This window comes from Rhamphochromis sp. 'chilingali', assembly GCF_963969265.1.
Source record: "Rhamphochromis sp. 'chilingali' genome assembly, chromosome: 12".
Lineage (NCBI taxonomy): Eukaryota > Metazoa > Chordata > Actinopteri > Cichliformes > Cichlidae > Rhamphochromis > Rhamphochromis sp. 'chilingali'.
In genome coordinates this window covers 5,860,111-5,980,566 of record NC_137939.1, presented here as the reverse complement: position 1 = coordinate 5,980,566, position 120,456 = coordinate 5,860,111, and the positions used below count along the sequence as shown (strand labels likewise).

Below are 120,456 nucleotides of genomic sequence, written 5' to 3'. Positions count from 1 at the left end.
CAGATTTTAACCACTTAAAATTCCGCTATACAGAATACTCTCTGCTGTTCCAACCCCAACAAATACTGTTAATTTTCACGGTCAACTGCATGAGATTGTGAGTTTGAAAAGCTGCTCAGGGATTGCTTTCCTGTACTCGGTGCAGTCTCTGCTGACATTTCAAGAGCTCATGCTGCTCAGATTTGCCTTGTTTTTGCATTATCTGAATGACTGCAATATTTTTAAAAAGTCTTCCATTCAATTATCCATACTTCCACTGTAGAAATGTAGTTCTTGTTCACATTAGCAAAACTAAACTCTCATCCAAATCACTTCAATTCAATTCAATTTTTTATAACGCCAAATCACAACAACAGTAGCCTCAAGGCTGCCTGTATCATAAGGTAAAGACCATACAATAACACAAAGAAAACACAAAACCCCCCAACATAATATGACCTCCTATGAGCAAGTGCTTTGGTCTCAGGGAGGGGTGGCCGGTTGGGGGTGAACCAGACGTTTCTAACTTCAGAAACGTCTGGTATAAACTGTACACCTATAGTTCAGAGTTTTCGGAAAAGAGCAACTCCAAAAAGAACCATCAGCTCATGAATGTGAGGTTCATGTGGTTGACTCGGTCAAACCAAATAAAATATTCATGACAGTAGGGTCAAGCTCTGCCCCCTTTAGGAAAGCTGAAAGCTCATCTGCAGTGTATTCTCCATCGTTTCTTCTAACATGCAGCATGACACAGCCCCTCACTTGCTCTTCTAGACAGGTTGGAGTGAACTGTGGGTGGATGTCACCCACATCCACCTTTTCTCTTACCACACTCTGCATTATTAACTAATTCAGTAACAGTAAATGATGAGTAACCTTTCAGAGCTTCAAAGATATCACAGCAGCAAGAACCAAAACAAAATTGGACTTTACTTTGGTTCTTGCTCAGGTAATTTATGCAGCTGCACAGCAGCCTTGCTTAGAAGTATGAGCAGTAGTGCAGGAACAGTCATTTTAGAGATGGGTAGACTTTACAGCACACAGAGGCTCTGGAAGTGATCGTGCACTATGAGTGTGAAGATGGCACCTCATCCTCTTCTGAGGACTCTGAGGCTGACATCGAGGAGGCTTCAGAGGTAGAAACTTTGGATGGTATTTACAGGCTAAAAAAGGAATCAGTTCAAATCTGCAGGGTGCTGCAATGTTAAGGCAGTGTGACTTTTGCATGGTTAGAAAGAGAAGTGCTGACAGCACCATGTGGGAAACCTATATGCAAAGACCACAGTCTGTCCATTTGCACCTTCTCCTGTATCTCAGCTGGAGACCCTCTTCTTTAAAAGGGGTATAATCTAAAAACTATAATTAATAGTTGCTATTTATATTTCCGGCTGAAGTAGTCTTAAACAACTGTGTGATTTAACCTCCTACGACCTGGCATCCACATATGTGGACATCACATTGTGGGTTGTCTAGACCACAATACTAAATTTTGCTCTGCAAAGGCCTGATATCTTCTTCTCAGAAACTACATCAGGTAAAAAGATAATTCTTTGTTCTTACATTCAGGTCCCAATCAGCCCAAATAGCAAAGAGAAATTAAAAATGCATGCCATGAAAAAATTCAAGTCTCAGCAGGTTAAAGTGGGAAAAAATATTACTATATAATACTTTTAAAGTATTGTGAGAAGGTGGCATTTTTGGGAGGTAGGACCTCAAATATCAATTTTTGAAAAAAAAAAAAAATCTGACACTGTACAAAAAATAAAAATGCATGAAAATTAATGTTGCTGACAATCACTGACCCATCTGAGGGCCTAATAAAAATAACAATTAAAGTTAAAAAATAATTACTATATAATATTTTGTATATTTTGGCAGTAAGGTTGAGGGTGAATTGTGGAAATTCACTTTGCATGTTTGAAAGTTCTCACATGTGATATTTGTTCAAATAAGCTGTTATATTCACAAACAAGAATTGTGTACATGTGTTTGTTACAACAAAATGTTACATGCTGAATTAGGTTACATAACTGCTGGCAGCGTGATGGTGCAGCAGATACACTGTTTCCTCACAAAGAGAAGATCCTGGGTTCGAGGCTGGTTAAAGACTTTTCTGTATGTAAGCAAAAAAAAAATCTTGCTTGTGTTCTCTCTGTGCCTGCATTGGTTCACTCCGAGTACTCCGGTTTCTTTGCCTTCCTGCCAAAGACAAACATGTTATGTTAACTGATGATGGTAAAATAGATAGATATGCACAAGTGGCCTGTTTAGGATGGACTCGACCTATGACATCTGGAATAATCTCCAGCCTCCCCCCAAACTGAAATTGGATAAGTGGAAGGAAATGGATGAATAATATTTAATTGTGCTCTTTGCTTCCCAGTTCAGCCGTATAGATTCCTTGGTGATTGTTAGAGCAATTTCAGTGCGATATAATGTGGGGGGACCACAGAATGCAGTAAGAGAAAGTTGGCGAGTGATGTTTTCACTGAAGTGCTCTATAAGGGTGCATAACCAGAGAACTGGAAATGATTATCTGTATTCGTGATGGAGCTGAAAAAATGTCTGAATCCTGTCTTTAGCAGTTTTTGTTCATACCTTGTGGGGGAGAAAAGAGAAGTCTGTGTCACACATGTGTGACTTTGTAGTAACCCGCAGTGTTTTACCACTTGCTTGAACTTGAAAGACTTTCAAATACTTTCAATCTATATTATTTTGTTGCACTCACTCCACCCTCCTTCCAGGATCTTAAGGTGCAAAAATTACTTTTTATAATATTTGGCACTTTTCAAACAGTTTTATAATCTTGGCTGTGCGGCACGAAAACACTTCCACTGGAATAGTTGGAAAAATGAGCATCCAAATGGGAAAATTCATGCGAATGCCCACTCAAGTAAGAAAAACAAGATTAGAAAACTCTGAGAAGTGAGTCATACAGAAAAACATGGCAGATGGAAGGGAGTAGTTAGTTGATAGTAGGAAAATATTGATTAATGGTGCACATACTGCACAAATCATTTTTTTGCTAACATGATATTAAGTTGTAACTTTTAGCTAATGCCCACACAAAGTGTTTAGTTATTACTGTAGATTTGCTAGTGGTTATAACGTGGAAACAGCCGACAACCCAAGCAGTAAAATACAACACTAATCAAAACCTGAGAATCTATGATGCCTTGCATCGGCTGTTAGTACTATTAGCCACACAGCAACCACGCTATTTATCAGAAAATTTGGACTGATTGGATACACTGACTGGCGTTAGCTGAGGTGAAACCTAGTTATTTAGTCACTTGTGTTAGCCTCTACCCATCAGTCGCCCATCAATTGCATAATGCACAATATATAGTTAAGAGCTGGTGTCTGTTTGTAAAGCTCTACAAAGGAAATTTAGCACAGAGCATGTAGCCCCATGGCAATGACACCATGCTTAAGCAGAATGCTGACTGGGTAAAAAGTTGTGTGGAAAATAAAAGGGAATGACAGTGAAGTGTACCATCAAGAGAAGGAAGCATGGAAAATACATAAAAGTTTTTTTTATTTTATTTTATTTTATGTTTCCCTGTGAAACCGTGACTGGAGTAGACACGTTCCTTACTTTCAACACTCAGTTTCACTTCAGCTCACAGAAGTTTCACCTGATTAGAAGACTATTCCACATATGGGGAACGCATGGTCCACATATTTTCACCACTGCCCACTAATGATAGCACACAGCTACAACAAAAGCTCTCTGCAGCACCTATGGACTACCAGCGCACTGCCATGCTGCTCGCTTAACATTAAGTATACACTTTAAATGACTGTGTTATAAAAACTTTGTTTTACATGACAAATAAAAAAGCTATAGTAACATGTTTTTCCTGTGAGGCTGTTACATTAACTTCTCTTTTACTGTTCTGCCAGTTGATTTCATGACCTTTGTTGGCACAAATTTTGCACTACAATACTGAAAATCACATTAATAGAGCATCTATTTGCCATTTCTTAGAACCACACATAATTTTAAATGTCATTTTATGCTAATAAATGGTAGTGGTGTTTTACTGGAAAAGTCTATTCTTCTTAAGACAGAAAACAAACAGAGCGTTGTAAAAATCAGTAGCGATAGCTGAAGCTATACCAACTCTGGCCACATCTTTACCATTTCCCTTCAGCTTTTTGATTCCACAGTTCAATGGATTTTCTTTCTCCTTGCCAGCCATTAACCCATTCACCCAAACATGTTGCTCTTCGTGCTGTTTGCATGGGTGAAGCAATCAGCAAAGGGGATCTCTAGGATTAAGCTAAATGGCTGCTAACACAGAAAGGCCACAGAACTAGCTACAGAGATGTGATTGGATCCAATTGGAACGACAACAAAATCTCATCAAGAGCATCTGAATTGATCGCCATGCTTGGGGGGACCACCTGAGGTGTCGCAATTTCATTTTGTTGGGAAATCAAATATATGCACTAGCCGCCGCCCCTCTATCCCCCCCCCCCCAAAAAATAAATAAATAAATCTCACTGACAGCACCCTCTGCCTGTTAATCAGTGTAACGGTCTTTTGCATTTGATGTTTTGTTAAGGAAGAAATCCATACGAAGGAAATTCAAAGCCAAGAAACAGAAATAGCACAAAGACAAAAGGCTCTTGAAGCTAAGCGCAGAGAAGTAGAGCGACTTGAGACTGTAAAAAAGCTGAATGCAGCAAAGGCTCGACAGCGGGTGTATGAACAAAGTGAATGTTCAGATGAAGAAATATACAACCTACTTCACCACAGATCTGACAAGAAAAGTGAAGTCAAGTCTGAAAACAATGACCAGCATATGAAACGGTGTTCCTCGCCACAAAATGTGACACCGCAACGAGAAGTGAGCACAGAATATCTGGTCAAAGCATTTGCAGTGTTTCTTAATGCAAGTCGTCTTCCGGTACCAGAGCCAACAATATTCAGCGGCGACCCTATCAGATATAATGATTGGAAAATTTCCTTTCAGACTCTGATCGACAGGAAAAATATACCAGTTGAAGAGAAGACTTATTACCTGAGGAAATGTATAAGTGGACCTGCAAGGAAGGCAATAGAAGGCTACTTCCCGCTTGGCACAGAGTCTGCATACTATACAGTTCTCGAAGAGAGGTATGGCAATCCCTTCCTCATAGCAAAGGCCTTCAGAGACAAACTTGACGCATGGCCTAAGACAAGCTCTAAAGGCAGTATGGAACTTCAAGCATTTGCTGACTTCCTTTGCTGCTGTAAGACAGCCATGTCACAAATGACGGGGCTTGAAGTGCTCAATGACTGTAATGAAAACCAAAAAATGCTTGCAAAACTTCCAGATTGGCTGACTTCAAGGTGGAACAGAAAGGTTACAGAAGTGCAAGAAGAGACTCACACCTTTCCAAGCTTCAGCCAATTTGTAGATTTCATCTCACGGGAAGCCATAATTGCCTGTAATCCCATAAATTCTCTCTTTGCTCTGAAGCCAAGTGAAACTGAAGGGGCAAAAACAACAAGGAACAGAGGCAATGGAGCAAAGGTGCTAGCAACTAACTCAAATGAAAGGACTGTTAGTGCTAGTTGCATGTACTGTGAAAGGTCGGGTCACAGCCTACTTAAGTGTAGAAGGTTCATAAATGTGAGCATTGTTGAGAGACTAAAGTTTGCTCAAGACAAGAAGTTGTGTTTTGGCTGTCTGAACTCTGGTCATCGCTCCAAGGATTGTGAAAGCAGAGAAACCTGTGACACATGTAATAAAAGACATCCAACATGTCTTCATGACAATCGCACTAAGGAAGAGAAAACAAGGAGAAATCAAACCAAGAACAGTGACAGGACAAGACAAACGAACTCGGATGTCTCACAAGACAACAGTGTCACACCAACAACAAGTGAAGCAACTTCTAACAGAGTCACGCAGAATGTCGACGACACTCACACATCTTCCATTATTCCAGTACGGGTGTCAATCAAAGGTGAGCCAGAGCATGAAATTCTTGTGTACGCGCTCCTTGATACACAGAGCGATACAACCTTTATTCTTGAAGAAACGGCACAAGCTCTGCATATCAAAGGTGAATCGACTCAGCTAAAGCTCACTACCATGTCTTCAAGAAACACAGTTGTGGCCTGTCGCAAGCTCGCAGGTCTACAAGTCAGAGGGTTCTACTCAAATAAGACCATTTCCCTACCAGTAACATATTCCAGAGACTTTATTCCCGCAAACCGAGATCACATTCCATCGCCTACAACAGCTAAGGTATGGCCTCATCTTGAATGCATTGCAAGTGAGATCGCTCCACTACAAAGCTGTGATGTTGGTCTGCTGATTGGGTACAACTGCCCCCAAGCACTTGTTCCTCGTGAGGTTGTGTCTGGAAGGGAAAACCAGCCGTCCGCCCAAAGAACTGATCTGGGATGGTGTATTGTGGGTTATGGCAACCCATGTTTCGATTATGGAGATGCCTTCGGAATAAGTCACCAAGTCATTGTGAAGCAAGTGGTGCCTGACATTCAGCCTTCTTCAAACCTCACTAACAAGGTTCACTATGTCTACAGAACTTAAATAAAGGAAATGATCTCTCCCACAGAGGTCCTAAAGATGTTGGAGTCTGATTTTGTTGAGAAAGCACCAGAAGACACAAAGGTCTCTCAAGAAGATCTCAAATTTCTAACAAAGATGAAGACCGGCATTAGGCTCAAGGAGGATGGTCATTTTGAAATGCCACTCCCATTCAAGAGTTAAAGGCTGAACCTGCCGAACAACAAGGCATGTGCTATTCATCGCCTCAAATGTTTAGAAAAAAGGCTCAAGAGTAACAAGCAGTACTACATGGACTATAAGAAATTCATGGATGAGATCCTAGCCCATGGAGATCCTGAAAAAGTCCCAGAGCAAGATATTGACAAGACACCAGTTTGGTACATCCCACACCATGGTGTGTATCATCCACAAAAACCCGGAATGATTCGTGTTGTCTTTGATGCCTCTGCCAGGTTCCAAGGCACTTCACTAAATGACCATCTCCTGACTGGTCCAGAGCTAACAAACACCTTGCTCGGAGTCTTGTGTCGCTTCCGAAGCGGCCCAGTGGCTTTCATGTGTGACATCGAACGCATGTTCCACCAATTTCATGTGCATGCTTGCGACCAAGATTACCTACGGTTCTTGTGGTGGGAGAACGGTGACCTTGAAACTCCATTCACTGTCTACAGGATGAAGGTACACCTATTTGGAGCAGCATCTTCTCCAGGTTGCGCCAACTATGGCCTCAAGCATCTTGCAGCTGAAGGGGAAGGAAGTTTTGATGAAGAAACCATCAAGCTCATCAAAACCAACTTCTATGTTGATGACGGACTAGCAAGTGTTGACACTGAAGATCAGGCAATACAGCTGGTTAATGAAGCACGCAAACTCTGCAGCATGGGCAAACTTTGGTTGCACAAGTTCATCTCAAACAGCACCCAAGTTCTAGCTTCGCTTCCGAAGGAAGAATGCGCTGCAGCTCCCAAAGATCTAGATGTGGCACTCTGTGAAGTACATATGGAAAGAGCACTTGGTGTACAATGGTGTGTGGCATCAGATCAATTTCAGTTCAGAGTAGTTGTTAAGGAAAAACCACTCACCAGAAGAGGAGTATTGGCCACAGTCGCCTCTGTGTTCGATCCACTTGGGTTTGTGTCACCTTTCATTCTGCTGGGAAAGCAGATCTTGCAACAAATGTGTCGAGATAAACTCAGCTTAGATGATAACTTACCTGACAGACTTCGACCTCAGTGGGAGTCTTGGTTGCGTGACCTGGGAAACCTTGCAGACATAAAGGTTCACAGATGCTACATTCCTTCGAACTTCAAGGCACAGCACTACAAACTTCATCATTTTTCTGATGCAAATGCATCTGGATATGGAATGTGCACTTACCTCAGAGCAGTAAGCACAACTGGTGAAGTCCACTGCTCATTGGTGATGGGAAGCTCAAGAGTTCCACCAACCAAAGTCACAACTATACCTCGGCTTGAGTTGTCGGCGGCCGTTGTTGCTGTGCGCACTGGTGACATGCTGAAAAAGGAATTGGAAATGGAAATTTCAGAAGAAAGGTATTGGACTGACTCGAAGGTGGTACTCGGATACCTCAGCAATGAAGCCAGAAGATTTCATGTGTTTGTTGCAAACCGTGAAATTAAGGTGGGAGAGTTATCAACCAGTGACCTGGAGGTTAAGAAGGTTCAAGTCCACAAGATACAAGTGGAGGAACAAAGGTCCTTGTTAGATCGCCTACACAAGTTTTCCAACTGGTTGAGAATGATTAAGGCAATTGCTAGACTCAAGCGGTATGTGAAAGGAGCAAAGGATCACAAGAATAGATCACACGACATCAGTAGCCTACAAGAGAGAAAGGAAGCAGAGTTAACAATCATAGAGATGGTTCAAGAAACAGCCTTTGCTCAGCAAATAAAAACCTTGCAACACCATGATGTGATGCAGATGAAAGACAAGGTTAACAAGTTAAACAAGTTATGTCAATTTCTTGATGACCAAGGCATTCTTCGGGTAGGCGGACGCTTAACACATGCAGCTTTGCACCCCAATGTCAAGCATCCTGCGATCCTGCCAAGAGGCAGTCACGTGTCGGCATTACTGGTCAAACATTATCACAAGAAGACATACCATCAAGGACGAGGGATCACCATGAATGAACTTTGAGCTAAAAGATTCTGGATTCTTGGATGCAGCAAGATTGTGTCATCTTACATCTATAAATGTGTAAAATGCAGAAGGTTCAGAAGGCGCACAGAGCAGCAGAAGATGGCAGACCTCCCAGAGGATCGGATGGAGACCACACCACCATTCACCTACTGTGGGATGGACTGCTTTGGTCCTTTTTATGTCAAAGAAGGCCGCAAGGAGATAAAGCGTTATGGTTTGCTAATCACTTGCATGTGCTCCAGAGCAGTGCATCTTGAAATGCTTGACGATCTCTCTACAGATTCCCTCATCAACTCCTTACGTGCATTCATAGCCATCAGAGGTACAGTTCACCAGATAAGATGCGATCCAGGCACGAATTTTGTCGGCACTAGAAATGAGTTTATTGGAGCATTTAAGGAAATAGATCAAGCCAAGCTAGGGAAACTGGACTGCGAGTTTCTCATGAACACCCCAGCATCTAGTCACATGGGTGGTGTCTGGGAAAGACAAATTCGCCCCATAAGAAGTGTTCTCATGTCCATTCTGGAACAATCAGCCAAACAACTCGACAGCTCCTCTTTGAGGACATTCCTGTATGAAGTCATGGCAGTGATTAATAGCAGACCATTGACTACTGACCAACTATGTGATCCATCAAACCCAGAACCTTTAACGCCGAATCACATACTAACCATAAAGTCCACAATCATCTCTCCACCTCCAGGAAGGTTTGTGAAAGAAGATCTTTATCTCCATAAGAGATGGTGTCGTGTTCAATTACTTGCCAACACTTTCTGGACAAGGTGGAAAAAGGAGTATTTGTTAAATCTTCAAGGCAGACAGAAGTGGACCAAAGAGCACAGAAATGCTAAGATCAATGATGGTGTCCTCCTGAAGGATGAGATAACTCCACGCAACCAGTAGAAGTTGGCAAGGATCAATGAAGTGTATCCTGGAAAGGATGGAAAAGTGAGGAAGGTGAAATTGCTGCTGAGTGATCCAACCCTGGATAGAGCAGGAAAACGTACCTCCAAACCTGTGCACCTGGAAAGACCCATTCAGAAAACAGTCATTCTGATGGAAGCGGAAGAAGATTCTCCACCGCACTCTGCTTAAAGGATAATTCATGATAGTTCATTCAAAAGCCGTTCGTTAGTTCATAGGCAATACTTTATTCTTTAAAATCACAAGTGATTGGTGGGAGTGTGACGGTCTTTTGCATTTGATGTTTGTTAAGCTGTATGTCTGGATTTTGTTCTTTTGCACCCTCTGGTGGTGAACTGTGTAGGGTACAGTTTTGCTGTTTGGGTCTCCTCCTAGACACTTTTTCTTTTGCTAGCGCACATGGTGTCTGCATGCTGCAGTTCACAGTTAGCTCCACACATGGAGAAAATATCGTTCAAAGAGTAGAAATAATTGAGAAAGAAAATGGAGGATAAGGCAATAAGGCCATAAAGGACTATTTAGCACCTCCTAGGTTTGTGTGTTTTAAATGTTTTATTTTCTGTAATTAAGGACTTTTGATTGATTGGCACTAAGTAAAAGAGCACATTTTAATGTGATGTTTTGTTTATTGTTTGTCCGTGAGCAGTTCTTACGGGTTGCCAAGACCAGAATAAACTACATCGTGTGTACGTCAATCCTTGGTGCTACAATCAGCATTATTCTTTCTGCTTCAGCCATGGCAGCCTCAGTGCAGCAAGATCTAAATTATTATTTATTTGACTGGCAGAGAGGCAGATTAGCTTCCAATGGTTAATTCATTCCCCTTCTTAATTTTTTTAAAAGTTGGCCTGATGGCACTGCCAGTTTTTTTCACAAGAGCCGAGCTAAGGTTCGTGGTGGCCTTGTAGTAACCAGAGATAGAGAACGTGTGAGGGCACCCGCGCTATTACTTCTGTTTCCATGGTAACAGCTGCTTGGTTGCTTTAGGAGCCAGGTTTCCCTAGGAGATGAAGCTGGTGTGTGTTTGTGCATTCGTTAGTGTGTGTATGTGTGCACATGTCCGTGCATGTGTGTGAAAAAGGCGTTTTTGCCAAGGCCGTCTGTGCAACCCGCAGAGGCCCTGATTTCAGCCCCGAAGGGCTGGATAGAAAATAGGTGTGGTCTGGTGTAACGCCACTGATGTGAAACGCTCTTCCTTCCCTTATAAAGGCATAAAGACTATACAGGAGCTCCTCCCACTCAGCAGAGGGGAGGACAGGCAGGGAGCGTCTCTCAGACCACAGTTGGGGTGGATTTTATGTCACTGATAATTCAGACTCCTTATCATTATCATCATCATCGTTTATTTATATAGCACTTTAAAAACACACAAGGCTGACCAAAGTGACTCCTTAGTGTAATGAAACAAGGACAAAGATGTTGCATTAAATGATATCTACTTTTAACAGATTCTCAAGTGCTTATCTTTTTTAGAATCACAAATGTCTCATTACAGTTTTACAGATTGTACATTTTGCTTACACTTTCTGAATCGTAGTTTAGATATTGATTGGAGAACAAGTTGGGCTGTGCAGTAAAGGATTCCTGATGCAATCATATCAGTAACATGTGCAAATGATATGGGATCCAAAGTAACATTTATGTGTTTTACTCTGGCCTGTAGTGCCATTTATCTGTCTATATTGTTTGCGTGTGGGTGCACCAGTTTTGGAGCTTTTGGCTGCAGAGTAACCAGGTCATGATTTCTGGAAAGAAATACTGATACTTAGTTTTTGTGACTTTTTTGGCTCCTTAAGCACCACAAGTTCTGTTATATTCAAGAGATGGCTGACATGTCTGCTCCCCAAATTGCTCACATTGGGCAACTCACAACACACTCGCAAAACATATATCTAATTTTGTCCTCCAGTTCAGCTGTCTCTTCAAACTCTAACCAGCAGATGCCACCTTAGTCTTCCACATCTTTAAAAAAAACAGTGTTTTTACACTTTTGTGTGTTTGTTTGTTTGTTTTTACACACACACACGTGTAAATGTGTGTGTGAATGGGTGCATGACTGGTTGTGTAAAGCGCTTTGGGGTCTTTAGGGGCTAGTAAGGCGCTATACAAATACAGGCCATTTACCATTTATCCTCTTCCTTTTGTCTTTTGCAGTATTTGCTGCTCATACAACTTGGGCCTGCACCTTTATGCTGTCCCACTTACTATGTGTTCTCGTGTGTGTGTGTGTGTGTGTGTGTGTGTGTGTGTGTGTGTGTGTGTGTGTGTGTGTGTGCGCGCGCAACAGAAATTTGCCAAGGGCCAGACTCTGTTGGACATGGTGTGTGGCCATCTGAACCTGCTGGAGAGGGACTACTTTGGCTTGACTTTCCAGGACACAGACAACACCAAGGTCAGACACACAAACACACACCCACCCACACAGATATGCATAGATGGGCACAGCAGGACATCTTACTTGTGCGTTTATTTATTCACTTTTACAGTTTTACATGTGTAACTGAAACTCTGTAATGATTGCCAGATGCAGCTGCAGTTAAATGAAATGCAGACTTCATACACACACACATGCACGTGTACACTGGGTGTTTATTACACACTTTATTTCCTAAAGTTTGAGCTGGTGATTTTTGATAGAAAGACTAACTTTAAATAGAAACCCCCCCATTTCTGGTTTCTCCACAGTCTTCTGCTATTGTCAAGCTATTATACTGAGCTTTAATGTCATTTAATTACATTTTCATTACCACAGTGACCGTTAATTTGGGGGTTTAATTTGGGCTTTTTTGTGGATAGTTTTCAAGTGTTTTTTTTGTGGTTGCTTTTTATGGAGTATTTACTGTTTTATTTGGGTTTTTGTCACTGACTTCAGAAGAAATGTCAGCCAGTCCTTTAGTCCATTTAACTCCTGCTTCAATGGTTTTTCCAGGTGTTATAAAGCAGTGAACCTCTGGCTGCCCTTTTAACTTTGCTTAGCCACTTACAGCCTGAAAGTGGCACACATGGCCTTTAATATTTTAGAATGTGATTAGATAGTATGGCCTTTGAAAAATAGTGCAGAGGGTCTGCAGTCCACCATGAAAGCTCTAGTGGCATTAAGCAGACAGAACTGAATTCAACTGGCATTTATCAGCCTTAATATTAATGCTTTCTGTGTTTATAGAAGCCTTCATCGAGTTTCATGAATACAGTTGAATCCAACAAGGGAACAGAGTTATAAAAGGGAGAGCAATCAGCGAGGTCCAGTTCTTTAAAGGGCTCTTAAACATGAATATGGAGATGGAATTTCTCAAAGGGGATTGTCTCTTTCTTTCTTTATCAGAATTGGCTGGATCCCTCTAAAGAGATTAAGAAGCAAATCCGGAGTAAGTGCAGCAGATGCACGCATACTGTACACACATGCACACATATGCACACACATGCACACGCACACACAGTCGAACAAGTCCGCGCAAAAAACAGCAGAGGCACAGAAATCCTTCACTAAACAACCTTTGCTGGGGCTTCGTCCACAGTTGGTCCCTGGAATTTCGGGTTTGCTGTCAAGTTCTACCCTCCAGACCCATCTGTGCTCATTGAAGACATTACCAGGTAGGTCTGACTGCTTCTGTTAAGCTTGCTTGTCAAATCAACCATCAACTATATCAACCACTGCACTCAAAAAATAGTGTTCTGGTCATTGTTAACTTCTCTTGAACCTTTGACCTAAATTGTTTAATAGGACTATAGTAGCCTGCTATCAAAGAATTGAGGCTGAGACTCATTACAGTACTCGATTCCTTCAGATGTTCCAGTTAGGCTGACACTTAGATCTTGAAGAGAAGTATTACCAGCATCTCTGCCTCTGTTTTTTTTAGGTACTATTTGTGCCTGCAGCTGAGGGATGACATCCTGTCTGGTCGTCTCCCATGCTCATTTGTCACGCACGCCCTTCTGGGCTCCTACACAGTCCAGGCGGAACTGGGAGACTATGAGCCCGAGGAACATGGTCCAGACTACGTCAGCGATTTCCACTTTGCCCCCAACCAGACGCGCGAGCTTGAGGAGAGAGTGATGGAACTACACCATAACTACAGGTCATAGAAAATATGACTTCATTAGTAAACTCAATGCTCTTGTTTGCGATCTGAGGAATTAATATGAATAATAAGAAGTGAAGGATCGGTTGTGGCATTTGCACTGTAGGGGAATGAGTCCAGCAGAAGCAGAGATGAACTTTCTAGAAAATGCCAAGAAGCTCTCGATGTATGGAGTTGACCTGCACCACGCTAAGGTACAGGGATGCTCTCTTTATTGTTTCTCAGTCTTTTTTTATCTGTCAGTACCTCTTCTTCTGGCTCTTTGATACTCTGTGAATTTGTTTAATAGGATTCAGAGGGAATCGACATAATGCTCGGTGTCAGTGCCAACGGTCTGCTCATCTACCGTGACCGCCTCAGGATCAATCGGTTCGCCTGGCCAAAAATCCTGAAAATCTCCTATAAGAGAAGCAACTTTTACATCAAGATCCGCCCTGGAGAGGTTAATAAAAAACGTTTTGTTATCTGTTCTTTAGTATTTTGCTTGGAAGAGCTGGAGTTCACAAGTACTGCATGCACAACCCCACCAGAGCAGCTCCTTGTCACTTTGCCAGAACTGAGGCGAGTGAAATAAAGAGTCGTTTGGTAAAGAGCTAGCTTCACATTTCTATTTCATGGTTTCACAGTTGTTAAAATTATATCACCGCCTCTCTTGACTCGTCCAAAGCAGCGCAAATAGTCATTTCATGGTTTGATAAAAGTGTTACTTCTGAGATGTATCTTGCTGCACACCATGTGACAACTGCAGAGAGTATTTTATCAGGCATTATTTATAGACTTTAGAGATGCCGTTCTTAAAGATTTGGCTGATAGGTCATGTTTTTATTCTTGTCCTTCTCTCTTTCTCGACTTTCGAGTGTGATTAGCCAGTCGGGAGGATTTGCATTTTCATAAAGGATTTTACTTACAAGTGTAGCAGTCACGTTATGCTCGCTCTGGTTTTTCAACTCCCTAAAGTTATTATGATTTCCCTTCATTCTTTGGCCTTGAGGGTATCTGCAGTGCTTTATATCCACAGTTAAACTGACTTTGACATCTTCATAGTGAATACCAAGTCCATTCTGTGCATACACTTTGTTCTGCAGATGTATCCTCTTAAGTCAGCTGTCACTTTAAATTTGCCTGGAGGGTCATCATTGTGGTTTAAAACCACTTTTATTCTTATCTGTCCCCATAGTGTTTTTGTGTGGAACTAAAGTGCTTCCTTTTGTGAATGGACTCCTCCCAATGTTTAAGGACCTGTTATATTGCTAATAACCTATTGATCTGAAAGCATTTTCCTCCCTGTTCACACAACTGAATGTCTGATGGACTGAGTGCATGAACAACTAATTTATAGGTTGGTTAGAGATGGAAAATCTACCCGTCATGGTAGCAGGAGACACAAGGCGAGTAAACAGAAAACACTGATTTTTCCATTGCTGCAGAGTAAACACATTTCACCCTGCCGCCCTCCCTCCATCTTCCACTTCACTTGCTTCCCTCACTCTCTTTTTCTTCTTCACCTCCCCGCCGCCTCCTCCTTTCACCACCTCCACTCATGTCCCTCATCACTCAGTATGAACAGTTTGAGAGCACCATAGGCTTCAAGCTGCCCAACCATCGGGCCTCGAAGCGATTGTGGAAGGTCTGCATTGAGCACCACACCTTCTTCAGGTAGGCCTTAATGCTCACAGATACAAACAGCACGTTTTCTGCACTGTGCTCACTCTGACCTGCATGAACCTTGGCACAGTAGACCTAGAGTATCCCTAAAGTGTTGATTTTCTAACTATTGATTGTAACAGTTTTCTTAAAGAGTCTGTAGATGAGTGATAAAAAAAATGCTCTCAAAAGAGTTTGGAAAATTTCTTTGATGGTTTGGAGGTAGGAAGAAGAAAACAAGTCTTGCAGCAAATACATCAAAATGAATCATAGGAAAGTAATTTGATATAGGTCATACAGTGTGAACACGGACCTTATTTGTAGGATTTGTACTGAAAAATTGGATATTTTTAAGGGTTTACACTGATTTTTTTAAAACTTTGTTAGTTCCTAGAGTCAGCAAATATATGATAGAAGAGAGAGCTTTCTTGTCTGCATGGTACAGTTGTGGTCATAATTTTAAATGCACTCATGATGGGCATTAATTTCATGGTAATTTTGACCTTTTAATGAACTGTTCTTTTTTCAAGAACAGCATATATCTTAAATGAATAAAATGAAATAAAAAAAAACAACCAAGTATTTGGTTCCCAGGTTTACATTTATTTTAGATTTTCTCTAATCCAGATAGGATTAAAAGTATACATGCAGGCTCAAATATATAGATAATTGGTTAAATGTCTCTTAGCAAGCAGCACCTAAACCAGATGCTTTTGGTAGCCATCAACATCTTCTTGTACAACTCTGGCGGAATACTGAGCACTGTTCATGGCAGAACTGGTAGAGTTCATTTACACTGGTTGGTGTCCAGGCACACACACACACACACACACACACACACACACACACACACACACACACACACACACACACACACACACACACACACACACACACACACACACACACACACACACAGAGCGAGAGTAGTAAACAACTTTATAATATGGTTGTGGTCAGTGCATTGGAAAGGGGATTCCAGAGGTTTAATGTTAGCCTACTTTATCAGTTCCAAAACTAGTTTGGGATCATTTTCTTGTTTTTTTCCAAGTTTTGATCATCTAGCTGTTGAGATTAAGTTGAAAACTTTGGAGGTAATCCTCCTTCTTCATTTTTGACATTCACTTTGTACCACATACCATTACCACTGGTGGCAAAACAGCCCCAGAGCATGATGCTACTGCCACCATGCTTAACAGCTGGTGCAGTGTTCTCAGATTTGCAAGCCTCACCTTTACTCCTCCAAAGATATGTCTTGTCATTTTGGCCAGATAGTTCAATCCTTGTCTGACCATAAAAAGAAGGCATTTGTCCATGTGGGCAGCTGCAAATTTCTGTTGAGTTTTTGTTGTCAATTTAGGAGCTGGAGCGTCTCTCTTTGTCACCACCCTCTCAGTCCATAGAGATGAAAAACTGTGGACAGTGATGGTGGCGTTACAGTGGTATCCAGTTCATGGCAAGCTTGAGCTTTGGTAGTTTCTGAACATCCTAACCAATTTCCTCTCATCTGAGGGTGGCAGTTTGGGTCTTCTTCCAGATCTTGCATGCAAAGTGGGGGACACATCTCAATAACTTGTACGCACGTGCAAGTGTCTAAATGGAAGATCCTGAAATCTGCAATTGTTTAGAAATGGTCCATCATGCTTCTGGAATGGCCTTCATAAAGACCTTACCTCAATCCTATTGATGATTTGTGCACTATGCTTAAAGGCCATGTCTGTGTCAGGAAACCAACCAATTTACGTGAATTCTATCAACTGTGCCAAGGTCAGATATCCAGCCTGGATTATGTCAGAAACTTGTTGATGGCTACCAAAATCATCTGGTTGAGGTACAACTTGCTGAGAAACATTTAATCAAATATTTGTGTGGATTTATGTATACTTTTGAGCCTGTTTGGATTAGATAAAATCCAAAGCAATTTCAGACTTGTGCACCTAATTCTAGGTTTTTAAAATCTGAACTATAAAATAATTGCTGGAAAATTCTATTTTTTTTTTTTACTTTCTGATTTAAAAAAATATGTATCAATTTGCATTGAGTTTCTGCATTAATTTGCATTGATTTTTTCTACAACCAGTATTTTCTTTTACAATCTATTGCTTAAATTTAGTCTGCAATTTCAGGTTTTTCAGGAAAAAAAAAAAGACTGATGACGTAGAGGTCTCAGAAATTCATTAAGATTCATGTAACATTGTAACTCATAATACACTTAGTGTTAAAGGGTTAAAGATGTATCCAGTGCAATCATTCCATCCTAGAAACAGAACACTTTAAAGAAATCACTAGAAAGTCCAAAATTACCACAACAAAAATGCCCATGATAAGTATAGGTAAACTCATCAGACAGGATATGATTAGCTTAGATGAAGAGAAACTGTTATGAGAGTCAAAAGTTATGATTTAAAGACTTTAGACATGCTGTTAATGAAACACAGGTGGGCTTTGATGAAATCATGAAAACTCATGAAAACATACGAATGTTGGGAAAACGGGAAACACAACGAGGTCAGACTGGATGTCAGTCAGACAAACTGATAAAAGACTGAGAGAAGGGCAGGACTAAATAAAGCACAGAGTGCTAATTGGGTAGCAAGACACAGGTGGAGGCAGGAGATTCTTTAGTTAATTCCAGTAAATTTCCAGAGAAATCAATAAATAATGGTTCTGCAAAGCCCTATCGAATATGTGCCACATATATTCATTTTTAAGTGAACTGAACCTTCCTGCAGGTTGGTTTCCCCAGAGCCACCTCCCAAGGGCTTCCTGGTGATTGGCTCCAAGTTCCGCTACAGCGGGCGGACCCAAGCCCAGACCAGACAGGCTAGCGCTCTGATTGACAGGCCCGCTCCACAGTTCGATCGTTCTGTTAGCAAGAGGTACCTGCTGCCTCGAAGCATTGACGGAGGTAAGAACCCAGACTCTTTCACTGTCGGTATGGACATTTGCCGTGAGGCAGTTTGTTCTCTCCACAGAGTAAAAATATTTCAGCAAGAATGTTTGTTGATTTTGTGTTGCAGCCCTCAAAGTGAAAGGGGCCAGACGTTCCTTGTCAAAAACAAGAATTAACATTAGATTTAGATATCATTTTATGCGCAGCGCATTCAAAAGCTTAACCTAAAAACTCCTGGTGTTTTATGGTTACCCTCCACTTGCTTTCAACCAGCCTCGGCTCTTGGTGACAGTATGGACCAGCTGTCCCAACGAAGCTCCAGTGAGCGCACACAGTTCATGTCTAGAGAAGATCTGGACCAAGAGGGCAGCCTAGACCTGGACCACGATCAATATCATTATCAAGACCAAGATCAGGACCACTACACAGATCAGGAAGACGATCAGAAGCCGACACTGGGTGCCAATATCTCACCACCGACCAAGACTTTGGAGCTGAAGGTACCAGATGAGAGGACAGACTTGAAATGCACAGAAATCCGACTTCATTCATGCTCTGATTTTCATAGTTCAAAGCTGTACAAACAAATTACATGTCATTGTTAAGAAGAAGAGAGTTTCTATTTAGCCACAACCGATCAATCAGCAGTGCAAATGAAATCAACACATCTGTTAAATAGGATGCTGTAAATGTAAAAGCTACATCGCAGTTTTGAGGACACTGCAGAGAAATAAACAAAAAGCAATTAATCTGATTCATTGGGAAAGGTAAACAGCACACTGTGCATCACAACTGAAAAATATCTCACATTAACTCATCTTCTCTTTCCTCGTTCCTTTTTTATTTAAGAATGTAATCACCTTTCCTATTTTTCTCTCCTTGGCTTAATTAACCTGATTCCCGCTCTTCCGGTTATGAGACTTCTCAGTATGCACCTTCTTTTCTCATCATTTTTCTTAAATCATCTCCTCAAATCTAACTCGACCTCTTTGTAGTACATAAAACGTCTCTAACCGAGCACCCTGCCTTTAACCAGTAACATTCTCTTTGTATCACCGTAAACTTAACAATCTTAGCTAACCTCTTCTTACATTTCTGTCCTGTGCCTTGTGCTTTCCTTCAGGGTGAGGAAGCAGGCTCGCCTGTAGACTCAAAGCCAGAGGTATTTTGGTATTGGACTTTGGTGTCTGTATACGTGCTTTTTTTTGGTCGTTCAAGGTCATGTGCTCGTGCACTGTGTTTGTTAAGCACGACCTGTCTTATGCCTGTGTTGTTTGTCTGTAAAAGAAATGTTATTTCTTTTGATTTCATGGTTTCCAGGATTTCGCTAGGTATAATCCGTGGAAAATGCATGAATTGATTTTCAAGAAAAGACGAGAAATATTATATATAGATTTAATCAAGCTTTTTGTTTTATTTCGTATTTTCCTGCTGGAAATAGTTGTTTCACTGGAAAGAATGATTCAACTGTAATAAGCATTTTGATGCTAAAAAGAGTAAGACGTCTATTGAAGAACTGACTTATTTTTCTCGACTTGCAGCACAGTTTCACCAGCATGCCTCTGCAACAGTGTCCCCGTATGACATTAGAGGGATTGTTTGTCACCAGCAGGATAAACAGATGGCCTTTAGGCACTGTAGACGATTCAGTGAATCGGTGTTTCCCCACTTTGCAAATCTACCGATCCACCAATTAAACTGCCCCAAAATCTACATCTTTGTTTAATTTAGAAATATATTTATTTAAAAACCATCTTTCTCTATGCTCTTATTTGTTTTGTAAAAGTCCTGTGCAGGTAGTTGTGGTGCTGTTTTCTTGACTACTGCAGGAAATATTGGCATCACATTAGTGGCTTAATGGACTCTTTGTTTGTGGTTTTGTAATGCCTTCCCATCAAATCTTTGGATCAAGAAGTATGGGAATAATCCTCCTCCAAACCCTTAAGTTCAGTCAATAAATGTCTTCATTAATTACCAGTTGGCTGAGACTGAAATGGATTGTCCCTCTCTTCTTGGCAGAACATTAAGTGGCTTAACAATCACAGTCCAAAGCCTCAGTGGTGTCAACTGTTTCTGTTTGTCAGTCTGGCTGCCTGCCTTTTTTGACTCACCTGCAGCATTTTACCTCTTTGTCTCTGCACGCATCTGCTCTCTTTCCCCACCTCCACCACCCCAAACTCCTAACCCTTCTGCTTTGCTCGAAAAAAAACCTTTCACTTCATGTCGCTTGCCCCACCTCATCTGTCGGACAAGGAACTGGTCACCCTTCGGCCTAAACAGGAGGTACAGCTTGTCATCTCTTTTTGGCATGAGACGTGTGTGACTCTCATCAGGTGTTCAGTGTTTGTTTGTTTTGTTTTTTGTATTCATAACTGTACCACTCGCAGTTTGAAAACAGGAGTCAGCAGTGGAGCTCCTGAAAACAGATATATTTTCCTACAGAGCACATAATCTTTTATGCGCTTTGTACATTTTCTGGTCATATCTAAAGCCTTTATTGGCCATCCACGTGGTACAGTTTTTACTTCATAAAGAAAACAATCCGTCATGCTACCTACCTGATCAGACAGAGCTTGGTTACGATTGTTCATTTTCCAGTTAAATCCAAATCGACTTCATTGTGCTGTGAACCAGAAATAGACTTAGAAGCTTTCTATTTATGCTGTCTTTTTTTTTTCTTCTGTTTTTCCTTTCACTGTGTGAGTAGCAGTTCTTGGACAAACCAGAAGACGTTATACAAAAGCACCAGGCCAGCATCAACGAGCTGAAGAGGGCTTTGAGGCAGCCTAACAGCAAAATGGCCCAGAGAGAGAAACGCATCTCTTCAGCTACTCCTCCTGGAGGGACTCCGGAGCGGAAACCAGTAAGAATGACATTCTGTTTCCAAGTTATGGCACATACTATCATTGTTGAAATATATATATTACCATTTTCTAAACAGGTTGTATTGGTCCTAGGCCAACATATATATATCTTCACAGAGTATGCCAAAATTTGGATTCCATTAAACCAATTCACAGAAAAAAAAACCTAAAAATGCTTTAAAATTTACACAGTGATACCCCCCAGTTGTTTTTCTTTGGGATTTTTTTTTTTTTGTGTGTGTGTGTGTGTGTGTGTGTTTTTTTTTTTTTACAATTCTTCTTTACAATAGCAATGTGGGGTAACAGTAATGAATGGAAGAGCCGTTTATCTAGTTAGGCTAATGAAACTGTCTACTCTATGTTAACATAGGCGACCACTGACGCCAAATTGATTGACAAGCAGGATGCTTATGAAGGAACACTGGACTCTTACTCTTACGTGGAAAAGAGTAAGACCTCTTCAGAGGGTAGAGACACATTTGCAGTGACATCTTGGACTGAAGCGAATATGAACAATTGCCAGACACGCCCAGACTCTGGAAGAAGTCGACATGGAACATCTCCAAAGCGGGAAACTGAGTTTATTGCAGCAGGACTAAGAGATATGAACCCCATGGCTGGTACAGTAGCAGCTAATGGGCATCATGAATCTGTTCAAATTCGGAGAGCCATTCAGGAAAATGGATATGAGTCTCCACCTGAGAAACAGGCAAGAGAACTGAAGAAGGATTTAAGACATGGCCACTTTGAGCATCGAGAGAGGCCCAAGAACTTTGAAACTCCAGTGGCTTGGGATTCTGTCCCAAAGGGCAGTGCTTCAAGACACAGTGAGGCTTGGAAAATAAAAGACCCAAGCCCTGTGGGAGAAAAGGATTGCAACAAAACGGGGAACTCACACACAGAAGTAACAAAAATAGTTCCTCTCAAGCCGCAGAGATCAAAGAAGTCTATAAATAAAGAGAACAAAGATTTAAACCCTCAAACGCACAGCCAGCCTGACAGAGGCGTCTTTGGTGCTGCCGGGGATGTACAGATGACAAAATCTTCCTGTGAGTCAGGAAGGAGACTGGATGATAATGCTGTACCACTGTCTGCCACAGATGTTGTCAAGGAAAACACAATGGACACCAAATACCAGGGTGAATCTACAGCGTTGTATCAGCAGCAAAGTCAAACACATCAGCAGATTAGGAATGAGTTTTTCGGACAACAGGAGCTCAGGGACTGCAGGGACTCTGCAGGCCAGTGGACGAGAGGAGGCGTTGCATTTGAAGAAAATTCTCAAATCACCTCAGAGTTTAGCGCCAAATTTCCAGCAGCTCCCCCACGCACTCTCCCCCTGAAAACACAGTGGTCCCGAGACAGACTGAGCAACATGGACAACAGCCACATCCACCACAGGACGCCCAACCAAGAAACAGCCAAGAGGAAGCAAGCGGTAAACCATCTGCCCCCCTTCCCCCCCCAACCTGTTTGTCAGTCATCGGAAAGTAAAGCATTGCATGAGCTTCAGGCGATGTGGTGCAAATTGTTTTTGCCATCTAAAAACAAACCTTCCAAAAAAAATAAAAAATCACACACACGCATAAACTTCAGAATTCATGTGGCTGTGTATGAGAAAGCAAAAGTTCACGTTCCTTCGCATCGCCTCATTGACCGACTCAGTTCACGTCCATGGCCTAGGGGGCATTTTGCTTTCCCTTCTTCCCCTCCGCAAATCTTGACATCTGCTTGGCCATTTCAGAACGCTGTGGGCCTTTAAGCAAACTTCCCATTGCTTAAGCTTCAGGCGTCCCTTCTATCCCACCTTAACTTGTCACGTTAATACCTGGTCTCTCCTTCCAACACTCAGAGCGAGGGTGACTGCTGTTGCAAGGAGCGCAAGACCTTTTTCCACCATTTTTTTCTTTGAAACCTCTTTTTCTACATAATTTGAATCCTTTGTGTAAATGGCTGAGGAGGCCATTTGAACCAAATGTTCTACCTTGGCACCTCTGCAGCAAAGCAGAAAAATGAAAAAGACGATTAGATGTAATCACTGGCTGCAGAGCTGCCAAACCTCTTCAGGGTTCAGGCTTTCATATGCCGCATTTAAAAATATGAATACCTTTTCCCTGAAAGGGAATTTTGAAAAATCAAACCTTTCAGTGCATGGCATTACCATTGCACTTGCAGTCATTTTTAATGATGTCAGCCTGTGAAATATACCCAGTTTGCATGCTTTTGACTGCAGCTTAAAGGCTTTGGAGTTTGGGGGATCTCTCACATTGTGTGTTTATCGTGCAGGTTTAGGAAAAGCCCCAAAGTTTATGAATGACTTAGACATGTTTGCTTACAGATAAGAACTCAACAGTGCTAAAGCGACATGCTTAATAGCGGTGAAGGAAGAACACTGCAAACTCGGGCTCTCCAGATATCAATTCTTTCATCATGTGCAAAAAGCAGAACTCGACGTCAAAGCAGTTTCAAAGAAAACTTTTTCTAACTTTTATTTTTGGATATGCTTACACACATTAGCTATAGGGAGACGGTATAACTTCTGGCTGCATTTCGGTGAATTCACGCATGCTTTCATATCGTTGTTTGCTCTTTGTTTGTTTGCCTTTTCCATAGGAGACACCTCCCACCCCTGCTATCCATGAGGAGCCTCTCAGTGAAGCTTCAGTGAGTCATCCCTCGGCTCCTCTCATATTTATTATGTAGTCACACCTTGGGAAAAGAGTAAATAAACTACAATTAGATATTTGACAGATTTTATTCAAGCTGCTCTTTGAGGCGTGTTTGTTTTTGTATCCAAAGCGTGGAGATAAACGCACAAAAGCACAGCCCATAAATTCATATTTAATCAAACGGGGAAACTGAATATTTTAAAGTGCCAGCTCGACATCATGCCTAAATCTGATATCTAATATTTTGTGCCGCTGTTAAATGTTCAATAAGCATGTTTCCATGTTTAATTGTGATCAGAGATCAGAGTAGAGAAGCTAATGTATGTACTTTACATGCTGTACATTGTCTAAAAGTGCAGGAGATAAACCACATCGAATTATCATCTGTCTCCTCTATAGAGGGAACCATGGGAGAGGCGCCTGGGCTCCGTATCAGAGGATGATCAGGACCACGAGATCCTGTACTTGAAGGAAACCCACCTGGGCATTGAACGAAAATGTTCCAGCATCACAGTCAGCTCTACATCCAGCCTGGAAGCTGAAGTAGATTTCACCGTCCTCACGGACCTGTACACAGGCATGGAAGAGTTCTCCAGGGGTATGTCGGAGCTGGGAGAGAGGGATCTGTCACCTGATGGGGGTCTGCGCTTTGGCATCGACATGCTCCAGCAGCAACAGCAGCAACCCTCTGAGCCACCTCCTCCCTTAGTATCGGCTCCTCTGTCCAGAAGAACCAGCAGCAGTCCTCCAGCCAAACAAATCCAGGCTGAAGAAGTCCGACCAGAAGTCAAACGGTCCGATGTCCAGGTAGATCAAAGTTTTCAGATCAGCTGTGTAGAACCACTGAGAAGTGTCTACTTCTTTGGTTTGTTTTGTTTTCACACTGCGCTATTTTTAGGCACCTGAAAATATGCATCTTGGCTCCTTTTTAAATTCAGATGCCAGTGCAGGAAAGAATGGGTGTTAATTTGATCTGAAAGCAAGTAGCATGAAATCATTACTCTACAGTTTTATCTCTCTGCATGTTTGTAACCGGGCACTTGAGAAATAAATAAAGCCAAGCGTGAATGCAATGGAAATAACAGGAAGAAAAGAGCTGAATTCCTCTCCTCCCCAGCACTTTTCCCATAACACCAACCACATCCACGCTCTGCGTCTTTCCCAAGTTTCCCAACAAAGTGTGATGACAAGGTAGTTGTGGGTGAATTCATGCAAGTTTATTCACAAGGCTGTGGTTTGCCTGTGCCAGTGGGTGGTCAGAGGGAATGTAACAAAACAGAAAATTATGGGTTCATGATTTGAGTTGTAAAAAAGCTGGGCGGCTAAAAGTATTCAAGCTTCTGACACCTCTAATGCACTAAAATCCACAAATGAGCAGATGAAGTGACTGTCATGAAATATGCAGGAAAGGGATGTGCTTTTAGTTTGAAGTTTTAAAGAAGGTAAACGAAAGAAAACCCACTTTGTTCTTTTCCTCGTTTTTTATGTTTAACTTTTTACTAAAGTAAGATATCTCTTAAGCTTCCAAACTTCAGACTCTCAGGTTGTCTTTTGCTTTCTGTTCTGATTAAATTATGTTCCTTTTCGCAAACAGGGGGCTTTCAAGCCTTTTAAAAACCTCCGTTTCTGCACAGAGTCTCAGAACAACACTACGAACTATACACACTCTTAATAATATAAACATTCCTTCTCTTAAGCCTGTAGTTCCCAAAAAACCAAAGAGATCAGTCCCCGTGTCTTCATCAGTGGACCGAGATCAGTCACACAGAGAAGGCAGTCGTGTCTCTGCCGCCGCACCACTGAGCAGGGAGGGCAGCGATATCAGGCCCACGCCAACAGTCAGAAAGACGGACATCAGGACGGAGACTCAACCCAATGGGTCAGAGGTCACAACGACCATCGTGGAGTTCACGGATCAGGTTAACTTCATATTTCACTGCTAAAAATGTACAGAAAGGTAGACCTGTAAAATATCTGGACATAATCCAATCAATCTGTCTGTTTCAGGATCACGGCATCACTGGACTAAGTGAAGTTTCTTACTCTACAAGACAGAGCGTTTCTCCTGTGAGTACAGACAGGGGGACCTCTCCAATTTTAACTCAATCTGCAGCACACTCCTTCTTGTTCTCCAGGGTTCAAACCTACTTACAAAGCCCAAAGACACGAATTCAGGAACACACATCTGACTGAATGTCATAAAATATGGTTCATGTGTCTTTGTAATATTTGCCTCATGCCTCCTCAGGTGCACAAAGGCAGTCTTGGCAGAGAGACATCAGGCTCTCCCATCCTCGTCTCTGAAAATGTTACCTCAGCTACCACTCATGTTACAAAGGTAGAGAAGCTCAAGTAAAACTCACAAAGTGCACATTTAATTTATAATTTAGTGCCGCTCATCTCCTTTAAATGTTAAGGCTGTTAAAAGAAAAGCTGTTGTCTGTATGCTGCAGACAGTGAAAGGAGGATACTCAGAGACCAGGATCGAGAAGAGGATCATAATCACAGGAGACGATGATGTAGACCAGGAACAGGTGAGCAGAAATTGACAAATGAGCTTTGTTACCTTGGCACCCCAGTACGGTTCAGTCTTTATATTAAAGTGGTGTGATTAGCTCGCCTGAGAACAGTGCAAGAGACTAATCAATTTGTACATGACTGAAGCAGAGGAGTAGCTAACTTCCTGGCTACGTTTTCATAGTGTATGCATCCCTCATTGTTCATCAGCTATAAAAGCTTTTTGGTTAAAGACGGGCCCTTCTGAGTTGCTAGACAGTTTTTAAGTGTGTTTTGTGATTTTATTACAGCAAATCAACTTTTTAGCTGATTTTTATATAAGAACTCACAAAGCCTAAGGCTAAAATGTTAGATTCTTTAAGTGGGCAAATACATTTACTGACTAGATAAAATATAAAATGAGCATTTGGGTATCTAAAGACCAATTTTTAAAATGAATTGTAATTCCAGCTCCCTTTGCGAGCACAAATCAGTATTCAAAGGAGCTTGCAAAGAAAAGCGTCTGGACTGTCCTTACGCTTTTCTTTGCAAGCTCCTTTGACTACGATGACCTGGATTACTGAGAACCTTCACAGACACAAATTGGTATCTGAACCTGTGTTCTGCTTTTGTGAGATACAGAAAAGTTCCATAAGGTACTTGGGTGGAGGGGTTTAAGCAATTCATTTCATTCAGGACACACACTTCACTCTTTCCTTTCAGGCTCTGGCTATTGCCATACAGGAGGCCAAGCAGCAGCATCCAGACATGCAGGTGACTAAGGCAGTTGTTGTCAGGGAAACAGAATCATCCACTGAGGACCGACACGGTGCATCAGAGGTACAGCTGGCATCTTGACGCCATGCAACAATGGATGAGATTTTTACATCCTCTAAACTCTTTTGAGGTTAAGGGATTTAACATCCACGTCTCCTTTCTTTGCTGCAGTCCTGATTTCCTGAGACGAGAGTGCCCCCCTTTGGACAAGAAGCGTCAGTGCCCGACTTGAAATTGCCGCCCACCATCCCAGTCGATTAAGGACTACTGCCTGAGGCGCTCTGCCAGAGCCTCTTATACAAGTTCACACACAAACCTGAAACAGGACTCTTCAAACGATTTAATTTGTATTTGAACGTTTCATTATAGAAATCGTCATCATGTTCAACAGAGTGACTTTTTTTTGCAGTCAGGCTTCACAAGTAAGAGAAAAAGAAAAAAAAAAACATTTATTAATTTTACATGCCACAAGAATTCCAAACATGTGGAAAAATTTCAGACATAATTCAAGTAAATTCCCTGCAAAAAATCTCAGGGTCTATATGTTCAAATCACTCGCTTTGGTATTTCTAAACAAAAACAGAGAACACAGGGAATTCATTGGGAAAGGGTTTTATTTAGATATGAGTGGCTTATACTCTCATCATGTAATTCCTGCTGTGTGCTAAAAAAAAAAAAAAATGTGTTCACATTGTGTCACTGAGTAATAGAATCTAGTACATGTAGCTCCAGTACTGTTAAAGCATCCAGTCAATCGCAGGGTTTAGTGAAAACTGTTTAGTTTTCATAGCTAGTCAAATAAACAAATATCATCCCATCGCACTGAATGATGAAAATGCACTGATTAGAGACGACTGCGGTCCTCTGGAGGCGTTTATTCGAGTGTTAGCTATCTAGTAATATTTGACTTCCTTTAAACATATCTCACCTCGACGTGTGGGTGGTAAGTATGCATATCTGCATTTATGTCTTGACATTAGGAGCTGTTGATACACAGTGTACCTGTTGTATTTATTCAAACAGTGGCAATGTAGTTTCTGAGCATGCTGATGTTTCAGAATGAGCCCAGTCTCTCTCCTCTCCCAGCCTTTAGATACGCGCTCAGAACTCACCTGGATTTAAATCCTCATTGGCCGTTGTGTGTGTAGTAAGTAAGTAAGTACATAGAGTAGGCTTACATTCCTTGTTCAAGTCACAGAACGGGCTCCTGCATCAGTAAAAGTAGTGTCTGAGATAACTTTTGCATGATGATGATTTCTTTTGGATGAATGGACTGTAAATGACTTCAGTGGATATTAACTCATCATAAGGAGCGATGATTCTGTCAACGACGGGAACACCCTGAGAAATTACAAAGCTGCAGAGACTGAATTGTTAATAATCTAAAATCTTGAAGAGAAATGATGCGTGTTGGCGAGGGTGGAAAAAAAGTGGGAAATGTCAAGTACACAGTACACTCAGTTATGACAGCACACTCGATTATTCTGTTGCAGCCCTCTTACATTCTCATCTCTTCTCAAACCGCTGGTGATGTTCATCTGGTCCTAACCTAGCCGTTTTCTACTTATTTGCCAGTGAATGAACATAATGTGGCCCACATAATGTGAGCTTACGTTCTGCAACCAAGCTGAAATGGCATTATGCATCAGAGCTCTGCCGACGCTCTTTCGTGTAAAGTACCATGTTAGAAATAAGATACACAGTAGGAGACGCATCTTTGGACTTTTAGTTGTGTGTGATTTGGTACATGGATGTTAGAAGGATGCTGTAGAGATGTAACGTGCCAACTGAGGTAGCAGTCAAACTGTACAAACCCTGGTTTTGTATGAAATAACTTTATATGAGCAACTTTTAATTACAAAGTGTCAGAAGGTCAAATGCACACATTTTTTGGTATGACATGGTTTCCCTTTAAGTATACTGTCTTTAGCGTTAAAAACAATATATAACTTCTGTATCTTTTTCAGAACTCATATTTTATATATAGACCAATACATGCAGCAGAAAATTCAAACAATTGATAAAAGAAATGTCAAAAGCTGCCACTCAAGGTTTATGAGGAAATTAACAGGCTTTCAGACACTAAACTATACCGTCTATGTTCACGTGTCTAGTGTAACTCCTTTTGTGTTCCTTATTTTGGTTCCAAAGTGATGCTTAGTCATGGATGTGGGTGTCAAACTGAAAGGTGGAAAAAAGAATAATGCAACCACGCATACCTTGTACTGTATATTTGGTGCTGTTTAGTGGATCGTGAAGATGTATAGTAGTTAATGGAAATGGGCTTGATGTACACTAGGGGGCACCTGTTACCTAAAAGAAGCCAGCTTAGCTGCAACATCAAGCATACCCAGCTGAAGTCCTTCTCACCATCCTTCACTGGATCGACCAGCATGGTCTGACTTACCTCTCTCTGTCCAGAAAAGGCCCACTCACGGACATGTGACAATGACCAGACTGTAATAACCAGACTGTGAATAATCGCAGACCCTCGACTGTGGCTGAGACACCTGGTGCCAAAGTCTGATTGAATGACCTCTGGCAGACCCTTAAACCTAACCTTGTCCTTCTGTACAGAGTTCTCCTTCTTCTCCTCCTCCTCCTCCTCTGCAGCTTCATCTCTTCTGCTCTGCTGCTTTCCACTGCTTAGTGCTGTATCCTTGCTGTACATTGTACTTGCATTCATTTGAAAATGAATAAAGACAAGAGAAAAAAAACAAGGAGAACAAGATAAATGACAATCCCTCTGTTTGATCTGTGTCTCTAATACTATACTAGTGCTGTAAATGATTAGAAAGACACGGTTCAGGCATGCGTTTCTTTTTCAGGCAGTGAATATTGCATATTTACCTTTTTTGCATTTAAGTAGTTTCTAAGTTTTAGTGAGGAGTTTAATGAGGAGACACAATTCAAATTTTAGTTTCTGCAAAAAACACCTGTATTTGGAAATCTGGGAAAGTTATCCATAAAACAGTTTCAGGAACATGCTTACACACACACACACACACACACACACACACACACTAACATAAAATATATTCTCTTTGTTTTTTACTCACCCAACACACATACATATACCTTGCTTATACCAGGTTGGATCCCCTTTTGCCTTCAGACCTTCACATCCATGTTGACATGATAAAATGGTATAGATCTCTCGGCTGCACATTCATAATGTGAATCTCCTATTTCACATCCTGAAGGTGCTCTATTTATTTGGGAATCGGTGTTACGGCCCTAGCAGGGCCTCCTCCTGAAGGTGCCTGTGTGGGCGTGTCCCACTACCTCTTCTGCCTGAGGTGTCACCTTTCCCTTTTGTGCAGCTGACTCTCGTCAGTAGTTAAGGAGATTTAAGCCCAGGGAAAGGTGAGCTCTGGGCCAGAGTGCCAGAGTGCGGTTACAGCTAGTGAGCTGAGTGTTTGTGGTGTTTGCAGCTAGTGAGCTGTGTGTGTGTTTTTGGTGGTTTTCAGCTAGTGAGCTCCTCTTTTTGTCTTACTTTGTGCTTTATTGACCAACGCCTGAGAGTTGTTTGTTTCTTAAATGGTGATAGCGGCTTGTCCGTCTCTTTTAGTTAGTATTAATAGAAACTTTAATAAAGCACTTTAATTTAACCCTTTTGCCTCCTTGACTCCTTTTTCTGACCCGGTCACTTTTTGTTACTTCCCCCTCACCGCCTAGACCCCCCCCCGGGGGGAACGTAACATCGGTGACTGGAGGCCGTTTGAGTACAGTGAACTCACTTTCATATGTAAGAAACCAGGCTGAGATGACTTGATGTTTGTCACATGGCACATGCTGGAAGCCGCCATGATTAGATGGGTACACTGTACATAACAGGATGGAAATTGTCAGTAAAATTGTTCATGTAAACATACAAATGTCAAAAGAATGCAAATAGAAAATGAATGGAGCTTAAGAACTTTTTTAAGTTCCTTTTTTTGTTTTTGTTATTTTTTTTGCTACTCTTTTATTCAGCTTTGACAGATGTGGTTGCCAGCATCTCATCTAAGTTTCAGATTCCACTTGGTGGAACATAACAAGTGGAGGTTTCCAACCTAACTTTTATTAGTGGAACAACACTAGAAAATAAACCTAACACTCTGATAAAGGCTTGCATTGCACAAGAACAATGGTGTTTTATTGAAGAGCTTGCCTAGGGTGTTTGTTCATCCCAATATACCTTTAAACAGAACTCCTTTTGGCAAGCTTCCTAAATATAAAGCAATACTGACCTGATGTGAGCAAGAAACTCTGAAGAAAAAGAGTCCATGAAGCTCGTGCAGTTCAGATACACCATTACAGGTTGTGTTTGGTTAAGCTTAATGCTGCACAGTTTCAACCAGTTTATAGAAATCTGTATTCACAAATGAAACAATTACATTTCATTTAACTGCATGCATGAATAGATGTATGAAATTCAATCAGTCATGTGACTGTAGGTGATCCCACAGGCTGATGAATAACAGGAACTGATAGATTTTGGTGTGATGCAGAAAGTAGAACCTGTTCATCTGGACAACTTTTTTTTGTTTGACCTCATAACAAATTAAATAACAAATTAAATATCAGATTTTCTGCTTGGAAAATAGATCAAATGAAAACCTGAACTTTCACACTTTTCCAGAGCGGTGATAGAGTTGAAAATTCCATAGAGAAGCAATAAGTGGGTTAGGCTGGTTTTTGTTTTTTTGTTTTAATTTTATAAGGCTCTGTTAGAAATGTGAAAATTATACCCATATGGGTAGTCTGATGGAAAAACCCAGCACTTAGATTTTGAAGTATGCAAACTCTCCACTTCAGACATCAATAAAAGAAACAAGGAAAATGACTTTATGTTTATTAAAAGCAGGTTGTTCCGTTTCAGACACCCTAAGCAAGGTACACACACTGACTGATTTCATGCCTAACAGCGGCTGACAGTAAAGTACTCCCGCTACTTTGTAATAAGCTGGAAACGTCAGTAAATATCTGCCACTTATTGTATTACAATGCTCATTATGAAGGACAGAAGACAAAGGCCTGTTATGTCCTAAAACCGCCTAAAAAACATGATCTAAATTAGAGCATGACTGAGCCAAAATACAACGCGGATAAAGAAAAGGAGTATAAATAAAACCTCTTTTGAATAATAACAACGTGGGATATAACCATAGGACTTAAGGCTCAATTTGGGACCTGAGGATTTCATACATACGCGACATGTGCGACAACGCAGCTGACATTATTCGGCGTGCCTTTGTTGCACACTTTTCATAGATGAAAGAAGAAGATGAGACATCAATTAGTCAACAAAGATCTGCTGTTTACAGTGGAAGTAATACTGGGATGGACACGCAGCATTTTCTCACAATACAACAGGTATAACTGAACCTTGTAGGCTCTGTACCTTTGGTTCCACTCAGTTTCATGGCAGCTGAGGTTTTGATGTGACATAAAAGCATGAATAAAATACAGGTAAAAGTTACAAAGGTCTCAGATTCTGGTTGTCATAAAGCAATGAGACTTAGCTCCCTGCTTTTTAGCAGGGGATGACTAACAGTTGTTTTTTCCTCATTAGAACGCAGGAGGTTTTTCAAAGACAGCAGGGAAATGGCTTCAACCACTTCCTGTCTCAAATTAAGCTTAATGATACTCACTTGCTTTAGAACTCCTTCACTCTCTGTCATGTTTAAATCCCATCAACCGAGAAGAGTCCAGTGGAACATACACATCTGTTTAATAAAACCTGCACAGCCTCTTAAGCAAGAACATATACACACATTCTATTGTGGCCTCCAAGATGAAAACCATACGAGAACATCCACTGGTTAGAAAGAAGGCGAGTGAAAAAAAAAAAAAACGTCTTCAAAGAGACTGCAGTCGAGCCACAGTGTCCTTTCAGTTCCATAAAAGCAACTTATGAAAGAGCCAGTTCCTTTCAGTAACCACTTTAGAAAGGTGGAGGAAAAGAATCTTCCCCACAAAGCGATATTTGTAGAAAGAAGAGGAAAGACACAGTAGTGCAGGAAAGGGAGCAGGTGGGAATGTGGCTGTCAGCCTGTTGTTGTCTTTGACCTGCTTTTTCTCCTCTTAATAAGCAGCTGCAGAGCCTGGTTCCTGCAGACATTTGTCATAGCAGCGTTCTGGCTGTGATGATTAGGGCTGCAAGATTGGCCGTGGGGAAGGCCGAGAACTCCGAGGCTGCTCCCGCGGCTATGACGTCTGAAAAACACAATCAAATCAAAATCCAACAGGCGCTTGGTCTTGCATTTAAAAAGTCTGGCGTGGTCTAGAAACGCATGAAAAAACGTTAGAAGGTCATTGAGTGCAGACTTTTACGTGATAAATTATCACAGAGCAGAACGGCTCTACATTGAAGTACAAAGAACTGATGCGAGATGCGAGTGCGTGCACTTATCAATAGATGGCACTAGTATAACATATTCCGTTATGGGGGCGACCCGAGTTTCAAAGAGCTGGACTACTGAGGCAGGCAACAGCAACACACATAGTTTGATCCAAATGGCACATCCACTCTCAAACAACCTCCTGGCCATACTTGGAGAATGCTGGAGACCATTATGTTGTTGATAGTATGTCTCCCGGTCTGCGGATAAGAGACTATTTTAGAGGTAATGTGAAAGAGGAAATTACTTATTTGAAGACTAATATTACATCAATTAATTTGGAAAAAAAAAGCTTCCTAAAAGAGTTTCTCGGATAACAATTTATCTATTTAATGCAGCTGCAGGGTGTGTTTGTACAAGTGCCAGGCTTGCAGTATGTGCATTGTTAGACTCGCACGGCTTGATCAAAAGAAGTGCTGTCACAGTGTTTCTCTGCAGCGAAACTAGAGGACCTAAATTACTTCCACTCAGAAAAGGGTGCTGAAAAGCTAAAGTGGATATAATTCTTTCCTGAGCGTGCACAGGTATATGCAAGGGCCTTTTTCTGTATGTCTCAACCCCAGCTTGAATATATTCATTCTCACAAAAAGAGAGAAAGAAATGTTTCAGGACTGTCCTACCTGCTATCTTGGGGATGGTAATCTGGCGGCTGCTGATCCCTTCACCTCCCTCACTGAAAGGTTTAATTTGGATTACATAGCCTTGGTTGACCGGCAGCGACAACTCCAAAGAGGTGTTGTTGGTCTCCACCACGTTGGGACGACTGTGTTTGTCCTGGCTGTACATCACCTGAAGGAAACAGAGTGCGAACGATGATAACAGAGTGTGGCGTGGCATGAAGGCACTCACAATGCGACATATGAGTGTTTTATTTTTCCTTCCTAGCGCGCTGACAGGAAAATCTAAGTGTGAGCTGCAGCTCGGCGAGTTGGAGTGAGCAGTATCTGAAAGTTAACAAGAACGAGACTCTTGGAGGAGAGGGCTCAGTAGAGATAAGGCAGAACTGCCAGAAATCTTCAGTCCTGACTTTTCAGCTGCGGTTTGGATGCATCTGCCCATTTTAACGCACGCTAAGCTCTCCACTTTCACTTCACTTGTAACGGGAATAATGCGACTAAGACCAAGTCTTCACACTTTTCGCCTGTTTAACGTAGGAGGCTGCAAATTCGTGCTCCTATTTATTTACATTTACAAGCCAAGTGACACTTGGAAAGACAGATGAAGATAAAAACCCTGAAGCAGTTATTATAATATCTATTGTGCACTTGATGCTGCAGTGGCAAGTTAAATGTCACAATACGGGAAGATGAACGCCAATAAGATTTTACTTCGTACATGCTTTTCCTGAGATGACTCGCTCAGAACAGTTGTACAGTTTAAACTATGTGGCTAAAAATAATGGGTGCTGTGGGTGTTTGGGTTATCACAGGACCGCTGGTTTAAGGCGAGGAGGCAATTTGTGTAGGACTTCCGAGGTTAAACTGAAATGCTGCAGAATATTACACCAATGCAGGGGATAAAATGAGGCTCCCATTTATTAATAACACTCTGAGAAGTTCATCAGCACAACCAGTGTGTTCATAAATAACAGCGTGCTCTAATGAAGCAAATGGACCAAGTAACAGTCTATCATTCTCTGTTATGTTACTATCTATAAAACCCTTTACTTGTCAGCTTTGAATTGATTCTTGCTGAGGCAGTCTACCGTGGAAGTGTAAAACTTTACCTTATATCCTGTGACTTCTGACTCATTCTCCAGGGCGTGCACTTGGTCCCATTTCAGGATGACCTTGGAGTTGGAAGTGTTCCACATAATTTTAACTGGGGCTTGACTGGGTGCTGAGTGAGGACACAGGGAGCAGGGTAAGGGGAAGAGGGAGAAGAAAAAAAGAGGCTGTCAAGTCGATAAACAGTCACGAACCAACTCAGCATGAAGGAGATTTCTCATTATCAGTTTATCATCCCACTGTTAGGAGTGAGCAGTGAGAACAATCCTATTTTTTTTAAGTTAATGGGGAAGTAACAAAAAGCCATGAACGATTTGTATCATGTTATAACGAGAATACGGCGATTTATATTATTTGCGCATGTGAGCATAAGATTAAAGACATATGTCTGACAATTAACGCTTTAAACCATTATCCACAACTTCAGATTTTCTTGCTTCTTTCTCAAACGTTTGCATTCACATGACATGAGATGCACTGCTGCAAACGGCAAACAGGGACTCAAGTATAGATGTCATAACATAATAACATAAATAACACGGTGTGGCAGAAACTTACGCCGACACCTGCTTTGACGTCTGTTACTTTCACGCTCTTTGCATCAGTAAGATGCCAGGACACGAAGCAGCGTATCCATGTGCGCGAGAAGAAAACCGTAAAACCCACCAAAAATATTTAGATGTTTGGAACAATGTTTTTTTTTATGTGAGAGAAAAGCCTTTAACGCATTTCAAGTCTCGACAACATAAAACACAATTCGGTGAAAAAACAGCGACACAAATGAAAGCGCCACATTGTTTTGCAGTGAATGGTTCCTTCTTCAGTTACTGGTGAAATCCAATACACTGAATGGACCATGCAGCTACAGCCAAAAGAAAAGGAAGAAGAAAACAAAAACAAGAAAAACAATACACAAAAGAAGACTGTCATTCGCCTTCAGTATCTTAGTCCTTACGCGGTTTCTTGGTTGTGACATTGACTATGTTGCTCTGTGGGCCCACTCCAGCGCTGTTGTAAGCCCGCAGACACACGTAATAGGTACTGCTGCCTTCCAGATCCCTGATGAGTACTGAAGTTTTATTCCCTGCTGTCCTGATCACCGTAGCTGCCTCTTGCTTTTGCTTCTCACTCCAGTACTGCAACTAAACACACACACATAGAATACACGGATTACGCTTGCATCTATTTTGTTACTCAATATTCTCTGTGGGCATGAAAGCCAGAGGGCCCTCATATACTGCAGTTTACTTCATAAATGAATAATATAAACACTAATGCAAAAAGGTCACAACGCTATTCTGCAAAAATCAAAAACAGATACATTGCCACTAGCTATTCGTGTTGCTGGTGCTGTCCAACATGTTTGTACAAGACCTATTGTGTGGGCTTGTGTGGGTTTGACCTCATAGCCTAGGATGCGTCTGCGGTTGTTGCTCCAGGGCAGTGGCTTCCAGGTGACCTCTACCTCGGACGCTGATACGCTCCGAGCCCTGAGCCTCCCTGGAGCTCTGCTGGGCTCTGAAACACAGACACCAGGGGCACCGGGGAAAGAGAGGAAGACATGGATTTATTAAGCCTATAGACACTGTGTGGCTTAATGAATATACAGAAGCGATAAATTTACCCTGTGGTTTTAACAGACCATAATACCAAAGTTAATGTAATAATATGGGAAATGCTCTCATGTAAACATCATTAGCATTTCCTCCTTGATTTATTGTCATACATCTCCATTTCATTTATGTAGGTCCGGTTCCGGCCATCTGCAGTCGATTTATACTGTAAGGTAAACATCCTATAATAATAGAAAGAGAAAACCAATGATCTGATTATCCCCTATGAGCAATCACTTGGCGACGCTTGGGAGGAAGAACTCTGTTTTAGCAGAATGAGACCTCCAGCGCAACCAGGCTCAGGGAGGGGCAGCCATCTGCCACGACCGGTTGTTGGGTTGATGGGAAGGAGAAGAGAGAAAAGAAAAGCACAGAGGAAAGGATTTTTCTTCTTTAACTGTGTGACTGACAAACTTTGGGTGCGAAAACATAATTACATTTCAGTTATTTCTGGCCGCCTTTTATAGATAAAATGACCTTATTCTGGTGTTTGTGTATGTGTATGGGTGTAGGTGCCAAAGTTACACACCAACTAAGACTAGGGATGGCTGTTGGAGGTAATGGTCTATCAGCCGAAATGATGTTAAAGACCAGTAATGATGCTCAAATCTCAATAGTTGGTGTAGTGTCCTGTTACATTAAATATTCATGACAAAATGTGCAATTAGGCTAAAGATGCATGAAGGTAAATTACCAGCCGTCTCAGGACTCAGGATCAGGGACTGTGAGAGTGTGATTTGATCAGCCCTGTTTTTTTAAAACAGATATTACAGATAAAGAGCAGAGCTTCCAGATACATATCGGACAGTCAAGTAGTCATGCCCTAAATCGTTCCTTGCCTTATTGTATTTCTCCTCCAATGGAGCCATGATTTACTACATTAGCATGAACCTGTATTCATAAAGGCTTGAATTTAATGAATGAGGCCATAGATTTATTAGGAAAGTGTTAACTGAGGTTATTTTACTTTAAACTTCTTTATGAAAACAGGAAACTTGCTTCAACAGTGTTTTAGACTAGGAAGATCATTCCATCTTTTATATACAGTCTATGTTTAGGACCAGAAACCAGTGTTATGAAGTACAGTGTTTATTTTAAGCAATAACATCCTTGGAATTATATTCAAATTATATTATATTAAAATGTGACAAAAAGACTAAAGTCTGTCAGAAAATGTAGTATTTGTGCTTCTGATCACTGACACAGTGTTTGTGCTTTAGGAGTGCACACCTTCCTCTGCTGAGTAGATAGTGGTCACAGGACTGAAAGGGCCTTCTCCCTTGTTGTTGTAAACCCCGACTTTGACTTGATAAGGGGAGAAGGGAGGGATGCTCTCATTCTTGAAGACATATCTAGAAGCATCTGGGGACGTGACAGCAGCCTGCATCCAGCCCTGCGCCCCGAGTGGGCGGAAAGCCACCACATATCCAAAGCCCGGGCCGCTCTGCATCTCCTCGGGAACAGGCTAAGAAGGTACAAGATGACTCAGAGCAATGACTCAAGAGAGAAATGCATGAATGATCCCGAAGATATTAAAACCTAAAAGAAGCTGAGGGCATTACTGTACATGCAAGACTTTGCACGAAATGATCATCCTGTCTGGTTAAAGGCACAATAAGCAAAATTCAAGACCACAGGATGTCACACCACAGGCCACACCTCACCCTCTTTTCTATTCTGTTTACAAGCTAGAAAGTTTTTGAGCAAAAAGTCAAGCGAAGGGCAATGGAGGGGAGCAAAACAGCAGTAGAGACTTACAATGAGCTGAGATAAAACCAGCGCATGTAAATTAGGGAAATAACAAAAATGAAAACATTGTTGTTTTTAATTCTTTTGTTTTAGCTGATGTCTGACTGCCCTCTGCAACCTCACTCTTACTTTGACCTTTACTTTACATTCAGATGTTAACAACGACAACAGCAACAAACTCTAAATAACATTTTCCTAAATGCATTTAAATACATGCTTACCTCCCAAGTGATGACCAGCTCTGAACGTCCTCCACCACCACCACTCACCCTTGCTGGAGTTAACCTGGGAACTAACAGATTCGAACAGGGTTAGATAGTCATGTCCAACACATACACCCAGTATTCTGTTTCTCACCATGAAATAACATAGCATGGAAACAGGTTTTGATATCGAACGTGTTCAAAAAAGTTGCAAATTCCTTAAATACAGACTTATAAGAGTACTTCACAAGTTTGACATTGCACCTGTTTGAGATCATGCCAAAGCAACTCAATCTGATTTGAGTGCAGACTTTGACCACGTCATTCCAAAGCCTTCTTTTTTTGAGCTATTCAGAGGTGAACTTGTCAGTTTGTTTGTGATCATTGTCCTGCTACGTAACCTAAGTGAGCTTTAACTTCAAGGTATGAACTGATGTCTGGACATTCTCCTTCAGGATTTTCTATTAGAGAGCAGAATTCATGTTTCCATCAATTACGGCAAGTTGTCCAGGTAAAGCAGCAAAGCAGCCCCAGACCATCACACTACCACCACCTTGTTTGACTGCGGGTATGATGTTCTTTTAATGCAATTCTGTTATAGTTTTATCCAGATGTAACGGAACTCAAACCTTCCAAAAAGTTCAACTTTTGTTGAACTACTTTATTGTTTAAACTTTGGCAAAAAGTGTGTTGATGTGTCAGTCCAGCCCTGCTGTTTAGTGTGCTAAAGTGGAGTTCTTTTTCCTTTTCAATACTGTTGTACTAAAGCTTCCAGGCATCAGTAATTTTATTAGTTCTGTCATGCTTATCTTGCAGAAGCAGAAAGTTTACTGAAATAAAATAGGACAATAAGGTTTTTTTAAGTATTCAGTACATGATGAGAATGATCCTGAAACCACTTTTCCCAATGTTGGCATCAGAAAAAATGCAAGGAGCTTCTGATACATACGCGTGTCTTTGGTGCGGGCCTTTTTGGAGGGTTTGCTGGGCTCTCCTGTTCCGATGCTGTTGATCGCCAAGACTCTGAACTCGTAGTCCACCCAGGAGCTCAAGTCAGTGACAGTGGCTGACAGCTGCTTCCCCCCCAGCAGCTCAGGAACTGAAAAACATCACAGAAGTAACCTTTCATTGATTTCACTGATAATTAGCCAAGAGGGTGAAGTTTTAGTTATCTGCATTTTATGTGTGGAGTTTGGAAAGGACAGCTACCAGTTACCCCATCGCTCATTTTTTAACCTTTCACTAAACTTTCTAGCCACACAAACACATTTAAATAAGCAAACCTGTGGTAACAGCCTGCCACCCGAGAGAGAAGGGCGTTCTGGCCTGGATGGTATAGCTTAGGATAGGGCTGTGGTTGTCCGTGCCAGGACCCCAGGACAGAGAGGCAGTGGTCTCTGTCATCTTAGTCACCTGACAGTCCACAGGGGGGCCTGGAGGACCTAAAAAGACAGTAAGTCACAGGTTACTCAAATATATTGATACATAGCAGCTCAAGATTATAGGTGACATGAGAGACTGAGTAGACAGTGTTTGTGGAGCTCGAGTGCAATACTGAATTACACCGAGTCCAAAATCAACACTCACAATAATGAATGCGTATCAAAAATATAAAAACAGAACATTGATTTTTTTTCTGGAAAATGTAGACTTTCTACATTTAACAAGATGTTTTTGTGGCTGCGCTGCCACCAGAATCTCTGCCAGGGATTGCAGAGATAAATTAGAGCATGCACAATTTAATAAATAGGATAGAAAAAGGGAGAAAAAAAGGAAAAAATGCTTTAATTATACACACAAGAAGTAATTATTTGCAATCTTTTATTTCATTTTTGGTACGTTAACATAGACGATAAAAAGGAAAGTTTGTTTCAATCTCTAATGAGTCGACTCATGAATCAGCTGTAATACATGTGTTCACTTTAATGTGAGTGTAGCTGTTTGCTACTCAAGTGAACTATTGCTATTATCTTCTCCTTTTCTCTGGTGTCTCCGAAATGGAGGTCAGTGAACATTTTATATTTCCTTCTGCTCCACAGGAACATTTGGTGAGCTCTTCCAGTCCACTTAGAATTTACTGCCAGCTACAAGAAAACCATCTGCAAATACTAAGGAATAAGGAGATAATGTGACTCTTTACGCGACGCATGTAGTGCTCATTTCTCATTTTAAGAGGCCGATCTTCCACAGTATAGCCCCAGTTAAGAGCACAGCTGCAGCTGCTCCGCCTGGCTGTGACAGGTGAAGCCGTGGATGCATGCGGTTTTTCTTCAGACCTCGGCTGCTGCTGTGGTTCAGTCTATGGTGGCACTATATGAATATGTCCAGCTGCTACAATTAACTACTAAACTGTCACTGTTGGCCCCATTAAAAAAAACCATAATGTGTCACAGCCAAAATAATAACCAAAGCACATCCACGGCTGCTGCCACAGTCACAGAGCCAGCTGTGTTATCCCAAAGCTGCGATCGTAATCAGAGCTGGTCTGTCTCAGCAGCGGTAAGAGGGAGAACTGATGAACGAGCTCCATTTATCTAAATGTGACGCTTTAGCTTTGGCCTGAGCAGCCCCAGACTCTCGCTGCAAACACGACCAAAAGAGGTTCACTTTTCTCAATAGTTCAGACAAAATCATTACTGGGAAGTATGCAAGAATACAAGAAAATACAACGACTTTGTACTTTGGATCTAACACAATACTACTACATAAGTCCATACGCACATTGTTTAAATGTTAGACAATAACAATGATAAGGGCATTGCATGCCCTGGTTCAGGTTTGGAAATTCTGAAAGAAAAAAGTTATTAAATAAACATATCTGGGTTTGATCTTCTGCTTTTTTCCCTTACCTCTCACAACCACATCAGTGGCAATAGAAATACTGTCCACCTTGGTCTGAACAGCACAGGTATACTTCCCAGCATGCCTCAGTTGAATATTCCGGATCATAATGTCACCATCCGATCGCTGCTGGTCCAGATGTCAGGGGAGAAACAAAACAAAAAAGGGAATAACACAGAATCTTGTGTTATAAAGTTGCAAAATCAAGGAAAAGAGCTTGTCGTGATTTATTTTGGCAGTTCCTTGCATTATGAAGGAAAAAGGTACAACATGAATCCAGGGACACACCAAATGACTGAGTGCTGCTTTTCATCATTTCATCATTTATGAGCACAGGTCTTTGTGAGGTATTAAAAAGCTTCTTTCAGCTTCGTCCCTTTTATTCTCTCTGATTCCATTTACTCTGCAGACAACCATGCAATGCCAAATGCATTATTAGCTTTGAACTTTAAAGTTGGAGCTAATGTTAAGTTGATGTCTTATCTGTGAAAGTAGGGAACTGTGAAACAGGATGATACTTGGTAACTACTTTGATGTATAATCAGGGACATTTTAAAGAGATAAAAATTCAGTTGCTCCAAGTCATCCACTCTTTGATACCCATTATTAAAATAACATAGGCAAGAATATATTAGGCCACAGATCTCTCAGTATGCAAAATGTTATTGTGAGATAACCTTGCTTGCAATATCAAGTGAGACTGCTAGAAAAACTCATAAAAAGTGTAGTCATGGATACAAAAGATGAATACAAAGCAAGATTTCTGGTTTTGCTTGTAGTCCGAGGTTTGATTACTAATCATGTCTCAGCAGGTTTTCACTTCTATTTGATTTAATAATTATTTTTTTTAAAAAGTATTTGTTCCAGCAACAGAAATGGAAGCACAGGCTCAGATATTCAGAGCTACACCAGGAGGAGGTCTTATTTTGTGCCTGAAATGGCTGTGAAAGCTGCAGCTAGGAGCATTCATTTCCATTTAGGTCCATAAGTATTTGGACAATAACTCTGCTTTTTTTAACCTCTATATACCCCCACAGTGGTTCTTAAATCAAACCTTCAAAGTGTCCTTAAGGCCTGTGTAGTTTAATCTAAGACATTTAATGAAACTATTGTATTGACTGTTTGTTTTTGAATTACTACCATTTTCATAAATTGTCCCTGACCTTCAGAGACTGGACAATTGACTCGCAAGCTGTTTCACAGCGTGACATACATAAAATACTGTTACCACAGCCAATGCTCGTGGTTCTCTCTGCCTTCAGTTTTGTTTTCTGCATGATCTATTGTGTTGAGGTGACCAGCTTAGTCATTGGGAAATATGGGTCATTATCTATTTGCAGAGATTTTAGATGTTTTCTTCCCAGTGCATTTATTATTTTCATGAATGTGCCACATTTAAAGTTTTTACTCCTTTTAAATTTATTTAGGTTATTTATTTTTTTTTACTTTTGTTTGTTTGTTTCAGCCCATTGAGTCCTCCTTCACTTGCACTGGCTTCTAATTGGACCTCATATTGGAAGGACCAAGTGCAAATACAATATTTTGAGCCAGCAGACCTTTTATCTGCTTGTCATCAATCAAAGGAACAATCAATGGTCCAGTTACTTTTGATCGTCAGAAACGCTAAACTGCATATTAAATGTTTACCTTTTAATAAACCCCTTGAATTAAAACTGAATATCTGCACTTCAATTTGTGTTTGATTCAAAATCAGAAAAATTCAGTCTGGCCGTAACTTTGTGTCAATAGAAAGAATAATATGCACCTTAAAAGTCAGAGAGGTTTACAAGGGAATCTGGAAATCATGAACTGATTTTATAAAAGCTGTTTCAGAGGTTCTGCAGGTTGAAATCTACAGATATTAATAAAAACCGTGTCAAACCCCACAACAGGGTGATGTCTGATGTTTTTTTTTTTCATTTTAGCTAACATTTCTTTTTCTTTTTTCCATGAGTGACACAATTTATCAGTAACATCCATTCATTTAAAGCGATTGCCTTTATAAGACGCAAGTAGCACAGCTTTTCTTTGAGCTGTAAAATGTTGGCAAGTTAACAAAACTCACAGTGTGACATAAAACTTTACAGTTAACTCATTCAGCGACTTGCAGTTGACATTTTTCAGTTCACTCTGAGCTTTGCTGAAAAAATGTCAGCGAGGGCATCAGAAAGTAGAAATCAAATACTGAAATTCAAACATTTAGTGGAACAGCACTTGGATCTTAAAGTATCTACAGTTGTAAAGCTTTTATTTTACGGATAAGGTCACGACTCGCTTTTATTCTATGTGGAGGCTTCACTCTCTTCGAGTTCACGGAGGACTCAATGAATATTAAAAGGCAGACAGCTTTGCAAAAAAATTAATAAATAAATAAAGCATATCCACAAAGTCACATTTATGCAAAACACATGAGGTAAGTTAGTAACGTGACTATTCACAACATGTCAGCATATTCGGTGTATGCAAGAGTCTGATTTGTTTGCTATATTGAACCGCAAAGTTTCTTGTCGTTTATGATCATGCCAAAAACAAATAAACAAACAAACAAACAAAAGCAAAAAACGAAATAGAAAAACAAGAAGCCCGGGCCTTATAATTGCTTTTCCTTATTAAAAGATGATGATCACACGTAGCACATGGCTGAGCAATGCATTATGAGTTTCTTGGTTGCTGCTTTTGTCAATGTAGGAGGTGTTATTAACAAGCAGAACAAGCAAAATAGCGTCCTCCTGTTCTGTTATAACAATTAAAAAGACACAAAAAAACAATCAAGGCTGCATGATTCATCATAAATGTGAAAGCTGAAGCTGGAATACAGTTGCTAAAAAATGTGTTACTTTTAATGGATCACAAACTACTTCCCTGTTCCCACATTACTCTATACACAGTCAGGTGGATATACGTAGACTTGGACACCACCACAACTAAATTTAGCTAGCTGAATATGGCTAAACGTAAAGATTTTTGTCTTAAATTTCAGATTAGTCATATTGAATTTGGAGGAAAGATTCTTCAATATGCGTCTAACTTTTTTTTCAAGGAAGCAAACACATTTGTACAACTCAGAAGCTGGAAATGTTAACGACTCCTTCATTATTCCGTTCACCAGGTAAAAGGTAGTACTAGAATTGAAAAGGCTTGCTGTAAACCCATAACATTACAAAGATGCTCTCTCAAGTCTAAGGTAATCTTATGAACAGATGAACAAAGTATGGAGAAGACTCCAAAACACACATGATACTATGTGAAACACAGTGGAAGCAGTGTGACGCATGCTTACAATAAGATGCAACAGAAGATAAGCACAGCTGAATTAATTTTGAACCTAAACATTTCACTGATATTTCTGAATAAAAGCTAAAAGTCTGTGCTCACTTCAGTTAAATCTTTTTTATTTCACCACAGACCTAAAATGACCCAAACCGTGTCAATGTCCAAATATTTCCAGGTTCAATTATCTGTAGCTTTTCATCTGTAATAAAAAAATTAGTATGTAGAGAATGTTGTTCTTATATAGAGAGTGAAATGCTTCCCAAGTGGCCTTTCTTTAAACTCCCCCTCTGATGGTATGCTTTTGATTTTAGTTTTACAAAGTCACTGCTGTCAAAAGAAAACATAAAAAGAAGGGGATGACATAAAAGTACTTGTTTTACATCTCAGAAGAGTTTAAAACATCTAGGCAGGAAATCTGTGCTTCATCTGTTTTGTAGTGCTTCTGTAATGAACGTCAAACATCATTTAAACAACTCAAATCAGATAATTGTGTGTATATGTGTGCGTGGCTTCTGAAGCTCACATTATGATTGTGATCTAAAGGGGATGTTCGTGTTCAGCCTCTAGCCGATAGCTCGTGCTTCCATCATTTTCTACCCTCCAGCCACAGCCTGGACCTCCCTTCAGACCCGGAGTTGTACTTACCCCACCAACTTTTTCAAAATAAGCTCCGTGGCTTCCAAAGTGAATGAGCTGCTCGTTGAAAAACCAGGTGAACTTGAGGTCAAGAGTTGGGTCGTGCGATACCTGACAGGGCAGGACAATGCTCTCACCTACAGTCACATCCAGATGACCTGCTGGACTGGTAATCACAGTTGCGTCTGTAAACACAGAGAACCAGTTTACCATTCCATGTATACCTGCTAGTTTCCCTATACCTCCTTCCTATTTGATGTATTTATACTTCAAATAATTTAGATCCCTGTGTCAAAAACAGGACCATGGTCTTAAATATCAATAACCAACAGAGAAGAAGTAAAATAAACAAGTGCAAAGAAAACTCAAACACCATTATGGCAGGTCAGCTCTGAGTCTGCAATTTAGCTCTGTTTATGTGAGACAAAAAGCCATCCTATTTCATCCCCGGTGTGATGCGCATCAACATAATCTTTGGTCGTCTCAGCTTGCCGTCTCATTCAGCGGCAGGGATTGTGGTGCAGTTCAGAGTGTGGTTCAGTGCGGTGTAGAGAGGACCATAAACCAGGCTGAATGTGAATTATGCATTCATGTCATAAGCATCTAATGGACAGGCAAGCCAGTGCAGCATGTCAGGAGGAGTAAAGGTCTATATTCTCTCTGTCAAAACAAGGCTGTTTGTTTATCTTCACCCCCTTAGGAGAACCGAATGGTCATGAAAGTATATTCCAGGTGATTCTTGGGAAAGCTTGGCTCTCGATGCAAAATAGGTGAAGCAAAACTTTCTGCTTCCGATTTCCGAAGTGTCACGTTTATTTCCTGTTACAAATGGAAGGAAAATCATAAACCGGCCGCCTCGTTTCCATCGGTGTGCTCTGCACATGGTAATCGAGAGTGTGTAAACGTATCGAAAATCAGTATATTCTCAAACGCTCATGAGGAAGGTTGATAAGTTTAGAAATTAATTCAACGTCTCGGCTCGAATTAGCATAGGAAATACAGAGATCCGTCTGAATATCAACATTATGAGGTGCTGAAGCCTAAACAGCACGACTGAGGCTCAATAGAGTCAAAATAACCCAGAAGTGGAACATCAGCCATCAGCTCCTGGTAAAATCTTAGGAATGATTTACCACTGAGCAGCCAAGTGAAAGCCAATTATCTGCAATTAAGGAGACAGGAGGATAGAAAGCACACACAGATGGAACACCTTTCATATTGATATGGAAAATTAATTAGGCTGCTTGTTTACCCATCCAGCAATTACACACAAAGATTTATTAATGCGCAGTTGTATTTGTGGGCAGATGATAAAGTCCAGGATTCATTTTCAGTCATCAGGACTGGATCCTTAACTGGTAACTAACAGTGTTTTTCAGCTGCTTGGTGCTGGGAAGGTAATGCAGAGTGATTAGTGGATTGACTGACAGCCAAACAATGAACTGAAGCTCAGCATGAACCTCTGTAAAGCAGAGAAGGAGAGACTCTTTTTTTATAAAAATAAAAATGATTCCAACTTTGTACTAATTGAATGTTTCAGAAATAACAAATGTAAGGAACTGGAGCATGTTCTGCTTTCCATAACTGAATACACCGAGATTTTAAATATAGCAGAGGATCTATAAAATTGCCATTTCATGTATTTTCATTGGTTGTCAAAAAAAAAACCCTAAAAATGACCAAACCAAAACACAAAACAAATTATCTGGACATATATTAATTAACTAATTAAGCATTACTATAGAATAATTACTGATTAATATCATAAATCTGCATTTTTTGTGAATAAAATTTCTTTCACAGACAGAAAACACATACAGGCACACACATGCACACACACACACATACACACACATATATATACTGCATTCATTGCTATGTGTAAAGAGGCTGTGGGGGGAAAAAGACAGCAAAATTGGGCTTCTTTGCAAAGCAATTTGCAATTTAAAGTACTTGTGAAGAGGAATCACCAAAAGGCATTTTAATAGAGCAGTGTTGTTGACTCTGCTTTTTAGAAAGACCCAGAAAATTCCTTGCTCGGCAAAAGTGCCCGAAATAAAGGGAAAGGAATCTTCAACAAACTAAACATGGCTACGTGCCACTCTGCAAAAAAAGTATGAATTAAACATAATGGTGCAAGAATTCAATGGGCCTCATGTTCCAATTCCTCCAGCCACCATCAATCAGCTAATTGGACTGTATACAGTTCACCAGGAATTCTGCCTTGCTGTTTGGTCCTCAGCTTTGCAGTGATGCTCAGTGCTCATCTAAAGAGTAACACTGTGTCTCACAGCTTTAAAGCAGACGTCTATTCGCTTGAGGTTTTTCCATAAAGTAAATGCTTTACTTTAGTGCAAAGGCTAGATGGAAAAAACTGAAGAAAATATAAATACAAACAGGTTCAACAAACAAAAGCTAACAAACTCATTAATGAAATACTTGTTGGGGGGGGACATAGACACTGTTCGTGTGCTTAGGCATAGGGAACAATTATTTACCTTTTACCAAAAGGCTGCCAGCACTACTCGCTACTCCAAACTGGTTTCTGGCTACACATGTGTACATTCCAGCATCCGATTTACTAACATTGGAGATCCGCAGGCTTCCATTATCCAACACCATAACTCTGTAAAGGGTAAAACAAAAGTTAATTACACATTTTTACATGCTGTATATTTGAAATGCATAAAAACATCAAGTTCATTATCTGATTAATTTGTTAGCCTTTCAGTGCTTTTACATAAGCAGGAACCTAGCATTAACAGTGCCTGCACGACCTGTCGCTGTTATTGTGGGGTGGCTATTTGCTGTTTTGGTAGTAGTAGATGCTTTTAATTTTTGACTATAAACCAACCAACTGTAAACAGAAATCAAAGAAATCAAGAAATATTTTCTCTGCTCTTATTGGCATATAACAAGCATGGAAAGCTGAGAAATGGGGAAAAAAGGAAAGCACAAAAATGCTGCCGCTCACTCCAGCAGCACTAAAAACACTCGAAAACAGGTCTTAAAAGCATGTCGGTGTCAGCAAGGCCTTGAATATGCACTGAAAATGTGGGCACAAATAACATGTTACAAAATAGGCTTAACGAAATTCATCTTGCCACATTACGGTGTGTTTGAATGTAGTCAAGGACGGAGGATAAAAGAGGGAGAAAAAAACCATGTAAGTGGGAAACTTGTTTGTTGAGATCCACTAACGCCTTATGCAACCAAACACTTTAGAAAAGTACGGCCGCGCAAGTGATTGAGGTACAAAATAATGAAATAAAAGGGTTTGATTCATTCTATTTAATGTGATGCCAAAAATGCACCCTTTTGCCTTGGTGAAAAAAAAGAAAAAATTGGCCACAAGCTGGAGAACAAATGCTCAGATTAAAAGCTAAAAGGATTTATTCATGTGTTCAGCATGCAGGGCAACACAACCATTCATTTCAAAACCCATATTTCATCATGGCATTATCATATATCACTCACACGAGATTGGTTTGATATGTCGCAAAGCACCTACAGTTAGCATCTAACCTTTCTGCTGGGTTTTAAAAAACACATTTCCACTGCCATCTCTGATTTTCCTTTAATTACTAGATGTAATTTATCACATGCCTTGCTTACTCAAGACACTTAGCTTGCCATGATTAGAGAAAGAGGATATCTGCTGTTTTTCACTTATCTTGATTTCCACAGAAAATAATGAAGGCGTAAACTTACATTATTTATTTATAATTGTCGCTCATTATCTGTTGTACTTTGTAGAGAGAAGGAAATTAAGCACAGAAGCATGACAAACTACTTGTTACAAAAAGCTATCTCTCAGTTGTCACTCTGAATGTGACTTGCTGAAATGTCCACACTGTCTCCACCAGCCCTGATCATCCCAGAGGGGAAGCTATATAGAAAAAGTCCCTGCAGTCTTCAATAAAATAGCAAACTGTAAAAAAAAAAAAAAAAGACAATAAAAAAACTCAACTTTCTCGGTCGTGCAAGACAGCCACTGCTGGTTGAACTAATTTGTTCGGGTGTTGTCAAAGTTATTACAAACTCATTAAGCCTCATGAGCACAAATTAAAATTTCCTAATGTGAAACAGATGTTACACTTAGATTGGGATGAGATGGTTTAACTGACAAAACGGAAGACATGATTATTGCCATGTGTCAGGATTTCTGCGTTGAAAACTAATTTGTCAAAGGAAGAGACTACAACGCCGAACAAACACTCAGCGCTCGAAGGCAAAATGCGTTATTGACATTTTTGATGGATGCAAAGGAGAAAATCCTTCGGCGTCATCTCTTTTACAAAGCCGAACCGCAGTGGAAAATCTGTCTTCGGTTTATTTCTTCGGTCGGAAAGGTCATGACAATTTGATTAAATTATCTCCCAACAATTTTTGATACTGCCTTTCAACAATCTTCTGACCATATTTGTATCCTTACAAATCAATTATCCTGTCAATAAATGTCTTGCCCTGCAAACCCACACTAGAAGCTCCCACATCATCAACTGAACTGCACATTATGGAGTAACGGTTAGAGGCCAGGTTTTCAGAAATAACTGGTATGAAACGGGAGCTTAAACGCTGATTTTTAAAAGGTCCCTTTAAGGCAACGTGGATCCGTTAAAATGTTTTAAAATGACCTGTGTCGCATCAAAGGCTGAAGGAGTTAAAATACATTAGCCCCTTCAACGGTGCCCATTCCCCACGGAGCTGGGGGTGTACTCTCCAAACTGAACTGAGGGCTTTCCTTTGTAATGGGCTATAACAAAGAGTTATGGATATGAGATGTCACACGGATAACACTTGCCATTAAACAGTGCAGCAGACAATGTCAGGCCTCGTCTTCACCAAAGCTACAAAGTAAAGGTGTGGGATAAAGATGTAAGGAGAATTATCAGCCTGAAATGCTTTTGCTTGGTTCCCCTTCCTTTAAAAGGTTGCCCTGGAGCAATTAAGGCACTGGGGAAATTTGTGGGGCACATAAAAGCTTGAGCAGTGTGATATAGTAAACAGACACTTTACTTCAACCTTTCTTGCTGGTGTTAAAGTGAGCTTCTGGCTGTGATCTAAAAGCCTGCACTGTTTCTCCATGGTGCAACAAAAATCAAGAGGCTGTAAATGAAAAACATTACTTTAGCCAACTTAAAAAGCGCTGCATAATTAACTCAGCGTATTACTACGAACTTGCAGTATACTTGGGTACTACTTGTGTCACTCACAAGTGAAGCACATTCTGGAAACACAGCTGGAAAGCTCTTTGAGTACTAGGATTATAAATTGATTGCCATTACATGATAAAGTGATACATATACTACCGTTTAGCATAACGATCTTAAGCACCGTGGTTCAATCTAAAGGTAATATTCCTGAGAGCTATTTCCTATATCCGTTTTGCAATAGCTGGCAGTGGTCAGCGCTGAAATTAAATTAAGGTAAGCACTTTATCGTTGACCTCAAAGTTCTCCACATAAGTGCACAGAAACCCTGTTATAAAATTATTTCGTTATACTGTGAATACTAGGAACGCGAGCTGGAGTAGGTATCACCCCTGCATGATTTCATTAATCAGATCCCGCATTGTTCTTAGTTGATTTGTTTTCTCCTACTCCAGATCCTTGAAAACATTATCCCTGGAAGATTAGAAGGAATTATGGGTACTTTAGTTGAGCCAGTGGGATGGATTAGTGTTGTGCCGCTGCTGTAATAGCATTGGTAACAGCCCCCATTTCGATGTGGAGCAAAGTAAATGCTAATGAGCCAGGAACAAGGGAATAGGCTTGCAAGAGATGTTGCAATAATGTCAGAACCTAACGTCTTGCATGCATCTTTCCCACTTCAGGGCAAGGCTCTAACGTTAAATCCCACAGGGCAAATCTGGCCTTTATAGGTACAATTGATAATGCAGTATGGATGCAATTTCCTTCAATACTTAAGAGGGTGATAAATCTGCAAGCTGGTCCCAATATTTATCAGCCATTTGCAACCATTTGCTGCTGCAAATAAAATATTTCTCTGAAGTGAAGAAATCGAACCCCATGATTTCCAAACCTACACTCTTGCAGCAGAGAGCCGAGACATGACAAAACCTCCGGCACCCCCCACTGCAGTGTCAGTGGGTATCCCAGAGGTTAGATGTGGAAAAGCTGCTGGGCCAGGTGAACAATTAATCCCATGTCAAGAGAGAAATGTGAACCCCTGCTACATCACTGGATTTGCCAGCAGGCGAGCTTTACCTACTGCTGGTGCACTGCTGTTCAAAATACAGATGTTGTCAAACAGAGAGCGAGTGATTTACTATCATACAATGGCAGATTAAAGCAGTACACCTAAAATATTTGCCCCAAAAAACACATTATTGAGGAAAAGTGAATGTCTGCATGCATCCATTTGCTGCATTGTGTGAGCAAACAGTAGAAATCTCCATCAGTCACTAACTTTACTTCCTACTTCTACCTTAGCCAGTATTATGTCTCAAGGGGAAGACTTGTTTTTCCTTCTTGTCTGATTAACATTTGTTTTTCCTTTTGCCTTATGCTCTCCAGCACACAGCGGCATCACATTGATCTGTACTTAACCTGACTTTTAATAAAACAAGTTGTATAGCTGGTTTCCCTTGTGTCACCAACACTATCATAAAAGGATGAATATGGAATTAAAGCAATGTCCAAACATAAAACTGTTCAAAAAGAGTTATAAAAATACGATCTTCTCGATCTATAAAGAAAAGGAAAATATTTAAATTAAGTGAATGTCTCTATTTAAAAACAAACAAACAAAAAATTCATGATGTGATATTATAGTATATAGTATATCAGAAATCTGTTCACTATTTTTATTACAAATTATATCAGTAAGGAAGCTGACTAAATATTCACTGATAATTTATGGGACAGGGGTGGGATTAAATAAGTGTATACTTCTTCCCACTCCCTTTCAACATGTAAATTAATCAGAATGTTTTTTTGTATGTAATTTGTATAGTATATTTTTTTTCTCTCATTTCTTTTCTAAATGTACTTGTATATTGTTCACATGTTGAAATAAATTACCAATCAATCAATCAATCAATCAATCAATCAATCAATCAATCAATCAATCAATCAATCAAAAGAATGTATGTCCAGCAGCCGTCAATTGATCCGTCCTTTTGGGGATTCACTCCTTCCGTGTCTCGCTGGTGGTCTGGCTCATCGTCTAACTTGTGCTCTAATGACCCTCCAGGCCTTACATGCAGCTAATGAGCTGATGGATCAGTGCATCGATCCAAGTGCCGCAGTCTAGGAATGCCCAATTACCTTAAGTAAACAGTGCAGAAACTCAGCTTTGAGCACAGCCTGAAGACTACAACAGAGTTCAGGAAGGAAACACAGAAAGCAGGGAGAGAGCACACTATGCAATTCAAATTGCATTGTGTCACACTGTGATTTTACTCTTTGCTATTTGTCACTTGAATATCAAGTAGGGAAAAATTGAATACATCGATAAAAAACCATTCTGCAAGTAAAGCAGAAAAGCTAAACAATAGTGATCCCCCACTCAATACACTTACAGCTCAACACAAAGAAACCTGTTACCTGTGGCTCTCTCTCAGGGCTTCCTTTCCCTTCCGCCATGAAATCATGCCTCGAGGAGACATCCTGGGCTTGCATTCGATTAGAACGTCGCCACCCTGTCGGGCCAAAGTTTGGGCCTTCAACAAGTTCTGGGAGAAGTCTGGAGCAATTGCTGGTGGACAAAAAAGAAAAGAAAAGTGGAAAGGCATGTGAATACTGTGAGGGAGACAAGAGAGGCGTAAAAAAAAGGAAAGGGAGAAAAAGAGACCGATGAGCAAGGTGGAAGAGCTAGAGTGCCTGAGCTTCCTAAAACACGCAGGTCACTAAATCCATTAGGCAGGTCAGCCCATACAGAAAAGAAATAGTAAAAACTTATATGTGATTACTCATGAAAGTGGCCACTTTCATGAGTAAATCATATAAGGCTTACATGATTTACTCATGAAAGTGGCCACTTTCACATTACTTTCATACATTGTTTTAGTAAGTATCCAAAACATACAAGTTTCATTGTATAATTTTTCAAGGGATCTTATATCTGTTTTCACACTTATATGCTTTTCATAAAAGTTTCACACAAGACAGATACAAACTTTATAAGATTTATATATATCTTTTCCATATGGGAGCTCTCACATCCTTTTCTTTCAACACACACATATCCACTGTAATGCATCCGTAAATGCAGGAGAACAGACGTGGGACATTTTATTTGAAAAGAAAGTGATTTTCCAGATTTCCTTGGGACGACATTATGCATTAAAGATAAAACCGCGGGACTCTGAAGCAAAACGAGCGAATGTAAAACAAGAGGGAGGCTTTGCTGCTGTTGCTTTAGGCCTTAATTACTAAGGCGCCGTCGTCCGGAGCTGTTTTGTATGCGAAACTACTCAGCAGAAAGCTCTTCAAAGTGAATACACAGCCTGGCGCCAGTGACATGGCTGAGCACCTGCCAACATATGCCGGTGCACGTGCGTATGCAGCACTATACAACAATGTACGCTTGCACCTATGCACATATTGCCCCCTCACAATTATTTCTTGACACTCTGTGTGAAAAGCAAGCCAAGAGTTTCTGTCTTCCTCGTTTTCTCTGTTTACATGGGTGGTTTATATGACCTCGGGACTTTCAGTACAATCTGTTTATAATGGGTAACTTAAAAGCAGGTCGCGTAGACCAATGTCTGTCATATTCTCTACTTGAGAAAAGAGAAAAAGCAATAATAATAATTGAATTTAATTAGCCAGGCAAGCTTAACATAGTTAATTATAAACAAATCCACCTACTCAAGTTTCCAACATATCTAATTCTAATTCTAATTCTAATATTTAGATGTCTTATAACTGAAACTATTTATTAATTATTCATTATATTTCTGATGCAATATGCAAATCCAGTTAACTTTCTGTGACAATACAACAAGTTATTGGCATTAGGTATTAGTAATCGCTGACAATTAGTGGCCAAGCTCTTGTGTGGTGACTGTTTTACTGCTACAGTAATTTTAGACCTTCGCACCAAACATTTAAGCCGAGCGGCTCTGTGACCTTTACATCATCAACCCTGTCTGCATTCTTGCAGTTACTTTATGTTCAGCTGACTGTCAGCGTTAGATATGTTTCTGAACAGAAAGCGTTTAAACCTCATCTGTCGAGCCGTGGCATTGCTCCTGAGAGTTTTACAAATGTTATTGCATCAAACTCACACGCCAAAGTACTTAAAATGCAGTTTGCAGGAAAAGGATTCACTCTGTTTCCAAAACAATAGCCCAAATGTGCAGAGCCAAATGAGTAAGTATACCAGACAAGATATGGAATATATTTTTTCAGCTCTTCGTACCCAGACGATTTCAGCATCTTGTTTGTTTTGTACTACCTTTACCTGTTGACCTGAATTCCTGTTGCCAATTATGTGCCTGCCTTTTGACAATTTCTCCAAACCAAAAGCCTTTTACTCTAACTCTACAGTATACACTGCATATTGTGTCAGCTACTGCAGCTGTACTTTGAGACATGCCTCATCTTCCATAATTACACTGCATCTACCGAAAGTAACCATACATCAAAAACACAAACGCATGTGATCCATGAACTTCACAAGAAGTGGAGGTTTTCTGGTAATATTCTGGAAACTGTGCATAATGAGCATATTTGCATAATTGACAGTAAAAAGTTGTTCTTATTTATGTTATGCTTGGTATCAGTGCACCCTCTAAGGTCATCATCTGTCTGAAACAAGCCATTTTATCATGTGCCTCTTGACGATCTAGCTGAAAACTCTGCCTGATGATATTTGAATAACATAATATATAACTATTCAACATATAGTTGTTTTATCCTGGTATACACAAACACTCAGTCCAGTAAACATGTCAGTCACTTCGGCCTTGCTAGGCATGGACAAGCATCAAATAAGGTCATGTGCACAGAGCTAGAGTACTACTGGCAACAGAACTTCAGAAATAATTGTGTTTTTTCCTCAGTCTCCTTCACAGAGTGAAGAAAACTCATATTTATTGTATTGCAAAGACTTTTCTGAAAGAGTAAAAAAGGAGAATGTTACTGGAAAAATGTATTTAGCATTTTTATTCTAGCAGGTATAAGAGATATAGCCTTGGGTTAAATTCTGTTTTGTTAATTTAGACAAATGAACAGCTTTCTATCTTTGGTCTTACCTACAACTCTCAGCTCGGCATTGGTAAAGATTCGACCGTGCTTGTTCTCTGCCACGCACTGGAACATGCCAATGTCAGCCAGGTTCAAGCTGCTGATTGTCAGAACTCCATTATTCACCTGAACTCTGTCCTGTTGGAGACAGAAAGACACACATGCATGCATCAAATACTTAAAATGATCTGAAATGAAAACTGCTCAACAGCCAGACAACAAACAAGTTTAGAGAATATTCGAGGAAGCAACTGAAGGTTCTTGCCTCAGGTGCAAAATATGCCCCAGTACACTCCAAGGTTCGCATCTAATCAGGACCACCATCTTTGTAGATGGTATTCTGGTACTCCACATACTCTGCACTTCAACTGGTGTTTTACTGAAACCGAGGAGAACTTGACAGCACGTCTCTAACGGTAAAATTTGTATTTTAACAAGTATATGATACAGTAAAAGTGCTAGACTGAAAAGATTTACAGTGGGCAGAGCTATATTGAGAGATTTAATTAATATTCATTACAGAACAATAATTAAAATCAAGCACATCAAACTTGCTGCTGACTCTTTTTTTACTCCACCAAATACTCAGTACATAGTTTATAAATATATATAGATATAGATATACAATGCTATTAATTGTTTTAAAATGAATACATATACCTTCAAAAACACCTTCGTAATAAAACTGATACAAAGTTCTTCACTTTCCACTGCTCGTTTGACCTTTACAAGGTTTGGCACCTCTTGTTTCTCCCGTTTTATAGTTACCCCAATTTAATTGTGGCAGCACTCATTGTTCTTGCCCTTGATCTTTCCATAGAGTGTAGCTGGACCTTTTAATGCCTCTGACAAAGTAGTCCAGAGGGTCCTGCCGTCAGTCTGTCTGTCGTCTGGAATCATTACAGCACTGGCACTTGAAAAGACAAGGACTGTCCCTTAACGTCAGTCTGTGACACCGCAGAGGACTTTCAAATAGAGTTCTTTCTGACGACTAGTAACAAGATAAGAGACATGGCTGACCTAGCAACTAAAACCACCGCCAGAGGATGTCCTGGGTGTTGATGCATCCAGCAGTTTCCAGGTGGAAAATAAGCAGTCCCATAAATTTGGCTACGGCTGGGTGCATGTATGTGTATTCAAGGAAAAAAGAAAATGATAAAGAGAGAGGGAGAGGACCACAAAGAGAGGGAGGATTTTGAATAGATGATAGATGGTTCTTTTCAGGTTACACAGTGCACAAGCCCAGGGCTGTGCACTTACGAACCCATAAAAGCACAGGTTGGTGCCATTCTGCACTATTCTGTACCCTGACACTTAGTGGTAGCTCTATCACAATCTCCTTAGCACTGAAGACAAATTGTGGCATTGTCTACTTTATCAGCATCTTTAATTATGCTTGACTCCTGTCTGATATGAACACTTTATCAAACTGAGCTCTGAAAAGTTAAGTCATGGGCACCTTGTTGCTGCTTTCTCTGTATCTTGTAGTGATCCTATCGCTCACCTATAGTAGCTAGACTGTCGCAGGTTTGCAACTACACCATTAGAACTGCGGAAGGCACGTAGCAGGTTTTGAGGGTCGTAGGCAGAGAAACCATCTCTCGTGTATGTAACTAAAAGGCGGAGCTGGTAGTGTAGTGAAAAAAGTACAAGCATGAGTGGGTTCTTGTTTTGCCGGGGTGACATTTTGAAGTGACAGCTCTCCTCTGCGCCATTTAATTCCCTTGGAACAGACGGAAAATGAGGTGGAGAGGGAGGAAAAAGCTTGAAAGATAGCTTAAGAAAGAGAAAGAAAGCGCCGAGGATGCTGAGACAGAGAGGAGGGAGAGAGAACTGATCCATTCTAATGAGGAATAACAAATGGCCCCCTTGGCCTTCCCCTCCTGCTCCCTCTCCTTCTACACTGCTGACCTTTGGGTTTGGAAATTGATTTACTGTTGCCGCGGTTGACGGTGGCATTTTGAAAATGGTAACACCCCACCTCATTAATATAGCCACATGTACAGAGAATATGTTACCTTGGCTACCTGCCAAAGGAAGTTTTACAGTTATTTACTAATCAATGCTGCAAATGTACATGTGGAATGATAAGGGCTTCCTGTGGTTAAGCATGTGTGGGCTTTCAAATAAATAAAACTTGAAATGGCTCAGAGATAAAATGTTTCAAATAATATTGCCTATTTTTACAGATTCAGACTTAAGCTGCTCCTCATACAGACTTTGCAGATTAATACTTTGGTGTCATAATGGCAAAAACATAATCTTCCTTGGTGCTTGTGTGTTGACATTAAGCTCTTAAATTAAAGTGTCACATATTTGGGGTACCTATCTCAGTTCCAGACAACAAAACCCCACCAGCCCCCCCTTTAAAAGCATGTCCAAACTAAATAGGAACTGTCCAGTTTTGAGCCCATTACACCCAGCCCAAATTCTGACACAATCGGTGACTGTGATTCTCTAGAGCTGGTCTTTTTAGGCAGAAAGCACACTCACTCCAGCAGCACAATAACACAAAACAAGGCAAATTGCCTAAATGTGAAATGCACTTTGGATGATAAGGCATTTCTCACCCTCCCCAGAGAGGAGAGACTTAATGATAAAATTGAGAGTTGCAGATAAGAGTGAGATTGAGCGCTAAATTGTCGACAAAGTCCCCAGTTGATGACAGGCAGAAAATGGCATCACTTTGGCTCCTTTGCAAAACACATACAAACACCCACCCCCGGCACATACACACACACGTTTGATGCCAAATTTAGTCCCAAGCAAATAGAGGCATTTCAAATTGACATGTTCTTGCCAAGTACAAGCCTATGAGTTGGAAGCATTATTTGCTTCGAAGCAAAGTGAATCCCAGCAAAACAGCGCAGTAACACGCAGTGCATCCTTTAACCAAGATGCACTGCGTGTTACTGCAGGAATCTGCTGTGATCTTATCATCTTTCATCTTACACATTAAATTACGTTCATCTCCACCCAATGAACTGGTTAAGGGCTGTTGACGGAAAAAGAAATATTGCTATGCTGCTAACAATAACAATACCATTTAACTACTAGCCTATATACTTCAGTCTTTCAGTAGTCTTAATGTGCTTGTTTTCAAAGCACACCTTCGTACTACTTGGTATTGATTAGAGGTGGAGAGGACAAATTAGTATGTTTTTATGCTGGTAATTAAATGCATCTTTTATGGAACCAAATCTAAGGAGAAAAGTAAGCACACAGTGCATGTTTATTATGTGTGTGGTTAAAACGTGTAGATGAAAAAATAAAAAAGCAGGATAGCTAAACTGTTCTGTTTTTTGCTGCTATGTTGCAAAGTCTTACAACCAACCACCTGAAACAGCAGAGGAGTTTGGCCAGCAAGTGATTTGCACAACCACAATTTTAAACTGATTTTCTGGCATGAAAGTAGAGTTATCATTTGATTATCTTGTTTCAAAGAATCTTCAGTGTTTGACAATTCAGCCAAAGTTAATTTGACAATTCAGTCTGAAAAGGTGATGCTTCTTTGTTTCAGACTGATTTTGTGATCAAAGGTAAGATCCTTTTCTTTCTTTCTTTTTTTTTTTTACCCATTTTGTATTATTTTAATTTATTTTTCATTTGTTTCTTTCTATTTTTGTTGTGCTTTTTTGTGGGGGCCAGTGCTGCACAGAGGAGGGAATTGGCTTTTTTATGTGTCTTTGCAGCAATGTAAGAAATCTCAGTTTAGGAAGAAATCCATTTTACCTCCATGGGGTCCAGAGGCTCTCCATTCTTCAGCCAGCGGTACGAGGGTTTTGGTTTGCCACTGGCCTTGCATTCCCACACCAGAGTCTCATCAATGGTCTTCTGTACATCCTGAGGCTTTTCAGTAAAGTGAGGTGCAGCTAGAAAGTCAAAATACACACACACACACACATATATATATATATATATATATATATTTTTAAATTAACACTTTATACCTAAACACATGCCTTAGCATTACCTCAAGCAGCGGAATTTGAAAAAAAAAAATCTATGAATTAGCCAAGCACGGCAATTACTTCTTTAAAAAGCATTCAAGGGCACAAATCATAAATGTACTCCTAATTAACTTGAAGCTGACCTCGACATGGAAAATATATAAATAAGTAATGCTTTATAAGGTTAGCACAGAGAAAAATCAATAGTGAATAGGTGAGACCATCCACGGTAAAGTGTAGAAGTTTAAAAAGATGCGGGTCCACTGACACTAACAATGGCTCTCTGCTTCTTTGCTTTCCGCAGTGCAGTTGGTAACATAGGCAAGTGACTTTTTGACACTTGTCATATCAATTTAAAGACATAATGGTGGTTTTCCTGCCGCACAAATAGCCAGCACCTTATATAAGATTTATGGACCCCAGGAAGCACCCACGCAAATGCATGACACCCTGCCAGGGTCAATGAGAGTCAGTCAGGCTTGATTAGGTGTGCTACTTTAATAATGTAATAATAATAATATCATAAAGTATTAGCACCTATAGCACATTCAGTGCCAAGGAGGTTTTTTTGCAAAGGAGCTCCTCACCCACGTACAGCAACTTCAACCAATCATTTTCCATTTAAAATACAGTGTTTTATAAATGGTGTCATTTCAGATCAAAATGTGATTATTTAATAAGACAATCAATATAAATTAGTTGTACCGCATTTTATGAACCTTAGCATAGGGGTGGGGTTACTGCCATATAAAAAAATTCTGCTGTTTAATAACATAAAAGACAAACAAACAACAAATCTTTATATGGAAGAAAGGATGGCTGCTTTTATGGACTATTGTGTCTGTGAATACAACTCTTTGTAAAGCAATATGAGTAGCTATGGGTGCATTTCCTGTTCAGTAGAGATCCGATAATATTTTGTTATCAAATGGTTATTTTAATGATCATTTTGATAGAGGGAAGTACATTTAGTATGGTAAATGTGCAAAGTACTGAAAATGTGTGACTATAGAAACAGGAGTGCATGACAGCCTGTTAACAACATTACAAATGAGGTTGTCTGAGATAACATAATGGAATGGAAGAAGCCATGCAAGTGACTTCTACACAAAGTCAATCTGATTGAGACTGAGCCCATTCGAATGCAGTAAACCATGATCTGATTACTTAAAACCCCCTGGAACTGCAGAAGGACAATTAAGCGGGGAATGAAAGGAGAGAGGCCGACCCTTATTGTTACTGTGCTCGTTCTGTTTTGTTGTCACTAGCGCCACATCCCCGTATTGATTCTTCTATTCTTCTGCAGAGTTGATGGATGTCCCACAAGCCCCTGTCTATGGGACTTTAAAATGAGATTACTGATTTTTATCACCTGGCAGCTGGTCAATCTGTGGGGCTTTGAGATGAGACACGACTTAAATCTTACAAAGAGAAACATGACTTACCCACAACTGTAGCTGAGATGAGGCACAGAGGCCAGCGCTCTAGCTATAAGTTGCTGAAAAATCACTACCTTGTTTAGAACATGACCATAACACTTGATCATTTTACTTATTTTAAGCATTGTCAGCCATGCTACTGCTTGGAGTAATGCATATTCAGTCCTCAGCCTACCAACAGGTACTGTGAGCATTTCATCTAACCCACAGCTCCTGCAAAAAAAAAAAAACCCTATTATCATATCAAAGACATCCTCCTTCACAGGAAAGAAAAATCTGGATTTGATGATTTCACTCAAGCACAACCGTATTGGGACTCGTGGGCAGATATCATCAATGCATAAACTGCAAAATAATGGAGAGAAAAACCATAAAAATACTTAATCAAGGACTGCTAAAAGCTTTTTCAGAATATGGTCCATAAGTCCAGTGTGGTGAAGGAAAAATCACGCCTCTCTGAAAGGTGGTATAAATCTGTGTGCCCCGTCTTACCTGCTGGCTCAATAAGGAGCTTGTCTGAACTGTACTACTGGTAATAGGTTAATTTACTACCACATCCCACTATATGATGCAGTTGTATACAGGCTCTAATAAAAACCACAGATTGCATGACAACATATAAAACTTTCTGTTACACTCCACGCCAATGTCGCACTCCTGTTCGAAAGATTTTCAATCATACTTCAGAGCAGTGAACCTCTGAAGAGGTTTAAATAAGGTTATGAATCAGTGGGTAAAGGATTTGGTAAAAGTCTCTGAAACTACATGACATATGAGGAAGAAGACTGACAGGTTGAAGGCATGAGATATTTTTTTAATCTCTGAGAGGTGTGAAGTAAGGTAAGTTTGAGATCAAACACAGGCAAACCGCGCTCCTGCTCACCGTAATAAGACAGCTTTCCTTTCACCGAGTTTTTTCCTCTGCTGTTCTCTGCCACACATTCGTACATCCCGGCATCCTCCTGCTGGAAGTAAGGGATTTCTAAAACTCCACTGGCTTTATTTATGTCCACCTTCCTGGTAAAGGAGGCTCCATCCACTTTTTTCCAGCTGATTGTTGGCACAGGGCTAAAACCACAAAAATACACACACACACGCAAAAACAACATATATCAACACTGGTGTTTAACATAATAAACTGGTGACAGTCCATGCTAATATATTCATTGGTTGTTGATTGTTTATTTGACTTATATGGATATGGAGCCACCTTTTTGTGACAGAAAAATGAAGAAGGCTTGTACAAATATTACGTGTAGAATTTAAAAATCTTTCTACAATTATTGAATTTGCACAATTTCAATTATACAAATTTATGCATTTCAAAAATGTCTTTGAAAGCAACTTTCAAATATTAGAGCTGCAAAACTAAAAATGGCCAATGAGTATTTTGGTATATTATTGAGATCTACCTTCACTTAATATATGAGAAAGAATAATGAATATTAGCAATAAAGTGCTTTTAAGTAGAAATAACATGAAACATGAAGTTGTGAGTGTTTCTTTTCTTTACAGTCTGTGAAACAAGAAGAGTATTTTTTTTTTTTGCTCTTACCATGCAGCTTACAATGGCAAAGCAAACAGCTCAGTGTGTAGTTATGAAAGTGGCGTAACAATTCACAGCGGGACGTACTTTCCAAGTGCAAAACATTCCAGTTTGACAGTGGAGCTCTTAGCAACGGGGACAACTTCAGGAAACTGCACTTCAATCTTTGGCTCATATTCGCCCATCACACCTGCAGTTACAGAGAGAAAAAAGGGAGAGATGCCTCACATATATGAGGGGGGATTCTTTCAGCTTAAGGACTGAAAAGGTCACAATGAAAGAAAATCAAAACATACTTTAGATCACTATGTGATGATGCTGTATATGGGCTCTAAGAACTTCTACATCTCACTCTGGGAGATGTTTTTGATTGCATTTGTTGGCTTGTAGATTTAAATTTCAATTATTTTCTATAAATGCACAGTGAAAACGTTTAACTTAATGAGTCAAGTCAAAGTCATAAATGATAGAAATGATTACACTCATGTATTTTTCATCCAAAACAAGTACTGTTGCACATATAATTTGTATAATTATACACAAAAACACATTCTGTGAAAGAAAACTAAATAAAATAAAAATGTATACTGTTTTTGTACAACATGTTAAAAATATAGACACAAACGAGTGACCCCAGGACAGTGCATATATTGCTATGTAGGTGGGCTGACCTCCTTTTACATATTCACTGTAAACACCTCTTACTTATCCTGCCATCATCTCTTAATCTAAAAACAATGACATTAATTTCTATGTGATGGTAACGTTGTGCAAATTAGTCAAGCTGAGAAAAGTATATATACCTTAAACAGTGACAGAATTACTTTACCTATTCCTTAATGGTATCACACACTTTTTAATACATGTCAGTATATCGTATTTGTATATTGTATTCTATATTTGTATTTATGCTACTTAAGCTTTTATGCACCATGGGAAGTAATGACAATAAAGAGTTTGTTCTTGAAAGGTCAGTTTTCAGATGTGCAGGCATTCTAAATTAACTTTAAAACTACTTTAAAAAAAGATTCATTTACCACTTTCTAAAATAACATCATGAAATGCACAGTGCAAAGAGGTTGCCGTGCCTGGAATGTATAAAAATAAATTCATCTGACTTTGACAATAGTGTTTCCATCTTTTCAACAATCAGATCAGAGAATATCAAAACACTCTGAAAACACTCTCAGACTTGGCTGTGAAAATTGCCAAGTTTTAATGAAAGTCAATTAAAAAACAAAAAAGCCTTTCTCAATTTTACATGTCTCAAAACACAGTCCCTGTGTGTATTTTTAGTAAATAGCTTCTTTCATACCATCAACGCGCAGGACCAGAGGTGTTGGTGGACCTTCAACGCTGCTTTTGGTGACCGTGTTGGTGACTACACAGGTGTAATTCCCCACATCAGAGGGTTCCACTTTCGCGATGTAGAGATTGCCCGTCTTCTGGGACACAAATCGCCGCGTGTCCTGGGTGACATACGAGGGGTGCTCATTGAAGATCCATGTGAAGCTAAGTTCTGTGAACGCAATCAAAAAGCAGCAGATGAAAAACACATGCTGTGTTTGAGCATCGCCAACACCCATATACAGATAATGTGTGCTTCATCAGCAGCCTCGTCACTTCAGAGGGTAAGTGGATGCCTTCAGGGATAAAGCAATTAGTGGATTGGACTGAGCACCAGCCTTCCTTGATTAAAAACACAATTTATAATTGAAGCGCAATTACTCTTACTCACTGTTGAATAAATGTCCTCAATATGGTAAAAGTTTCATACGTCCACTAATCTGAAGTCATGATGCTGTGAATATGAATAATTTGCTATTCAGAGAGTAAGAATTCTGTCATAGGAATCCATAATAACACATAATAAGTGAGTTTTCCCGATTTAAACCCAGCTTAAAGTAAAATTCAACTGTAGGTGGACCATCCTTAATTTTACGTATGCTGTTTAATTTTTATTTCCTGTTCTTTATTTGACTAACCTTTTCTTTCTGGGATTTATAATCCAATAAGAATTCAATTAAGCAACAGTGGATGTACACAGAAAAAAAAGCATCTCCCCTTGTGGTTGTTATGTAGCTACGGAAGGCCCTAAATCAAACTTTAAGCTGCACCTCCTGCATAAAAAAACAGTTCAACGCCCAATAAAACCAATTTATTACAGATTTGGTTATTTGGTATTGTGCCACCTCGTCTACTATTCATCATCCATGATAACAAGCTTCTGGAAAAGCCTCCCAGTACTATCAACCAAATGGAGTGCAGTCAGAGAGGCTTTGCACTAACAATCAGCAACATTATAAAAAAGGAATGATGGTGTTTTGACATATTGACACTAGGATAGATTGCTCTGGACCATATTGCATCCCTGTCCCAAAAGCAATCTTGGCTGTTGGTAAAAACTTGTCTAAGTGATGATTCTGCACTACAGTACAGGGAATAATTGAGATGTGAGTCGGACACTCATCTACTGACTCAGTATTCTTCACTTCTGCTCATTAGGGGTCAAGAGGATGTGTGGGCTTTGGCATATTACTGCTAACCTTGCAGATCACAAAGTGATACAGAGATCATAATCTTGACAACGTGTGTAACAGCTTTGATTATTTTATTCGTACTACCCTGGTCACCTGCATTCTCTTCTTTAACTCCTAGTCACAGGAAACTGGCCTGACGTCTCGCCAGATGCAACCTGTAGGGCCCTAATCTGAGAGCTGAGTGGTAAAATGCAAAGAAAAATCCTAAAATTATGACATTTTCAAAAAATCCCTGTACACAGCTAGGAAATCCAGGTAAAGATAATGGCATCTTAGCCCTTAAGAGAGTTATTAAGGTGAAAAACTGCCAGGAGAAGGGAAGAATTTCAAGAGTTTTAAGCTTAAGAGTTTTTTAAGGAGTTGGAAAACCAGCAAAGACAATCATCACAGAAACTGATGAAAGCTGAGCCAATTTCTATTAATATGTAGGTAAATAAATATAAGCAAAGACATAAAACAACTTTCAGCACTTTATAAAAAATGCACATCTGTTTTCATACTGTGTGTTGTAGGCACTTTTAAAGTAGTATCTGTCGCTTCTTTGGTCAGAGTACCTCTGAGAACATTCCTAACTAACACCTTTCTAGAAATGTTTACACTAACTTAGTCTGTTTTATATTCCCTGTAATTATGCCAGCCTCTTTCCTGTGACCCTGTAAGTGAGTTTTTGTTTGAGTTCCTGTATAATGAGCATGTGAAGGTGTTCCCTTTTTACCAAGCACAGAGCAGATTTTTATATGCATTGGAGGAGTAAAGGACAGCCTGACCTTGTGATCAACACAACTGCAGATTGAAACTTGGACCACATATTTCAATCACACCTTTCTCTCCAAGAATGTGTCAGTGATGCCCAGAACTCCAATATGAGAAATAATTTTTACAGTATGTAAAATCATGCGTGTAAGCGCCCTCTTTTTTTGGCCTTGGTGTGTGGCTTCTTCTTTGGATTTACCTTTTGAGCATACTGTATAATGTACATGGAATTTGTTACCACCATACATATTACCTCATGTTTCAAAAAATTAAATACATGAAATAGTCAGTAATTAGTGAATAACAGAAATATGGACAGGTGCATATTTTTAAAAAACTTGATTCAGACAAAAACAAGTACTGCCCCCAACTGGTTCTTCTGTAGGTTTCTTCCTCTTAAAAGGGAGTTTTTCCTTCCCACTGTCGCCAAGTGCTTATTCGGAGGGGGTTGTTTGATTGTTGAGGTTTCTCTCTAATATTACAGGGTCTTTACCTTACAATTGAGGCGACTGCTGTTGTGATTTGGTGCTATATAAATAAAAATAAAATTGAACTGAATAGAATTGAATTGAACTTGTATTTTGAATTATTTAGCAAAGCTAAGCTAACAACCTTCTGACTGTACGCTTATATTTAAGAGTGGGATTGTTCTTCTCTCATAACTCTTTGCCAGAAAGCAAAGAGGTGTATTTCCCATAACATTGAACTAATCATTTAATTATAGCCATAGCACTTCACTTTTAAGGCATCTCCTAGCCTCTATGACTTACCAAACATAAATTCTAGCTCTATCCATTCAAACCGCAAAGGGAATCATTGAAATATCCTCCTCTCTCATAAATAATACATGCCAGCTCTCATCCAGGCATTTCCATGTATATTTAATGTCTGTTTTTGAAACAATACCCTCTGTAGATGCAAAGCGTGACACAGTGAACAGCAAATAAGAGATTACTAATTGGTTAGTTAAAGATTTATGGTGAGAAAAGGAAGCAGGAAATAGAAATTGGAAAGCACCATTGGCTGTATCTTATGATTTGACTTAAGAGCCTACTATGGATGGGCAGTAATGGAATAATGCAATCATGACTGACAGTGAGTGGCAGATTTTCATTTTGTTTCCATTTAGCCTTTGTATAATGAACAGGCAGCATCAATTCCCCCTTAATGATCTGAGAAGAGGAAAGAGAAATGGAACATGACAGGCCAAGGACATACTGAATCAAGAGTGGGTTTTTGCACAAGTGTGTATTATATCAAAGAAAAGTACATGCTCAACTTTGTGTCAAAGTTTACTCTCACAAATCTTTTACCTCAACAGAAACAACCATCAACCATGGCTTCCTCTCTGTATTCATAATACAAAAGCTCACTGAAAAGGCTTAGGTCATGCACACGGGAAAAATCCCTGCAAGCAATGTGGGCTGTTACTAGCCAGCGAGCCCCCTCTGTTTTGGACGAGATGCACTGGGTTGACAAAACAAGTGAGTGGCCTTGAGTAAATCTGAAAGGCCCATTTCCATTAGGGAAAGGAGGTCAGATGCATTAGGTCCTGGACTAACCAGAACAGCCATTCAAACTGTCTCAAAGCAAAAGATGATACAGAGTGACGTCTAATGCTAATACAGTACAGCACAGGGAAAGAATTATGTCGGAGCCCCTCTTGGACACTTGACAATATTTCGATCATTTCGAAACGTGCATCAACACTCTCTTTCAGCTTTAGAACATCCTGGCTGCACCACACTACTTCCTGCTGCGGTCTGAAGGGTTTCGAGGCGTCGTTAAAGTGAAATAATGGCTTCCTGAATCATGCATGGGGCACTGAAATCCTTTACAGGAGAGATGAGGCAGATCCGTGTCCAAGACCACATTTTTTGCTGATCGTGAATTATGTCCTGTCACCCTTTATGAGAACATGCCTTACTTTCCAACACTATGGCAGTCTATTTAAATGCCAGTCAGGATTTTCTGTATCAGATGAAAAACAATACAGCCACAGAGCCATAGAGCATCCCATTATATGTCTTTGCATATTCATTTTTCAGACCTTACCAATTTTCAAGTTTTTGTTTCTTTTATTCTAAATAATCTTTTTTTATATATATATATTTGACAAGATCAAACCAAATTTCTCCAGTGAACCTAATCTAATTTGAACAGCTAGATCAGGTACAATATAGCCATGCAGTGAAAATGAGCAGCCGAACCAAGACGAGAATGTGTGGGCGTGTGTGGATATGTATGAATGTGTAAGCATTCATGCATACTGTGAGCTACCCTTTCAGCGAATATGTCATAAAACTGAAGGTGATTCATCCTATAGCACATCTTAACATCTCCGTCAATCGCTATTATCCATGATGACAGCTGAATTTGACAAAACGTTGCCAGAAAATAGAGTATAACAGGCACTGGGCAAGGCCTCTAGAACGGCTATCAGTCTATTTGTACATTACTGGTTTGGACAAATGCAAAGAAAACAGCAGAGAAACAAACTGGCCCAGCTGAAATGAATTTGACCAAGTATAACAATTACACCACTATAAAATTATGTTGTGACAGTCTGAAAGCACTTAATATGAAAATTGGATTTTTTGGAGATCCCTCTGTTTCACATTATCACAAGACATGTCCCGCATTCTATTTGATTGTGTTTATTTCATTCAGCAGCAGTTTAGAAATTTATCAGAAAACCAAAAGATTTATTTCTGTTTACTTGAAAGATGCCTGTTCTAGCAAGAGTTACGAGTTACTTCAACATTATTTTGGAGTATTATTATATTCAAAATAGAAACTTTTCAAGAAATGTTTAATGGCTTTTATCCAGCAGGTTCTTTGTTGCAGTTAGTTGTTGAGGAATTAATAAATAGGCAAAACAAATGTTAACATAAAAAATGTGCTCATCCATTTGACATGTTTATAAAACCACGATAATTACTTTAGCTGGTGCAGCCTTGGGTGTGTGCACTTCTTCACCAATTATTCTAATAAAGCCTGTTTTGTTCAGTAAAAAAAATAGCGTGTGTGCTGAATTGGTGTCTCCACTTGGTTCCTATTCAGCCAGTTGTTCCGCCTACTCCTTCCTTCATCCAACCTTCCACCCAGACTGAATAGACTGCTGCCCCAGTACTCAGGCTTGCTCCATGTCGTCACTCACTTCATTAAATGATAGCCCACACCACACTATTCAGGGTAGCTGTGATTTAGAGTGGGCAGCTTGCCTGAAAGCCTCATGTTATGTGTTGTGTTAATGCATTAGTGGTTAGTGTATCCCAGTACTTGGCTTGTTAACTGTTGTACATAAAAGCCTTACTATCTCTCACTTAGTGACTGCTAATTATTTCGTGAGCTATGTTGCTTTGTTATTTATCCATGCCATTTATAGACTGAGGCTCTCGGAGGCTGCACCAGAAAGTAGTTTCTCTTGTTTGCCACAATTATCATTCAACTACATGTTGCAGTATGCCGAGGCAAACAAGTTTTTGTGTAGTGGTGCTCCGTCTTGTACCTCTGTTTAGCCCCTTTTTGCAACCTATTTCACATGGCAGCTGCCATCAGCCTCCAGCAACTGGTCACCAACCCCTTAGGGAATACACATTTCCCCTGGTGACTGAGGGTTGCCAGATCATCATCAGCGGATTCCTAGGGCTGTATGGCTGGGGCCCATGCAAAGGGAATTTGTAGGTAGGTAGGTAGGTAGACTGCATTTAGCTTAATTTAAAAAAAATGGGTCATGCCATTGCTGTGCATCTACTTATCATTCCTTTTTAAAAGTAGGTAAAGACTCTGTATGAGACTGGATGTGACAGATATGGGCTTGGTACAATGTAACACACTGACAACAATCGCTTCAGGACTCCAGTCCCAAATGATGGGCGTCACGTAGGAAAGAGTAAGAAAGGCGTGTGGAGTTTATCTAAAAAAGATTGCATGTGGGAAAAATTGACATACAATATCAACATGAATTATTGAATAGAATCACAGAATAAATCTATTTACATTTGCCTGAAGGAACCCCCCACATCACCACCACCATATCTCCAATGATTTAGTAATTTTTTTTAGCCAAACATGCTGGCACTCATCTTAGCAAACATCTATGAAAAATGATGTTGTCACAAGATCCGAGATCACAGTCACAACAAAGCAGCTGGAGTTCTTGAACAAAGTGAAACATCAGAAGACTAGAGAACCTTCTGAATGTCATGCAGAGGAGTTTATAATCAGAGATGTTACATTTCGGATTCTAATTCAAATGAAATGGTACCCTGGTGATAAATGGGAGCGGAGTCACAAAGATGAGTACAGAAGTAGTACAGAGTACAGTACAGAAACCCCTGCTGATTTCACCATCTGTTAGTTAAAAGTAAAAACAATGTATTTCTTCACTCGTAATAAAAATAAGGCATACCATACATATATCTATTTTTTTACGAAAGCTGTGAAACTAAAAGAGTAACACTCTACGCATGCGAAGAAAAATTACCAAGTTCCAAAAGCTTTTAAAAGGTGCACATATTGTAAGATTTCTCACGTATCTCGCATATTGTGAGAGTGAAACTCTCAGTCTCAGCTGCTGTTAATGTAAATAAAGCTGGATTATGTATTATAATTATTGTATGGTTCAAGTGCAGACTTTCAGTGCAGACATAATTTTATATATATATATATATATATATATATATAGATAGATAGATAGATAGATAGATAGATAGATAGATAGATAGATAGATAGATAGATAGATAGATAGATAGATAGATAGATAGATAGATAGATAGATAGATAGATAGATAGATAGATAGATAGATAGATGGATGAACTGATTTAATACTAATCTGGACTTCCTATTCTGTGCTACCTAAGGCTTTTAGATGTTACTGAGGTTTGTTTATTATTTTTAAGAATGTAAAACATTCTGTTGATTTAGTCACTCCCAAAGTTTTATTTTCCCATCTTGTGGGGTTTCTTTTAAGCCAAATAATTGCCTCCCTCACTTGTTCTGCCAGCTCTTTAGGTCTAATATTTAAAATTACAGTGAAAAGTTATAAAATACAAATTCAATACTTTGAATGTGCTCATTTGTCATGAAATACCAGTGAAAGGGACCAGACCTCACCTGGCCATGAAATTGCTTGTCAGGCAATAGTCCAATTAAATTTGAATTTGTATGAATGTGGTCTGTAACCAAAAATGACTGTAATTCCTAAATAGCTAATGCAAGTTTTTTGTAAAGCCCCATGAATTAAAGCTTGAAGTCTATACTATGACACTGCTATTACAGCTCAACACTCCAGACAATGCTGCTGTTCAGAATGTGTATTTTGGCTTGTGGACACCTTAGAGTACTTGTCTGTAAAAGAGCTATTACATTTCAAGTCTGCCAGTTGTGTGCATATGGCTCATTATTTTAACTTGTCTTGTTACGACAAGGTGAGACATCTCATTTCAAACACAAAACATAGCACAACAAATATAGGCCTTCTCTTCAGTTTGCAAATGAATGAGACAAAATAGCTCCGTTTGTTCTGCAGGTTTAACGCCCCAGTAGCATAAATGAGGGTTATCGTCTAAAAACCAACACCTTAACAACGTCTTTCATTCCAGTCCCAAAATTAAGGACTTGCAACTTCATCTGGATGTAAAACTTGGCGTACTTGTACTACAGAGTATTAGGGCCATAAACAGTGTTCATTTGGGGAATAGAGTTGAAATTTCGAGATTAAAGTTGAAATACTACTTTGAGAAAAAAGTCAAAATGTGGAGATTACATTTCAAGCCAGACAACTGCCACATCTTCTATACCTGCTACGAAATGCCTCATGTAGATGAGTTAGTGAAACAACTTGATCAGCTGACTTAATGTGTATTGCGAAGTAAGCCTGAAACCTCTCCTCTGTTTCACAATTTAATTTTTAACTAACCTGTGACTGGCAGCAGGACAATACTATTATATTTACAGTAAAACCCTCTGTCATGTGCACTAACATTACATCCACGCAGTGGATAATTACATTCAGCCTTACTGGCAAAAGTCAATCTTAAGACCGGTGTGTAGGAGTTAATAGCACTGGATGCTAGCTCGCATTGATAATGTCATAGATGAAAGCAGATGATGTGAAGCCAGCAAGGTATCTTCAGAGAGAGGCTCAATTACTCAGCCTGGCGGGACCCCAGCCGCAGTCAGCCTCTCCAGTCTGTATGCCAAAGATTTTCCTCGTCCCCATTGAAAATCAGGCTGACAGACCAGAGTGTCCCAAAGTAAAAATAACTCACTTCGCTGACTTTAAAAACACAGACAAACAGACAGGGGATCTGAGCTGGAGAACGCAAACACTACTTCCACTTTGTTCAAGTAAAGGAGAAGATAAGGAATCAGAGAGATGATACCACAGTATTTCTACGTTTCTAGTAAAAAAAAAGAAAAAAAACAGATTTATGTAAGGAGGATATTAAAGGATATTTAAAGAAAATGAAATGAAATGGAAAAAACATTGAGAGCAGTCCATCTTACCTCCAGAGTGGGGGGGAGGGCCACAGAGCAAGACCACTCCTTGACCTTCACGAACCCTCACTGGACTTCTTCTCTGAGTCTTGAAATTCTCCAAGTCTGTTTACCACAACACAAAAGCAATAAAGCAAAAGTAATCATTTCATTTTTCATGAAAGCCATAAGCACACAAACACAACAAGTCTGGGTGTTTATAGAGCTAAAATAAAGAAATGCACTGCAACTCATATATGTGGTTGCTCAATAATTTCATATCTAGTTAGCGCACGGCAAGTGACCAGAGTTTAACGGTGTTATATGATATGCATGCCTGCTGTGAAATACTGGTGGTAGTTTTGCATAAATGCAGACATGGTTCTATAAAGTCCTAAACACTTCTGACTGGAGCAGAAAGCAATTCTTCAAGTATAAGTCACACATGAGTGAATTTAATTGGAACGGCGTATTGTTATCACTTTCTGTGTTTCATCCACTGCACACAGACCAGCAACAATTAAATGACTAAGACTGAAACATCATTTGTATGGAGGCCGATTACTTGTTGACAACCTGCTGAGAGAAAGCAAATAGAGACAGCAATCCTTGAACACTTTGCCTTTTCTTGCCTGCTGCGGCTCTTGGAGATATCGCAGGCGTAGCAGCCAAATACGCAGCTGCCATATAATGACATAATCAAGACTGAATTCAAAAACAGGGCGAAAGAATGCAAAACTGACACCTCCTGTGTGCGAGCACAGTAGGATGAGCGTTCGCAAAATAAAAGCAGAGCGTGATCTTTTCAGACCTTGTGACTAATGGAAAAATTGCATCCAGCAGAATGTTATCACAACTGAGAGCTTTTGTTTCGGTTCACAAATGATTTTATGAAAATCTCCTGTATGGCTTTCACAAATTAATTAGCAGATCATAACTTTTTTTTTTCATTTGGAACAGACAGGTTTAATGGATGCTTCGTGACCATCTTAAACTCAGGATGAGCTATGGTTGACAATTACATGCAACAACATTTAGGTTCTTTCTGGTCATCCAAGACATAAATACTACCACAAGCTGCTGAGGCAATCTAGAAAATATTATATTATATTATATTATATTATATTATATTATATTATATTATATTATATTATGCAGTACACACTGTCATATTATATAAAAATAATAATTCATGCTAGTAATCACTGTAAAAATCCATAACAAAATAATAACTATAAGATATAATTTCACTGAATCTCTTCTTCTTCACATCTATTATCTATTTCACACTGAACAGAAACGAAACTTTTAAGACCATTGCAATTTAAAACACTGGTAAGCCTGGAAAAATGACCGTTTCTGGCTGATCCGAAAATACAAGTTTCATCTAATTTTATCGGCTTCACTGAATATATTGAGATTTAGTAGAATCTGAACAACACAACTTCACAGGCATGCTTTTTTCTCAGACTATACAATGAGATAATGGCTAGTGTCAGAATGAAAACATGCCTGTTGCATTAGCAAAGGCATTTGTTTAGGAGACTCAAGGTTAGTTAATCTTGTTTCAGGATGTAGGAATGCACACAAGAGTTATTAGGGGTTTTTTTTAGTGCAGGAACTGGACAAATGAAAATTTTAGTGATGTAGTGATTTTTTTAAATGGACGTGATTACAATCCATCATGAACAGGACATGAAAGTCATGTGGAGTTCAACACCTACATGAGTGCAGACATGAAGCCTTTTTTCACAGCAGACATTTTCAAAGTGTTCTGTCAGACCATCTCTCCCTTCTGCTACACCCAATATACACACAAAAGATCAAGAGCACTGGGATTACAACCAAAACCGTGAGAACATGGCCGCAGGATGCTATTCCGATGCTTCAGGACTGTTTCCACTGCACAGACTGGGATGTATTCAAGGTGCAGGACACTGACAATCGTGTCGCATTGGACAGTTACACCTCCACTGTCTTGGACTACATCTGTTTCTGTGTGGACAATGTAACAACTTGGAAACGATTCCGTGTGTTCCCTAATAATCCACCCTGGATGACACACGGAGTTCAACAACTTATTCGAACAAGGAACAACGCTTTCAAATCCGGGGACCAGGAGGCATACAGTGCTGCCAGGGCCAACCTGAGAAGAGGCATCAAGACTGCCAAGCAGCAGCACAGGAGGCGTATCGAGGCCAGGTTTGAGAACAACACAAACCCAAGGCAGGTCTGGGAGGGCATCAGGGCTATCACGGACTACAAAAGGAGAACACCATCACCCTCAGCCGACAGTTCTACTCTGGCTGAGGATCTAAATCTCTTTTATGCCCGTTTTGACAGGGAGAACACCGACCCTGTCCTGTCCCCTCTCCCCTCAACCGACCCTGCTCCGGTCCTGAGCACTCATGAGCTGAGGCGTGTGTTCCGGAGCATTAACACCAGGAAGGCGGCCGGGCCGGATGGAGTGCTGGGCCGGGTGCTAAAAGACTGTGCTGCGGACCTGGCGGACGTCTTCACCTCTATATATAACACCTCGTTGTCCTGTTCACTGGTACCATCCTGTTTCAAAGCAGCAACCATCGTTCCCATCCCAAAACAGTCAAATGTCACATGTCTGAACGATTTCAGACCTGTGGCACTCACCCCCATTCCCGCCAAATGCCTGGAGAGACTGGTCATTAAACACATCAGAGCTGCTTTTCCACCATCCCTGGACTCGCACCAGTTTGCATACAGGGAGAACCGGTCAACCGAGGATGCGATCGCCACAGTGCTGCACACATTACTGAAGCACTTGGAACACAGGAACACCTATGCACGGCTCCTCTTTGTAGACTACAGCTCGGCTTTTAATACCATCCGGCCATACAAACTCCGTCCCAAACTCCACCAACTGGGACTTAACTCCTCTCTGTGCAACTGGATTGTGGACTTCCTCACTAACCGTAGACAGAGTGTCAGAGTGGGTAAGAACACCTCTTCCACCCTTGTGGTCAACACCGGTGCCCCTCAGGGGTGTGTTCTGAGCCCTCTGCTATACACTCTCTTCACCCATGACTGTATTTCCTCCTGCGCGTCCAATCTCATTGTTAAGTTTGCAGATGACACTACAGTGCTCGGACTTATATCCAACAATGATGAGACAAACTATAGGACAGAGGTGCAACAACTAGAGTCATGGTGCCACGACAATAACTTGGTCTTAAACACCAAAAAGACCAAGGAGATCATTGTAGATTTCCGGAAGAGGGGTCATAACAACCATCTGCCTCTCTTCATTGGCAGTGAGGCGGTGGAGAGGGTGAGCAGTTTTAAATTCTTGGGGGTAACTGTGACCGAGGACCTGTCCTGGGGCAACCATATCACCTCAGTTGTACGGAAGGCCCAACAGCGCCTCTACTACCTGAGGAGACTGCGGAGCGCACACATTCCCAGATCTCTGATGTTGAACTTCTACAACTGTGCCATCAGCAGCGTTCTGACGTATGGATTTCTAGTGTGGTTCCCCAGCTGCACCAAGGCCGATCAGCAAGCACTCCAGCGGGTGGTGAAAGAAGCTGGCAGAATTATTGGAACAAGTCTGCCAGAGATCAGTAATATCTTCCCCACTCGCTGTCTGAGGAGGGTGCACAGTATCCTGCGGGACCAACATCACCCTGCGCTCCACCTTTTCCATCTGCTGCCCTCAGGGAGAAGGTACAGGTCTATACAGGCCAGAACATCCAGACTGGCCAACAGCCTGTATCCACAGGCTGTGAGGCTCCTGAACTCTCTGCCCCCCTCTCACGGACAATAACCATATCCAACTTCTTAATAGCAATGAACTGGTCTGCATTGGTGCATCATATCTTTATTCTCTTCCCCCTCCTGCCCCCCCCCCCCCCTCTTGCTTAAATAGATAACTATCATATCTGATATCATATCTCACAGTACAATAATATTGAATGGGTTGCATTGTTGTATTTTGTCATGTTTCTCAGGTCTTTGTCTGAATTTCTACGAACATTATTGCTAAGGATTGTCTTATTGCATTGGAGTCACACTGGGTTAAATATGTACACTTGGGTTTTAAGGGGTATTTATTATTTTCTTCTTTTTTTGGGGTTGTATGGAAGCCCCAAACGCAATTTCATTGTTCTTGACAATGACAATAAATAAATAAATAAATACTAAATACCAAAACATGGCACAATGTAAGAACGACTGACCGCGAGCAAAAGAAGGATCCTGATAGATATAACAGTTTTTATGATTTACACCCATGGTTCTCGTAGGGATGATTATCATTCTTAAGACGACAGCGCTAGCAAGCTGAAAAGCAAGGAGCAAAACTTTTACATCTACCTAAACTTCCTACATTATTATAGTGAGAAAGGTAACCAACTATCTGATGACATTTAAAGCTAGACCTGCTCTGATAGCCTCACAGCAGGAGCAGGAGCTTTTAAACCTGCTCTATGTGTGCTGTTTGCACGTACTCACGTACCCTGTGTTTCTGGGTGTTGATTCTTCCAGACATGCTCAGTAGGTTAGGCTCTATTTAGGCCAGAGGTGTGAGTCTGTCTCTGTGTAATTGACTTCACCCTGCCTTTCATCCATTGTCAGCTAGGATATGCTCCAGCTGATCATTCAGAGGATAAAGGTACAATTAATGGATGTTGGATGCCCTGCCAGAGCCACTACCACTGCTGGACTGGACAGTGTATCACAGCAACTTCATTTGCAAATACTTTGAATGATTTGATGCAGTTAATAGTGTGAGGAATCACACATTATTAAAGATAAGAAATATTATAATTATAAAAATTATAACACCCTGTGGACTTGCAATGATATTAAACAAAATGAGCCGTTTTCCTTATAGTTCCTATAATACAACTTTTCGAAATCTTTATTCTCCCACGTCGTAGGGCTTTATTAGAGCACAGCAAGTAATAATGTACCTTTAGGAACTTTTCCCCCCTAAATTCTCTAAAAGTAATGATGAAAATTAAAAATAACATTTTATGGTAATGTCCCGATCACTATAAAATGTAGGTGCAAAACTCTTTCTCCTTTGTAAAGCAGTTTAAATTTCTTTTTCTGAAAGAAGATGTGAAATGTTCGAAACGCACTAGTGTGTCACTTTTCTTGTCAATCTAACTGTGATTTAATTTACCGGCTACACAACGCTAAAAAAAGAACTACTTACTGCATTCACATTGTTAAGAAAATAGTTGCAAGGCTGTAACTGTTGCAAGTATGGTGGATATATAAATATATTCTATTTATTTATAATACTATGTTTCAAAAATTTCTGGGCTCATACATTAGGAAAAAAAAAACAGAGGTGCTCAGCTCACACTGGGAGTGAGTCTGTCCTGATCAGTATTCCTTTGGTGTATAGCGGGGCATAAATGAGCTAGACGCACTAAAAGCCAACAATGCCTGACAACCCAAGCTGTTCGGCACCACGTGCATCATCTTATCAAGCCCATCACACTGCACCTCCTTTTGCTTCTCCGTGGCAGGGTTCAGGCTATTTGGAGTGTTTTCAGATCCATGAAATTGGATATGAATTTGCATTTTTGGGCTAACTCTTTCAATGTGACCCATTGTAATGAACAAGAGGAAATTATAGAGAAACTAAAAAGTGAAACTACTCTGTCAGAACTGCAGCTCAATTTTTTTCCCCAGCCATTAGACAAAAGGCATAACAGAGTTTTTATTGTCAGAGAAATTGCACCTACCACCTCACACCTGGATTTAGGATTGCAGTAACAAATGTCACATATGATGCTGGCAACAAATGTGTCACCCATTTTGCATTTTGACAACAAAGAGCATCTTTAAACTTCTGGAAGACTAAGATGAAATGTCGAGGTAAGATAAAATCCTATTAGCTAACACAATAGTATATGTGATGCAAAGCCATAACATAATGATGTGCCTTGCCAAGATGACTGTTTTTTTTTTAAATCTTGTTAATGTTGGAGAAAAGATTGAAAAAGGGCGGATTAGTGTTTCCTGGTTAAAGTTCCAGATTAGTACATTCAGTGGAGTTTGGCATCACTACCATGTATGAGTCTAGCCAGGTAATAAGTTTGATGTCAAGCTATAAAAATATTATACTGTGTTACCATTTCTCAGCCCATTTATTTACTTTTTAGCACTGCCATTAACATTTAGTTGTTTTTGATGCAATAAATAATATGCTATGTAATTACAGCTTCACACTACAGTAAATAGTTTTATACTGTATGATTTTCTGTTGAAGAATGAAAAAACAGAGCGACTAAAAAATTATTTCAACTGTAGAAAGATGGGTTACTCATCAGTATAAATTCTTTCTATCTAGTTGCTACATAATAAGTGTTCAACTATCTTGCAGACGATGAATTGCAAGTTACCAATGAGGAAACCAAATAAATAACTAACTGCGATGACCACTGCTGTGAAACCGTCATCTTCTCTCATTTTGTCTGCGTCTTTTCTTGCCTCCCCTCCAATCTCTGTTCTCAGAGAAGAATCATTGAGTAAAACCCTAACAGCGTGTGATGCATGACATTTAAGGAGTGATAAACATCAAAGGAGCCTATTTCTCACCGCTGGTGTCTCTTGACAAGTACAACTGTTAAGTGCACATGGCCTTTCTTCTGCAAAAAGAAAAAAAAAGAAAAAAAAAAAGAAAGTCTTAATTTTCACCCTTGTCAAAAGCAGTGAAGAAGCCACAGAGCTGATGGAAATAAGAGGAGCAAACAAAAGAAAGACACGGAAATCTTAGAAGCTCAGAGAAGCTGTGAGACTGTGTCCTCACTTTTTTTGAAAAGTGGCAGCACAAAGAAAGGACTGTGAGAAAGTATGAAACTGTTCCATGGGTTTCCAGTTATATTGGCAGAGAAAACATGTAGTGATTAGTGTAACTAGTTGCCTCATAAATATGAAATTACGGTCACAGTTTTGCAGAACAGTATGATGTCACAGTGACATTGAACTATTAAGGCTATTCACTCCATCGACATATTCAATTACACGTCTGTGTGAAAAAGTAATTAGAAAATTCATTCTTGGCGGCTTTTTTTTAAGGTCAGACAGGAAAGCAAGCCAGGTGGAAGCGAAGGTCTGCTTTGTGCCCAGACCATAAAAAAGGAGAGCTATACAGCATCAATAAATTGCTAAGATTTACACTGCTAAGATAAGCTGTTACTGCTGCACAGAATGGTGCAGAAATGGTGCAAAGCCCAGGAAGACAGGCTGTAAGGAAAGTCATTGTTAACTAAGACTGTTTGAGAAGACTGCTCAAAATCACTGCGCCGCTAGCTTACGTAGCATTGCCTTTATGCCACAGGTGGGCTGCCATTTACATGTGGCTCCATTATTTAGGCTTAGTGATTGTATGTGTGAGATTGCTGGTTTGTATAAGCACAGGGGAAGGTGACCTTTGGGTAAACGCATCAGTCTATTTCAAGCGAGGAAGCTGCACATACTTAAATAACTTGACAGACACCTTGATCTCCGAGAACCCCATTCTAATCAATTCATGCTTGAGTTTAAGGAAACATCTGTCACAGATGTGATGAAATTCGCTGCAAGTGCTTCTAAGAATAGGATAAAGTGGGGTCACAGAGACCTTGAGCTTTGGCCACAAAATCTAGGAACTTCATACTTGAGTACAAATTAAACTTTATGATAAAACTTGAAGAAATTCCCTGAAAGACTCAAAAGATATTGCCCTGATGGACAACCTAAAGACAACTCCGGTCAGGGTTATCTCCATGAAGGAGGCATTAAAATAATCATGTCGTATGCAATTACAGACGTGAATCTGCTCAGAAATCACAGGCACCGAGATACAAGGGAAATACATCCTAGATTGCGGTCATAAATACAGCTATTTCACTCTTCATTAAACACTGTGTTACCCTTGTGGCTCTATAAGCAGCAAAGAATCTAGGCAGCACCATGTTCCGTCTTCAGGACACACATTCAATACACTTTGTTTCGTTTGCAGGCCTTGCAATCTGTTATATAACGTTGCATCTTGCATCAGTGGAAATCCTTTCACTTACATAAAAAAAAAAGCATCCCTTGGGGATTAAGAAACTTAATCTGGCTCGATCACCAACTAAATTATTCCTTCCAGCACTCCCAGCAGGCAAGCAGAACCTTTTAAACGTGAACTGTGTATTGTCAACAGGATCAGGACCCTTTTCTACTTTTAGAGATTTAAGCCCCTACCAGATGGTAACAGAAACTGTTACATCATCCATCTTTCAAAGGATTAAAAATGTAGGCCAGCTCAATTATTATATATGCAATAAACTTCCATGAAATACAAATTTGATGATATTAGAACCATTAGATGGTGCAAATCTAAGACTTTAATCTTGTTCACCAACAACAAAGACTGATTGCATTGTTAAAGAGAGCAAAATATTCAATTAGGAGAACTCTGCCGTCACTGTTCTGGATTTGTTTCAGCGGCAGTGCCTTAAAGCTCTGTGTGCAACGTTTATCTTTATATTCACTCTGTTCACGCCATTACCTGGTCTTTGTCTGCTGAAGTTATTAGAAGAAGGAGTGCAATCCCCTTGATTTCTGAGAAAGCATTTTCAGCAATTCTGAGTCACAGTCTGTTACAAATGACATGATGCTGACTTTCATAACAGACTGCTCCTCTGTGAATGATTCCCTTGACCTGAAACCCACTCAATCACACAGCACACTTAATTAAGTTAAACCAAGAGCAATAAATAAGATGTACGACACATCACCACTGATGCTTGTCCTCATCCGTTGACAAAAGCAGCAGGTCTCAGGTCAGGCCCGGGCGATGGATGAGACCAATAACAATGACATACAGTTCAAGCCTGTCCCCAAAAATTGATAGGAAATGTGAATATGATCAACAGCCCACTGGCAACTCAGCACACAGATTTGCTCTATATGCTGAAGATTTAATGCTGCTTTGCGACAAAGAATTGCCAAATAGTTGCAAGATGAATATCTCTGGTGCTCTCCCGCCAAGGATCATCACTGTGTCTACTGTGGCAGAGAAACAGACATCAGAATCCAATCTAGCCGCACCATCTGTTCCCAGATATCAGGGTTGTCATTTGATATGGGCTGCCCATCAAGAGTGGAGGACTCAAGTTCACCTTGCCACGAGAGATGCCTTAGACTGTGGTCTTATAAAATGTGATGGATAAAAGCCGTAAAGAATCAGCTATAAGGGATCTGTCAAAGCCCACAACGCGACTGCAGTCTTCATCACAGCAGTGTGAGAAGTTTAGAAACACCTAGCAGAGTAAACACTAGCACTGGAGCTTTAATCAGGGTCAAAGGATTCAATCATGAAAGGACATAAAAAAAAATGGCCCATTCATTTGGGTTTTCAATTAATAATTTCAACATTATGAGCCTGCTGTCTCTTGTTGCTGGCTGTTTTTGTTAAAAAAGCTCAGGTCTGCCAACAAACAATTTCCAGAGAACTCTACTGGGGCATTATACTTTTCAGTGAACCGCAGGGTCTGATGTTCAATGAAGCTTTTACTTTTCTAAGGCAGAATAGACTGAACTAAACTCAAATGAAGTGAAGTCAAATCTGAGTGACCTTAACACAACAGAAGAGAAACAATAAAAGACTAAAGAATATAAACTGTTGACAAATGCTGAATTAAAGGCTTTGTTGGACGTAACCATGCCAAAGTTGCACCCAGTATCCTGCAGCTTTCTTATAAAAGTACTCTACCAAGGAGTGCACTTCTACTCACAGTATATATGCCATACTCACAAGGGTGTTATAGGATCAACAAGCAGGACCGGCTAAATTACCTTTTTCAATCTACGTTCTCTTATTAACTGTGAAAATAGCACCTACATTACTCACAGCAAATCCTGATTGCCAGATTCAGCTGCAATGTTTGGGCAGAATCCAAATTGTAGTCTTCAGATCCAACCTCCACTGAGTGAAACGACTGGCAAATCCGGACACGAAAAAAAACTGCGAATATACTTACATGCAACATGAAGGCTGGCCTCTCTGCTCACGATGGTGCCGAAAGAGTTCGATGCCATGCACTGGTAGATGCCGACGTCCTCCTGTTTATTAAGATGTGCGATGTGTAAGTTTCCTCCCATGAGAGAGTAACGAGACCCCGGTCTGGGCGTGATGAAAGAGTCGTTTAGCTTCCACCTGTGAATGCAAGCGCACGACGCATCACAAAACCCTTTGTAAAATAATTTGATCTGCATAATAATGTCATGCACATAAGAAGAGTGTCTGGTGATAAGATTATGATAAAGTCACAGACTGTTAGGGATTCAGAAACAAAGCCATATGCATCCATTTAATTCATACTGGATTAAATAAATATTAAAAGAAATGACAGTGACTGATGTTTGCTGCAGGAAACCTGAATAAATATACTTAAATGAGAAGCAATCATCAACAGTTATTTCAAACAGCTGTTTATTTCTATGTCTTTCAGTTCAAATGCTTCATGATCATTTTTTTTCTATTCCATTTATTCCACAAGGAACATGATCGACTTTCAATATTTAAAATCTTTGGGCGACTTAAGTTGATTTGCATAATTAAGGTTTATGTACTAAGAAACCTGTCGAGTTCATGATGCATCACATGACCATTACCTCCTCAATGATTGCAAAGACTTCAAGGTTAAGTTTCCATTAAGAGTATCCCCTAAATGTTCTACAATCGATGTTTTGCAAAAAAAAAAAACAGACCCAAAGGATAAAATTGTTCCACTCTGTTTCATAGCTACTTTTACATTTAGATAAATGTGGTCAGTTTAAGAGTTGATGATGATGGTTTTTGCCTTATAGTCAGCCAATGCTAGTGTACACAGGGCACTTAGAGTCAGGAGAATAACTGAGAAAAATAGGTATTAAAAAATTCTAATAATGCAGAATTGCAGATTTGATTAGATGATCACAGCTCGCAGAAAGAAGGAAGTTTGAGGTTTCTATTTTAGACTTTCTTGCTACGGACAGTGTTAAGGATTAAGGCAAACGGAGAGAGGGACACCACTGAAGGAGCGAGGGAACGGGGCCATATGCAGCAGTGCGGCGTTCACCAGCAGATATGTTGGCTGGACTGATTAAACGATTTGTTTTGCAGCTAGAACAGAAGTCCAGATGACACAAATTTAGGGGCCACGTGACATCGTGATAGCTTGGTAGTTATAGACAAGTTAATTTGTCCTTGATACCTTGAAACAAACTTTCAACATGTGGCATCTTAAACCTCACTGTAGGTTTCCTTCTAATGGAGCCTTAGCTTGACGCTCCGCTTGGTCCCTCTTTCCTTATCCACAAAAAACAAAAAACGAAACCGCAGTCCTTGATAGCTTCTCAATATTTACTTCAAAAGTCCAAACAGGTACACAGCAACAGAATTCCAAATTACAAAAACTTATAAAGGTCAATTCAAAATGGATGAAGAGAGATTGCGAGGTCAAAAAACCATATGGCTCCACTCTCCTCTCGCCCAACTTCCTGTTTTCTGCACTATCAAAATAAAAGCATACATTTCAAATTAAACTGCATGTAGGCTTCTACATTACCGGCCCCTAATTGTTATCAATGTCTTTGAAACAATTACTACAAAATCTTTAACTTAAATGAAAAGATCTATGGCTACATCACTTAACTGAACTTCAACTATCTTAAAAGAATCTTCTTTCACTTTCCTCCCCTCAGAGGAAACTAGTTCTTGATTTTCGAAGAGTGCATCAATTATCTTCAGCTTCTTGCAAAAGGCACAGCTTTGTAACTGGTCGACAAAGCTCATTGGTCTTGGTCTTTACTTTCACCTGACGCACCAGACCTTTCTGGTCTGGAAAGGTCTCTACGATTCTTCCTAGTGGCCATGAATTTCTGGGTGCTGTGTCATCTACGATCAGCACAACATCACCAACATGGAAATTTCTCTTAGGTGTAGTCCATCGTTGACGCTCTTGGAGCTGCATGAGGTATTCCTTGCACCAGCGTTTCCAAAAAATGTCTGCAAGATATTGGATTTGTCTCCACCTGCGATTTACATACTGGGCATCCTTGTTGAAGATTCCTGGGGGTAATTCTGGCTTAACCTTCAGCAACAGGAGATGGTTGGGTGTTAAAGCCTCCAGGTCATTGGGATCTGAAGATTCCTTTGTAATAGGCCTGCTGTTTATAATAGCCTCAGCTTCACACAGCAAGGTGTGGAGACCTTCTTCATCCAACAGTTGTTCTTTTACTGTGACGTTCAAAATTTTTCTCACTGAGCAGATGAGTCTCTCCCAGCTTCCTCCATGGTGAGATCCTGCTGGTGGATTAAAATGCCATTGGATCCCCCTTTGCTGCAATGATTTTATGATCATACTGGAGTTCCATTCTTTAATTGCTTTCTTTAACTCACTGTTAGCTGATCGGAAGTTGGTTCCATTATCCGAGTACATCTCTTTAACTTGTCCTCTTCTGGCAAGGAATCTTCTGATGGCGTTGAGACACGCATCAGTGTCAAGTGAAGATGCAACCTCCAGATGTACAGCTCGTGTGGTAAGACATGTGAAAATGACACCATATCTTTTTACTTGACTTCTTCCCCTTTTTACCAGGAATGGACCAAAGTAGTCAACACCTACTTTGGTGAACGGAGGGTCATCAGGCAGGATCCTGCATTTTGGTAAATCTGCCATTATTTGTTTGCCAGTACTTCCGTGTAGCCTTTTACAGGTGACACATTTTGACAAGAACCTTCTAATGGCTCCATTTGCTCCAGGGATCCAAAATTTTTGACGCAGATGAGCCAACATGTGATTCCGTCCGGCGTGAGCTGTAACATCATGGGTATGTCTTAACACAAGCTGTGTGATATGTGACTCCTTTGGCAAGATGACTTGCTGCTTAGCATCATCTGGCATCGCTGCTCGACTCAACCTTCCTCCAACTCTTATGACTCCATCTTGCAGTACTGGAGTCAACTTGTAGAGAGAGCCTTTTTTCTTCACCCTTTGATGTTCTTTCAGCATTGCCAAGTCCTGTTCAAAACTTTGCTTCTGACAGTACTTCACAATTTCCATTTCTGCTTTAGACAAATCATCACAGGTTAGATTTTTTCCCTTGAAAGCTTTCTTGAATTGGCTCATCCTGATTTCCTCACTCATTGTGCTTGCTTCCTTTCTCTTTGCTATTAATTCCTTAAGCAAACTCTTCAGTTTCATGAACCAGGCTACAGCACGCTTTAGCTTTGTCCAAGATGAGTAGTGATTCATCAGCTGGTCTACTGCGTCTTTGAGCCCTTGCATCTGAATGACATGTGTCTGAGCTTCTCTTTTGACCTCTAAGTCATCAAAATCCAGCATTCTGGGATCTGGATTCTTCGGCCACTGATCTTCTGAGCAGAATAGGAAACTTGGTCCCGAAAGCCAATCGCCACATTTTAAGAATGCTGCAACAGTCTGTCCTCTAGAGACATGATCTGCTGGATTCAAAGTGGTATTGACATATCTCCACTGCCGAATGTGAGAATGGCTCAAGATTACTGAGATCCTATTAGAAACAAAGGTCTTGAATCTTGTGCCTTCACTATTCAAGTACTTTAGCACAGCCGTGCTATCTGTCCAAAAAACAGATTCATGCAGTTCTACTTCTAGTTCCTTCTTTAGAAGTTTATCCATCTTCACTGCAACTGTTGCGGCAATCAGTTCCATTCGTGGGATGGTTGGACACTTCAAAGGTGCAACCCTTGCCTTTGCCATTACCAAGGTGGACTGAGTCTCGCCACTTGCATTGCGCAGCAACAGGTAGCTTGCTGTGCCATAAGCGTCTTCGCTTGCGTCAGCGAAATGATGCAACTGCGCAAAGACTGGTGCACCAAACTGCTTTGACTTGATGCTCCTGTCAACTCCAAAGTCGTCAAGCCTTTGCAAATCTGCAACCCACTTATTCCAGCTCTTAATGACGTCCTCCGGTAGGTATTCATCCCAGCCGTATTTCCTCCGACATAAATCGTGCAAGATTTTTTTCGCACACAGAATCACCGGAGCAACAAATCCCAGTGGATCAAAGATGGAGCTGAGAAGGGAAAGCAGTCCTCTTCTAGTGTTCGGTCTGTTTTTAAGGTTGATCTTGAACTTGAACTGATCTGATTCAGCACACCACTGAATTCCCAATGCTCTTTCCATCGGCAAATTACTCTCGTCCGGATTCAGAACTTTAAATCCTTGTGCTCTTTCTTCATCAGGAATTGAGTTGAGCAACTTTCTGCTGTTGCTTGACCATTTTGTTAGTCGAAATCCGCCTTTTGCCAACATGTTCCTCAAGTCAGAACACAGGGTGATTGCTGCATCTTCCTCTGCAATTGACTTAAGACAGTCGTCCACGTAAAAATTTTTCTTGACTGTCCTTGCAGCTTCTTGACCAAATTCCCTTTCGAAATCAGTAGCGCATTTCTGAAGTGCAAAAGATGCAACACTTGGCGAAGAGGTGGCACCAAAGATGTGGACCAACATTTTGTGTTCTGCAAGCTTCTCCTTGTAATTCCCATCAGACCACCAAAGAAACCTGAGGAGATCTGTATCTTCCTTGCTGACTCTGACCTGGTGGAACATGGCCTCCACATCAGCCATTACTGCCACAATCTCCTGTCGAAACCTCAGGAGGACTCCCACCAGTGAGCTTGTCAAATCCGGTCCCTGCAAGAGATGCTGGTTCAGCGATGTTCCTTGAAAGCTTGCCCCGCAGTCGAAGACAACACGTAACCTTTGCTTGACCGGATGTCTCACTCCATGATGAGGCAAATACCATGTTCGTCCCTCCAGTGACTTACATTCAGCATCGTTCAGTTTGATCGCGTAACCCTTTTTTAGGATATCATCCATATATGCAACATATTCCTCGTAAAACTTGACATCTCTGGTGAATCTTTTCTGTAAGTTCAGCGCACATTGCACTGCGACTTCTCTGTTGCTTGGCAAGCACAGCGCCTTGCTTCTCACTGGAAGACAAATACTATAATGGCCATCCTCCAGTTTTGCAGACTGAGACACCATGTTCAGAAACTGACGATCTTCCTTGGACATTTCAAGATTTTCGTCTTGTCCTGCATCAGGAAAGTCCTGCTTAAACTGTAGCTGCCAGAGCTCTTCCAACCTGGCTACTGATATCCTATTCACAGTCACTTGTGCCGATCTGTTTCTCCCACTCATGTCGCCTCCACTCCTAAGTGGTCCATTTACTGTCCAACCTAATATTGTTCTCACTGCGTAGGGTCCATTGTCCACGCTGTTTACCACCTTAAGCGGTTCCATGGCTTTGGGAACATTCACTCCTATGAGTAATCCAACATCCGCTTGGATAGTGGGAAGTTTCACTTCCGTCAGGTGTGACCACCTGTCAACATCTTCTTGGCTTGGGATATTGTTTTTACTTACAGGAATGTGGTCTTGTGCATACACCTCTGAAAGTTTAATAAACTGGCTACCATCCAGACTACTGACTTCCAGTCCAGTCACAATGCAGGTGTTCACAACAGATTCATTTACCATCGTGCGGAGTGAAATTTTCGTAATTCGTCCATTCAGGTTCAGTTGTTTTATCAGTGACTCTGTCACAAAGGTGGCTGAGCTGCCTTGATCCAAGAATGCATATGTTGTTACTGTCTTGGTTCCTTTCTGGGCCTTGACACATACTGGAACGATTGGAAGAATACAATCTTCCTTACCGGCCCCAGTCATGCTGAAAGTTGCTGTTGTTTGTACAAGAGCACTTGATACGAACTGTTGAGCAGCCCCCCTTGCTGTTTCTTCTTGTGAGTCCCTATTGGTGATGTGCAGCAGGGTAGGATGCAGTCGAGAGCATTCTTGACAATGGAGCTTGTCTTTGCAGCTGCTACTCATGTGGCCATGTTTCAAACAGGCAAAACACAGTCCTATGCTCCTTAAAAACTCAATCTTGTCCTTGTGAGGCTTGTCCTTGAGCTTTCTGCAGATTTGGAGGTTGTGTTGCTCTCCCTTGCAATAAACACAAGGTTTGCTGCTTGAATCCACTTGGACGGTCCGTGTTTTTGATGCCACTTGTTTGGCACTTTCTGTCTTGTTTTCCATTTGAGGGTCAGTGATTGCTGTTGTAAACACTTTCTTTGGTTTGAATGTCTCTGCATATTGTGGCTTTGCTCTTTGTCTGAATGAGTCCTTCACACCTGTTGTAGTTTCCCTTATATTTCCATAAAGTGGGTGTAGCACATACCTAACTTGCTTATTGATAAAGTTGACAAAATCCTTAAACTTGACCTTTTTCTTAGTTTTGTCTTGCAGGTCACAAGCATATTTTCGCCACGCTTCTTTAAGTTTGTAAGGAAGCTTGTTAGCTAATGCCCTTAGGTTAGACGTATTATCCAAGTCTTCCATGTAGTTAACATCTGTCATTGCATTGTAGCAGCCGGTGAGAAACAATGCAAAGGACTGTAGTGCAGTGCCGTCTTCTGGCTTAATTGTCTGCCAATCCAAGGCCTCCTTTATGTAGGCTTCAGCTATCTTAAAGTCATCTCCAAAAAACTCTTTGAGCATTTGTTTCGCCTTTGTATAACCCACTGAAGGTTCCATGTGGATGCAACTTTTAACCAACTCATGTGGTTGTCCACTCGTGTACTGAAGCAAATACTGTAGATGATCACGATTATTATCAGTGCGGTTTTCAATTCCATGTTCAATGGAACCGATAAAAGAGTTGTATTCAAGTGGATCTCCGTTGAAAGTTGGAATGGAGATGTCAGGTAATAGAGAAGCTTTGTGATTCTTTACCAGGTACTCAGTGACATTAACTTGCTGAGAAATGGCTTGACACAAACTATCGAGCACAGGTTCACCGGCCCTTTCAGTGCTTGGCGCAGGCACTGTCCTTTCATGCATTGGTGTCTGCACATCGTCGCCATCGTAGGGTGCTGATGAGACGTACTGCGATGTTGGGTGGAATGTGGTTTTAATTTCAGTTTTGCCATTCTGATCATCATCTGCAAAAATGCTCATGTCTGGCTGTGTATCTTCATATTTTTGCAAAACTTTCAGTTTTGCATCTGACTCAGCAAGGGCAGTCTGCATAGCATGCATTTCCTTTTTAGCCTTTATTGCAGCCTCTTTTCCTTTCATTTCTGCGTACCAATCCGCTTCTTCCTTTTCTATTGCCAAACTCTTCTCCAGAGCTGCAGCCTTTGCCTTTAATGCAGCACGCTCCATTTCTACCTTTAATCTAATAGAGGAAGATGTAGAAGAAGATGTAGAGGAAATGCTTCCGCGCTGTGATCCAGATCTACTGGAGCGTTTGCTTGCCGACTTTGATGACATGGACCTATTGTCTGCCTGCTTTCTTGTGTCGTCCTCTCTGTTCTGTTCAGAGAGTTTCATGACTTCATTCATCCACCCTTCACATTTCCAAAAGAAATCATTCAGGGACTTGTTCTTTGGATCAAACCAACTATTTTGATCTTCCAAAAATTCCTCTTCACTCATAAGTTGTTGCAGTTCAGAATTTAGGCTAGCAAAGTCTTGCTGCAAAGAGCTAAAGTCAACTCGTAATTTATTTTTAACGAGGTCAACGTTTGCATCATCTTCCATTAATTGCTCAATTTCTTTTTTCATGCCGGTTAATTGAGAGAGCTTATGTCTACGTGTGTTGACATTTCTAGTCTTGCAGTCTTCCATAGCCTTCTCAGTCATTTTTACAATCCTTTTTCCACTGTTTTGTTCGTCCATGGGTAGCAAAATTCCAAACTCAATCAATACACATGCACCTCAGCAAATTTTAAAAAAAAGGCAAGGCAATTTAAGACTTACGGTTTTCCATCTTCAGTTTTTCCTCGGTTCGGTATTTCCTTCTTACTTTATAGTCAGGCGTTTCCAAACTCCATTAATCCGTGAAGAGCAGGTTTTTTGACTAATGTAGGTTTCCTTCTAATGGAGCCTTAGCTTGACGCTCCGCTTGGTCCCTCTTTCCTTATCCACAAAAAACAAAAAACGAAACCGCAGTCCTTGATAGCTTCTCAATATTTACTTCAAAAGTCCAAACAGGTACACAGCAACAGAATTCCAAATTACAAAAACTTATAAAGGTCAATTCAAAATGGATGAAGAGAGATTGCGAGGTCAAAAAACCATATGGCTCCACTCTCCTCTCGCCCAACTTCCTGTTTTCTGCACTATCAAAATAAAAGCATACATTTCAAATTAAACTGCATGTAGGCTTCTACACTCACGCTAAATCAAAACCACCGCTAGCTGGCACACGACAATAACAGGCCGTAACAATGCCCCCGATATGTCTGTCTAAATATCAGCCCCATCATCAAAAGAGATATCACAGCAGCTGTCATCAATCTGGAAATCAGTTACTGATGTGGTGTACCAACTGCCACAGTTGGTGGCACCTGCTATAATTAAAGAACTAATTAAAACAAAATTTGATTTTATGTGAATCCAGGCGTGCCCTCAGAACTTAAACTAAGAAGGGCAGAACAATTTGCAGATCTGAACTCGTAAACGAGTTTTCGTTTAAAAACTAAAATGACCAATTGCTTATTAAGTATTCCAGCCGATCCAAGTGATAACATCTTGTACATTCATTTCAATTTGTATCCATTAGGCATAACACCAAGGATCTTCAAGCTACATTAACGCCCGCATATGCTTATGTATGAGGGATCATTTTGAGCTATTACACATTAAATGCTTGGTTTTTGCGATTTGTATTTAATTACCCTGCCAGAAAACAGCTATGTAGCCCCATTTGATAGATTATAAATTAATAGCTTATGTGCTTGATGCACTTTAAAGTAAATCATTGCTTCTCATTTATTTTAATTTGTCAACATTTTAGAACTGTACATTAATTTTTTTTTTAGCACTGGGACTCCTCAGCTACACAGGGTATGTGTACTGAACAAAGACAACCTGCAGCAACTGTTTACTGCACCTCAATCCGTCAAGTGATTTGCATCATGTTTATCATAGTGATAACCTCAGATCAGATGCCCCGTGGCAGTGTCTGTGCATCTTTACCAGTGGGACTGTAAAGAAAGCCTACAGCAGAAAGACAGTTTCTGTCATATTATTCCTATTGTGTGAAAGAAACTCCATTAATGTGTCGCTCTATCACCCAGTCTCAACAATGACATCAGAGAGGTGGTGCTTGACTCTCTTGATCTTTTCACTGGTCAGGGATAGCAACGACAGGAAGCTCTTTCACTGAACTGTATAGATCAATGTCAAGCTGTCAATGGTAAATGGACTGATTCTTATATAGTGCTTTCCTATTCTCCTGAAGCTCCCAAAGCGCTTTACACAACATGCCTTATTCACTCAATCATACAAGCACTTTTTCTATGCTCAAGTGTTTTTTTGTCTAACATTCACACACATTCACACACCAGTGGATGCATTGGAGAGCAAGTTGGAATCAGTATCTCAAGGATATTTGGCATGCAGACTACAACCACAAACCTTCTGCAGATTGTAGCTTCTACCTTCAGTCTACCTCCTGAGCTACAGCCACCCCAGAGCAAATATACAAAACACCTGCAACTAAGGGCAGTTAATTAATAATTAATAATTTACAAAGAATGAGCAATGACATCAAATCAGTTTTATTAAGGCGATAAATCCTTTTACCATAGATTAATATAAGCCTTATTATTAATGTTATGTTGCTTTTGAAGTGAACTATTTGAATGACAAAATAGAGCAGCCAACACTCGTGTGCTTGGTTAACAAGCTGCATTTATAAACTGTATGGCTGTGATGCAAGGACCTCTTAATTAGGGCTAAGTAACAGATTAATAGAATTTCACTTACCCAAAGTGGAACATAGAAATGGTTTTTCTATTAGATTCTATTAAAAAGGCTCCAACAGGCACAAACAGCACAAAAATACAAGCGGTCCAACTCAGTTACTGGAATTTACTGGAATTAGGGGAGATGAAGCTTAGGAAACTGTAATAAGCCTGTACTGGCTGTGACTGAGAGAGACACAAATGTGTTATTGCAGGAGGCAAGCATCTACAAATCACAGTGGTCACAGTTTATAAAAATAAAAAAAATATCCATACTGTACAGTTTTTAAGAAAATTTCTGGCTACCTTTTCCGTCTCTGGAATATTACTTGGGAAGCATGCATAAAGCCATGTCTGCAGCTGTTACCTGTAGAAAGGAGGTGGGTGTCCCTGGGCCTCACAGCTAAACACCACCTCCCTGCGACTTTCGCCAGAACGAATGGGAAACACCACACTGCCAGGTTGTTTGGTAAACATGGGCCTCAGCAGGACTCCGCTTCCTGGGTGAAGAACCAACAAAACTAGATCAGCTTTGATGTCCTGCTAAACTGAAAACCACTTTGCACAGGTTTTTTTTTTTTCTGCAAGCAAGTGGATATTGAAGTCCTAGCGAGGGAGCGAGGGAGGAAAATTCTACGCAGGAGAAGCATAAACAGTACGCATTTCATGCATGGATCTTTCGATCATGTGAGTAGAACTTGCTTGATCCCTGCAGTACTGCATAATCAGCTGGTAACCTTCATAAAACTTTAATGCAAACATCTGAAGGTACAGACTTGTCAAAAACAAACCACACTGCCACCACACTTAAATTTAATTTAAACCCTTCAAACCTATTGCAGCCTTCCCAGGGGATGTCAGCCAATAAAAGATCTGAAGTAAAATGCCATAACAAACACTTAATTTGAATCTTTCTCTCTCATTTGACATGTCAAATTGTACCCTCGTAACTTAAAGTAAAAGACTCTCTGATTTCCAAAGTTGAGAGGGAGGAAATATTTGAGGGTGTGAGTGTGCTTTTACACATCACCTTGAATTACACTTTAAAGTATTTGTGCACTAATGCACTGTGTTGATGGTGGAGAACTGTTACAATACTCATTCCTTATGTGTTGCTTTATATGGACGAAACACCCAATACATATATATTAATTACAACAGTGTATTTAAATTCCTGGAGTGATAATAGAGAACCTTGATTAAAAAAAAATTTAATACAAGAACAAAAAACATAGACAACAAGGACAGGAGCATGTGTGACATTCGTTTCCTGGTTAATTACTAAGGTACAACAGAGATTACATGTTATTCATCAAAAGCATAAGAGTGATTCCTGTGGTAGTCAGTGCTTCATTACAATAAACATTTCTTTTTAAGGTGGAAGGGGAATTCATTTGTGTTTACCACAAAGCATTTGCATTTCAGTAATGGCACAGAAGTTGGAATATTTCATCATTAGGGCAACTAATCTGTATGAGAGACAGGTATCATCCTCGCGTCTCTGGAGTCCTGGGAGTACTCAAGATTCAAAATAACTCTCTGAAAGGGTGGAGATGTTTGACAAGGGACCTCATTGTTCCTTTCTGCAAGCATAACCCTTCAAGAAAGTTACACAGAACAAAAGGCTGTCTAATTATAATCTTTGTTACATGTAGCATGTCCCTCAAAGCAGAAAGGAGAGATGAATGATTACTAGAAGATCCTTATTGTGCAGCCTTTATTAAAATAAAATTGCACGGGAACTTGAAAGGAAGACAAACATGAGATGAATCATTTGGCTTATTAAAGTGACTATAAAGGATAAGAAAGTTTAGCAGTTTACATTTAAGAGTAAAATCCCACATTTTTAATATCTGTAATATTCTGAATATTTATAATTGTGCTATTTGTGTATAGTACAGCTATTTCTTATATTTTGTAACTTTGTAATATATTTTATTATTTAATTTACTTCAGTCTGTTACTGTTTGTATTGTCTTGTAACAATCGTAACCACATAATTTCCTTAAGGATTAATAAAGTATTATGATTCTGATTTCAATAAGATAAACATTTATCTTCAACATATGTCTTAAGCCACCTCACATTTCTTTGAATTTGCAAGGAAAATGGGAAATGGATGAAGTAATTTACTAAAGCATGTGCAAACATCCTTGGAGCTTGAAAGCCAACTGCATTTTTAAATATAGCATGAAATCTCTTAAGCAAACTTTCTTGTAACTTGCATAAACAGTCTTCAGGAATATCTTTCCAGATTTCTTCTTCTTTGGATGCTTTTTGTTCTCTTCTCAGTCACGATGATCCTATACTGTTTCAATAATGTTCAGGTCTAGGCTCTGGGGAGGCCAGCCCAGTGTTCTTCTTTGTGTTTTTCTATCCAAGTCCGCTTTTACTCCACTGTTAGTGTGTTGACACTTTTTTCCTAATCCCATTAATTATGACAAGATCCTCAACAACACTGGCTGAAATGCAGCCTCATATCATAACAGAGCCTCCACCATGTGTCACAGATGGCTGCAGGCACTCACTGTCGTACCTCTCTCCTCACCTCCCTACATGTTGACAACGATTTGAATCAAATTTTTCAAATTTGATTCATAATTTAATCAAACCTGTTGCGACTGATTTTCAGTTTAGTTCCCATGTAACATCTCACCTGTTTCTCCTGGTTTCGCTTCCTTAAGAATCGCCTCTCAACTGTCACCTTTCCACTGAGACCATTTCTGTTAAGGCTTCAGTGAACAGTAGATGGATCAACCGATGGGGCGGAATTTATTGTCCTATTTCTTAAGGACATGATTTCCAAATACTGTTCATTTGCTGTAGATGTTTGGGGTTTTTGGGTTGTTGTTTTTTTAAGTATGCCACTTCTTTTTCTGTCCTCCACTCCTCATTTTTTTAAAGTACACTTTGCACACCATGGCGAGATATGACAACATTTCGACCAATAGCTCTTTGAAAATCACCTTGTTCGTGTAAAAAAATATTTTATGTCTGTCAAACTGTGTTATCTTTGGCATTTTTTATACATTCAACTGTTTTTGTGACAGGCTGCTAGTATTAAAGTTGCTAAAGATACCATTTAAAAAATATTCTTTGCTCAGTTGTCTGTTATGTGTGGACATAGCATTGGTTCATAAATTGAGTTGGGTGCCTTTTTCTCTTTGATTGATTCAGAGGTCAGTGTTAAGTGATTTAATAAACAAACAAAATTATTCTTCTGAATCATTTCAGGTACAAGGACTGGACTGAAAATGAGTGAAAAAGCAACAAAGGAAAACTCTGAAAGACCTTCACAAAGGCCAGAGAACTTGTTTAACACCAGTTTAAAAATTGAAAGAAGGTCTGGCTCTTTGGGACTACAATACAAAGAATTGGAGGGTGCCTCCAGACTTTTGCACAGTACTGTATGTTTGGTTATGGTGCTAAACTTACCTGATCGTTGCCAGCACCATGGCAACTGTTATTAAAAGGGTGAATAAGAATAATGAGAAGGGATTGAGTTCCTGGGGCTGTGCCTAGGGGGCTCAGTTCAAACTGATGCAAACTCTCTGAAACTCTTTCGTTGCCTTAACGGGAATGAAAGCAAGATGCGGTAGGGAATGCAGAATGACTGTCAAGCTTGCTTTCTGGTAATCGAACATTAAGGTTCTACACGCTACACCAGTCTGAAATCCACAGGCCCAAGAAATCAGTGAGAAATTTCTTTTCTTCCCAGGAAGGCGTTATTTTGGAGGTATACTTGCTGGCCTAAAAAGAGAACAGATACATATTGCAAAGACATCTGGACAACAGAAAGTTTTCAATTTAAAATCAGTACTGACACTCTGGTTGACAGACTGTTACGCCTTGTAAGACATAAAAAAAATGTAATTGTTATTTATAATATGTATGTAACTTTGTAATTTCAACGTGTTGTCGCCTCTTGGCCAGGACTCCCTTGCAAAAGAGGTTTTTAATCTCAATGGGACTTTTCCTGGTTAAATAAAGGTTAATAAATAAAAGTCAAAGTCATGCTAAAACCAGGCTGTCAAAATCTGATAGCAGGTCCAACACCAAGACCCATAAAATACAGAAAGTAAAAAGATAAAAGTTCTCTATCAGAGAAGCGCAGTGATCCAGAATCCTAACAGGAAGTTGGCTGGGGAATGCCGCAGGATAAAGCTGGAGGTCATTATGAAATAAGCCGGCTTTGCTCATATCTGTCACCTGCTGCCAGATGGTGATACGCGCGTGTTTTCTAAGACTCCTCCGACAACACAAGACTCAGCATCGGAGCAAAAGTGGAAGGCAGAGAGAGCTGTTTCAGAGGCTGAAATAAAAACTAATCTCAAATTCAATACTAGCTGACAGCAAATGAATTCCTCCAGCTTACCTCAGCATGAATAAATAGGCATATGGGGAGTCAGCTGTGGGGGAGGTATCGGCCGTTTGTGAGGCCCCAAATCCATTAGTTTCAGCTCAGGGTTTTATGCATCAAATAAAAAAAAAAAAAGAAAAAAAGCCAATCTTGCTTTTTAAGGCATCTTCCCCGCTGTCCAGGCCGATAAGGTACATCTTTAAGGTCTGTCATTTAGGAACAGCAAATGCTACTCAGTTTGGTTCAGGTTATTTCAAGCACAGTATGAGTTTGATCAAATCTTATTCAAAGGCTTGAAAAATGTGGTAGTCTTTTTTTTAATTCATGAAAAACCGAAATATTGAACTATAAAGAATAAAACAATTAGAAACTTCACTAGAAAAGAGAGGGAAAATTAACACAGTCTTGTGATTCAAGTGCTACAAACTTACAGAGAAATACTGCAAATACATAAAAAGAAAAACAGGAGTTAACAGAGCTAATAAAAAAATGTGCCAGCCAATACTGCTGTGACTATCAGCTGGGGTGTGCTGTGCTGTGCTGCATTTTCACTTACACTGTCTTTGTAAGAGAAATGTGACATGAATGTTCCAACCATGTCACCACATCTTCTAGCAAATCAAAACTACTGCATCTCAAATGCAATATCACCAATTGCACCAAGTGTTTCCAGAGCTGTGTACACTGGGGAAACAGAATTGATTAGGTCCAAGCCCATATACGGGAGTAACAAATTAAAGTTATTTCTTTGTTGTTCTCTGTTGTATATTGAATGTCTACATAAAGACAGGTATATATTGTTTTGAGAAGGATATTTTCATCTAGTTTAATCAAGTTTCCTCCTGTACATGAGTAAGAAGGTCATTTGTCAACCATCAGATGTCAAGATATAGTAATAGGGATATTTATTATAAATGTGTAGAATGTTTTTAACCACAGCCACGAATGCCTGACCATTTTTGGTTTTAATTTTCGTCAATGTAGTATAGATTTCTTTCTTTCTCTACAGACTAAAAACCTAATATACAGTGATAACCCATATGGAAAAGATATATATAAATCTTATAAAGTTTGTATCTGTCTTGTGTGAAAACAGGTATAAGATCCCTTGAAGAATTATATAATGAAACTTGTATGTTTTGGAAACTTACTAAAACAATATATGAAAGTAATGACAAAGTGGCCACTTTCATGAGTAAATCATATACGTTTTTACTATTTCTTTTCTATATAGGAATATAGTGTGAAATCTGTGTAAAATATTGTATTTGTCTTGTTTATGATTGCATACGCTCTAATTAAACTACGCTATATGAGTCAGTGTTCTCCTCCACAGGTTCTCCTCAAGGGTGCGTCCTATCGCCCTTATTATTCACTCTCTATACAAATATGTGTCAGAGCAGACATGAAAACAGGGCCATCATTAAATATGCAGATGACTCTGTTATTGTCAGCTTACTGAAAGAGGGTGAAACTAACCACGGTCCAGTCATTGATGACTTTGTTCAGTGGTGTGAGGAGTCTTATCTCCAGCTGAACATATCTAAAACAAAAGACATGGTTGTTGATTTTAGGAAACAACAAAATGGGCAAGCAGTCACTTTAATTAAAGGTCAGAAAATAGAGCAAGTACAATCATATAAATATCTTGGGACCATAATAAATGAAAAACTGAACTTTGATCAAAATTGCAAATCAGTTTGTAAAAAGGGTCACCAGCACCTTTATTGCCTTAGGAAACTTGTTCATTTCCACATTGACCAAAAAATTTTAACTTTGTTTTATCGTTCTTTTATTGAGTCTGTTTTATCCTTTTGTTTGGTGGCATGGTTTGGTCAGACCTCTGTCACAGAGAAAAACTCTCTAAATCAGATAGTGAGATGGTCCAGTCGTCTGATAGGTGAGCCACAGTCTTGTTTAGCCTCCCTGTACTCTAAGCAGGTACAGAGGATGGCTTTATCAATCCTTAATAATGGTTCCCATCCTCTAAGGGGTGAATTTCAGCTTCTTCCCTCAGGACGGAGGTTTCTATTTCCGAGATGCAGGACAAAGCGTTATAAAAATAGCTTTGTCCCCGTTGCTGTCACTGAATTAAATAAGAACTGTTTTTGATTCGAAATATTAAAGTATGTGTCACAGTGAGTTTTATATATTTACTAGGTATGTGTGTTTTTAAAGGGATGTCAAATGCTGTCATTTTTCTGTAAAGCAAATTTACCTTGCCTTTAGGTATAAATAAAGTTACCTTACCTTACCTTACCTTACCAGTTATGACAAAGAAATCCCTGAAAATAAATGACTGGGGAAAACAATCATTTTCATTCATTCTTTCAAATAAAAACTAATTTGATGATAATTTAAGAAAATAAGTACAATTGCATCTTTGCTGCTACACAAGGTAACAAACATAAGCTGTTTACATTCATGCACAGGAATGCTGACATGCTGTGACGCAAAAAGTAAAGTCAATGTCTGCTCACAGCAGTTCTCCAAGCTACTGTTTTTCTTCCATCGCAGATATATATTACTGGTAATGTATTTATAAGATGCATGTAAAAAGAGGGAGGGTTGATGTGATCCAGTTATCAGGGAGTCATACAGCTTAGCCTCACTAAAGTTTTATTCCAGGGTGATGCAAAGGAGGCTTCAACTGACTGTCAAGCTGTGGGCTCAGGAGAAGCAGCAGCCATGGAACAGTGGGCTCTTTTACACTGTGGGAAGTTTTGTGAGGAGTGCTACAACTATATCCACCCTGGGAAACTTGTGAGTGGCATGAGGTATTGCTGACACTGATATGACCCCACTCTAGGGCTGTGCGATATGACCAAAATCTCATATCCCGATATAACAATTCTATCGCCCTGATAACGATATAAATCACAAAAATTTAACATTTTCTGTAAATTCTGTGAATCTCGGGCAGCTCGACTTGCGTGAAGTGTTTCCAGCTGGGCGTCATGTAGCTGGAGTCGAGTGTTTTAACCGATGCATGAAACTATACATTTTTAGACATAAGTTGTAAAGACGTGCTGCGGGGAAAAGCCTGTTCTAACGTTTGAGTCTAAGGTTTATTTTTTAGCACCTGGCGGCTCTTTTTTTACTTCTCATCTGTAAATAATCTGCTCTTTCATGTGATTCAGTTTATTTTGAAAAAGTCTCAACAGGATCTTGAGCTTTATTGTGAAAGGTTTATGTGGAACATAAACAAGCGGACACGCGATGGTGTTACCGTCGTTGTTGCTAATGACAACGCATAAGTAGTGTGGTTATATAAAATATAAGAGAATAAGAGAAAGAGAGAACTTTAGGAAATTAATATAGCCACTACAGTGACCATCAAAAAGATGAAAAAATATTGCTGTAAACAGTTTATTTTGCGACACCACGAAACAGACGATAGCATAAATGAAACGATAGATGTTTTTATATCGTCATCCGATATATATTGTTATATCGAACAGCCCTACCCCACTCCTTGTGTAACCAAAGTGGTACAAAGTCAGGTACATTTCCAATGGATGATAGATTGTCAGGTTTTTAACTTCTCTCTCTTCATGATGGTGACTAAGGATATGCTCTGACTTCAAGTATTCAACAGGCTCCTGGGCCAAGGATCGCTTTTATGTTCCTGACCTAAGATCGTGACCTTTGGGTTCAAATTGATTTTATTCCATAATGTTGCGGGTACCAGCTTTCCAAAGGGAGTTTACAGTAAAGACGCTGCTTTTTTTCCAGGTAGTATAGGAAGCTGATTAGGATAGGGTACTTTCCATTGGAGGCTTGCTGAGCACATCCAGCTGGGAGAAGACCCCAGAGTATGACCCACAGAACATTTAGGGTTCCCGAAACAAAGCTAGAAACAGGTGTTTGGGGGATTCTTTGAATACCCTGTTAAGTCTCTTGCTGCTGTGACTTGAAAATGAATGGATGGATAGATTCTCAAAATTGTTATTTATTATTCTTGATGGGAGGAATATTCACAGGGAGGAACAGTCCACATCTTTACATATCTGTATAGAAAACTTCAAAGACACTCTGAGATCTTGCTTGAGGATTCCTAAAGGCTTTGCCATGTACTGATGAATCAGTGAGTGAGTCAATATTTGAAACTCCACTCACGTCTTAGATTCATACATGAGGGTACAAAGGAAAGTGAAAGATGTTCCATTACTTTGTATTAGACTGCTAGCTAAAAGTTTCATTTTCACTTGCGTCACTAAGCCATTTGGAGTCAGTAAAATGTGTATTTTAAAACATGTTTTCAATTTAGAGTAATAGCTGGCTGTAACGAAAAACAAAATTCAGGTTTATCTTAAAAAATCTTAAAGAACCCAATCTACACTAAAAAGTTTTGTTGGGAATACAAATCCATATTTCAGTCAAACATTTTCATTATGTGAGCTTTTGTTGACTGCCACTATCCTATTGGCAAATAAAATGGCAATTGCAAACACACTGGCTGTTGTTTAATTTTTGTATCAGATCAGTTTTGCACTTGTCATTTGTTGCTAAATGCAGTAAAGAGCAGTATTTACAGCACTTGGAGCAATCAGTATTGTTATCTTAATTTTACCAGTCGTCCTCTGCTTGTTGTGTCAAGAGAAGGGGCTTTGCACACTTGTCAAAGTGCACAGTGAAACAAAGAGCTTAGGAAAAATCCCAGCAAAGACTCCCAACAAAGTATGCTCAAATGAAACAAATGCATATAAACGAGGTAAGCAACATTAATGTGTGTGTGTGTGTGTGTGTGTGTGTGTGTGTTTCTTATTTTCCCTTTTGTTTTTTCTTAATAAAAGTTTTTTTTTCCCTTCTACTTAGCTTAGCTATGCAGCAAGCAGAGCAAATGGATCCCCCGTTACACAATTAGGGGAGCGCAGTTTTGCTAAAAATCATAAATATGTTTATAATGATATGCTTTGAAAAGTAAACATATCAATATGCAGTCTGCAAAATCCTGATTATATTTAAGCAACCTGTGTCGGGCATTAGTTTACTATTCTCAACTATGAAAAACAAGTAATAAAACTGATTTTTGGGTGAGCCTTTAAGTTGGTGCACTGAAACCTGTTTGGTGTTTGTATACCACATCATGCTTTGGCTGTCAAACAGGGATTATAAACAGCTAAAACTCTGATTTTAGCATGGCTGAAATGCCCAAATGATCTGTGAGCCCAAATTAGCCAACTTTATCAACTAACCTGCTGATCAGAGAGTATTTGTCTGTGGTTACTCTTATATCAGGTAGGACTCCAAGATGCCCCAAGGTAATGTGTTCATTCAAACCTGGTCCCTCAATTTGAAACACAATCCCTCATAACTGTTGTTTTCACTGGTTTCTTACAGGTTTCCACAACATATAAACTAAAGAAAATCGTGTGCAAGCCTCAGTGACACCACTGCTTTGCCAAGCTACTGGCTGTGCATTTTGGCTGTGACAATAAAAGTCAAAATATATGACTTCTTAAAAGGTGAAGACACCCAATTTTATACGTAAGGCAGATTCTTCCAATGTTATTTCTCAGTTATTGTGAAGAGAAAAAACAAACAAACATTTGATTGCTGGTTAAACCTTTCAGCTTAATGGGATTATGTGTTTTTGTATCCAGCTTTGCTAAAATTGTTCTCCTTCAATGCCGACTATAGATGTTTCTAGGATTGTACTCCTGCCAATTATTTTTAGGCAGATGCTTGTAAATTTGTAGAACTTTGAATAAAGTGTTCAAATTAATATTTTGCATCAATAGAAGATCATTTTTGGCAAGCTGCTATCCACAGCAAATGACAAAAGACACACGAGTATTTTTTTTCCCTAATGACCAGATTGCTGTACACTACCCCTTTGATTCATTTGAATATTTCAGAATTTCGTTTTTAATTAAGCAGAAATTCAATCTTTTCCTTCAAGGCTTTACGTGTAATGACTTACTTCATAATAAAAATGGAATTTCTCAATAAAACATGAGTAATAAATTTTTATGATGCTCCACTGACTGTTTTAAGACAGTATGACAGAACCACAGAGTCACATAAAAACCTTTGACCCAGTGTTTGAAGTTGCTTGCTGTGTTAAGTAGTGATACAACAATCCAGCTTCATCAGGTGTAATCTTTGGCTTTGGGTATCTGTCAACGCTGAGTATCAATATGATACAAGGGGACAAAGTAAGGCATAAACCATAAAAACGATCATTTTGACTATTAATTACATATTATTTAACATAGTACATGGATAATTTTACATGTGATTTATTTGAACTTCAAATAAAAGCAATTTTAAATTAAAGCTGAAAGCAGAGAGGGCCGTCGCATTGCGGTGGAGTCGAGCCCTGCCCAACATCTCCTATGCCCACTAGGTGACAATGGAGAATACCATTTACCAACATGTCACACTGATGCATGCCATTTGTGGAATCACCAGTTAAACGTTCATCTAGATCGAATGATGATCATAACCTACTGTGCATTTCCACTTCGCACTAGCTGGTGTCCTAACTATTGCTGAGAAATGGCATATCAATGTGTTCGGGGCTCGATTCTCATCCTGCCTGTGAAGTTTGGGAGACATTGGACAATGTGCCTTTGAGTTACAGCAGTTTAGTAGTTCATGGCGGCCATGACCACACCATTTTACAAAACCCCAAAAGCTTCACAATTTAACATGACCAAGGTCTTCAGGTTCCGCACAATATCATGTTGATCTGATGAAATCTCTAGGGGGACTTCTTCGTGAAAGATTGAGGCCTTAAAATGGCGAAAAATGTCGCCAAATTTGCTAATTAAATTTTAAATACATGATTTCCTGTTAAGTTTAGTATGTGGTTCCAATAGACTAATTTTTACGTCTTCATTTCTTACATAAGGCTGCCAAATTTGAAAGCGACCATAAAACATGAAAGCCTTCATCACATTGGAGGTCTGTGCCAAGATTCATGAGTTTTAGAGCTTTCCAAGTCCTTCAAAACCTATGTCCTATTTCATGGTGATTTACATGGCAACCACGGTGCGCCGTTCAATGAAACCTCACGGTTTTCACACTGAAGCATCATAAAGGCTCACTGTTTTTTTTGGTGGAGGGGCTCAATCTAAGTGGAGCAGTAAGTGCTCCCACTAGGTGGCGCTCTAACCACTGCTGGCAATGGTCATATGAATCTGTTCAGGGTGGGACTCATGCCTGTGAAGTTTGGGGGAGATTGGCCAACATTTCTTTCAGTTCTAGCAATTTTGTGCTTCATGGTAAAACATCAAAATTCACCATGCCGCCAGGGCCACGCCTTTCGACGAAGGCTCACAGTTTTGAATGTAACCTAAGACCAACTCATTAAGGCTTTCCTGGACAAATTTGAGGCTGTTGGGATCATCCGCCTTGAAACATTACCCCAAAGTGTAAAACATGACATTTCCTGTTCCCACTAGGTGATGCTGTGAACACTGTAAAATATTGCAGTTGAAATGTCTTCAGGAGCAGAGCCGCAAACCTGAGAAGCTTGGTCCAGATTGGACAATGCATGTGGGAATATGAACAAATTAAAATATCATGGCAAATTATCGAAATTCGCTATGGTGCCACGTGGTGAAAATTGAAAAGCAGTTTAATGTGGCCCAGGTCTGTAGTTTAGTCTGACCGAATATGAAGTTGAAGTTGATCCCTAGGAGGAGTTCACAAAAGTACAATGCCTGGAAATTGCAAAAATTGCCATTTTCAATTCAAAATGTTGGACTTCGTGTTGGGTTTGGATCATGGGGTCTCCATGGACTCTTTCGTCCATCTTGGCATGTTACATACATGCAATAAATTTCGTTCATTCAGCTCAAACTGTGTCTGTAGTACTTCAACATAACCTGCATAGGTGGAGTGCTAGAGCCATTCTGAAACGCCCAAGTCCAAAGGGCAAGGCAAACTGAAAGAAAACTAACATTAACCTAAACTGGGAGAAATAAACAAACAACATGAAAAACCTGGACATGAAACCTAGAAACATGGCGTGAACAACAGATGACCTGACAAAGAATGAGCAGAAACACACAGACTAAATACACACAAGGGTGATTAGGGGAAGTGGAAACACATGGGGAAACAGCAGACACTAGTCTGACATAACCAGACAAAGGAAGCAAAGCTGACTACACTGACATAGGACACAGACCTTCAAAATAAAACAGGAAACATGAGACGCAGACAAGACAATATAAACTTTGACAACAGAAGAGGGAAACAGGGAGAGGGAAACTTAAACACAGGGGTAGAAAACACAAAGAGAAACTAATAAACAAAACTAATAAACAAATGAACTTAGCTAGCCTAAAGAACTTAAACATAACATCCAAATAAACTAAAACTCAAAACGCTGGATCAACAGACCCAGGAACGTGACAGAGCAGATGCAACAAATTACAAAAAAACTGTGGAAAAAACAGGTGGACATGGTGGAGGACATAGTGTACGCTGTATGGGTATTTTTGACCTAAAAGACCATTCCACAGGAGCAACTGACACCCCCACCTCAGATGTCAGACCAGAAGCTGAGGCAACATGCTCGTGCTCCTCATGAAATCTGCACAGTAATCACACAGAGAGCGATGCAGAGCGGACAGCCTACCAATAGCTCAGCGGCACCACACCAAAAGCAGACTGAGTGAAAAAAAGTCCACTCCGTGATCCAGAGACAGAGGCAGCTGCAAATATAACTCATCCTTTAACAGGGTCACCTGTGGAAACCTTTTACAGCATTAACTTCTTTCTCTTAAGGAAAATTGTGCAATGAACATGTAATGAAAACCATCTGATTGATTAATTAAACAAAAATAAATACAATTTAAAAATATATATTATTCACATGTTAGAGCTCAGTGTGAGAGTCATTAGGTTAATGCAGGCCGCTGCCATTCATGATCATGCTAGTTCCTCATTTCCTTACTCCTAATCTCACTGCGCTCACTTGACCAAAGTTTGGCATCAAGTCAAAAACCTGTCAGTACTGCAGGTGTGAAATACCCTCAACTGCTGACCCCGTCCCTATGATATGATAGCTCTGCCTTTAGCAACCACATGCAGTGCTTGTGGTTTTACTTAGCATAGCTTCGTAAACACTGAAATCCTAGAATTCAGTTTAGCCCCATAGACGATGCAAATGTGTTTTCTGAGGATCAGACCAATCCAAATATTGGACTGGTGTATCCCTAGTATGAAGGTTAGCTGCATCTATGTGGGCAAACTGCATCATGATTGCTCTCTTGCTCTCTGTCTTACTCACTCACTCCTGCATATAGTGCACACCCATGCAACCGGACATTGAAACCTTCAGAGAGCAATAGGGGGAGAGGCGGTTAACTTCAGATAAACTCACTATGGGAATAACTTCCCCTTGGCCCTACTGCTCTCCCACACAGCCAATGCTTACTCTTAAAAAGAACACAGAGTCTGGATAAATAACCTACCAAGTACTGTCTCTACCAAGTATTTCAAGTCTGCATGCTGAAAGAATGATCATGTCTTCTGTAGAACACAGAGGCTTTGGAGGTCTGTACTTACATTGCACCATGCTTTTCTATCGTAAGCAGAACAATGTAATGTAACTCCACACTGAATATTAATGCTCAGTTACTCTGTGTTACCAACTGTGAATGTCAGGCTCAGGACTGAAGCAAGGGGCGTGCAACACAATGCTTTTCAGAAACGATTTGCCCTCTGCTCCTTTGTTAAGCGTTAAATTGCTTTGAATAGCAACGTCTGAATGTGGGTTCTGCAGCTCGTGATTGCAAGAGCAAATTTTGTGACTGCGCAGACTGCAGCCCTAAATTGTCTCCTGTAGGCAGTTTGTCTGACATCAAAACTCTTCCAGGGTTTCCATCGATGTCAAAGACACTGTCTTGTCTGTATATTTAAGAGAATGCCTAAGTAGGCCATAATATGCAGTCCAGAATTGTGGTATAGATTGTAATCCCATAGCAAGTCACAGCTCCCCGAGGAAAGCCTCATTAGACGTCCACTGATGTGTATTGGAATTAGTGATAAGTGGTGCTAATTGCCATGTAGGCAATTTTAGGTGCCGACATGCCGTCGCGCTTTTGAAAAAGAAAAAAACAAAAGACCCGCGTGTGCACGTAAATTCACACAGTGACAGTCACAAACACATGCACGCACACTAATTATTTTAGGTCCCAGCTGTGAGGAGGGGCTGCTGATTTTGAGCAAGGCAACATGAAAGATTACTCATTCCTCAAGATACTGTGCTCATGCAACAAAGCCCTTATTCATCTTGCTCTCAGTTTCAAACTCTGACATTCTGCAGAGAGCTACCATTTGACCCCGAAAAATTTGTAAGGGAGGAAAATTAGGTTTCTCATTAAAAGCAAGATCACAAAGCAAGATTCCAGTACTACGACCGGCGCGATCTCATTTAGGTAACAATTGAGACGCTATTTAAAATGAATGACTGCACGCTCAACTGATAGAAAGAGGCTGCCTTTCAGAGATGGAAACCTGGCTGATTGTTTTTTGCAACAGGATGCAATGCCTGGGAAAAAACAAAAGAAAAAGAGAAAGAGAGAAATAGTTGCTATGCACAACTGAGAGATTGTCGATTTTCTTGCCTTGAGCTGCCAATGAAAGGAACAGCAACATGAACATTTCCTAACATTTGTAAAATTGTTCAAAGCTTTGGGCACTCTTTTCCTTAAAAAAATCTTTTATTTTTCTCTTTTAATTTTAAGAGCCATCTGTTCTGAATTCAACATAGACCATAGGCATCAAGACAAGAATACACATTTGGGAGGCTTACCTGCCAGGCGTTCCACCAATGACAGCAGCACTATAAGTTTCCATAGCAACTTCATTTTAATGGTCTCAGGTCAATAAAAGCTCACTTCCAATCACAGGTGTGTAGAATCACAGCTTTGTCCTTTCCAGCACTTTCACTGTTGTTCTGTCAAAAAAAAAAGAAGAAGAAAGAAAGCAAAGGGGTGGAAACCATTAAACATTCAAAATCTCTAATCTCGATTCAAAACAGTTGGATGGATTTCATGAGAACCATTACTGTCCATGTTTGTGACATATAAAACAAGAAGTTAATGTTAACATGTAGAAAACGTATTTTAGGTAACAGGTAATATTTGGCAGGTGCTTTTTGTTTTAGCTGCAGATCTTGTGGTGCACAAAAGGCTTCCACTGTTGCAGAGTTTGCTTAAGTGTGCTCAACGTTTCATAATAGGGATCATGGCTGCGAGAGAAACATAAAGGGATTGCTCACTTGTGCTCAAACTTACTGAGACAAAACAAAAAGCACGCTGGTTGTCAGACACATCCCTAGCACGTAATAAAGTAGCGTCCTGGCTCCTGGATTCTGCCTGAACGAGGGGGATTATGTACGTCTGACACAAAGTGCTGACTGTACACAGTACAAAAACATTTTCAGTCCCCCTGGGAGACTTGCAATTGATTTTCTCAAAGGCTAAACTGTAATTTATCTCTCCTTCTTACTTAAATGAAGTCCCAAACAAGTTGTGATATGAGAATAAGTCGCACTCCTCCCGTCACTGATAAACAATGATGCAGCCTGTTTATTTGTTTAAATACACATACATCCCTAACATGGTGATAGCCAAGATCCTTTCTGATAAAGCAGCAGATAAATGTTTGCGTACGTGAGGCTGCGTATGGAGTGAAAAAGGATGAAGGGGGGAAATTAGCCATTGCCTTTGTTCAAACCGACTCTCCCTGGAACATTTAACTGACTGATGGTAAAGCTTCCTCTGACTCCAAACCATAAGCATGCTGAAATAAATGAGAGGGGGGGAATTAATAAGAACATACAGTGTAGTCTATCAGGAGCCGCGTGCCAAAAAAGCAGAGACAACTGAACGATTACGCTTTCTCAGTTATATGCGCGCCTTCTATCCTTGCACCGCTGAAAAGCATGATAGAGCATACTGATGCTTATGTGAATATATCAACTGCGTCCCTGACACATTTGCCTACACTATTCCTCCTTCTGCATGTACTTAACCATTAAAGGCAACACTTTTCCCCTATAAATCTCATTATGGAGATTGGGTTTAGAGAGTCATCTTAGTTCCAACTTATCTCGCAGTTATTACGATGCAAATGTCAGGAGTAAATGTTGGCTTTCATTAATAAAACAGAGACACTTCAAATCCCTCCAAGGGCTCCTGGATATTTTTGGAATGTGCCTCCTTTGAGTGAATAATTGTGAGAAATGTGCTGAATAAATTACTCAACATTATGTCTTTAATTGAAAAAATAGGAGTCTTTAAAAGTTCCAGCCGCACACTTGCGCATTGCTACTTCAATGTCCGGGCGACATCTAATGTAACGTGCATGTGTACAGTTTTAATTTGACTACTAAAGTAAACGTGTGTGTCACCACGGGCTGCAGATTGAACTGTCACTGCAATTTGACACTCACATTTCGACAAACACTTCATGTTTTTTTAAAAAATGTTCAAGTAATTGTTTTGTCAGCCATTAAACGTTTTACAGTCTGGTCATCTAAAATTAATTTATCCTGCCCTGACAGCAACACAACTGAACATGACCGGAATGTGTGAACTACTGAGAGGCCCCATTCAAAAAAGCTACTATCTGCTGGCCTCTAACACCAATCTTTTGATCTCTATTAGGCTGCAAGCCTCGAGACACGAGACATCAGACAACAGGGTTAGTGGAGGGACAAAAGAAAGCCTTTTGATCCAAAGAAGCTCAGCACTAAGATGATGTCTAGGGGAGTTGAGTCGTGGCCAGCATTTGACTTCCTATTCAGTGCAAATTGATTAGCCTCGTGGCCTTAAGTGGTAGCGACAAGGCCAATGACTTACTTTCATCACAAATTGATTCTCTCATTTGTTTGCTTTATCAGATGAAAGTTAATGATAAGGAAGGCTTTCAAACTTTGCCTTTCAAGTTTCAACCTCTTTCATGTTGTTGGAAAAAAAGCCCGTGTTTGAAAAATGGATTATGATCAAGGCCTGGAATGACAGTCCTGGCCTAAACATTTCCTGACCCAATTTGCACAAACTCAACAACACTTAAATGGAACGCAGCCGCAAAGTCAGCCTCTCACTGCACATATGCAGATGAAAGTAAAGGAGAATAAAACAGGTGCAGTGCATGTAATGAAGAACACACATTTGTATGGTTTCTTTCTTTTTGACTAATGCCTTAACCAGTTTTTCAGTACAAATCCAATCAGAATATTTGAAATGGTTTGCATACTCATTTGCCACAATAACCTTATACCAGTACCAGCTGGGGGACCCTGTTATTTCTTCTCTCAAGCAGTGAGATGACACGCAAACACTCACTAACAGCGCTGTCTTCTTCTTGTCACTCGTCAAGTTATTAGCCTGAAGCTTTCAGGTCGGCTGACAAGAGCTCATCCAACCAAATCGTCCATGTTACTTTGATAAAGAGAAAACCCTGCAAAGTTTTGAAGCTTTGAGACTGAAAATATCTGAATTGACATATTTTGCTGTTTGGTCTAAATTTGTTCTACACAGCTTTGAAGGCTCAAGAGACTAGAGTAGCAGCCGCGTTCAAACCAAGCTGGACGGTTTGCCATCAAATGGAAAACGATACACAACAGGAACTGTTACGGCTCAGGACATGAGGCTGATTAACAGTTTTACTCAAAATTATTGTACTGCGATCCAGAATTGAGTCTGCATTATTATATTTTTGGTAATATATACAAATATGAGCCAGAATATGTTGAGTTTGTTGTTATGACTGAAATAAAATAACTATGTGGAAATTCTTTAATATACAACACTGGAGTTTGTAAATTATTTAATTTAAGCTAAAAGAGTAAGGCTCTACATTTAATTAATCTGCAATGTGGCAGATTTAGTTAAATACAGACAAAAAGCTTCTTTTTTTCTGTAACCAATCAACCAACTTAGGCATGACTTCACCAAGATTTTCTTTAGTCAGCTACATCACTGTATATCATAGCAAGGCAATTGAAAGTGGTTGCTGGGTGGGAGACAACCTTTCTCCAATCATTGTGTGACTAAGACAACACATTGCAATCAATCCGCACTAATGAGCATAATTCATCAACGACTTGGCTCAGCTATCTGCCAGCTGGTTGTATTTCCCTACGTTAAAGCAATGTTGCTGAGCACCTATGTTATCATACAGTTAAACTGCCAGCTTACAGCAACTATGTCACTATTTGTGGAGGAATTTCTGAATCTCTGTTTTATTTAACTATGAGCTTCTGGTTGGACTCTTAATGTAAGTAGTTGGTGTGATTCTTGCCATATATAGACAGCAACAGATTTGTGTCTTTTACTTATTTATCACAGTTAATTGTCATATTATGACAAGCGGATTGCAATAATTGCCAACTTGACCCCTGAAACTGATAGCAGACTGAGTACCTTATTGCTGTGGTAGCACCATCTTAAAGAACCAAAATCACTTTGAAGATGGCAACTGACTGCAAGTGGGCAAAGTCCAGATCCCTGTCTTCAAGGCAACCATTTCAAAGACAGTTAGCAAGTTCATTACACATGGCCACAATAATTTTAATGAGCTCCAACCATCGTTTTCCTTAGTGTGTCTCTGGCATATGGTATGTCAAACCAGCAGTCTTATCAGCAGCCAAATGCTCAAGCATCCACCCACCCAGTGAACTTGTCTGTTTTAAAACCCAAGGAAACGGAATTTATTTGCGCATATAAGACGGGAAAAATCAGCTAATACCCACATTTAAGAAGCTACGCCCATCAAATATTTGGCATCTTTGCTTAAAAATTTACTTCAGTGACTAAATCGCGCTTGTTTGGTTTCTGTCAATCAGCTAATGAGTTAAACTTGAAATCTTCTCTGACTTAAAGGAGCTTATGAGAGAACAGCAGAAAGAACTTTGAATGCAAAACCGAGTGTTTCGTTTTACTTTTGAGGATACGCAGCTGCTTCCAGGGAAGCTTCAGATTTGTAGAGACAAAGCACTCCTCCAAATTTCAGCGTTGTCAAAGTGACACCACTCATCCTCTTGTTCTCTGACAGCACCAGCTGGAGTTTATAAACCATAGACTACAGTTCAGTAAACCGCACACTTTGACAATGATGGCAACTGATTCGACCCTCTCCCCTACACCCGATCTTTCAGCTGTCATCAGTTTTTAGGGCTTAAAAATATATTAATAGAAGGTTACTCTGGGTCCCTTTTGTGGTTGGAGAGTCCAGATGAAGATAAAATTCACACTAAGAAGCAAGAGCATCCCCCACACACACGCACATGCACTCCCTCCAGCCCCTCCCGGCCCCCAAGCTCTGAATCATGAATGAGGCCAGACTCCCACACTCTGCAGGAATGAGACAAGACCAGGAGGAATGGCATACAATGCTGCATCTTTAATCACCTGAGCTGTGGCTTCACTTAATCTGCAGACACCAGCTCGATCAGTGTTTTCCTTGCACGTGTGGCTCATCTCACAGCTCCGAGTGCCTCCGGTCATTCAAAATTTATTTTGTGGTGATGCTCAACTTGAGACTGGTAGTAGTAGCAAATGTGAAATTATTTCTATGTCCTGCATTCTTGGATTCACCACACACAAATCAAAGTTTAACAAGCACCTCCCAGACAAGTGCCACTAATAATGGAGTAGATAGTAGTGCGGTGAATAAGTCTTTGGCCCCTTCTTGATTTCTTTTTGCATATTTGTTACATTTAAGTGCCTCACATTATCCAGCAAGTTTTAATATTGGACAAAGATAACCCAAGTAAATACAAAATGCAGTTTTAAAATGATAATTCAATTTATTAGAGAAAAAAAAAGCTGTCCAAACCTACCTGGCTCTATGTGAAATAGTAAATGCCTCCAAAACCTTCTACCTGGTTGTGCCACCCTTGGCAGCAAGAACTGCAATAAAGCTTTTATGATAACTGGCAGTGTGTATTTCACATCTCTGTGGAGGAATTTTGGCCCACTCTTCTTTGTTATAATTCAGCCACATCAGAGGGTTTTCAAGCATGAATGGCCTGTTCAAGGCCATGCCAAAGCATTTCAACTAGGTTGAAGTCCAGACTTTGACTCTGCCACTCCAAAACCTTCATTTTTTTTTTATTTTTTTTTTTTGGTTTTGTTTTTTAGTCATCCAGAGGTGGACTTGCTGGTGTACTTCGGATCATTGTCCTGCTGCATAATCCAAATAAGCTTGACCTTTAGGGCAAAAACTGATGGCCGGACATTCTCCTTCAGGATTTTCTGGTAGAGAGCAGAATTCATGGTACCATCAAGTCATCCAGATCCTGAAGCAACAAAGCAGCCAGGCCATCACACTACCACCACTATAAATGGCTGTTACTATGATGTTCTTATTATATAATGATGATGTGTTAGTTTTACACCAGGTGTAAGGGGACTCAAACCTTCTTGTCTCATTAGTCCAGAGAATATTTACCCAACAGTCTCGAGGTTATCAGGATTTTTTGTGTTCTTTTTGGTCAGCAATGTTTGTTTTCCTTGGAATTCTCCCATGAATTCCATATTTCCAATTTTTTCTGATTATTGAGTCACGACTTTAACTGAGGCAAGTATGGCTGCAGTTCTTTAGATGTTGTTCTGGGTTCTTTTGTGACCTCCTGGATGAGTCATGTAATACTAAATTTTTGGTAGGCTGGCTACTGCTGGGAAGGCTCACTACTTTTTCTCTAGTTTTCTTCATGTGTGAGTAATGGCTAGAAATGGCTCTGTAACCTTTTCCTAGCTGACAGACGTCGGTGACTTCGTGTGTTGATGTGTCACTTTTTTTTTAGATCTTTTAACCTACTTATTAATGAAAAGATTATTTCAAAACTGCATTTAGCTTTTTCACAGGTTCCTTTTGTCAAGTATTAAATATACTTTTTCACTGCACTACATGTATTTTAGATGTTTTTTTACTTTATTTTTATAAAGGTATGTAGATATTGACTATGCTTTGTTTTCATTGTCACTATGGGTTTTGCTAAATTTTAACATGGTGCCATATCTGTATTTGTAGCCCCTTGCACAATTTAAATGTGACTGTACTTCTCACTGTATTAATTATTGTACTACGTATAAGAATTCAACACAAGTGCAATGTTGACGAAGCACAGAAGAATCTATTTGCATATGATGAGTAACAACAAAACTTTCTTTAGCTAAAGATTTTATGTATGCCCAAATATTTTTTTCCGTCTTTCCCACAAATGGCACACCGCAGGAGGCAAAGGAAGTGCCAGTGTATTCCCCAGCCAAGATTCTACCTCAAATAGTGGCACAAGACAAAGAGACTAATAGTGTTTTGATCTAAGCACACAAGCTGCAGGCGTGACATAACACATGCCAGCTTTTTCATTTCTCCAGACCGCACCAGGGGCGCTCCACTAACGCGCTCATTCCAATCTCCCCTGTGACAAGAGCAACTGAGCATGTTGAAAGGTTCTCCCTGCTTGCATACATGCTCCAAGACCAGATTTTAGCATAATGAGCCAGTGTGTGGTAATAATTTAGAACCGAGAATAGAGCCATGCATCTAAATCCATTTCAACATTTTCTAAAAACCCTTAAAAACATTGCTGCTTACGTGGTTAAACCCATAGAAACAAATTCATTGAAAAAGTCTGAAATTAGTAAGATATATACATGGTTTTGGGAAACAGATATGTAGATAGATAATAAGTACTGATTATGTACTGTCTTTAATTTTACCTCATGTTTTTTTTAGATCTTAACGCCTTCTTGTGTTTTATAACCAGAGAGTCAAAATTTCATTGCCTCGAGCAAATGAACTCTACAAATCAACCTGCCTTGCCTTCTCTTACAAGTAATTTTAACACTCTATAAATGTTTTTAGGCACAAGCTGACAATCCCAGTGCACATGCTTTTACTAAATTACCAATTAAGGATGCCAATTAGGATAATAAAAGCCTCCCAATTAATAGTTCTTTAAATACACTAATTTAGCACTTGCTTGATCTCAGCTGTCATCATGGGAGGTAATTTTCTGCCCTTGATGGAGAAAAGGCAAACTGCTATTACTGCAAGGAAGACAGATCCTCTAAGACAGATTTTAAGTCTCCGTAAGGACCATTGTTTAAAGCATAGATAGATAGATAGATAGATAGATAGATAGATAGATAGATAGATAGATAGATAGATAGATAGATAGATAGATAGATAGATAGATAGATAGATAGATAGATAGATAGATAGATAGATAGATAGATAGATAGATAGATAGATAGATAGATAGATAGATAGATAGATATTCACAAGCCAGTGGTCACACAACACTGTAATTGGTGCTGACTTGCCGTGACTGACTTAAGTTGACCTGACTACTGCCATGATGGCAGGTTTGCATGTCCATGATAGCGGTACCAACATGAAGTGCTCCCATCTGTACTTGTGACATTCTTGCAGCAGAACCCCGCCCTGCGGCTGTTTAGAAAGGACAATACCTGCCTGCCCACAGTGGGAATAGTGAAGGACTTTCAGGATCACAATCATATCCGGACGCTTCATTAGCCAGCAGTTAGTCCGGATACGTCTTTTATTGAAGATGCCTAGGACATTCTGGGTTGATGTGCTCAACAGTGGTAGCTTCGATGAATGACCACTGCACAGCTGCAGGATGCACTACTCCAGGAATGGAGACACTTGTGCAGTCCATGTGTGACCTGCATCACATCCAGAGGAGGCCAATTCCCCTTCTAAACATTTTACACATGCATATATTATAGTGTTGGTCTAGAAAATATCTTTAAAGCACAAACTTGCACTTTTTTTTATCAGTGTGGACATATATTTCCTTTTTTAATGATAAGCAATTATGTATTTATGTCAATAAACTACAATTGAAAAAACTTGCTTATTTACTTAATTAATTTTCTGAGCTTTCTCACAGTTCATGTCTAGCTCATTTTTGTCACAACCACAGATTGACAGAATTTTGTCTTTTTACAGATTTGTCATGTTTAAAACTAGTATATAAAATGTCATTTTAATGTGCTTGTTTGCTGCTTCATTGGGGTTCATAATGCAGAAAACTTTGCTTCCAGTTCTCAGAGCAACTGCGCCTTGTCAATGTAACTTCTCGTATACATGCAAGAATTCTGCGTTATTTCACTAAACTGAATACTGATGTATTACAGTTGTCATTATTAATATTCCTATAAGAAGAAATTCAAGCAGTCAGTTCTTTTGGTTTTGTTTTTTTACTTTTTAATGCAATAGGTAAGCATATTGTCCACACGGATTAGCTTATGCACTGCTGGTGTCCCACTTACTTATTGCATAGACAACTGAATAAAAGATGAAGACTAAAGAGTTTAGCTCTGCAGGTAAAATGTCCATAGTCTGCACTTCTTTGCATGTGAACTCAGAGACAAGTATGAACAGCAGAAACACAAAACTGAAACAGAATTTTAAAGAAACCAAGTGACTCATCCAAATAGATTTGCTTACTTGTTAAAGTAATAATAAAAAAAAAGGCAACCCCTACTTGAACCAATCAGAATGCACATGCGGTACTTTTGTCTTTGCCAACTCAGACTCCTCTTTCCTCATCCAGACCAGGCTCAGCGGGGTACTATGAACTTCATGTTCACCCTCCTCCTTTTTCTGTCCCGGTGACATCATCAGAAACCTGCCCAGCCATAAGCCCACTTCCCCAAGGAGATGTGTAGTAACTCTACAATTCCAGTCACTTTAATACAAATGTTTAAAAAGGAGATACTGCACTTCCAGTTCGGTGGAAACAACAAAATCAACAAAACTATACCCAAACATGCAGTTGAATGTATGCCAACATGAAACAAAAACAGTATTGTGAAGCATCCCCTGAGGCATCCCTAAGAGAGGGGCAACACTAAACACTGACAAAGGGAAGAGTTAATAATCAAAACCACCTCTAATACATTTAATAGCAAAAGCACTGTAATTTACTTAATAGCAGAATCACAAGCAAAGAAGATCCATATGAAACATATGGACGCTTGATTTCACGAGATTAACTATTTCCAGCAGAGTCGGATGCTAAAGGACTTTAGACAATCCGAACCAATCAAGCGAGGAGCGCGGTGCAATCAAAGAAAAGGAGAGATGATGAGACTGGACTGATTCCAATCCCCTGGTGATCACTGACGGCAATGTGTTCTGCCAAAAGGTTTTAAATGAACGAGGAATGATGGTCTGGATTTGTGCCTCACAGAAAAAGCTGCACGGTATAAATGATGGCCATGGCCAATTAGGAGACGCAGAATGTGATTTTATCTGATGAGAAATGGCACCAGTCAGCTGGGATTTCAAAGCTGTTAGTTTTCTAACTCATGCATGGCAATAATGGCATGGACACAATGCCGTCACTTGTGCAATTGAGCGCTGAATGTCTAATATGTGGGTGTGAATGTGTGCTCCGTACTATTGATGGGATACTTCAAAAACAAATGCATATTATAAAATGAGCAAGGCAGTTTCTTTGACATCACGTTTCGGTAAATACCTAAAATATTCAGCTTTACTCCACTTTACTGTGGTTTATTTCAGAAGTGGAAGTTGTAGACCGGTGATAACAACAACCTCGTAGCACAGGCATAAGAAATAATCAGTACTGTATCGGGAATAGTGAATACTGCAGCTTCCGTAGAATACCGAATAAAGTAAATAAATGTATTTCCTTACCGGAATACATATCCTCTGGTGTTTGCTGTCGTTCATCCCTTCTCGTATATCCATGATACACCGCGCATCTCCTCACTCCTTCACCCAAGCAGGTCCCCAGATCGAGTAGACGACTACAGTTTAGTTGGTCTCTTCAAAGTGCGGGTGTTGCTCTCTCTAAATACACCCAAACTGCTTTCTTTCTCCTTTCTTGAGGCAGACTACCCTAAATGTAAGCGCTTACTCTTTTCATCGTCGGTCCCAGTGTTTTCAGCGTCTGAGTAATTACCAGCACCTCGGTCCTCCGCTCTCCTCACTGGTACATTAATGTAGGATATCCCGATGGTCCCGCATGCACCGCGGGCAGGCGGATTTAAACCAAGCCCTTAGCGGTGGTAGTTTGCGTAGTGAACGTTTTGAGGTTGAAATAATTGTTGTTGGGTAAATTCGTTTAAGGAACACAAAGAGTTCGCGAGCAGCTTAAAACTGGTTTTTGAATGCGCGAGTCCAGCTCGTCTACACGGTGAGGACTCCAACTGCCTGCGCGCGCGGCGCCGCTGGCACACGGGACATCAGAGGTGGATGCAGGAGGGTTTGGTCTGCGTTTTTTTCCAAGCTGCAGGTCTTCGACATTTCCTCAAAATGTCATGATCACCTATCCGGGTACAGCAGAACGGATCTGTATAAAGTAACTGTAGTTTTATTGTTTCTGGCTGATAAGGCAATAAGGCACGGGAGTTATGTATGCACACATTCATTTTATTTGGGGGGATAATGAGGATTGTCTAAAAAAATGTATTTCTTAAGCACCAAAATTGCTAATTACGCAGAATTGACCTGTAAGCTATTGCCGCAAATTCGTGGGCTAATGGTTTCATTCTGATGTTTAGTTGGTACTTATTATACATAATATGGGTCATATTTTCTAAAGTGATGCCATTTATTGTACGCAAAATCTTAAAATGGCTTTGAAGCCAATTTAAAAAAAAAAAAAAGTTCAATTATGCAAATTACGTAAAAACTGATTTCATTGCTGAAAAGTTAATAGAATGAGCTAACATGCACAGTGCCACACTTTATAAGCTCACCTTAATGGAGTAAATTTCAGTATCAGTTCTGAGTATGTTTTTCCTGGTGGTACCACAAGCCAGTGTGTCTGCTATAAAGCGAGCTACAGATCTGCTCCATATACGTATCCCAGTAAGCCATAACATTTCTACTCTAAAACCTGCAAAATGTGATGACGCCATTGCTGATGAATCAGAATACCTGAAAACACCTGCGTGCATGTGAAGAGCACGCTTTTATGAGTGTGGAAATATTAAATTATTCTAATATATAATTATTTAATGTAAGTGGAGGCACGACTTGTAACCCTTTTTTTTTATTGACTTACAGTCTAAGGCCACAAAGAACACACAATTAATAGTTAATGAAAGAGAACTCAAACACAGAAGTAACTTATAACTGTTCTGTACAAGAGCATCAGGTACAGTGGGGCAAAAAAGTATTTAGTCAGCCACCGATTGTGGCACCGGGAGTTGAAAGTCCGTGTTACTCGGCGACAGCCCCAAAACATCACTGCTCTCGAGAAGATCTGCATGGAGGAATGGGCCAAGATACCAGCTACTGTGTGTGCAAACCTGGTAAAGACCTATAGTAAACATTTGACCTCTGTTATTGCCAACAAAGGTTATGTTACAAAGTATTGAGTTGTATTTTTGTTATTGACCAAATACTTATTTTCCACCCTGATTTACGAATAAATTCTTTACAAATCCTACCATGTGGATTCATGGATTTTTTTTTCACATTCTGTCTCTCACAGTTGAAGTGTACCTCTGGTGCAAATTACTGACCTCTGTCATCATTTTAGGTGGGGGAACTTGCACAATCGGTGGCTGACTAAATACTTTTTTGCCCCACTGTAAGTTCATTATAGTCAGGCACTGTGTCAAAAGATGCTCTGTGTGTGTGTGTGTGTGTGTGTGTGTGTGTGTGTGTGTGTGTGTGTGTGTGTGTGTGTGTGTGTGTGTGTGTGTGGATTGCTTTTTATTTTCACTATGTAACTCTGAAAAGAAACTTCGTTGGAAAAGTTAAATTCTCACTTTTGCCCTCGTTGTTTCCCAGTAGCTTTCCCCAGGTAGCTGAAATAGCTTAAGGTGGAACAACCAGAGTAACTGTGTCAAACAATAAAGACCCAATTGTTGGAAGAAGCGAAGAAGATAAAAAGGGTAAGTGATAGAAAGGGACAGGAAAACAAACAAGAGTGAACATGAAATAGAATTTCACCTGATTTAAAGGCAACATTCAGCTGACATTTTTTTAAAGAAATCAAACCTTCCTATTTATTAGAATGGTAATGCTGGATGTTTTTAAACCAAAAACTCACAGGTGAAAAGTTGCTTACTGCCACTTTAAAGAATTTAGAGGTCCATTTACTATTGTTGGTGCATTTCTGTGTACAGTCTACCTCATGAAAGGGACCATCTTTCACAGTGACTTTTTTATATATACTTTAAGTGTATTCTGATGTACTTCAGGAGACATTAAGCTGTCTCCAAGATTTTTTCAGTTAATCATACATCATTACTTGTAGTATACAAAACTAGAAAGACTGCCAGCTCATAAAGTTCAGTCAGGACTTATTACAAACGCTACGCCTCTGGCTCACAAGCTGCTCATAATGTTGAGGGGGATTTAAAAGATTCTACTTCTTTTTGAGCCAATGGTAAAATGATAATTACAGACAAAATTAATGAATGCCCCACTAAGCCTTGGAAAGGCAATGGGGGAAAAAAGAATATTTGGATTAACCTACTGAATGAACATTTAGTATTCCTTAGTCATTCATGCACGCAGCTAATAATGGCACATCAAAGCTCCAAGGAACACTTAATAGTATAGCCACTCTAAACACAAATATCTGCAACTAGGCTTGAATATTTCATGAATTCTTTAATGCTCATGGCTGGAGGGAAATTTTCAAATCGTTTTACTGTGATGATTTCTCTCCAAAGAAAAACTAACTGAATTTTACCTCATGTAGTTTTACTCATTTCCCTGTGCTCTCCACTGAGAGAAATACGTTGAGAGAAATGCCACCATCTTTATGCAACGATGAACTTTTCATTGTTGTTTGGAAGGTGTCAGTTAAATACATGAATTCTGTTTGTCCCGAGGCCATAAACGAGATGCTGAAATGAGAAACTTGCCAATACTGTCAGGAGACTGAAGAGCCGGAAAAGGTAGATTATT

General features: G+C 39.9%; 2 protein-coding genes across 7 annotated transcripts in view; one reads left to right on the top strand and one right to left on the bottom strand.

Moving 5' to 3' along the window:
* Positions 1–29,743, top strand: part of LOC308407571 (band 4.1-like protein 1) — a 48,266-nt gene extending 18,523 nt beyond the window's left edge. Inside the window, exons 4-24 of one of the 5 annotated variants that reach the window (XM_080899323.1) lie at positions 11,887–11,991; positions 12,922–12,964; positions 13,115–13,190; positions 13,457–13,675; positions 13,785–13,872; positions 13,968–14,120; positions 15,237–15,334; positions 18,055–18,230; positions 18,489–18,715; positions 19,339–19,377; positions 20,469–20,498; positions 20,923–21,078; positions 21,450–22,517; positions 23,693–23,743; positions 24,148–24,555; positions 25,446–25,667; positions 25,756–25,815; positions 25,997–26,086; positions 26,202–26,282; positions 26,968–27,084; positions 27,193–29,743. In XM_080899323.1, the coding sequence (XP_080755449.1) occupies positions 11,887–11,991; positions 12,922–12,964; positions 13,115–13,190; positions 13,457–13,675; positions 13,785–13,872; positions 13,968–14,120; positions 15,237–15,334; positions 18,055–18,230; positions 18,489–18,715; positions 19,339–19,377; positions 20,469–20,498; positions 20,923–21,078; positions 21,450–22,517; positions 23,693–23,743; positions 24,148–24,555; positions 25,446–25,667; positions 25,756–25,815; positions 25,997–26,086; positions 26,202–26,282; positions 26,968–27,084; positions 27,193–27,198 (3,513 nt within the window). In that variant the 3' untranslated portion in view covers positions 27,199–29,743. The remainder of the gene's footprint in view (positions 1–11,886; positions 11,992–12,921; positions 12,965–13,114; positions 13,191–13,456; positions 13,676–13,784; positions 13,873–13,967; positions 14,121–15,236; positions 15,335–18,054; positions 18,231–18,488; positions 18,716–19,338; positions 19,378–20,468; positions 20,499–20,922; positions 21,079–21,449; positions 22,518–23,692; positions 23,744–24,147; positions 24,556–25,445; positions 25,668–25,755; positions 25,816–25,996; positions 26,087–26,201; positions 26,283–26,967; positions 27,085–27,192) is intronic. The other 4 variants (XM_080899324.1, XM_080899326.1, XM_080899325.1 and 1 more) reach the window with 4 other exon arrangements.
* Positions 29,744–32,847: 3,104 nt separating this feature from the next.
* cntn3a.1 (contactin 3a, tandem duplicate 1) lies at positions 32,848–117,749 on the bottom strand. 2 transcript variants are annotated; one of them, XM_080898465.1, is made up of 23 exons: positions 117,220–117,749; positions 107,324–107,467; positions 92,554–92,686; positions 82,381–82,556; positions 72,410–72,505; positions 63,917–64,120; positions 62,689–62,791; positions 61,939–62,123; positions 59,399–59,538; positions 55,675–55,804; positions 53,021–53,171; positions 47,948–48,075; positions 45,459–45,634; positions 41,549–41,666; positions 39,983–40,141; positions 39,649–39,798; positions 38,718–38,788; positions 37,978–38,212; positions 36,537–36,652; positions 36,090–36,276; positions 35,134–35,246; positions 34,028–34,196; positions 32,848–33,222 (listed from the first exon to the last, which is right to left on the bottom strand). In XM_080898465.1, the coding sequence occupies exons 2-23, from the start codon at positions 107,376–107,378 to the stop codon at positions 33,131–33,133; spliced, it is 3,087 nt and encodes a 1,028-aa protein (XP_080754591.1). In that variant the 5' UTR covers positions 107,379–107,467; positions 117,220–117,749; the 3' UTR covers positions 32,848–33,130. The 2 variants fall into 2 exon arrangements, with proteins under 2 accessions (XP_080754591.1, XP_080754592.1); XM_080898466.1 differs by lacking the exons at positions 92,554–92,686; positions 107,324–107,467; positions 117,220–117,749 and adding an exon at positions 90,196–90,596.
* Between the last annotated feature and the right edge of the window lie 2,707 nt (positions 117,750–120,456).

Coding starts and splice junctions, on each gene's coding strand:
- cntn3a.1 (XM_080898465.1), bottom strand. CDS start 107,378: ATGAAGTTGCTATGGAAACTTATAGTGCTGCTGTCATTGGTGGAACGC. Junction 55,805..59,398: donor AGCCTCTGGACCCCATGGAG/GTAAAATGGATT, acceptor TGTCTCCAACAG/GACAGAGTTCAGGTGAATAA. Junction 40,142..41,548: donor CACTGATGTGGTTGTGAGAG/GTAAGGGAAAAA, acceptor CTGTCTTTTTAG/GTCCTCCAGGCCCCCCTGTG.